General features: G+C 48.0%; 1 protein-coding gene across 1 annotated transcript; it reads right to left on the bottom strand.

The window, feature by feature from the left end:
- Nucleotides 1-8348: 8348 nt before the first annotated feature.
- Nucleotides 8349-94346, bottom strand: SNX9 (sorting nexin 9). Its single transcript, XM_037054889.1, has 18 exons — nucleotides 94094-94346; nucleotides 59362-59448; nucleotides 56574-56648; nucleotides 55320-55445; nucleotides 45436-45601; nucleotides 43852-44002; nucleotides 41329-41413; nucleotides 39177-39302; nucleotides 38937-39054; nucleotides 29482-29612; nucleotides 24943-25046; nucleotides 23412-23515; nucleotides 21259-21336; nucleotides 18506-18582; nucleotides 17324-17413; nucleotides 15254-15368; nucleotides 11511-11602; nucleotides 8349-9884 (listed from the first exon to the last, which is right to left on the bottom strand). Exons 1-18 carry the CDS (start codon nucleotides 94103-94105, stop codon nucleotides 9837-9839), a joined length of 1785 nt encoding a protein of 594 aa, XP_036910784.1. The 5' UTR covers nucleotides 94106-94346; the 3' UTR covers nucleotides 8349-9836.
- Nucleotides 94347-125171: the final 30825 nt, after the last annotated feature.

Genomic DNA, 125171 nt, shown 5'->3' with positions numbered 1-125171 from the left:
CTCCTTCCCGGGGGCTGAGACTCCATGAACAGAAAATCCCCACCTACTGTTGGTTTACGGAGTGGTAACAAACAAAACGAATAGAATAGGACTCTTTTCCTTCATTTGCTAGTGTTCAAAATAATGAGCTATTTTGAATTCAGTGAATTGGTTCATTAAAATCCTCCAGTGGTGGCCAACTAATTTAGTGTTTTTTTAAAAATTTACTTTCATGATGAACTCATGATCGAGTTTAAGTGCATTTGGTGTGTTCTGGTCCAGTGCACGCTAAGCCACACCGATGATCCACGTGTCCCTCTCCAGCCCGTGGGGACCTCTGTGAGCTCACCCCTGGTCCTCTGACCAGTCCAAGTGGTCTTCCGTCGGCCCTGGGCCTGGTAGGACAGCACCTGGCTCATCTGGTACAGTTTCTGCTCCTTGACTGAAATGAATCATTGCTCCAAGGAGTCCTGTTTGTTTGAGGGTTTCTTTTTTGTTGTTGTTTTGGTGGCACAAGGATTTCAAGAGCACAGGTGGGCACAGACAGGAATGTCACCCTCACGGCCTCGGGCTCCCTGCCTGCGAGTCCCAGACAGCGGTGCAGTTTGGCTCCTTCCTAGCGGCTGCTCTGCCCCACATCCGTGCCCTCCAGGCCTGCCCTCAGCAGCTGGCCTGGCCTCGGGGCGTCCCTGGGGAGGTGGAGCCTTCTGGAACCAGGACCGCAGTGGCTAAGGTCGGGTCTCTGGTTCCTCCACATGCGCTGGGCCCCTGACGGTCGGTCCTCCCTCCCCAGGGGCTTTGCTCCTCCCCCCACCCCACTGTCCCACCCTCTCCCTCTCCTGGATCGATCCCAGCAGGGTACAAATGTGCTCCAGTGTCTCCCATTGCAAAGAGGGGCCCTCCCCCCATCCCAGATCACCTCTTACTGTGGCCCTTCACAGAGGTCAGGAACTGAAAGCAAAATCAGTCTGCAAGACAGTGGGTGTTCTCCAGCAGTTTGGGGGGGGGTTAGAAGTAAGCTGCAGATGTCCAGGCAGAGCTGACTATCCATTCCACACCAAATCGGGAAGGCCTCACCTGGGCCCCTCTCTTCTTGACTGCCGTGGCCGCCCTGTCACTGGACTCTGGCTGTAACTGGTTGCCAGCTTCCTCTCCTGGCTGTAAAGCACGCATGGTGAGTCATGTGACCCCTGTCTCAGTTTCTGATGGCACTTGGGTGCGGTCCCCCTATGCCCCAGCTGTCTTCCCGCCCTCCACTCTTTCGCCAGCCCTGAGGGCCAGGCCCGCCCTCCCCACCAGGCCCGCCCTCCCCACTTGGTTCCGTGACTATGCCAAGCCCCAGCCCAAGGTGCCAATGGCCGGGTCCTTCTCAACTTTCTTCAGCCTCCACGTGACCCCGAGGAGGGATCTGGCCACACATCCCCCCCCCACATTTCCCTGATCTTTTCCCTCTTCCAACCCACAGGCATCCGGGCTCTCCTTGGCCACCTTCCCTCGGACACAGCCCTGCAGGAGCCCGGTATAAGGCCTTAGAAACCTGACCGCCTGGTCTGAGTCCTGGGTCTACCCTTTCCACCAGGGGCGCCCTTGAGCAACTTAAATACTGAACTCCCTGGGGTCCTCTTCGTCTCTTACACGGAGAAGTTGTGAGAATTAAGTGCGTTGATACTTACAGCGCCAGGCTCACAGTGGGCAGCATGGAGTGAGGCTGTCTGTGTGCGCCCTCTACTGTCCCCCTGGTTCTGGAGAGCCAGGACGACGTCCCCAGAGTGACTTGGCACCTGACTTTCAGCGAGTCCCTGCTGAGTGACGAAATGAAGGATGCGTAGATGCCTGCTTGGAGATGGCTGGGAAACTGAGCCTCTTAAGTGGACACAGGACAAATGGCAGTGCCAGGGACACATGCCACCATCTTTCATTCTCATGGTCTGGTGACACGAGGACAACTGAGCAGCCAGTCATGGGAAAAGCTGGAGGAGAAGGCTCGTGAGGCTGATATCCGGGGAGGCCAACTCTGTACTCTCCACTGCAGCCCAGCCCAGCCCAGCGAGGTGCCCCTGATCTGCTGGGAGGAAAGCAAGTGACTTCCTTTCAATTCTCCAGCATCACTCACCTCAGACAGAGCTGTACCTCGGGGACCACTGTCCACCCTCGGGGTGAGGGACACTCATGCAGGCAGGTGAGCCTGAAGTCACGTTGCCCAGCTCCCCAGGACAGCCTGGCCTTTCCACTGTCTGGAGGGGTGTCAGGCAGCCTTAATAGGACGGTCGTTTGGAAGTTCATCTTTACACACACACACAGGACTGGCCTTACGAGCCCAGGTTGCTGTAACTAGATTTAGGCTTGCATCAGCTTTTCTCACGATGCACCTGAAGCAGCAGAGTGCGCCAGACTGCAACCTCTCAGAACGGCACCGACGCCATCACCGTGGCTTGGCAGCTCTGGAGACGTGTGCCACAGAGACACGGGTGCACTCGGCGGGCTCCACCGGCCCCCGTGACCCAGGCTCCTACATGTGCTCACATGGCACCTGCCTCCCCGCCCTGGGGCCGAGCTGTTCCCATAGCACAGTTCCCCAAAGTTCACTGCGATTTTCAAGTTGCAGTGAAGTCAGTTGTCCCTGAGCAGAAATCACAGGGTTTATCATCGCTTGCCTCTCACTGCCACGGGGTCCACCGATGGACCATACTCCCTGACTCCATAAAACCAGGCATCACTATGGGACCTGCTTTGGCCACAGGAAGGTAGTTGGGCACAATGCGTGTACTTCCACGGTGACAGTGGAGTAAGTGGTGACATAAAGAGGCTCTGCTTAGGACACTGAGCCAGCAGCTGGGGGAGAGATGGCCTGGGAGAGAGAGACAACCCTACAAGAGCAAGAAAAAGAAACTCCTGCCATGCTGAGCCACCGAGCTCTGGGTTGTTTGTTACGCACCTTGAGCGGCAGTGGCCTGCCCTGACTGCAGCAATCCCCCTTCCGTTGTCCCTCAACCAGATGTCTGAAAATATGTCACCTTCGTGAAGCAGGAGGGTTTGAAAATGTACCATTTGGAAAATGACCCACCCCCAGGAGGAAGCCAAACAAAACGGAACTTTGCAAAAGCAAACCACTTCCGTGAGCATTCTTTCGTTGGTGTGTTTAAATCCTTTCCAGATGGATCAATCCATTGCAGTTCAGAAGGGTTTATTCCTCCCTCACCACACACCCAAACAGAATGGGAAACCACTAGCTAGACCGACAGGGTATCTCTGACAGGAGAATTCACCCCGGTGAGTTAAGCACCTTCTCTGAGGAGCCTTGGTTCTTCTTTTGCACGATGCGGGCTCTTCGTGTCCTCGTGTCCTCGGAAATGTGTTTGCAGTTGGTTAATTTCCCAAACCCCCTTAGAGGTATTTTGTCATCAGCTTCTTCTAACTTGCCTCTGAAATAGGAGTCCCTGGCCTGCGGTCCATGCAGTACTGGCAAGGGGGTACGTATTAAGGAATCACGTGTAACTGCAGGCAAATTATTCATGTGCCTTTTGTCCACTTTTTCTGGGGAAAGGGTTTGTGTCTTTCATCAGCTTCTTATAGGTGTGGGTGACTCAGCAGAGGGTCACTCCAAGACGCCAGTTTCCTCGCCAAACCAGATTTTCATCACACGTGCCACCAGCTGCATCCTGTTCTCTTGTAGTCGGTTTTTCTCCTTCCTTCTATGGCGCCTGAACTGAAGGGATGTCCTGGAGAGGGAGGGATGAGTAATCTGACTGGTGGATGGTAACTCAGTTCCCAGTTAGTCCTCAAAGGTTCCGGCTGATGACCCAGGAGGCCGTCTGAACGAGACCCGGGGCTTCCATCGGGGAGAAGCCCCAGGCACTTTCTGCTCAGAAGGGCTCTGGGAAGTGACCAGACTCAAGGGCTCCACTCAGCCTCGGGCCAAAGGAGGGAGAACCGGGAGGGCAAAACCCTTCTCCTAAAAAGGTACATTTGCCTTCAGGGCCACCCGCCCTGGGTGACTGGCTGCGAGTTTCACATTTTTGTACAAAGGGCTTTGTACAAAGGAAGAGTGGAGGAAGGGTGGGGAAAGAGGGGGGAGTTACAGCAGAATGAAAAGGGAGGCTGGGGAAAGTGGTGTCCAACGCACATCCTCACAACTTCCTGAAAGTCTTGGCACTGAGAGGCAGAGAAAGCTTATTTAACTAATTAGGAGCACGCCTTCCGGAGGCAGTGAGGGGAAGAGGTCTGGCGGCCGGTCAGCATCGCTGTCCAAACAGACACAAGCCAATGCCGGCGGCTTCGGGCACTGCAGGCAGGAAGGAGTTCAAGCCCAAGCATGGCTCTGTGCCCAGAGCCCCAGGGTGCCTGCAGGGGCCGGCCTGGAGCCCTCATAGGTCTTTCACGTGTGACACCTTCCAACTCAGAACACCCTGAAAACACAAACCACGGGGTATTTCATAGCACAGGCTGCGTTCTCACCGAGGGCCAAACAGGGAACCTCTTTTCATGAGCTCTGCAGGAAGCGATGAAAGTGAGCACTCACATGACGGATGACAGGAGCCAGGTGAGCTGGGCTATGGTCCTTTTTTGCTTTTTACTGTGCTCACCAGACTATGGCAGGTCATTTTTGTTGTTTTCATGATGTCTTACATGGATTTATGTTCAGTGTTGAGGTTAAGACAGACAGCCTGAGATCCTCAAGAAGGTTGCACTGCTCTCTCCGCTGCTGCCTGCATCTCTCGCTCCACGTCTCTTCCCCGCGCTCCCTGTGGGAGTATGTCCGTGCCTGCAGGGACGCCAGGGTCTCTAGTTTCTGAGCTGGGCTGAAGGTACCGGTGACCTGTGCCTGAGTCCTCGCATGAGGAGAACCACTCTCGCTGCCTGGGGGTGCTGGGAACACCGGGAAAAACACTTCCTCTCGAACAGATTCAAAAAACATGGAAACAGAGAGGCAGTGTGGCCAATAGGAAAAACCACCAGGGGAGAAGTTTGGGGGCTGGGGCTTCAGTACTCCCAGGAGCAGGTAAAAAGTCATTCCTTTCCTTTCCACTTCACTGTGTTAGCCTTGGGAAGAAGTAAATGAGATGTGGAAAGAATTAAAATAATTTACAGTTGTCTCTAAGGCAGCATTAAGCCCTATATTAAACAAGAATGAGTATCAGGTGCTGGTTACACCAGGTACAACAGAAACTGCTGGTCAGTCACCCAACCTCTTTGTCATCTGTCCATCTCAAAGTGAGGAGACTGGAAAAGTCTCCATTGTAACCAGTGGGGACTATGTGACACAGTTTTGGCCACTGAGTCTTAAGCAGAAATTTGTTAGGGATTTCTGGAGAAGCTTTTGCTTTTTCCTTATAAAAGAGACAGAAATAGCTGGTGTGGATTCCTCTGTTTTTTCCTACCTTAAGTATTAGTGTGATGCCTGGAGCTGCTGCAACCATTCTGTGATCATGAGACAACTGGCTGACATACTAAGAATAATGGAGCAAAAAGAGCTTGCCTGGCTGGGTCTTGGATGGCATTGCTGAGCTGCTACCCCAGCCCTAGGTGATCGCCCTGGAGACGTGTTTATTGAAGACTTTTATAATTTTCTGTTACTTCATCAAAACATTTCAAAATACCTCTGATACACTGGCTATAATATGTTACTGGAAGATTTACCTAAATTAATGTTCAAAAGGGAATCACCATTAGTAACCTGTGATTTCACTTTACTTTTCAAAACTAACTATATATGATGAAAACTTCAAGAGCAATTTAAAAATTGTTCTATTTTGATAATTTTCAAACAGAAAACTAGAAGCATAGTTTATATTCATATTTGTATTTCACTATAAATTTATAATTTAAAATATAAATTTAGTATTTTTAATTCCCATACAATTTATATTTTGAAAATTTTCAGACATAAGAGAAATAGAAACCTAAAGGAAGTTTATCCTCTCTCACGTACCCACAAGACAGGGGGCGGTATCCAGCCCCCCTTTTGCTGAACCACAGCCCCCATCTAATTTCTGGAAAGGTCTTGTGGATGTTAAACCAACATTTATTCTCCTGTCACTTTTTCTCTACTCTCCTATTGATGATGTTCTCCATGGGTTCGGTAACCCACTCAGAAAAGAGTTGTTTCTGCAGGAGGGTCAAGGGTAAAAAGGTAACAGCCCCCTGCCCCCCATTTCGTAAGGGGAGGCCTGCTCTTGCCCCAGTACAGAGAACTCGAGGAGAGGGGCTGGGCAACCATGGCTGCCCACGACCCCACCTGTCTCCTCCAGCTCTTGTGCTGGGGCGTGTGCTTTGCCATCAAGCTCCTTCAGTGGACAGTGACAGCCAGACCCGTCTGAGCAACGGCCCTGCCCCTGGTCAACCCTCCCTGAAGGTGGCATCAAACTGGAGAAGCAAACCCCGGGGGTTCTTGGCACATCCAAGTCTCAGCAGCCCCTGCCCCCTACCACCTGTGACGGGTGCTCTGGGGTGTTTTTCCAGCTGTGAGGCTGGAGGCCCGACTGGCAGGTGACATACTAGTGTTTGGAGCGTGGTCTTGGCTAAGCAGTGGTTATAGCTGCCTGGGTTCCCAGGGCCCACGGGCGCTCACACAATCCAGTCTGCACCAGCTGCTCTGAGCACTAGCTCTGATGTTCTCTGTGAGTGGGAAAACTACCCCCACCTTAGAATTAAAACATAAATCATAGGCATTCCACTTCCAGCCATGATGGGAGCAATAGAGGCCAGCTCATCCTCCTTAACTAAAAAGACAGAATCCACGAACAAGGTTTCTGACATTAGACACAGGCAGTGCAAGGTCACTGGGAGGAGAAATAAGGTGCGCCCCATGGAGGCCCCAAATTACTGCTTGAGTGCAGATGCCAGGCTCAGGACAGGAGGAGAAACCAAATAGAGGTTCACAGTCTCTCTGAGCCCAGGAGACAGAAACCAGCATTTGGGGAGACCAAGGTGGGAGGATTTGAGGGGCAAAGCACAGGAGAGAAAAGAGAGGAGAGAGACAAGACAGTTTGGAGTCCCCTAGGGAGACCGGCTGAACGTTCCTCCGCGCATTCCCGTGAGAAAGCCATGTGAGGTTAGTGACGCCACAACCAGAAATTAACAGCTTCCACAACTCGTTCACAGTGACAGATGCCGGCCCCCACCTGGCAGCTGGAGCCCAGGGCTCCCACACACAACGCACACCTGTGTGCACGACCGGAGGTCCTCTGCTGAAAGGACGGCCTTCAGGCTACAGTGACGCCTGTGACACGAGGCGAACCAAAGAGCAGGAACCTCGACCTGCACACGTGGGCAGAACCGGTGCCCGGTCGCAGTCGGAGCTAACGGACGGAGCTAACGGACGGAGCTAACGGACGTCCGGGGAGCAGATGGTTTGGGAAATGTAATCGTTCGAACAGTAAAGAAGGGTTTGACATCACAGCGAGCAGACACCGATCATTGACAGTCCCGTCCCGCTTTCCAGGCCTGAGTGCCTCCCGCCGGCCCTTTTCCAGATTCTCCAAGTACTCACTATTTCTACATTGCCAGGATCTGTAAAAACTATAATTATCCCATACACACAGCTCTTCTGGGGTATTTAAAGGTTGACACAAACAATTAAAAGTCAGAACATCAACATGCAAGAACCGCGGGATGTTTCGAACTCAGAATGCAGGGCACACCAGGTTGCCAGCTTTCTGCTGCCTGGAGGAGAGTCTGCTAAGTACCCACATCCACTGGGTAACTTTCCACTTTCGAACTCCCTGTACTTTTCCTGGCTCACGGTCAGCTTTGCTGTTCTGGGGGTCCAGATTCCCTCCTTCTGTCCTGGCCCCTTTCTCATCTTGATGGCAGCACGTAGGAGGTGGACGCCGTGTGTCAAGCTGACCAAGCCACAGGCTACGCAGACGCCTGGCGTGGGGTCTGGGAGAAGGCAAGGCTCCGCCACAGGTGCCGGCTGCCGTGCAAACAGCTCTCCTGTGGGGCCAGGGACCTGCAGGTCCCGTGTGCCTGGAGTGGCAGGCAGGGAGGGAGGCGGTCTGGAGCCTCCAGCAGACCCATGGGCACATCACCGCACAGGCCTTTCAGGGGTGGGGGGCAAAGCCCTGCCACCCCTGCAGGTAACTACTCTCCTTTCGAGAAGCAAGGAGAGTGCCGCAGTAGAGATGGAACGGAAGTGGTTATGGGACCAGCGGGCCCTGCAGGCTCCGTGAGGCTGTACGAGGAAGTGGCCCGAACGCCGGTGGCCCTCACCCCAGCAACACTGCTCGCTCCTCCCGGCCTGCGCCTACGGCACCAGGGAACTATTCCCAGCAGAGGGCAAGAAGCAGAAATGGTTTCTCAAAAATCACACAGGAAGACCAAAATATGTTTTGAAAAAGTGTTTTAAGAATTTACTGTACAGTTTTTTTAAACAATTTATTTATATGTTGGCTTCTACATGCTCTTACATTTGTGTAAACATTTATACATATTCTTTACAATTTGTACATATATTAAATGGTATATCATAAACACTGTTCTATTAGATTTTATAAAAGAAAAATCAGGTAGGGAAAATTACTTATAAAACATTAACAAAGACCCGTGAAACTGGAGAACGAGAAATTCTCCTTCATGTCCGTTTGATCTCCCCTCCTAGTTTTTGGTTTCACTTTATTCGGGCAGAACGTCCCCCTTTGTGGAAGGCAGTCTCCAGGCCAGAAAAGCGACAGCCTGGGGCTCACCTGTAAGGCAAGTGTGCAGGGCAGAGCCCTGGGCCACCGGGGAAGCTGCCGGTCTGCAGCCTTGGCTGCACTTCAGGCCATTAACGGAAGTCCCAGTGACCAAGGGGCTCTGCCTGAGGCCTGGGGCACAGTCAGGAAGAACGCCTGAAGGCAGGGATTAGCGCACAGTTCTCAGGTTGCCCCAGTTCTCAGGTCCCCATCCCTCTCAGTCCCTAAGCTTTTCCGTTTGGAGGGGATGAGAGGGACCTAAGAAACTGTGTTTCTCATCTCAGACAGGGGCAAATCCTGCTCTCATTTCCCACTGCGCCTGACTGGGCAGCTGAAGACTAAAGCAGGTCAAAAGCTCGGAAGGAGCCTGTCTATCCCCCCTACACCCACCCTGGTGCACTCCTTCCTGAGCATGGGGGGTGGGGGGATCATTCCCTGGGGACAGAGTCAAGAGTATTTGAAAACTGACTCCAACTTCTCCCACACACTCCCCCCAGCGCAAAGTCTGCCATGCTTAGGCAGGAAGTGTGGGGAGAGCAGGCACCCCTGGCAGATGACAGCGAGGGCACCCGGAGCCCAGGAGCCCAGCATCTCGCTCTGCCCAGCTGCAGCCTCTGAGGGGAGGAGCCCCCGGGCAGCCCCGGGCCCGGGCCCCGCTGCTTCCTCTCCTGAAAACCATAAGCACTGAGTCTTAAACGTTTATATCCGCGAAAGGCATGTAGATTTTCCTAAAGAGACAGGAATCTCAAAGCACTGAAAAGAATTATAAAAATATATACAAACATATTTTTATTCTGGCATATTTCATATTTTTAAGAAAGCAATTAATAATTATCTGACCTTGGGTAAGAACTGGAAGATTATGGGTGACCAAAAAATTACAATTTTATATAAAATATCAGTGGGGAAACCTCTAATTTTCCATTCAAAATCTTGGTGATTTGAAGTACTTTCCAAATATAGAGGCGATTTCCACTGGCTTAAAGAATGGGTATGGAAATGAAGAAAAGAAGACGATACAACCGATGCGTTTAGGCTGGTAGATAGTGTAAATGTCGTTTTTTTGCAACTCCATTAACTTTTTGGTTTTCTTTCTTTCCTTTCTTTTGGATGATGGGACTATTAAACCGCACTGCCCCAGGGCGGAAAGAAGCGCCACGGGGTCTCTCCGTGTTCCCCTCTGTCCTACGCGACCGGGAAGCGGCCGAGGGCCTGCCTCAGCTTTTCTGCAATCTGGAGGAAAACAGAAAAATCCTGAGATGTCACCTCCGTTACAACTTCAGAGTGTTCTATTATTTCTATCTCTTCTGAGCTAAAAACACTAACAGTTCCAAACCCTGGGGTCCACGCATCTAGGCCGTTCTGGCACCAACCCGGCTTCCACGCTGCTCCTGGAGGGACTTTCTTAAATGGCAGCACCGGCAGAGAGCGCGCCTGCTTCGTCCCCGGGCACGGCCCGCCCCATCGCAGGCAGCATTTCAAGACTGTCCGGTGACACAGGAGGTCGGCCCACCTATGAACCCCAAAGCCCCAGCGAGGAGCACCACCTCTGCTGCTACCACGGGCGGCAGCGCTGCTGTCCTCCTAAAACCACTGCCGTCTGGCAGGTGATGCTGTGCCTCCGTCTCCCCAGAGGAGACGCGCTCCAGGAGATGCCTCCGTCGCCCCTGGGTCCCGAGCATTTGCAGTCAGTGCTCAGTATACAACACTCAATAAATGTGTGCTCCATGGAAAAATACGCACATTTTAGTGACTACGTTTGATCGAACAAAGACAGTGATTAATTACATAGTTTACTCTTCTGAACCACGAGGACATTAATAATTAAACCCCACTTGGGCTTGAGAATTATTTAATGAATCAACACGATCAGTTTTAGGAGCTGCCCCTCAACTACTCTCTCACCCAGAACACAGGCACCTGCCACCCTAACTCAGGGCACCAGGCAACCGTCCGACAGCACCGATGCCATCAGCTACACGTGTGTGGCGCACGGCACGGGCCGCGTGCACAAGGTGGGGAGTGCACTGCTTCCGGGAATGCTCTCTGTATACCTGTCTCCAAAACCACCTGTTTCCAACCCAATTCGCAACGTGCACTGACACAGTACAGCCTTTCCAGGATTTGCTGGAGAGACAGACACAGTTGGTAGTGTCCAGTCCAGAGACGACATGCCCGTGCCATGTGTTCGGGCCTGCCTACTATCACCCCTGAACATACATACGGGAGAGGACGCCATGAGGGAGTGGAGAACCGAGTGAGCAGCACGGCAGCCAACGCACGGGCAGTCACACGCCTACAGCGCCTGTCCTCAGAGGGCTGAGTGCCCGCTGACCCGCTGGAGCTGTCTCCTGGACACTCCAGCAAACAGTGAAACTGCCGCACAGCGGCCCAGAAGTTTATGTCTGCTGCCTTGCTTTCTGAATGGAGTACTGAAGGCCCTGCTCTCCCTGCGGCACCCTGTGAGGCCTCATTCACAGAGACTGCCCGGTGGTGCCCGAGGGGCCAGGCTCCTTCCCGAGGGGCCTGCGGGGACAGGGTGACCTCATCGGTCCAGCTGCGCTCCTGTGCGGAGAGGCGGGGGGCCTGGGGAGCTGCACAAGCCAGTCTTCCTGGGGCCCGGTCACTAGCGTCCAAGACCCCTTTTCAAAAGAAAACTTAAAAAAAAAAACCCCAGTGTTATTTAAAAAGGAAAGGCAGAGGTAATTAAGAGATTAAAATAAACCCTACTCAATGTTTATAGCCTGTTTGGGTTTAATCTCAGGATTAAAAAATACAGATTAACTTCACAGAGTCATAGTATGCGAGCGGGAATCCTGCCCTGTGGGCGCAGACGGCCGGGCCAGGGGGCCAACTCACCGTCTCGTAGAACTGCACCTGCTGCTCCAGGTACAGGCGGATGACGCTGTTGTAGTCATAGATCCGGTTACTGTGGAAGTGGTTCATCTCGGCTGCAACCGAAACCAACACCTTGGTCAGTGCCCCCCAGCTTCAAAGCGACACCTGGCTTCTCTGCTCGGTGACCATTCATCACCAGCCAGGTCTACTCTGCTCGGCTTCAGGGCTGTGCCAGTGCCCAAGAAATCACTTTATAAAAAGGCTAGAAGACAACCTGAACAGCAAAGGGCAAACACCACTTTCCAGCAGATGGATGACTTCTGTTGATTTGCACACTGAATACTATGAAACCCCGAACAGATATCACCCAGATGCAGACGACTGCTGTGACCAGAGACTGGGCAGGACATGGACTTGGTCATCATTTTCCCTGCAGAAGGCAACAGTTCAGACATTCAAGTCTGTTTACAGCAGACCCAGCAAGGCACCTGGGGGCCGCTCCCTGCTCCTCCGAGCACAGCGATGGCCTACGAAGGTCTCTTAAGGTGCCTCTGGAAGGTGGGCCAATGAGCGGATGCAGTCATGGGGCTTCACCACCCCTGAGCACCAGGGCCCACTGAAATCCTCCCCTTACTGGGGGAGAAGGTTTGATGACCATTCTTGTTTTTTTTTTTTAAATATATTTTATTGATTATACCATTACAGTTGTTCTATTCCCCCCCTTCAATCCCCTCCACCCACACCCTCCCTCCCCCACCATTCTCCCCCCCTTAGTTTATAACCACGGGTCTCAAGTTCTTTGGATTCTATATTTCCCCTACTATTCTCGCCCTCCCCCCTATCTATTTTCTGCCTACCATCTATGCTATTTTCTGTGCCTTCTCCCCTCTTCTCCCCCTCCCACCTCCCTGTTTCTAACCCTCCATGTGTTCTTCATTTCTATGGTTCCACTCCTGATCTAGCTGTCTTCTTGGTTTGCTTTTGTTTTAGGTGTGGTTGTTAATAACTCTGTGTTTGCTGTCCTTTCACTGTTAATATTTTTCATCTTCTTTTTCTTATATAAGTCCCTTTAGCATTTCATATAATAAGGGCTTGGTGATGATGAACTCCTTGAACTTGACCTTATCTGAGAAGCACTTTATCTGTCCTTCCATTCTAAATGAAAGTTTTGCTGGATAAAGCAATCTTGGCTGTAGGTCTTTGGATTTCATGACTTGGAATACTTCTTTCCAGCCCCTTCTTGCCTGTAAGGTCTCTTTTGAGAAATCCGCTGACAGTCTGATGGGTACTCCTTTGTAGGTGACTGTCCCCTTATCCCTTGCTGCTTCTAGGATTCTCTCCTTCATTTTGGTCTTGGCTAATGTAATTATGATGTGCCTTGGTGTGTTCCTTCTTGGGTCCAACTTCTTTGGGACTCTCTGAGCTTCCTGGATTTCCTGGAAGTCTATTTCCTTTGCCAGACTGGGGAAGTTCTCCTTTATTATTTGTTCAAATACGTTTTCCACTCGTGGCTGTTTCTTTCCCCCTTCTGGTACCCCTATAATTCGGATGTTGGAACGTTTAAAGATGTCCTGGAGGTTCCTAAGCCTCTCCTCATTTTTTTGAATTCTCATTTCTTCATTCCTTTCTGGTGGGATGTTTTGTTCTTCCTTCTGGTCCATTCCATTGATTTGAGTCCCCGTTTCCTTTCCATCACTATTGGTTTCCTGTGCATCTCCCTTCATTTCAATCAGTCCAGCCCTCACACGTTCCTCTAATTTGTAACTTTGTTCCTCTAATTTGTGACTATAATCAACCAGTTCTGTGAGCATCCTGATAAATAGTGTCCTGAATTGTGCTTCTGAGAGGCTGGCAATTTCTCGGTCGCTTAGAGTTATTGGCTCTGGGACTTTGAGTTCTTCTTGTGCCATCTTTCGGGTTGTTCGTGCCTGTTCCATAGCAGGATCAGAGCCCTAAAGTGTTCACTAGAACAGGGCAACTCAGTCGCTGGGTTGTGACGTTGTAGGTGGGGGCGGGGTCAAAGAGGGACAATGGCTCTCACTGGTCTTGCAGGGCAACTAAGTCGCTGGGTTGTGACGCTGTATGTGGGGGCGGGGTCAAAGAGGGACTATGGCGTCCTGTCCGCCGCCTGCCGCCACGGCCCTCACCGGTGCCGCAGTTGCTGCCGTCACCGGGCCCACGCGTTTCGTCCCACTGCATGCGAGTGTGCCACCGCCGTCAGCCCTCGCCCCCTGGGGCCTGCACGATCCGTCTCACTGTGTGCGAATATGCGCCCGCGGTCTGCCCCGCACCCCAACTGGTTCCCGTTTGCCTGCGCGCCTGGGTCAGGGTCCCTGTCCTGCCCGACCCTGCTCGCTGCTGGCTCCGCCCCTCTTACCGACCCCGTTGAAAGGTTAGATGTAGTCGGACTTCCGTATAATTCAATTTTCTGTCCTTTGGTTGTGTCTTTGTTTCTCCAAACCTTTGTTATATTCAAACTTGGTTGTGGGAGAAGGCACAGTGTTTCCACCTATGCCTCCATCTTGGTGGAAGTCCCCATTCTTGATCTTTGCTGGACAGATCCACTCAGCAAGGAGTCCCTATTGGAATGTGTTTCTCCACGTCACCGCCCCCCTGCCCCTCACTGCCAACCACAACCTGCTGCGGCCTTCTCATCAGAGCCCTCCCCACCCCACACCCTGCACTGGTCCACCTGCCTTGTCCTCCACTCCAGGCCCAGAAAGCCAACTGCCAGTGTCGATTCCTACGAAGAGCTAACTGTGCTGAGGTCCACATTAAGTTGTCTCAAGTTGTACAATGCTCTTCACTTACCTACGTGGACAACCCCAAACACAAGTTCAATACCAATTCCCTATTTCAAACCCTTAGAAACCCCAATCGGCACTCAGGCTTCCCCGTTCTGCTCTTGTCATCTTGGTTCTGGGAGTCCCGCACACGTCTTCTTTCTCCCTCAAGTTCTTCAGCCCCGGGGGCTGCTCCTGGGAGAAGCTTGCGAACGTGTCTGTTCTCTTCCCCGGCAGTGCCTCATCTTCAGCCCCCAGAGCCTCCAATGGCCTGAGCAGTGGCTGCGGGCTGGCGGGTCGGAGAGACCCCCGCCCTGCCAGTGCGTCCCGTACAACGAGCCCACCCTCCTCACCGGGGCATCACCTCTTGCCCCTCAGCAGAACCTTCTGTTGACTTTCTGATGCCCACACCCAGTCTAGACCCTTCCACCTGGCTCTCAGGGCCCTCCACAGCCACCGAGGCTTATCCCAGTAACCAACCCACAGGTGAGTTTTCCTCCCGTGGCCAATGACGTGGCACTGTACCCCCACTGTCTGTGCTTCTCCTCAGACCAGAGTGTCCTCCCTCTTTCTCCTTTGCCCGCCGATATTCCACCCATCCACTGAAACAGGAGAAATCCATCCCCTGCTCCTGTGTGCTGGGGAACACTCAAGTATGTAAAAATCAGTATCTTCCTCTTACTGGCAAACTGTGCCCATCTGCTACCTCCACACTCCTTTGCATGCCACAGTCCTGGGCGTGGAGGTCACAGGAGCTGAACTTGGGGACCTAACACGGCATTGTGAGAGGCAGTGATATTCAGGCTGTAAAGGCATCTGCACTGTCTCTAGGAGACCCTGCAAATGACAGGCTTGCAAGGACAGTTTAAATCAGCCCTTATTTAATTGCTGTCCACATCTGGAAACAGCAATTTACAGCAGGGAAACCAGCAACCTCGCTGGGGAAATCAGTCTCCACCAGCTACGTATAAACCTTCTTACCTTGTAACGCGTAGGACATCGTGCCAACACGCTTCACCATGTTCTGTTTGTCTTGTGGGGTGATTTTACTAGTTGCCACCAATTTATCACTTTCTTTCACCTTTTCTATCGCTCCCTGTGAATTATGGAAATGAAATGGCACCAGTAAAACAGAGCTAAAAGGATTGGTTATCAATTTAAACCATAACAATGCACCATTTTTCATTATTGACTTGCTGTTGAACAGAAAACTTGCGCCCAAGGTAAAACACAGGAAAGCGCCTAAATACAACTTCCTTCAAGTCACTTGAAAGATGGAACTGAGCTAAGATTTGCAGTTTGATGTTAAGACAAGGTAGGAAACCAGACAGCGCTCTGGTCTGGAATACGTGTAAGCCACGGCCCAGATAAGAGCAGTTGGCATGGGGCTGCAGACGCCGGGCGTGAGCAGGCGCCAGGTGGACACAGTTGTTCGGGAGCGAGCACTCCCCGTCTCTCTCGCACTATCAGGGAGGATTTCACAGGCTGCTGCACGCACGTGCACCGCAGGGCAGAAGGCTGAGCTTTGCACCGTGATCTCTGTAAGACGCGCTGAGTGGATTTCAAGTCAACCCTGTGACAGGAGCAGCTGTGAAAGCTGCTGGGGCCCCAGCTGCAGGGCCTCCCGGTGCCCATTATTCCCGGTCGTCTGGAAAGAATGCCTCCACTCTTGTGCGTGACTTAGGCTCCTGCCTGGAACTCTGACTCTGCTGGCACAGATTCCCACGACAAGCTGACTCTTCTGAGGTATGTTTGTAACTGAGATTTTAACTTTACTAACTTTACTTTTTCAGTTCCAGTGAAATATAATGACATACAATGTTGGATTAACTTAAGTATGCAGCATAAGGTCTCAATCTAGGTATCTGTTGTGGAACGGTCACCACAGTAAGCCTGTCAACTCCCCAGAGCTACAGAACTTTTCTTTCTCGTGATGAGAGTACTTAAAGATCTCCTCTCCTGGAGATCCTGCTTCAGTGACATACTTGAAGGAACCCAAGTCACCACCTCAAAGAGACACAGCATTCCCAGGTCACTGCGACATGATAGCAAAGACACAGCCCTGGCTGGTGTAGCTCAGTGGATTGAGCACAGGCCTCGGAAGCAAAGGGTGGCTGGTTCGATGCCCAGTCAGGGCACATGCCTGGGTTGCAGGCCAGGTCCCAGTGGAGGACACATGAGAGGCAACAACACATTGATGTTTCTCTCCCTCTCTTTCTCCTTCCCTTCCCCTCTAAAACTAAATAAATAAAATGTTAAAAAGATTTAAAACAGCAAAGATACGGATGAATGGATGAGAAAACGTTCAGAGTTTTCTATCAAGTATCTGAAGCTGCATAAACTTTCTAATTTACCTATGCAGCCTCCTCACACTCTGATTAGAAAGCCAAAGGCTAAAATGGACCCAGCCCAGTCCCCTGCAGAGAGCTTCCCAACAGGTCCAAGTGTGTCTCGCTATCCTCAAGTACTGCTGTTGGTAAAATACCCCAGTTTGAGGTAAGCCACAATTTTGACACAGAGGAAAAACTAACCACGATTGCAATGTGAGGATACCCTAAGCCAGTTTTTAAATTCAGTTTAAAAACGCCTTTTTGATGGGCATGACAGTTTCGTCTTTATTAGACTGGATGAACAGACAGCACCAGCAGCGACTGTCTCGCTTTCACTGGGGAGCCTGCTGTGGGGTTCAGGGAAGTTTGTCTTGGCTCCTCTGACGGGAGGGTCTCCGAGGACCTGCTGCAGCAGCTCGGGGGCATCACTGAGAAAGGAAAGACTGCTCCTACCGCTGCCTTGAACTTCAAACGCTAGGATTATTTTGACACCTAACTACATGGATAAAGAAAAAGTTTTCATATTTTTAGTTCCATCAAGATAATCTTTTTACAGAATAAAAGAAACTAAAAACTGCTCCTCTATCCCAACTACGTGATGGAATCCTGCTATTTAAACACTCCTGGACTTCCGGGGGCTCTGGAAAGCCCCTCCTGACACTGGAGTGGCTGAAAGGTCTGCCCGGCCCACCGCCTTCGGTGAACCTGCACGTCGAGTTACCTTGTGCGCGCCAATGATGTCCGGGAAGCAGCCCAGGAACCCCTTATACTCGTGGTTACACTCCATCAGGAAGTGGAGGTCTTTCTTTGGCTGTAACGAGATCGGTTGTCACTGGCTGAGGACTCCAGACAATCAAGGGAAAGGACACTTGGATCTGAGGACTGCATTAGCCAAACCCTCCCACGCTGTGTTGAGTGTGAAGCTTGCGGGTCAGTTTCCCTACAAGGAAACAACCCCCAAGACCACTGTGCCTTCAACCACAGGGCGTAAAGAAAATGATAAAACATCAGGCAATTTTTTAGTTGGTTGGTGAAATTAGCTAGTTTGAGGTAGCCCAAAATATTACACCCCGAGGAAAAATAACACCAAAACACCTAGTTAGGACTGTACGTTTACACACAAGAAAATAAGATGTTAAAGTTTAAATGTGTAAATTCTAGCAGAGAATATATAGAGTATTTAAAAAATCTAGTAATCATTCTAAGTGACACCTTCAACAGTTTTCATTTTCCTGAATTATAATTTTTATAGCTATGTCACACACAGATCTAAAGTTCCTCTCCTTTACAAGTATCAGAGAACAGTTAACGACAGGCGTGTGTGTACACAGGCACATGTGTACACACGTTTTAAAAAGTTACCCCAAAAACGAGTTTTTGTTTTTTAGTGTAGGGATCTGAAGCAATGCAGACAGCTGCTCCCCTCATGGGAACTCACTCCTGTGGAAGAAGTGAGACCTGGCGCCTCCCATCTAGGCCACGCTCTGTGACAAAGTTGTGTTCTAGGCGGGGCCTGCGGCCAGCGCCTTCTCTGCATCAGTGGCTGGATCCCAAGCTCCTCACAAGGCAGGTGCCACTGTCGCCATTCCCAGCCGAGGAAACCAAGGCTTAGCGGAGGCCGCCGTGGACAGGGGCAGGGCGCCTTCCTCGCTCTCTGACCCCTGGGGGCTGAGGGCAGATCTGGGGCCCTGACACTGGAAGGCATTCTTTCAGATTTCTTGATGACAACTTTATCCGTCCCTTTAGCTTAAACTAAGAAACACTATTACCAACCACAACTAACACCGATACAGAAGAAAGGAAGAGGATACCCACTGGGAAAGTTTGTCTTATAGCCAACTTTAAATTAAATGTGGATTAGACGGCATGAAATCTCAATGCAATTGAGTGGTCACATGACTACCTGTTCTGCCACAAGGCCGGCGATCTCTTCGTAAGTCTTTCCCGCTTCTGTTATCGCATCGTTGAGATCCGTTTCACCTGAAAGTCGTCACAGTGCTCAATGGTTGTAAGCTACACTGTTTTCCATTCATTTGATTTAAAGATTCTATTATAGAAAACTTCACACTTCCAAAACTAGACAGACAGTATGACGGATCCCCACCCACCCACCACCCAGCTGTCCAGTGAGCAGTTCACGGCAGTATTTTCACCTGCTTCACTCGCTTCCACCTCCCCTTGCACTGGCCACGTGAACATTTCATCCACAAATTTTACCCGGAGTAGAAGGACAATACCACACCACGATTAAGACAACTGTCCCTGATGTATCAGTCACCGGGCAGCTTTCTGCTGTCTCAAGTCACGCTGGCGGCTTGGCCTGGGGTGCAGAGATGTCCACGGGCACAAAGCCCGCGTGTTTCTTAGACCTACGGGCCCTCTCCCTGCTCCCTTTCGAGCAGAGTGCCCTCCTCGGTGTGCGGAGGAAACCGAGCCGCCTGCGCTGGGCGCACTGTCCCTGCTGCGACGGCCCGGCCTGCTGCTCCCCGCCTTTTCTTCACACTGGTTAGATCTAGAGGCTTGATCAGGTTCAGGGGACACAACTCCGAGTTACTTCCACTTGGTGTGACGTTAGAAGCCACGTCTGACGGCCACTGCCCGGGTCCCGTTCTAGTGCGGGTCTGCAAACACGGTGCTCTGCCGCCCCGCCACTCCCGGGGGCCACAGCACTTCTACTCGGAGAAGCTTCCCCCGTGGATTTGTGGCCAACCGTGGGGGACAGGAACGGGAAGCGCAGGTTAAATGCTTGGTTCTTCCTCTTTACGGTTCTTAGAATGGTGAGTTGACCCCCCACCAGGCTCCAAAGGTAAACGAGATGAACACTTCCTGAACCACCACTGCACTAAACAAGGACTTAAACATATCTTGTGTGCGTCATTCCAATGAGTGACGTGCAATGCTTATTTGCACTAATGCTCAAATCTTTCCTTCACTGGTCAGTGGGGGGAAGGCCCTCCAAATTGGGAGTCAGTTCTTTGGCTGGACAGGAACCCGGCTCGTCCTGTGGAACCCAGTGTCTAGAGATCACCACGTGGGTGATGCGGGGGTGGGGGGATGCTTCTTCCCGCTGGGTGGGTGGGTCATCGGTCATCGGTCTTTTCAGTCAACAGAACAAAGCGAACTCGTGTTTTTAAACGAGAAAAACACAAGTAAGCTCACACTGGTATTTCCACTTCAAAATGAGGACAACAGGGTTTTTCTGAATGTATTTAAAACTTTTGATTTTTTAGCTCTTATTTAAAAATCGCAAGTATTAACAACAGTAACACAATTACATATTTGCTTTCCCTTACAACATGTAAAATAACTTCAGAATTTCTGGAACCACAATACCAGTATTACATTGCCAATCACAGCACTACCGAAAAGCATTAAACATTTCTCTGCAGTTTTTTACACCATAAGGCATCTGCTATTAAGGATGTATAGTCAAAACACAGTGTTTTACAGTGAGTGGAGTGACTCCCCTTTATGCGGTTATGCCTTCATCTTTATGTATCGAGTCATTTGTTTTATTTCACTTTTGTTTATTAGGAGTTTTTAAAACCATTTTGACTTAAATTTGTTTCCTAATAATTATGTACAACACTCACATGTTTCCAGAGTCAAACCTACCGAAAAAGGACACGACCAGAAGTCTCGCTCCTCCCTGTACCTGCCCCTTTCTTCCCTACAGATTCCCCTGAAACACCTGCATCGGCTCTACTTCCGTGACGGGTCACTGTCTCCGCAGCATCCCCATGTCAGCGTGCGCACTGCTGGGGGGTCACGGGCAGTCCTAGTCACAGTAACCGAGGCACGCCGAGGAATGGAGAGCACTGTCACTGTGCCGTCACAGGGTAGCACTGCCCTAGGACAGCTGCACATCCAAGCCCAGGGCCCCGCGGGAAGAAGCTGTGCTCATTGCTGCCGCCTTCATTTCCCTTGACATGGAAGAAGCTAGTCAGTGGGGACCTGAGTTCCTAGACGGGAGCCCCAAATCTTAAATTTTGATGACAGTAATTTCTTATTCCTCAACTCACACGCGGGCATCCAAAGACCCACGTGCCCTGGGAATCAGGATGAATGCCTTGGTGAAAGCACCCATTCCATCATTTCTGTGACTGACGGGACGTACATTTAATAGATGCCACTCACGTAACAAATACTTTTACTTCCTGTCTGCTCCCCAGGGCAAATTAAAACTATAAGGGAAAACAACGAACTTGTTCTCCTAAGTGTTATCAACACGAACACACAACAAACCTGAAACACCTCAGGTGAGACATACAACGTGGGTAAGTGGGAAACTATTGTGTGTTATGGAGAGAATGACGACAACGTGAATTTGTTATTCAAAATCTCCTCCTCCAAATGACCTTGATGAGGTCTGGCCTTGGTAAGGGGCAGACCTGACCTGACCTCAGCTTGGCAGAGACGGGGGCCGGGCAGGGGCTACATGCAAAGCCACCTGTTTCAGTAAAACACAAGAGCTCTGCCCTGCTCTCTTCTCAGAAGGTGAAGCTGCCCCAGTCCTGAGCGGGGCAGCCCAGCCAACCCGAGTCGATGCCGCTGGTGCTCACCCGCAGTGCCTGGCCTGTCTGTGGGGCCCGAAGAGGGCCGCCGGGCCGGGTAGGACACTAAGGCCCAGGAGTAAAGGAGTGAGGACGCACGCACCTTGATAGCCACTGGAACTGAACACCGTCGCCAGGCTCTGCAGGGCCTTGCCTATCTTCTGATACTCCTTGGGTAACGCTAGAGGGAGAAAGAAACCGACAGCTAGTCCTCTGAGCAAACCGACACGGGATTCGGTTTCCAAAATGGGGCTATTTTCTAAAACCGATGACTTTTCTTAATGATAGAAATTTGACGTGATTCAAAACTGTCCATATTCCTTAATAAGATGACTGGGGTTTTAAATCACTGGTTTTTAAAAACAGATTCTTTCGATCTGTAATTGGCCGCCTGCCCAACGAACGGTGGGTGCTGCTGCTCGGGGCGACCACCGCGCCCACATCCAGCGCATGGAACCTGCGGGGCCCAGCAGCTCATCGGAGACGGCACTTGGTGCGCAGGGCGCTTGCAGAGACCACTCCGCTGGGCCACCCCAGGGACCGCTCGGCCTCACAGGTCGGGAAAATAAGGTCGGGTAAGTAAGGTGCCCTGCCCAGGGTCTCACGGCCGACACATGGTGGGTTTGGCCCTCGTGATTCCAGTTACATTGCTTTCCCTATTACATATGTGTGGATAATTATTTGCAAAATAAAACCCTGAAAGCACCGAGGTGTGGAGAAAAAGGGCAGCAGAACTTCAGGGGACCAGGGAGGAGAGACTTGAGCCTTCTCATCTGTACACTGAGCAGGCTGACTACCTGCTCTCTAAGGTTCCTTCCAGGGCTAGGTCTAGAATCCTCGGGCCACTTTGGAGAACTTCCCAAAGAGTGTTTGGACCTTAGGTGATTTTCTTTGCACCTGTATACAGTCCTCTTCAACACGTCTTTGCCCTCCTCTGCGGGGAAGGAGCAGCTGTGTCGCCCCCTCGGGCATACACAGAGGGCCCTACACGCGGCTTCACTGACAGAAGCCACGTTCCTACCGCATTTTCCACAAAAATGGGCGGCCCCGGCCACATCTGGCCACAGGCCGGAGTGTGCCCGCTTCCGACTGCAGCCTCTGGGTAAGCAGATCTCAGGATTGCTCTCAGCTGTGTTGTGCTATTTTAACAGTTCATCCACACGCCACTCACACTCAGGTTCTCATTTGTAAAAATTTTCTCACTTCGCATTCTGATTCTTTTCCATTATTTAGAGACAATAAATGCCTTTAAAAATCTTTACAAAAACAGATAATTTAACCTCTTTCCTATACCGAGTACCAAACTATTGATGTAATTTAAAAGTGGGTATGTGTTATTTTTTTAATTCAAAGTACAGCCATTTTTATTTTTAAAAAGTAACTGGGGACAATCAGTGTTCCTGCAGGTTCTAGTGACAGATGAACAGGACCTTGTTCACCTGAAACTGACGTGGGGGGCCAACCCTGGAGCTCAGGAAGCAGGGGTTTCTCTCTGGGGCCCAGAACGCAGTGCTGGCAACAAGACGGAGGAGATGTCACTGGGAACCACGTCCTGACCTCTGAGGCAGTCAGAGACACCTCTGTGACCGCCACTGCCATGGGGCCCAACCTCCAGAGACTCTCTGCCTTCAGGAGGAACAGGGCGCATGCCGGGCTGGGCCCCACAGCCGGACACCTGTGTCCAGCTGGGCCACCTGCCCCCAGGGCTGTGTGGTTCTGGGGAACACAGGAAACCTGGTTCAGTGGAGTGATTCCACAGATGAAGGGCAGTCAGGAGACCAGCAGCCCTCGAGGACGGGGCAACAGCAGGCAGGGAGCCGTGCCTGACGGTGCCACATGCCCTGGGCAGTGCTCCCAGGCGGACCTGTCTTAGGTTTTCTACCAGTTGCACTGGTTCTTCCTAAAAATCAGAGCCTTTGGTCACATCGGCATCTACCAATGGACGAAGAGGGAGAACCATGAGATTAGAAATAACCACAGGCTTTCCGTAAACACGCAGAAGAGAGTAATTTTCCACGGACTACGATACCCCAAAGCACCGGAACTACTTAGGCGAAGGCGGTGTTTTCTGACTAGAGCTCCTGACCGGCTTTGTTCGAGCCCACTGCCCGTTACTTAATAACTCGGAATGAGGAGTGGGGTCCATCGAGGAGCCGGGGGAGGACACGGCTCCAGGTCCCGGAATGCGACTCCGTCTGAGGCGTCAGGCCCCCCGCCCTGTGATGACATACGCACGGCCGAGCCGGCGGCACTCACGTCCTGTGCATCGCTTCCAGTGCTCCTGCCCCACGGTCAGCAGCTCCTTCACGCCGTCGTCCATGGCCTTGGTGAACTTACTGACAGCGTCACACTTCTGCTCTCTGCGGGGCGACAACACAAGAGGGCGCGTCCTGGACTTAGCTACCCAGCGCCCAGCGTCAGGCGTGGGAGGAGAACCCCCAATGCTGTCGGGGACACTTGCCCCGAACACAACCACAGGCCCTTGTTTCTTGTCTTATAATAACTGCCTTTTAAGTAGATTAGCATTAAAACAGGCCTGATCCAGGTTTTTAAAGAAATACTTAGCAATGTGTCATTCATATTTTACTGTTTCCTTTCCCCTTCAATTGCTTGTGAATGATAAAATTATTGTAAAAAAAATCCTCATTTCTTGAATACTTTATTAGTGAAATTCGATCATGGGAGGTACCCTCAAAACCTCAAACAATAATATGGCTTGCCAACGGTAGGTGTTCATTCTTCCCAACAGCAAATCACCTGGACACACAACCACCCAAGGCAGTGATTTTCGACTGGTGCACGACAAGGATCTTTAAGACACGCAGCACCTGTTTACTCGGGGCACTGACCTCTCTTCCCTTAGAAGGTCAGATGAAAAAAATGACAACAGCCAACACAATAGCCATTTGGTGTGAATTAATAAAAATTATACCTATTTTTGTCAAATCAGCAAAAAAAGCATTGTTTTGGAACGCCCAGAGTTTTAGGTTAGGTGTGCCACACGATGACAAAGGTTGAAATGGCTGATCTAAGGTGGTACTGAACATATCAGTTAAGGACATAAAAAGTATTTACCGACCTGAAAAAGATCATCACTACAATACTCCTAGATTTAAAAAGAAAGACTACAAAGGAGAATGGTCCTTTTTGTTTAAACAATGCTTCTTTCAGATACATATGTACGTAGAGTGGAAGGTTTGGAGCATTATGACGTGGACCAACACACTAACACTGATCTCTCTGGGTAGTCAGAAGACTGTTTTTTTCTCGTTTATATTTTTGGTAACACGTAAGCAACGATTTTACAGGAAAAGTTTCTTAAAATAAACCTTGAGCCTTTCTGTTAGTCCTTATATAGAAAAGAAACTCCAGATTTCCAGCCAAGCCTAGACTTAAAAAAATGCTGTGATTAAAAAAAAACAGAAAAAGAACCCAGAAAAGTGGGTCGGAGACTGTTTCCTTCCAGGCAATGTCCACAGTGAGCCTGCTCTGCAGACCAGGGGTGTGGGCGTGGCCTGGCTGGGGGCCGCTCCGCCCCACCACACCTTGCTGGGAATAAGGACCGGCCACTGTGTCAGCTCCGAAATCACGGACTTCAAGGAAAAAAGGAAGCAGGCCTTCCTCTGGATTCTGGCTGGAAAGATGTGCTTTCGTGCACTGGTGACGCTCTCCCTGTCCTCTGGCTACAAGGCCCCACTCATTTCCTGTGCTCCTACGTGCTGGCCAGGCCTGGGGCAAAGGAGGCGGGCACTGCGGAGGAGAAGGCTACTCTGGCGGTATCTCTTACATCTCTGTCAGATCCAAGTCAGGGGCCTCTGGTTCCATGGTGGAGAATATCATGACGCCCACCAGCTCATCCTTCTCGGCCTTCCTCTTCCCAGTCTTCCATTCCTGCAAACGGGACAGCTGTGAGCAAAGCGTCTGAGAGCAGGGCCAGACCGGTCTTGCACAGTTCCCGAGCAGATGCGCTCACCGACTGTCTGCCTTGCTCCTTCTTGGGGAGCGGCAGGCCCCACGCCAGCCCCTCTGCGCCGTGGGCCAACGCCCACACCCCTCACACGTCACCCCTCGAGTGAGCAAGGCTGCTGCCACGCTCCTGATGAGCCACAGCCTTTCTGGGTGCAGTGGCCCAGGCACGTTCCTTTCCCAAGGGCCACCGATCCAAACACAGGGAGTAGAAACACACCCTAAGAACTGTGACCAAGTGCCTCAAAATTTTAGGTTGTTTGATTCTAAGAAAAGGTTAAAGCTTTTCTAAAATACAAGACATGAACACATATTGTGAGCCAGTTTTAAAGTCCTATTACTGTAAGACAGATATAACACACATACACATACACACACACACAGAAAAGTACCCAGTGCAACAACAGCCAGTGCAAGGAACTACCTCCAAGTGAACGCCTGCATCACTATCGATAAGGCGACAACAGGGAAAGCGCTCACGTTCCAGAAGCCCCTCGTGACCCCCCCATACATCCCACCCCAACGAGGTAACATCCCCTTCTCTTCTTTCATGGTGGTCATTTCCTCACTGTTCTGCAGTGTTAGCCACTGAGGCATGAGTCCCTAAACTACGATTTTGCTGTTGTTTTAAACTAGCCAAAACTCTGTAGTATACATTTTGTGTGTGCGTCTGGCTTCTTTTCCTCCACCTGTGCCCAGGAGCTGCATGTGCAGTTACAGCTGCTCAGTACTCCACTTATTTATCTGTTTGACAGCTCCCCATTTATTTACCTGTTCTACGCCTGGCAGTCACTCCTGGCCCCTGCCAAGTTGTGAACGGAGCTGCTAGGTACATAGTGTATGTATCATGTATCGGATACACATACGCCCACTCTGTTAGGTGTAGACATGGGAGTGGAAAATTGCTAGACTTCGGGAGGTAATGTGAGACTGGCTTCCAAACGGTCGGACCAGTCTCCACACCCGCCAGCCGTGCGGGAGTCCCGGCAGCAGCCCTTCCCACTGAGAGGGCGCAGCTTCTGGTGTGTGCGCAGTGGTGCTCACTGCAGGCTTAACGTGCACCTCCTTGATTGTTAGTGAGATGAAGCACTTTTTAAAATACATTTGGTGGGGGTTCCGATACTTTCTTTTGGGAAGTACATGACCAAATCTACATGTTTTAACTGGGATGATTATCTTATCTTGTGTGGGTTTTCATACATTCTAAAATCCAGCCCTTGGTTGGTTACATATGTTCATATCCTTGTTTTTCACTTGTTATGGCTTCTGCTGATAAATAGAAGTTCTTAATTTTTTTTAAAAAAAGATTTTATTTATTTTTAGAGAGAGGGGAATAGAGGAAGAGAGGGAGAGAAACATCAATGTGGGGTTGCCTACTAGGGATGTGGCCTATAACCCAGGCATGTGCCCTGACTGGGAATCGAACCAGCGACCCCTTGGCTCGCAGGCCAGCACTCAATCCACTGAGCCACGCCAGCCAGGGTAGAAATTCTTAATTTTAATGCAGTTAAATTTCCCAGTCTGTTCCTGTGTGGTTAGTTGTTTCTATGTCTTATTTCAGAAACCCTACCCTACTGTTGGGAAATGAGGATGTGCTCCCACATTTCCTTCTAGAAGCTGTATGGTGTCGCCTTTCACAGTCAGATCTAAGGAAGATCTGGAACTGCCTTTTTAAAAATTTTGCACATTGGAAACTTCCAAATATATACAAAGGTACAAAGAAAAGTACAATAACCCTCTACAGACTCAGCCCTCGACAATGACAAAATTTTGCCAGTTTTATTTTATTTACTCTTCTCCATTCTACCTGTTTTTCTTCCTTATTTAAATGGAAATCTCAGCTATAATATCATTCATCTGTAAACACTACGTTATCTTTCACAGACAAGGCCAGTTTTCAAAACACAACCTCAATGCCAGCAGCAGCCCCAACGAGAGCAACAGTCCACTATGAGGAGGTGGCGTCCTCAGTGGACTCGGCACCGTCTGCTGAAAGGACTGTCCTTCCCCCACTGCACTCAGCATCACTGTCTGGGGCATGGAACAAGTGTCCATTCGGCCCCGTTCTGCTGGTCTGCTTATCTCTATGCCTCTGCCTTGCTCGTGAAATTCTAGCTTTATAGGGAGTCTTGCTAGTCAGTGAAGTCCTCCTCCCACTTCCTTCTTTCTCAAGAGCACCCAGGCTTTGCTTAGTGCTTTGAGTTCTACACAGGACACCATTACTGTCCTTCAACCCATGACACAGACAGTAACACGGGGACACTTATTTTCTAATATTTTCTCAACAGTATTTCATAGTTTTTTTTATGTATATCTTTGTAAGTCTTCTTGAATTTACTCCTTGATATTTTTCACGGTATTGTAAATGATAGTTTAGATGACAGTTAAACGACCATCTAAACTACAGACTTTCATTTTCTGTTTATTGACAATACAGAGATATGCAATGTCTTATACCCAGCTATCTTATAACCACTTATTTCTAATAATTTTTCTGCAGATTCACTGAATTCTCAGTGTCCACTCATCTACATGAGCTATTACTGACCACAAAAATCAGTTTTCAGTGATTATCTTGTTTCACATTGTCATTTGGCAGGTGATGAAATCATGGCCCAAAGACTTTAAGTGCCGAGCCAGGGCCAAGAGGAAGTTACCCAAACAGGCGAGACTGGAGCTTGAGTCCCTGGCTCCAGTCGTTCATATCACTTCTATGATAAGGTGATCAACCTTTCAAGGTGGAAGTCATTAAAAAACAAAAACAGTATCTAGGTTATTATTATTCTTTAAAGACTTTATTTATTTATTTTTAGAGAGTGGAAAGGAGGGAGAAAGAGGAGAGAAACACCAATGTGGGGCTGCCTCTCAAGTGCCCCCTACTGGGGACCTGGCCCACAACCCAGGCATGTGCCCTGACTGGGAATCGAACCAACAACCCTTCGGTTCACAGGCTGGTGCTCAATCCACTGAGCCACACCAGCCAGGGCTAGATTATTATTTTTAAAAATATTCTGCACGAAACACGAACTTTTGAAGTGTTTTCTAAATCAAATCCTTGCCAAAGTCATCAAATACACTCTTGTTAAAGTCCTGTGAGTCATCAGGAAGGCAACAACCTGGGAGGACGCTTTTGTAACCGCAAAGTAACAACACTGATTTACACAACACAAAGGACCCGGTATGGCAACCTGACATCCTGTGACCGCACAGCACATCCTACCAGAAACACGGGGGTTTTCCAGAGCGGTCTGCGAGGCCAGACCTACGGCAGACACAGAGTCACAAAGAAACGCTGAAGCACCTCCTTGCTTTAATTCCCAGCCTGGCCACACGCAACGTGCTCGAAGGAGCCTGTCAATTCTAGAAATAAGCAGTAACTGAAAATAAGACCCAGATATTTACATTACTCTAAGTGTATGCATATGTCTATAAAAACCTCAGCCCTAATAGTCAGGCTTATTATTGTAAATGTAGTCACTGTAAGTAGGAAAAAGTACTACAAGGATATTTAGCAAAAAAGTGTATCTCTCTCTCAAAGTTTCAACAAGGTATACAATACTCTATTATTCGATCAAACACAAAAATCATTTCATGACTGTTTTTCTAGGATCATAATTTATATTGTACCTGTTGGCATCTGAGCTAACTTTTGCTTTTATTCTTATTTTCCAGGATATGTAATAATTGTTAGGAGAAAACTACGGAGGAAACACTTTTAGAGAAGATACCTTAAAAAGGGCATTAAAAGCTTATTAAGAGAGAAAACTATCTTCTCAGACAAAAATGAGATGCCCAACTGCCCAAATTCTCAATTTTCAAAAAAGAACAGATGACCATTGGCAAAAAAGAAAAAACACAACGCCCACAGGTCAGCATTTACTTTGGACTCCCAACTACAGTTCTGGAAAAATAGCTTTGCTTTGAGAAGAATGGTTCAATTCCGAATCTACTTTTCCTTTCAAAATGCACTACACTGTGAGGTCATGATGTGATCATAAAAAATCATTCACCCCATTTCCCTCACTTCACACTCATGGTAAGTACCCTGCGTAGCTTGGGGTCTAAACTCTTTTTTTTAAGTACCTAGGAACCATGCCTCGCCTCGCCTCGCACGTCCTTCACCCTGTGCACCAACTCTGACCGACGTGTCCCCTGCTGACGGAAAACCACCTGGCGAGTGGGTCTTCCATCCTCCGTGACCACCTGCAGCTGTGACTTTGGTTCCTGTCCCCTCGTTGTCTTGGGAGGAAATGAGAAACACCCAACTAACCAATGGAATCCCACCTCTTTTTAGACATAGAACCGGTGTGGACGTGACATCCCCAGCACACACTGATCCTGTCATAATCAAATGTCCTACCTTCTCATCCCGGAAGTTTAGAAACTGCTGGAAAACCTCGCTTTCTGAAATCACCGGATGGCGGCACATCCTGGTCATCCACGCCTGGAGCCTCTCCATGCGCATTTTGATGAATTCTTCTTCAAAGCGACCTGCGAGGGACATGCCGAGAATGATGCACCAGTCTGCCTGAAACGTGTCGCCATTACCACAGCTGAGAGCTGCTGATACAGCTGACAGCTACGTGGCAGAGAGTCATTTGGCATGCACCATGGCAACGTGTCACCACCCTAAGGACGGGCAGCGCAGCGACGCTCGAGACCCAGCGGAACGACGCAACAGGCTTTTCCATTTAAACAAGTAAGAGTGACATTCCGATCGGACAAATTAACAAACCTTTTAATTGTGACAAGAATACTAGAGCTTCAAAGTGCTACTTTCTTCAAGGATCCCTAGAGTACTTATAAATTAGAAGTAAATCCTATTTCAATGTGAAAAACTTTCTCTTTCTTATAAAGTACTACATACCCATATTAAGCCCTATAGGCAAGTAATGGGTGATATAGTTGAATTTAATATGTATTTCTTACAAAGTACATGAAATTTCTATATTTATAAAAATGTGACCAAGTGAAATATAATCTCAGATATACAAGTGTATTAAATTTAGTGTTTATGCAAAGTAACTCAGACCATAAATTTTTTTCATTTTGTTTTATGAATTACTTAAAATGAAAATAGAAAAAGCAATTTTTCCATGAATGCAATAACGAAAGTTGCTGTCCTAGAACTTATGACCATCCTAAAACAGCTTAATACATCATATTTCTGTTTTAAAAGTAGAAAATGAGCTGAACAAGACTGACACATTGAATATCAAGTGAACACTGAGGGTTTTTATAAGCTGCCATCCAAAGTCACCCTCAGTGAAAAGGCTTCGGGAGATGGAAATTCCAGCTACAGTCAAGTGAGGCCATCAGCCAATCCAGTCCCCGCAAAATAACTTGAACCCCAGACAAAACTATCAGTGCTCTGGAAATCAGCCGAAGGCTAACGGCCCCCTGAGAAGTGTTTGTTTGCAAAACTGCTGAGCGTCGGGCACGCACAGTGGAAATCTGTGGCGTTCTGGCTGGGGGCAGGTCCTGTCTCCCCACCAACCTCCCTACCTTCTACCTGGCCGACACGGGGCCTGCCAGGGTGGCACGGTGTTGCAGACCGCTCTGCCTGGTTTTAGGAATTGTATCTCAACCCCTTGTGGCTAAGGGCAAGGGATGACCTTTGGAGTGTGAGCCACAGAGATTAAGCTTGTCTCTGGTAGCAAACGCTGCCCCAGTTTCTTCTCCCTGCCCCCAAAGCTTGGTCAGAAGTCAATGACAGGTAAGACCCCTCACAGAAGGAGGCAACCTAAGCCAGACTCGATCACTTGGGAGGTCTTCATGGAAGGACGGGGGCGGGGGGGGGGGGNGGGAGTTCTCAGGGGAGGGGGGGGGGGGGGGGGGGGGGGGGCGGCAGCGCGCGCAGCTAAGAGCAATGGACTCTCACCCCCTCCCACCCCCCCAGCTTTGACATAGCCAGAGTCCCCATGTTCTCTGGGAGAAGTGCTTGCTTTCTGGCTCTAATCTCCTTAAGCCTGAATACCTGTTGGGGAGAGGTGCAGCTCCTTGCCTTGCTAGAGTGTGTCCTGGGGAAAAATCTGGCACCACAAAGACTTCCTGATAAACCTGTGAAATCTGCTCTGCTAAGAGTGCTTTCATTCATATGTTAAGGGTTCGAGTGAGAAACCCTAAAACTGTTCCTGACAGACTTTGACTCACAGTAGGTGCTCAGATTTCTTTGAAATGTTATCTACTGTTTGATTCTTGCCGCCCTGTATTCCTGTGTATTACAACCCAATAAAAGGCCCTGAAGGAGGGGGCTCGAGGTCTTTTTCTCCTCCGAGAAACTGGCTGCTGCTGGCCTTTTTCCATGAGAAACTGGCCACTGCCCACGGCCTTTTCCCTCTGGGAAAATGTCCACTTCTCCCCATGATCACATCAAGTCTCGGCCACATTCGCTTTCATCCGTGGCACACAGGGGGACTTGCGAGGGACGTTGCCCCCACAGCATGGGCTGTGAAGACGGCAGCTGCGGCTTTCCTAGAGGAAAGAGCCTCCCCTGACCTGCAGTGCAGGGAGACGCCCACGCTCAGCAGGGGCAGCGACCACCCAGAAGCTGGTGAACAGGGGGCACCAGCAGCTGCACTAGCCAAAGTGACACAGTTGAGCCAGGACACGCCAGGCTGAGGCAAGAACAGTGGATGGGGTGCGAGCAGGCATGCACAGCTGGCCAACTCCAAGGCTGCATGCACGTCAAGGAGACACAAGAAGGCCCCGAGAAAGCGGAAAGCAGGGCTAATTCAAGAATGACTGGAGCTCTGAGCGTGCTCCCTGCTCACACGCAGGTCCACTGGTGGGGGCAGAGCCTGGCTGGCCCGAGGGGGCGCACCTCCAGTACACACAGCCCCCGGTGAACCCTAGGGAGCCAACTCTGAAATACTACTACTACTACTACTACTACTAATAATAATAATAATAATAATACTTGAGCTGCAGGAGAGACAAATTTCAGAAATTTAGCCCAGTCAAGTTACTTACAAAAAAAAACTAACAAACAAAAATAAAGCAGAAACAATCACCTTCAAGAGAGAAAAATCAGAATCCAGAATCACTAAAATATATTCTCCATAATGTTCAGGATTCGACAAAAAATTAAGAGATTGCCAAGTCCCATCCACACCGAGGGAAAAAAACAGTCTGGAGAAACGGCCTCCAGGCGCTGCCAGATGCCAAACTGAGCAAAGGAAACCACAACAGCAGACAAAGAAGCTTCTATAAATATTTTCAAAGAACCCAAGGAAGCCATGTTCAAAAAAGGAAAGGAAAGTATGACAAGGAATCAATAAATAGAGATTCTTACGACAGAAATTTTTAAAAAAAGAATAAAATGAAAACTTTGAAGCTAGAAATACAGTAACTGATGTTAAAAATTTACGGTAGCCCTGGCTGGTGTGTTTCAGTAGATTGAGCACAGGCCTGTGAACCAAAGGGTCACAGGTTCAATTCCCAGTCAGGGCACTGCCTGGGTTGTGCGCCAGGTCCCCAATAAGGGGCACTCGAGAAGCAACCCACATTGATGTTTCTCTTCCTCTCACCCCTACTCCCCCTCTGTCTAAAAATAAATAAATAAAACCTTTAAAAAATTCCATTGTAAGGGTTTAAAAGCTGTTTCAAAAAGGCAGAAGAATGAATGAACCCGAAAGTCAATCAACAGAAGTTATCTAATCTGAAGAACAGAGCCTCAGAAAACATTGAGTACGCCAACATACTTGTGATAGGAAACCCAAAGGAAGAGAAAGAAGAAAAAATATTCAAAGAAATAATGTGGAAAAGTTTCCCAAATCCGATGGGAAACTTTAACTCATACTTCCAAGCAGCTCAATAAACCCCACGTAGGATAAATATAAAGCATCCACACCAAGATGCAGCACAATCGGACGGCAGGAAGCCAAAATGAAACAAAAACTTTGAGAGCAAGAAGTGAAGAGCGACTCATCACGGACATGGGGTGAACGTGCACGTGTGTATTTGTGTGACCAACAGAATAGGCTGATTTGTCATCTGACACCATGGAGGCCAGCAGGCAGTGGAGAGACACAGTCACCGTGCATTCCACACCCAATAAATGTATTCTTCACAAATAAAGGCAAAATAAAGACATTCCCAAACTAAGTGACAGAATTCATTGAGAGCTGACCTGTATGACAAGAAATAGTACAGGAAGTTCTTCAGGCTAACAGGACGCTGTCTCAGGCTAAGAGGAAATTACCTAAAACTACAAGGAGAAAATGAAGAGCACCCAAAATATGTGGGTTAATATAAAAGACTCTGTATGTGTGTGTGTGTGTGTGTGTGTGTGTATATATATTTTTTAAATTTTATTTTAATTGTTGTTCAAGTACAGTTTTCTGTCTTTTACTCTCATCCCAGCCCACCCACCCAGTATAGATATATTTTTTAAATTCACTTAACTTCTTTAATGGACCTAAGAATGTATAAAGTAGTAATTATCACACTATATGGTTGGATTAATAATATACTTAGAAAAATGTATGATGTATATATGATAATAATAAGATGGGAGAGAATGAAGTTGCATTTCAGGAAATTCCTATTAATTTTATTACAATTAGTTAACAGTAATATGAAATGAACTGTGATGTTACAAAATAATGTACATTATAACCACTGAGACAACTAAGAAGAAAATAACTTAAAAATTTAGTTTTGAAAACAAGATAAATTTGGCTTAGCTGGACAGAGCGCCGTCCTGTGCACCGCAGGGCTGCAGCGTGAGGCTCGGTCAGGGGACACACCTGGGCTGTGGTGCGTGTGGAGGCAACTGATGGATGTTTCGCCTGCCCTCCTTCCCTTCCTTTCTTTCTCTCTAAAGATCAATAAACACATCCTTGAGTGGGGGCAAAAAAGTTTTTTAATGGGAGGAATTAAAATAGCACGTGAGAAAGTATTTTGTATGGCCCTGACTAGTGTGGCTCAGTGGACTGAGGGCTGGGTTGCAAAGCAAAGGTTTGCCAGTTCGATTCCCAGTTAGGGCACATGCCTGGGTTGCAGGTTAGGTCTCTAGTCGGAGACGTGTGAGGCGACCGCACACTAATATTTCTCTCCCTCTGTTCTCCATCCCTTCCCCTCTGTCTAAAAATAAATAAAAACAAAATCTTAAAAAAAATAACAAAGTATTTAATATAAAGGCAGTAAAGGAGAAACAGAAGAACAAACAAAACACACACAAAGAAAAATAGCAAAATGGCAAATACAAATCTAATTGGGTTAACAATTACATTAAATATAAATGGTCTAAAAACTCCAATCATAATGAAGAGATTATCAGACTTGATAAAAATGATCTGCTGGCAAAAAGAGATATAACTTAGATTCAACAGGTTCAAAGTAGAAGGTTGGGAAAAGACGTGCCACGCTAGCGGTCACATAAGAAAACTGGAGGAGCTATATCAATATCCAACTAAACGGACTCTAACAAAGGAAGTCACGAGAGACAGGAGGGACATTCCATAATGATAAAAGGGTCGCTCATCAGGAAGATATGACAATGACAAACTTGGTAAGTGACAGGATGGAAAGGAGAAACAAAGAGTGTGACAGTAACAGTCAAAGACACCAACTCCCCATTCTCAGTAACTGTCGGCACAGAAGAACGCCGGCAAGGCCGCGGAAGCCTGCACAGCATCCCCCCATTCCTGACCCAGACCGAGTGGCAAGACAGACAGAGCGCTCCGCCCACCGCGCAGAACCCAGTCTCTGCAGCGGGCTCGGAACACGCTCCGGGACGGACTGTACACCAGGTGGTGAAGAAGTCTCAAACTGAAAAGGGTAAAAAATCACAGAGAGCGTGCTTCTCTCTGAGCATAACAGAATAAAACTGTTCCTCAAACAACAACAAAAATATGTGGGAAATACCCAAATATTTGTAAATTAAACATATTTTTAAATAAGCCAAGGGTCAAGAAACTTCAAGGGAAGTTGGAAAATAGTTTTTAACTGAACGCATATGAAAATTCAACGTATCGAAATTTGTGTTACACCAGCACTTAAAGGGCATTGTTTAGCATGCAATGCCTCTAATAAAAAAGAAATCTCAAAACTGCAATTTCAGTTTCCATGTTTTAAAAAAACCTAGGAAAAGAGCAAACTAAGTAAAAGCAAGCAGATACAGAGAGATAATAAAAGAGAAAAAAATGATGAAATAGAAGAGGGAGAAAATCAACAAAATCAAGAAAATGGAGAGGAGACACTGATTGGAGAACCAGGACCGGAGGGGTGGCTACCACGAGAACAATTCTGCACGCTCCCCTCAACCCCTTCGATGAAACAGGTCAGTTCCGAGAAAGGCCCAAACCCCAAAGCTCGCTGAAGAGGCGGCAGCCTGCGTGGCTCCAGATTTATTCAGGAAATTCACTGACAACCTTCCTACAGAGAAGGCTGCAGGCCCAGAGAGTCTCAGTGGTGAATCCTGTCAAACGTTTACAGAAGAGATAATACCGCTCTACGCAACCTCTGCTGGAATGCAGAAAAGGACTACTTCCAAAGTTTCCTTAGGAGGCCAACAATGCCCGGACAGCAAAGCCCGACGGAGACGTTACAAGGTAACCTCAGACCAACAACCCTCGTGACACAGGCACAAAATTCCTCAACCGACTATCTGCCCACAGAACCCGGTAGCACATAGAAACAAGCAGTGCATCACGACCGAGTGAGGTCTGTTCCAGGAATGCAAGGCCAACTCTGCAGAGAAAGAAAAACCACACGGCCACCTCCACGGGTGTACAAAACACGTCCGACAAACTCAGCATCCATTCACACAGAAAACTTTCAGCCAATTAGGAATAGAGGGAAGTCCCCTAATCTGATAAAAGGGCAGCTACAAAAAACCTTAAAGCTAATCCTATGTAACAATGAAAGACAGTGCTTTCTCCCTGAAACAGGGAACAGAGCGAAGAAGCCTGCTCTCCCCATTTCTATTGGATGTCATACGGGAGTCTTAGCCGGGTCAGTGAGGCAAAACAGGAACAAAAGGGTAGCTGGAAATAACCTAAGACTCGGCCCAACTCGCCCTCAGAACTCGTGAGCACGAGCACGCATGGGGCTTCTGAGAAGAGGGTCACCGACCCACGCACCACAAACCCGTTAGCAGAAAGGCTGGCACTGGGGCAGCCTCGTGGGCCAGGCCGGCTCCTTGTGTGCAAGCGTTTCGAGTCCTGCACGCACTGGGAGAGGAGAGTCAAGCACTGCGCACACTCAGGCTGTGCACAAACGGAAGGTCCCATGGTTGGGAACAGGTGACACCCCTTCCACCTGCCCCCACCTCGGACAGAAGAGACCCACTACGTGGGCGTGGACCTGAGCTGTATATGCCAATTCCCCATCATGAGCGAACAAGTGAATTACACCAAGACCTACTCACTGACTGATTCTTATTCTTCCTAAAATTCTTCTGACTGCTGGTTTATTTCCAAATGATGACGTCAGAAGTTATTGTGTGCTTCCTGAGATCTCCATACCAGGTTTTGGAGAATTTGAGAAAAGTGGGGAGGAGGGATTTCCGTTTCCCCATTTTGAACAAACCTTATTTACATTTTTCACTGAGAAAGTGAATAAATCAGTTTTCCACCCAGGAGGAAAACCAGATTCATTCAATATTATTTCACAAAGAATAAACCTATGAACAACAACACAAAATGTTTGCTCTAAGTTTCTCACAGACCCATCGACCGTCCACAGAAGTGCCGTGACACTTCCGTCCCGTCTCCAGGATTTCAGTGAGAGGGAAGCTCATATAATAACGATCTTGTGGCCTGGTGGGCAGGAGGCAAGCAGGACGAGCGAGAGAGAAAGTGGCTTCTGTGCTTTCCGCTTCCTCGGCACACGTCCCAGCCAGCGAATCAAAGCTCACCTTTCTTCGGATGAGGGGCTGTTGCTTTCTGGCTTTTCTAGGACATAACCCTGGCTTCAGGCCTGAACTTTTTTTTTAAAGAAACAAACCTTAACATGGGAATAGAACCATGACTCTATGAGGCTTTAAAATGGCGCTTTGTTATCTGATTCAGAATAAACAATGTGTTAAAATCCGAGTGATCTGAGAAAGCTCCTTAGCCCTAAAACAACTCCTTAACCCATTCACTTCGACACTCAAACTGTGCCAATTGAGTTGTGAAGGAGAGAATATAACATTCAGGAAACAAACTGAAATTTGAAAACACAGAGAAAGGCAGACTGAAGTTCTCATGGAAATAATCTAAATTTTTAAAAAGAAAGATGAATTTGAAACAGTAGCAGGACAAAAGGGAAGGACTGTGACCATGTGAACTGGGTACAGAACCAGGGGCACAGTGGCGCCTTGGGGTGGGAGGAGACCGCAACGTGCCCTGGCCCGGCCACCCCAGTGGGCTTCCGCTCTACTGTGCCTGCTCAGGAGTCGCCCCGATAAGGGCGAGGACCCATTACCACGAGGCAATACAGCCCCGGCCCCACTCTCCACTCTGCCGTGACAACTTGAAACTTCAAAAATTAAAAAAAAAATCAAAATCAAAACAACTTTTTAAAAACAAATGTTTCCATCTCCTCAAAAAAGCTCAGAGAAACATAAAACATACAACAAAGTACAAAGGAAAGTTTCAAAGAGCACGACCTTCTTACCCTAAGGTTACTAACTCTAACTACAGAGCAGTGGTCTGCACCTCACCATGGACCAGAGCAGGCTGCGGACCAGACTCCCACCGCTGCTCAGCACGGGGAGCGGAGCGCACTCAGCGCCGTCTGAGCTGAGACAGCGGCACAGGAAGTATCTGGAGCGGGCTCTGCCGTCCGGCTGATTGGGACGTCAGCTCCTCTCCGACCTGTCTCAGCCCCCACTGGGTGAGGGCCAAACCCTGTCCACTCTTCCCCCGTTCACAGACCCCATGCTTCCTCTCGCCGGGTCTCTGTTAGCCGGCGGACATCCACTTGTCTCGGACGCCTGTCTAGCTCAGACCTTTCAAAACTCACACTCACCTTTGACCCTTTCCTTTCCATACCTACTGGTTTCACCTACCTGAAAAATGGCTAGCTACATCCTGAAACAATTTCCAATCTTTAGTAAAGCTCAGCTCCTCTGTAAACCTCTATTCCAAGAAAAACACACTGAGTCCTGAGTACTGACACTCCAGGCTCTACACCAGAGACTAAATGAAAATCAGCGACAGTTCTCCGAAGAGACACTGAGACATCTGCTCTCTGACCGTGACCTGCAAGGGGCCCTGGCAGCACCGTGGATCACTGACCAGATCACCTGGGGTTGGGCTGGTGGGGAAACACGACACCTTAGCTCAGTAGGAAAGAGGAGAGGCTAACGATCAACGGAAAATAAAAACATCCAAATGCAAACAGTCACCTAAATGACCGGGTAGAAAACCGGGCAACTCCCCGCAGCTGCGCCCTGATGCTCGCCCCTTCTAACGGAAACACTGCAGCTGGACCACACACGCGTGTGCATCGGCTGGGCCACAGACTCTCATTCCCACATCCGGCTGCTCGGGTCACTGCCATCACCTCAGGTGCCATTTTCCACATTTAGGAAGCTCATGTGTTCCTTCCACAGGAAAGGCTGCAGCAGTAAGGACACGATGGCTGCCAGAACGGGAGACCTGTGTCCGAGACGTCCGATGGGAAACCTCACGAAACCTTCTTGTTAGGTGCTCGGGCAACCCCCAAATACACGTGCGGCACATACAGCTGTACGGGCTACGGTTTCCAAATCCCTACGTCTGGCTGCTCTGGAGGACAGAACATACCATGACGATTCCCACCGGGAGACGCTTGCCAGAGCCTCGCACTCAGCGTCCCGAGGCCAGGGTCATGCCTGCTCACCTGTGACTTGCTTGTCTGGAAGGGAAGGGATTGGAATGGCTGACCCGAACTTAACCAGGAGACGTTCGTACAACCAGTCAAAGTGCTTATACCTGTGGTTTACAGCTCGATTAGTATTCTACAAAATAAGGGAAAGAGGAGAAAAAGTTACAATGCCAATTAGAGAAAATGAAGAAAAATGCCGGTAACTAACAACTAGTGGCAGAGGCGCGACTCTCGTTTGACGCCGCGGGTACTCACAGTGGGCGTCAGCTGGTACTCGATGTAGCTCTTCAGCCCGTACATTTTGGAGCCCTTCCTGGGGTCCGCTACCACGCAGTCAAAGGTGGAGGTAGGGTAAACCCACATCGGGCCGTAATCTCCGACCTGCACGGCGTGCCAGGGAAAGTTAACTTTGTTACAAGAAAAAAGTGAGCAAAACTGATATATCAAATGAGAGTCAAAACTGAGAATCAAGTGATTCTCTTTAAGACCCAGAGTCCTTTGGGGGTCAGTCCTGCCCTTGTTTGAGATGCGACCCAAACGCCCTCGTTCTGCTGGGGTCGTCCTGCACAACTGCCAGCCACACCCTCCGCTCCTCACGTGGCTCCCCCTGTCCCCATGGGTGCAGGATGAAACACCGTCTTTCTCTCTCTAGTCCAGGTGTCTTAGTTATATGTATAAAGGGCTACCTTCTAAAAAAATTCTTATCTATCACAGGCTGAGAGTTCGTGCAATAGAAAATCACACCCTCGGATGTCTGAACGATGTCAAGCTGCCATCAAACTCTGTCAACACTCTCATTTTCTGGACACCCACTCCCAACTCTTTCTAAAGGTGGAAGGGAGATAAAACGGGGTGGGGTATGAAAGTTCATAGGTTATTAGGTCAGGACAGTGGCTGGGGCCCCCGGAATTTTAATGAGACCAAAGAGAAGGTCTCAGACAAAGAGCTATTCTGCCCACCCCCCCCACCCCTTGAGGAAGAACCCAGACCCAGAAATGTCCTCAAGCACCAGAGCAGAGTCTCTCAGAGCAGCCTGTGGGGGACTTGTCACTGTGACTGGGACTGAGAGAGGGGCAATTCTGACCTAGGAGGGCTCGATACCCAGGGGCCGCATTTTACTGGTGGTGATGGTGGTGGGACACTGCTGTGCCTTAAGAGCAGAGAACCAGGTCTGCTTTCTCACAGTTTCCTAAAGACACGATGGCTTCCCCGGGTCTCCCTTTCCACGCAAGAAGCCCACCGAGGCAAGCCTGCCCACAGGGAACACGGCCCAGTTCTTCCTAAGACATTTGGGACCTAAACCCTGGGGTCCTTTAGTTCTGTCCCACCACTGCCATGCTGTGACAAAGCCCCCTTTGAGAACCCAAGGGGCAGGGCCACAGGCTCTTAACTGTGTGGAGATTTAAATTTAATGGAAAAAGCAATGATACATGTTCAGTGCTTACCAAAAAGTCTGAAGAAAAAGTAAACTAAAATAATTTTAATCCAGTGACATCATTAAGAACATCTGTCTTAGAACATCTCAGAAGACAATTACCCCAAATTTGCTCTGAGGAAAGAAGAAAAAAAGGGATCTTGGTCACATCCCTTCTTTCTGGAGGTTTCTAGGTTTCAAAGTTGTAGGAACAAGTAATTTAAGTCCACTATCGTTCTTGCAGTTTTCTCCAGTTGCCTGGGACCCAGGGACTACAGAGTGAGACCAGACGTTGAGTCCACGGCAATTTCACTCCAGGTTCGCCCACCTATGGCTACAGGGCAGAGTCCATGGGGCCAGAAGCCAGCCGCGGTCCTCTCTTCCAGAATTTCATCTGGGAAAATCGGCTGTACACGGCTTAGACAGGAAGTCTACCAGCAAGCAGCGTTGGGGTGAAATATAACCACCAAGTTATTCTAAGACAGATACTCTTAACATGTCCTGAACTCCCAGCTTGTACTTGCTAGCTCCTTACTCTGACCTGAGGGCTGGTTTACTGGAAGAAAGGCTAATTATTACCAACATTGTGGAAAACGCACTTTATTCTGGTAACATGCATGTACTTTGCCAGGAAGAAACCTGCATATCTGATCTGGTTTATTAGCTCAAACTGTATGGCTGGTGGAAGAGCAGCACATAGAAGACACTTCGAGACAACTTAGCAATGAAAATGGTTGGAAGAATGTGTGTACTGTTGGTGGTTCAGTTACTAAACCTGAAAGGCAGAGAGTATCTAAACAATATAAAGAGCAGGCATCACTTTATGTTAATTATCCTTGGTGCTCTCAGAATACTAACACACACTGTCAGTTATTCGGCGCATTAACTGTGTCTAAGGCTGCTTTCCAAATGACTAATAATCCTCCTAGCTTTAAAGCACACAAAAGAGCTTAATTAGAGACAGAGCAAATAAATAAAAATGAACAAACTTACAATGATAGGAATTTTCTCTTTGGGTTTTGCTAGTTGCTTAGCCAACAAATACTGTTCCATCCCAGGCTTTGCAAATCCAGGAAACCTAATCATGAAGACAAATGGCTGGTGAGCGTTTGGTCTTTCTTTAAGAGAATTATGCAGCTCTCGTCCACGTTTGCTTAACCCAAACATTTTAACCTTGCTCTGTCCTTCAGATGGACTAGAACTAGGAAACTGTGGTAAGCGAAACCCTGTGCAATCAGATTGTTTGCTGGCCAGCAGTCATTTCATTAGGCGCTACGTGGTAAGAGCAGCATGACTCCAGAAGGTGTGATGTGTGTGGTGCTCTGTTTGCTTAACTGGCTCTGAAACACTCTGTCACCCTACGAAGAGTGAAGGGCAGACCAGAAAAACGTGCCCCCACCCCCCCCAGGTCACAGGAGTCGATGTCCCTGAGCACGGCAACGGGAATGGAGCGCGCAGGCAATGGCCACCCACGGGCACCTCTGCATCCGAATTAAAGCTGCCTTTCAACACGCTCCCTTGGGGAAGCCCCAGCTGCCCCACAGAACCTGCCGTGCTCACAAGCACCGGTGCTGCTTTCTGTTGGAACTGCCACAAGAAAAATAAAAAGTTCACGAGATACAAAAGAAAAGCAGTCTTCTTCATAAGAGACCTGGAACATAATAAAATTGGCTACTTCCAGAAACCAAATCTAAATCCAAAGCAAATTTCTAAAACCGGAGAAAAGCTGGGACCAACACACAGCCACCCAAAGTGCTACTTCTAAAGAAGACAGGGCTAATTTGGGCTGCAGAAGTTTCTGCAGATGCAAATCAGGACTGCTCTGATCTCGTTTCAACATGGAATGATATTTTAGAGCAGAAAATTCTTAAAGCCAATCCCCTCATTTGGGAGAGGAAGAAACTGAGGTTCAAACAGGTCGTCCAACTTCCCCAGACCCCACAGCACATGGGAGGGCAGAGCGGTGGGGCGGGAGCGCGGGAGGTGGAGCCCAGGCCTGGGCGCCGGCCACCATCTCACTTTTCAGCTACGGAAACGTGGCCAGTCACGTGACTCAGTCTCTGCTTCCTCACTTTCAAACAAGGACGGAGAGATACATTCTACCTTAACAGGTTTTAAGTATACTCTCTATTCAGGTTTAAACAGAGAGTAACGCACATCACACTACTGACCATACTGAAAACTTCAAATTTGACTCTAAGAAACAGGATACTGTCAATAATGAATGACTACCTTTTATCATACAAGCAACTGAGCATAAAAATACATAAAGGGAGAAACCAGACAGAGAGGTAGGAAAAGTGGGCAGCTGAAAGATGACAATCACTGATGCTATGTAAACACACCAAGGGCACTTGCAGGACTTTCTGAGCGTATGCACACGGGTGTGGGTCTAGACCTACAGCCCAAGATGCAGACACACAGGCTCCGGCAGAAGCCCGACAGGCCTGAGCGTGGCCGGAGGGCAGCGACATGGGTGCGACAAGTCACAGATTTGACTAGACAGTTTCACCTAAAATGCCATATGGTGTGCAGAACGGCGTGCTTGTGACTTTGTAATAAAGGATTTTGCATTAAAAAGGGGTGCCATTAGTGCCAGACCCTGTGTACAGCAAGTGTTACACTCACAATTCTTTTCCAGATGCAGATTAACATTCCTTGGTATCTGCTTTGAATCATGGACTTGGAACACTGAGAAAAAGTATCAGTAACTTCAGAAAATAAAAGCACTTTGCACGTAACCGCTGTAAGAGGAGTCCTTGAAGGGCCTCCTGCAGGGCACACACCGCATCTCCAAGCTCCACGGGTGTGGACGGCAGACTCACCCGGCACCGCCCCCAGGGAAGGCTGGGGTGCTCTGCCACACCGACCAGGCGCTCTCCAGGGAAGTAGCACCTCTACAAGTGCCGCTCAAAACATCCTCTTTTTAATTTAAAGAAATCCAGGTGGAAACCAAGTCTTAAACACACAAAGCACCGATTAGAGCACACAGCTCAGGAGACGGAGGGCCTGGGCTAGAACCCTGACTAGTCACTTACCCTCGTGTGAGGCGGGGCAGTCACTTATTATATTATTTCTTATACCAAAGTAAATTCCCCTTCCAACTGGTAAAACTGAGGCCCCTCCCTGGGCCTCAGTTTCCCCCATGTACGAAACAGAGGTTACATGTGCTACAAAGGGGTGGGAGGGTACAGCTTTGCACAAGGCCTGGCAATACGGCAAGGGATACATACTAGTACAACATGAAAAGAGTTACTACTTTTAATCTTCCTGTGACATCAACAATGAAACCTGAATATGTCATGGAGTTGATAAAGCTAAAATAGTGTGTGCAGATCATTAAATAGAACCAGTGTTTCCTTTGAAATGAAAAAATAAAAAACTGTAATAAGCCTCCAAGCTAAGATCCAAGTAGAAGGGAGCAGAATGCAAATCTTCGCACACCACGGAGAAGCTTCTTTGCACCCCCGGTCTACTTCCACACAAAGCCCCGCCTCCCGACGCCCTGAAACCTACTTGTTGAGCGGCAGCTTCATGGACGAGGCGCCAGGACGACTGTTTCCACGCTGAGCGCCGCCTGCTTCGGCCGCCTCCGAGTCCTTGAAGTAGGGGGAGGATGACTTGGGGTCGTCCCAGTCTTCATCCCAGTCGTCATCGTCACCAGTAGCTGGGGGTGGACGCAGAACACGGTCAGTGAAGAAAACCAAAATACGAAGGGAACGACTTAGTTTTCTGATCATAACGGCGGACTAGGTGGAAGAACTGGAAGAGGAGAAGCGGGTGTGCCCCGGATGCAGCAGATGGGGGGGGGGGGGGCAGGCTCTGCAGGCAGCTTAAGGCTTGAAGTGCAGACTCTGTCTTCTAGTGCAAAAGATAAAGCAGAAACAGCGTAAAGAGGACTGTCCAAGCAATTTCACACGAATGCAGACTGCAAAAACGCTGCACAGGACCCAAGGAAAGGCCTTCCGGGGGCTATAGGCTGATGAATCCAGCTTTGCAAACTTGCAAGTAAGCAGATCAAATACCCGGATTGGGAGGTCAAAAGGTCCGAGGGGAAGCTCTGAGAAGGAACGGTGCAATATTCACAGTAATAAAGGTGAGAGAAGGGCAAGGTGGGGACAGACGCAGGTCAGGGATGGGGGGGGGGGGAGAACGAGACAAGGAGTCACTGAGCAGCACCAGCAGCCCGACAGGCAGAACCGCAGTGGTGGGTAAGGCCGCCAGCTTCCCTGCCTCCCTCCTGTCCACGGTCTGGGCCTCTGTCCCCTGCTCTATGGTCTGATGTGTCCCTTTGCCATGTGACAGGAAATGGCCCCCAATCTCTGCCCTGAGTGCCACCACGAGAGACAAATGCCAAACAAAAAGGAAAAGAAGTCGATGAAGGATCTGGGCGGAGGCTTTTGCGCCACAGCCCTACAGAACGAAGGGCAGTGGTCTGGCCTCCCTCGTCTACGTAGCCTGCAACCCCAGGGTCTGCCGACAGGCCGGCCCCTTCCAGAGGGAGCTCGGAGCGAGCTCTGTGCCCTTCGTGGTCCCTGCAGGCAAGGCCCTCGCTAGGGAGCACGCTCGATTCCAGCACAATGTGCTTGTGTGGGGTCATAAAAGTGATGACCCTTTCTACTTCATTTCAGAACAGACATAAGTGCCCTTCCTTCATTTCTGAATCGTTTCCCCTTCTAGAAATCCCTTTTCTGCCTCAGAATTTCCATTAATAGCCTGGGAGTCTCAGACAGGTAGTTTAGGAAAAGATGAAATAGTTAAGTCAGAGACCATAAACTGGTGGGTGGTAAACTATATTTGATCCGTACACACATTTTTTAGCCCAAGACTTAAAAGCAAATAAATGTGTGCTAATCGCCAAGATTTTAAAGAGTTTTCTTGCTTTGTGAACCTGGCCTCTGCCAGCGTTTGCACTTGTGAGCTGGCCAGACAACTGAGACTGGACTCCGGGGGAGAGTTCACAACGACCCACAGCAGGTGCGGGTGCAGGGCTGCTGCGAGTGATGGGAGTGCCTGAGAGCAGTTCCCGCAATCAGAACCGGCTGCACCTCGGGCGCCCTAGTCATGCTGAGGGCGGGCCCCAGCCGAGCCCTTCCTCACCTGGTCCAGGGTAGGCCTGGGGGTGACCGAAGGCGCTGTCCCAGTTATTCGCAGTGCTTCTCGGAGCTGCTGTCCCCTCTGGCTTGGCCCCCCAGTCATCCGTGCTGTCCCAGTTTCCAGGTTTGGAGGCACTCCAGGCTGACCAGGGGTCACTGCCACTGCCGACCTGTTGTCAGGGGTCAGAAAGACTATCTGTGATTTCCAGAAAGCAGTACTCACTTCAGTAGGAGTCACAGAACAACTGAACACAGTAGGGATGTTGAAAGAAATCAAGAGGGCCCTAGCTCGTGTGGCTCAGTGGATTGAGCACTGGCCTGAGAACCAAAGGGTCACTGGTTCAATTCCCAATCAAGGCACATGCCTGGGTTGCGGGCCACATCCCAGTACGGGGCACATGAGAGGCAACGACACACTGATGCTTCTCTCCCTCCCTTCCCCTCTCTAAAAATAAATAAAAAATTCAGAAACATCAACAGAAATTTAAAACAAACAAAAAACAGAGTTTACTAGCATTTTAAATAAAAATGATAAACATGGAGGAGAGCACAGAAAGCAGCCTTAACCTGATTTGACTGATGTTAACATTCTGCTGTATTTGCTTAGGATCTGAAGGCCAGCAACAAAGAAGGTGGTGGACTAGCACCCCCCCCAGTCACTGCCTCCTGACCCACAGTCCTTCCCGTGTGCGTTTATGTACTTCCACTACATATGCCCACATCCATAAATCACTTTCATACTTTCAAAACGGAACTAAACATTATACTGTATATAATCCTCTGCAACTTGTCTTTTCCATTTAGCACTATGTTTGTGAGATTATACATGCTAATAATAAGGATGTTTTATTCATTTTAACTGATTGAGAGCAGTCAGTTGTATTTTTAGTAGCATTTTATTTATTTGAAAAAGTAATACAGTCCCAATTTTTTTTTAAAAAAACCCTCAAACAGAATTTAAAAATGCACTTTAAAAAGCTCTCGGGTTTGGGATAAAAATAAATAAAAATAGCCCACTGCCTTAAGACGCCAGTCATCCTCTCAGAGACAACGGACTACCCCCAACTGACTCCGCGTGCGCACTCACTCGCACACCCCACTCAAAGGCCCTCTGTGCTCTGAATGAAACGCGCCAGTGAGCCCAGATGACACTGCTGCTCGGCACTCTGGCCTTTCCCCACCTAGGAGCCCGGTGCGCACTCCTCGGTGACCGAGGGCAGCGCACACAGACGGCGTCTTTCTTTCACACAGCTTCAGGCTCCGTTGTGTTGGCGCCGCGTGACAAATCAGCACATGGTTTTCAGTGCTTTGCTCCTGTAAATAAGGCTGCAACGCACGTCCGTGGAACCCCTTCCCCACACGCCCACGGGGCCCATGTGAAACTCCTAAAGGAAACCTGCTGGGCTCCTGAGAGTGTGCGGTGACAATCAGAGGACTCTGCCCCGCTGTTCTCCGAAAAGGCTGTGCAGTTGCATCCCCCCGCTCTCACATGCTAAGGGGTTCTGTCTTCCACAAAGAAGGCTGCCTTACCCCAAAGTTAGTTTAAAGCACTTTTCTCCCATTATTCCTGCAATGTTATAGTTTGTTTTTTAAAAGATTTTATTTGTTTATTTTTAGAGAGAGAGGAAGGGAAGAAGAAAGAGAGGGAGAGAAACATCAATGTGTGGTTGCCTCTCATGCGCCCCCTACTGGAAATCTGGCCCCCTACCCAGGCATGAGCCCTGACTGGGAATCAAAATCGCGAACGCTGGCTTCACAGTCCAGAGGTCGACCCACTGAGCCACACTGCCAGGACTAAACATCACCATAAACAAAATTCCAAACCGGTAACAGACACGCGGAACCAGCAGCCCCCGCCTCTCACCCTGCAGCACCCCCAGGAGTCACACACTGTGCTGCTTGTTTTTTCGTTTGTTTCCTAATCTAAAAATGTTAAGCCTTTAGTCTGTCTGGAATTTACTTTGGTATAAGAAATAATATACCCCTGGTCAGGTGGCCCAGTCGGTTGGACCATCGTCCTGTGCAGGTTCGACCCCCAGTCAGGGCACATACGGGAAGCAACTAATTAATGTCTCTCCCATCAGTGACCCTCTCTTTCTCTCCCTCCCTTCCTCTCTCTCTAAAATCAATAAACATATCCTTGGGCGAGGATTTAAAAAAAGAACTACTATAGGAATCCAGCTTCATCTTTCCTTTCAGTCTATCTGTTGTCCTATCATTTCAGGGATAAGCCATCCTCCTCCAGTGATCTGAAATGTCACCTTCATCCTACACGGGACGGGGCCCACTGCAGACTCTGCTGTGACTAACATTCTACCTGGCCTGGCGCCCAGCTGCCACGGAGCCCACCGCACAGGGCACGTCAGTCCTCTAGCATAGCATCTTCTATGGTTTATTTTCACACGTGACCTTTGGCATCAGCTGAATATTTTAAACCTAAAATAATCGACTTTAGTTTTGAAGTGTCAGATTTTAAAAAATGTGATTTTCATTTCCATCAGCTTAAATTTACAGATAAATTCAGGGAAAACAAATACTGCCTTTTTCAATGTTGAATCTGTTTATACAGGAAAAGGGAACAGCAAAATTTCCCCCTCGCTGGAGCCTTCTTACTCATATGAAAAAAAACTCAGCGTAGGGGAGACAGGGAGAGCAGGAGAGAAGGAAAGGGAGGGGGAGTGAGGGCGGGGGGGTGGGGGGGGATTTACCAGAAACTTCCCCGAGCTGTGTGAACCCCCCTCCCTGATGTTTCAGAGCCCTGTAACGCTGGTCTTTTTCTTCATTGTACTAACTGGCAGATGTGCGGAGAGCTGGTTGCTACAGACCAGAAGCATCAGAAACAGAGTATGTGTTTTACATGTGGGAGTATGACTTCATTCCAATGCCTCTTCATACCCTCAGGGGAAAAGTGAAGTTACTAGTGATTTTGCTCAAAGTCAAATACTAATAGCAGACATTTCAAATATATGACTGAACTGGGGCCCATGGCTTACAAGATGACACCTTCAAGCTGCTCTAAAGAACACTGGAAATGCAGGCAGACACCGAGGGCGGTGCAGTCCGGAGCAGAGCTGCCCTCCGGGTCAGGCTGGGAGTTCAAGTCCCGGCTCTGCCTCTTTTTAGACGGGCAACCTCAGCTGGAATGTGAACCCAGGCAGCCTGTATCAGATTTGGAAAGACTGACAGAACTGAATGAAATAAACTGCAAAGAGCAGAGGGTTATAAACTAGACCAACAGGAGTAAAAGCCCAGTGTTGCCACGACAGCACGACTGTGTTAGCAAACTGTCAAAGGAAGATTTTCATCAACACTGAGGGGAAAATTGAATGTGAGCTATTCACAGCAAGTGTCCTAAAAAATTAACACTTAGGACAAAAACACATAACATGACAATTCTCTTTAAAACTACTTTGTTTACAAATTGCTTGCAAAAATGGCTGTATTATTTGGCTATGTATATGATCTTCGCTCTCTATCTAGGTTATAAAATCCTTGCAGGCAAATCTAGTAACTGTTGGCTTCTCGCCATCTGACTTTTCATTTTTTCATTCTTCCTGGAACATTCCCTCTACCTTGTTTCAATCTGACCCCTGCTCATCAATCTTTTCAAACCCACTGAAGGAAAACCTCTCCAGCCTCTCTCGCTGACTTCCGACTGGCTTCCCTCTCTCTGATGACCGGTCCCTGACCCCTAGGACCCTCCTCTAACATCAGCAGCTAAAACCAGCGCACACAGTTTGTCAGGGTCTGTCTCTCTCGCACCCACCCTTCTCACCCTTTGGCCTCTGACTTCTTTGCTTCCACCCCCACTCCAAGCCCCCTTTGTCCCTCACTTGCAGGCGCAGGTCACACCTGACCCCATCCTGCTTCTCCCTAAGGTCTCAACCCCCCAGGCACCTCTTCCCGGCTTATTTCCAGCTTTCCTCCTCTGTCCTGTCTACCCAGAGATGTCTTCCTCCTCCTTCCCTGCCTCCCTTTGGGGCACCAAACCCCCCCTGACTCTCAACCGCATGGTGTTAAACACCCTTCACTGCTCTCACTGACCATGGAATGGACTGCAAGCTCGCAGGCCACCTGCCCTGTCTGTCCCCTCTTCCTGCCAGGACATGCCGCCCCCCGCCCCCGCCCCCACCCCCACCGCTAACCTCCACTTCCACACTCGGCCTTCAGTTCCCCTGCACCCTCCGTCAGCACACACAGCCTCTCCCTCATCATCCTCAGTTTTGTCCAAGTCCCAACGCCACATCTGCATGCCGTCCCAAAGTCAGTCTTAGGTAGAGTTATTTGTGTATCAGGTGGTCACTCACAATAGTAGGTTGGGGTATAAGCCTATCTTACTCACAAAACATTTTGCCCAACAGTTCTCAAAATATCTTACATAAAGTGGCATGGTCTCAAAAAATTGTTTTTACTTTAAAGTGGTTCAGAATGATGTTCTTGATCATTTGTGTGGAATACACATTACTCTGTCAGACATCTGGCCTTCACAACACTGTCCCTACTTCACAAACGGGAGGTCGGGTCTTGCTCGTGCACAGCGACCGGAGCCTCTCCTCGGGAGGCAGCCTGCCCTGGTCGATCACAGGTGTGGTTTTCAGCACCTGACACCACCATGCTCTTAGAATAACCATGCCTCCCATGGTACAAATCGGTAACAGCACACTGCAGAGAAGTCGGAAGGTACAGACAGGTAGAGGGACGGGCAGATGTGTGATAAAACAAGAGCAGCGAAATGTGAATGGTAACATCCAGAAGGTGGTTCACGGTTATTCACCATGAAACCACCGAAGTTTTCAATGCCTGAAGTTTCAGCAAATGCTGGGAGCTCCAACAAACAGTCTGTATACACCCTCGTCCATCTCTACACTCCGCCAGGACACACACAGGGGACATAGACAAGGGCCATGTCCCTCAGTCACAAGTGACTGCCTGCTGCCTACAAACATGGGACCTGGCATGCACTAAGTGCTTAGCAAAATTAAGTACTCATCAAAAGAAAACGCTCCCAGAGCGGGTTGGTCTGGGTCTCTATCACAAACGCATTTTCACCTGTCTTTCGCTGACACTGGCCGATTACGTCTGACTCTCGGCCTCATCCTGTGCCAACTAAATCAGATGCCTGGGAGTCCAGGAGCGCCTTGTTCGCACATCTGCTGACTCAGCTCTCTCGAGTGAAAAGCGGGCCTAGCCTCGTAAAACAAGGAGGGAAATGCGTTTACACTGCCTTTGTAGCTTGAGAAGTATTTTGACACATCCACTGAGAGGGCGAGAGCACAGGCCCAGTCTCTGCAGAAAGCAGACCAGCTTGCACCTGCCTGCATGCCCAGCAAGACCCCAGATGAGCCCGCGTGGCCACGGGGTGGGCAGCGATGGGTGCCCGAGATGACCAGCCCAGGAAAGCTGCGCACCTTACAAATGCATATCAGAGATAAAAGGGCAAGGGTAAGAAATCGGGTCCACTCTGGCTGGAGGGAGGGCTCAGCTGGTTGGCGTCATCCTGAACACCAAAAGGCTGTGGGTTCAATCCCTGGTGGAGGCACATATGGGAGGCAGCCAATACATGCTGCTCTCTCAATGTTCCTCTTCTCCCCACCCTCCTTTCTCCCTCTCCCCCTTCCTTTTTTTCTAATAACAACGGAAAAAAATGCCCCCAGGTGAGGGGGTGGGGAGAAAAAGAATAAAGAATAAAGAAAAAGAAAAAGAATACTGGGCCACCGGGTGAATTTTAAATCCAGGGACCGCAGATTCAGTAGAATTTGATTCAAGTATATTTCTCGTGGGTACAGCGGTTAGGAACTTGGGCCCCAGAGCTGTCTGTCTGGATTAAATCCCAGCTGTACCACTTACGAGCTGGATGAACTTGTCCAAGTGACTCCATTTCCCTTAGTGTTCACACTTACACAATGGGCACAACAACATTAACTTCCTTGTGGGAGTTTTGTGAGGATTAAATGACATACGCAAAGCACTTAACAAATACCCAGCACACAGTGTGCCTTCAGGAGCAGTTACCTTGTTACAAGGAGGGCTCATCTAGAATACAAAGGAAAGAATGAAGCCTGGCAGTTCTTCAAACAAAACCCAATGTGGCCAGGATGCCCACTGTTTTATGCTTTGGAAGAAAAGATGAATAAGTCCTATCTCCAATTGGTTTTAATGTCAGATCCCACTAAAGGGGTAATAACAAGCACTGAAGATGCTTTCTATCCTAGCCAAAGATCTGTCTCCTTGAGACACTTAAATAAGGAGGAAGGCGAGAGAGCGGTTCCACCCCACACTCAACTGTAAGCCCTAATTCTCTGGGTCCTGGCGCAAACATTTTCTGAGCGCCAAACACTGGGACCCTGGTTTCCTCAAAGCCTGACCCCACTGTAACAAACTGGGCTGCGATGACCGGCTCCGTAACAAGCCTCTGGCCTCTGACGCCTGTGCTGTCCACCCCGGTGAGCCCCTGGCCCCTCACCTGCAGGCACAGGTCCCGAGCGAGCCTACCCTGCTCCTCCCTAAGGTTCCAAACCCCGAGGCGCCTCTTCTTGGCTCCCTGCCAGCTCTCCCCCCTCTCTCCCGCCTCCCCAACAGTTAGCCCCTCCTCCTCTTGGCCCTCCCGTGCAGGGCACCAAGCCCTTGCTGACTCTGCGCTTCCAAATGTTCCACGGGCCTGAAGAGCTGTTACCTGAAATGAGGTCCTAGCTGAGAAAAAGGTTTCACTTCTAAGGGTCTTAAATGGTTCTTTCCTCTGGCATTCAAGTTTGAATTTTACCTTATTTATGGAAGAGGAAGGAGAAGGAGAAGATGAAGAAGGTGGTGACTGGCTGAGACTTTCAACACAACGAATCTGAGCCAAAACAGCCACCTTAAAATAAGAAAGGTGCTCAGTAAGTGCAGGGAAAAGAGTACACCAAAGCTCTTCACTGACAGCAGCAAGTTCACAGCAGGCCACGTTCCCCAGAAAACCCCAGCATGCCTCTCACTCACGCACATCACGCGCAAAGGGCAGAGCCCCGGTGCGGCAGCGGGTCACCGTCAGCGCCTTCGCTCGTGCTCGAAGACTGTTGCTGTTGTCATGCAGTACCTCCGCAGCACTAAAGTCAGTTATTCGCAGCACAGAAGGAATGGGACAAATACCATGCAAGTCGCCCAGACAACGAAAGAAACACCAGAGAAAAAACACAGCTAAGCTTTGAAAAACGTTAAGATATTGAACCTTTTGCTTTCACAGACACCAGATACGTGAGAGCCCAGACCACATGAGCAGAGCCACTGGGCTGACGCGAGACAACCCCAGAGCCACGATGAACCGGACCTGCCAGGCCCAGCTGAGAGCACAGGGCAGACTGGCTGGGCCGTGAACCTGGGAGCAAAGGGCTTTCGCTGTGTGCTCCCGCGACTCTGGCTCAGCATGCAGCCTTGTGGTGAGAACAGGTCACTGGTAACAGGCGACCTCCCACGAAGCCAGGCAATGGCCCAACCGGCATCGCTGTTGACACACCAAAACCAGCCTAAACAATACATTTCACTGGCGTGTAGTTCTGAAAGCTCCCCCAGACGCACAAAGCTGCCTTACGGAAGGCCCGGGCCCGTGACCAGCAAAGTTCCAAGTGTCAGCACCGCCGGTCTAGAGCAGTTTTGAAGAACGGTGCCAACGAAACCTACAATAGATGTATACAGTCTCCCTTACAAAGCCCCGTGACTTCACACTGGGGGGATCCGCTGGGGGTAAGAGCAGGGGACAGAGAGAACCTTTTCAATAAGGGTTTTGTAAGAGGAAATCTCAATAAGCAGTTATTAGAGGTCGAACAGCATTACAGACCTTATTCGAGATAATGAAACAATAACCAAACTTAAGACTTTTGTGAAGCCTTCTTTTACTGATTCATTTCAACATGGGCTACAAAATGGCCTTAAAATGGCCTAACATTGTTTTTGCTTTTTTTTTTTGAGAAATGAGAAAGCAAAATGTAGTTCTAACATGGAAGTACTATTATTGCCTTCCCATATCCTAACCAATAAAAATGTCTTTATAACTAATACCATTACATTGAAAATCTCTATTAAAAACGTTATATTCCTAAATGCCCACTTAACTTACAGCATTCGTTTACTACCTGCACGGTTAAAAAAAATTAACCATCCCAGAGGCTCTTCTGGAAGAGAACTAACTGCTTGGGACTGGCAGCCCAGGGGGAGGCAGAGTGACGGGCGGGGGGTGGCCCCTGCCCCTGCCGCCCCGGCTGAGCACACAGACCTCCTCTACATTGGGGTTCGGGGAACATCGGCAAACCTCAAAGCATGTCCCACTCTACGTGCCTTCTGATGTACTTGTGACGGAACACAAAAATGACCCCAGGGTTTACAGAGCACGTTACCATGCAAAGCCTCTGGAGGTTACAAAACTGGAAACAATGTGCCAAAAGCCCTGCCTGTCACCGAGCTTACAAGTAATATAACTTACAGGAGTCACAAGTAGCGCTGAAAGAATGAAGAGGAAGCTGAAGGGAGAAGAGCCTTCTGAAAGATGGAAGGAGTCACCCTGTCACTCTCGGGACAGGGCAAGGTACGAGAAAAGGGGGCGTAGCATGAGGCGAATTTGCAGAACGGCCAGTTGGCCTGGAGCCTAATATGTAAGTGAGGACCAGGTGCATGGAGGAATCAGAGAAATATAACCGAGGTTGGAGAAGCATCTAGTCCTGCCTCAAATCCAGATGCATTCTCACAGTTTCCCACCACGCACTGTTCAGCGTCCACCTGACTAGTCCGACAGGTAGGACAGGGGCCACCTCCTCCACGCTTCTCCTCTCTGCAGGCTTCAAGGCCCTGCAGGAGGCCCCGGCTGTCTTAGGGCAGAGACAGCAGTGCGTAAGATAACTGTAACGAACACTCATGGAATCAAAGCCCTACAAGTACTAAGTACCGCTCTGAACACTTCAGAAGTGCTCTCCACGTACTCTTTCCGACAGTTCTATGAGGCTTCCCTGATGAGGAAATGGAGGCACCCACAACCTGAGTAAGTTGAAAAAATACCAAGAAACAACAGGCTCTGGCTGGTGTGGCTCAGTGGACTGAGTGCCAGCCTGCAAACCAGAGTCACAGGTTCGATTCCCGGCCAGGGCACATGCCTGGGTTGTGGGCCAGGTCAGGTCCCCAGTGCGGGGCACGTGAGAGGCAACCACTCCTTGATATTTCTCTCCCTCTCTTCCTCTCTCTCTAAAAGTAAATAAATAAAGTAAAAAAAAAAGAAGTAACATTCTCTAACGCACTCTCCTTCTAAAGATGCAAGTGGTAACAGCATTCTGCTGCCCATCCTCCCAGTGTCCTTGTCGTCACTCATCGTGGGTAACCAATCAGCAGTAACTGAACTAGGAAGCATCGCCTAAACGGATCATATTTTCATTAACACTAATGGAAAATTTTACTGTAATTTTCTCAAATTATCCCACTCTTCCAAGTTTTCTAGAAGCAATACAACAACGGCACCACGTGCTGAGTGCTGGAGTCAAGGTCTCTTTTACTCGTGCTGCGCCCGAGAACAAGGGCACACACGTGACGGCCGAGGTCGGACCAGCGCTCCGGTCCAGCCGGGGCTTCAACGCTGCCCGCCTCAGCACAGGACCCCTCTCTCCTCTCGCCCTCGCTCCACGGGGTGTTTGCAGTCACGGGGTCTGCGTTCAGCTCCTGCCAGATGCTGAAAGGCGACTCTTGACAAACACCCTGCCTTTACTCTTATAATCACCTTTATAAAGAGTCTTTCGCCAAGAAGCAAGCTGTTTGTTAATACGCAACAGAAATGGCCACACAAACATCTATCAGCCGCAACGTGTCACGAGCATTCCCAAATGCACTCTGCTCTCTGGAAAGGCAGCCACACCCAGTGGGGTGGGTAAAACTTACCTGGTTGTTACTGTTGGCAGCTGACGTATTAGTGTGAGCTATACTTGCTGAGAGAGAATCGAGGAAGGCTTGGTCAGCCACTGAATTTCCACAAGAAAATGGGTCTTTTCCATCACTGGGTAAAATCTGAATGTCAGAGAGAGGCACAATTATTTTCATAGATTAGAGTTATATCAGAGTCAGAGTCCCCAAGCACGAGTAAGAACTGTCACTTATTAAGGGAAAGGGGCTCATATTCTGAAAAGGCAAGCAAGCCCAAGACTATCTATAACGAGTCCTTTGTGTAAATAAGCAGAATGCTGGAGAATGCAATTCATTCCAGTATCTACTTAAATTCTCCGAGCGTCCTCATTCTTGTCAGTCTGTAGAATCCTGAGAGGGGCTACGGATTTCATCTTCTCCAGAGGGTTCACAACTTCCTACTCCAACTCCCAATCAGGAACAAGCGCTGCAGGCAGCAGCCAGAACACCTTCCCACGGTACTGTTCCTCTCTACTGGAGGGGAGCTGTAGGGACCTTTATTCTTGCTCTCACTCTGATTTTACCACAGGGCACCAGGCAACCTTAGTTTCTATCATCGGAGATGAGGCAAGCTCACCTACAACCAGGTCCTTAGTTTTGAGTGAGCTACAGACAACCAGCAGGGGGCGCCAGGAGGCTAACGCGCAAGAGGGTTTGCAGGCTGTGTGGGTGTGACCCAGGCTGGGAGCTTCATTCATTCTGGGTGTTGTAACCCTGTCCTTGGCATCTCCCATACTAGAACTTCAACCAGACAGTGGTTCTCACAGCAGCTCCTTTCACACCCTCTGTCTGCGGGCATGGGAGAAGGAGCTGCGAGGTGCGTCCTAAACTAGCACAGGAAGACGTAATAAGCTACTTAAAAAAAACTACTTAAACTTTGAGAGTCAATTCTCCAGCAAACAGCACTGCAGGCAGCAGCTATTACACGACACAAGCGAATGAACAATAGAGACTTGTATTCGGGATAATGAAACATGGCTATCCTTGGAAAGAACTTAATCTAAACACTAGGAGTCACTCTTTGGAGCTTGGGTCTATCGGTAGTACTTTTCTTAGTTCCACTCCAACATATTCTCCACATTTTATATAATCAGCATGCACTACTTTCACCATGGAAATTTTGTAAGTAAAAAGTTGCTCTCTTCCAGTTTGCTCTTTAAGTTTAGTCGGTAATTCGTGAAAAGATGCCTGACGGAGACCAGGTGGGATCTGCACGCGACCGGACGTTCTTACCTCGACGTAGTCTGTGGGGACCAGGCCTCGTTCTCCTCTGCTGTTCCTTCCCTCCAGCCAGCCTCCGCCAACATCCTAAGAAAAAATTTTTTTAAAAGGGGAAAAAAAAGACTACAGTTGGAATTTCCTGCAGAAATTTTGCTTTGTGAATTGTTATACAAGAAAAACAATGAATGCTGATCTTTCTATTCCTTTAAAACTAAGCTCAAAATTTAACACTTTTAGGCCTTCTCTTTACTCCAGAAAATCATATCTAAAAACGAGAATAACGAACTTCAACAGTAGGTGACCAGAGACTGAAAGCAGCCCACTAACACAAGGTCACCACTACGTCGTCGCTTTCTGGCCCCTGCTCTGGGGGACATCACAAAGCTGGTCTGCAGCCCCAGGGTCAACACGCAGAGCACACACCCCACCTCTAGAGTCTGAGCCACCCTTTGCGACCACCTGGGCCAACAGAATGAGGTGGACGTGGTGGGGGAGCTCAGAGCATGGCCTTGAGAGGCTCTGCACACTTCAGATGGCTTTCCCCGCAAACAGCTGCTACGAGAATGCATTTGGGCGGCTAGACAATGAGGTAGACAGGGCCCAATCTGGCCACTGCCCCACCCAAAGCCAGCCCCCCTCAGCAGGAGCCCAGCCAGACAGGCGAGTGAGGTCAAGTCAGGCCCCTGGGCTCCAGGTGACGGCAGGCTCCTGAATGTGCCCAGGTTGGGGGAACCACCCAGCCAACTTGTAGATTCCTGGTTGTTGAAGCCACTCAGCTTTAGGACTGCTTGTTATTTAGGGAAAGCTAACTGCTGATCCATGGTTCCTTAGCTCTTCTGAGTCAGCAATATTAGTAAACTAAATAATAAAGTACTCCATACCAGGATTCCTACTTTGCAATCTATTATCTCAGCAAAGTCCCAATTTCCCCTTAAAACAGTAAGAGTTAAGTACATAAAGTGTGCCCTAATTAGTTAATAACTACCTGAATCTAGATAAAAATATTCTTTTAAAGAAATCACTTTAAGCCACAACTCTCTCCATTTTTGACAATAGTAACTTGAAGACAATACTGTTTTTTCTGTGATACGAAGAACACTTCTTCATTTATAAAAATTAGATGGGTAGATAATCTAAATTTTTCCTACGAATGAAAACAGAACCCACTTACTTATATACACTTAGCATATTTTATAAGACTACATAAACCGTATTCTGCCATGTGTAATGAGCACCCATGTTTCTGTGTCCATTACACACGGGATTATTAGACCCATGGTGTGTAATCATTACACCCGTGTATAATGCACATCCTTATTTTTCCCTCTAAAATTTGGGCAAAACATGCTCATTATACAAGGCAAAATATGAGTACTTCTCCCCAGCAATCTTTCTGTATCTAAAACATAAAATAAGAGACACAAAAATAAAGAACAAACTGACAGTGACCAGAAGGGAGGGAACGATGGGGGAAAGAAGGAGAAAGTCAAGTCAAGGAACACGGAATAAAGACGGACTCATGGACAAGGACAAAGACAACAGCGGGGGGGGGGGCACTATATGTGGGGGGGCAGGCAGGGAGAATAATGGGGGGAAATGGGGACCACTGCAATTGAACAACAATAAAAAATTTTAAATAAACATAAAATAGGTTTTAGAAATACTGTCAACAGTAAGAAACCACTACCCTCTTGGTCACCCCTCCTCCCCCCTCCCAGAATGCCCCTGGCCGGGCCTCTGGCACCTTCCTCTGTGTCACCCGTCAAAGGTGCCCCAGGGCTGGCCTGTCCCAGCCCTCCTCTCCAGCTCTGCTCGTCCACTTTTAATGCGATGCAAAGCCACAGGCCACGGGTGATTATTTACTGTTCTTTACACTCAGCATATCTAAAAGTAACCTCACTTACTCTTTTCCAGACTTATACATGTTGATAAGGCCAGCTCTGTCTCAGATGCAGAGGACAAACACCTCAGGTGTCCTCGACTCTTCCCACCCAGAGCGTCTGACAGGCACCAAGGCCTCGGGCCTGACGTCCCGAAGCCTCCTTATCTATCTTCTCCCCACTCCCGTTGCTAAGCCCACAGCCCTGTCCCGGGGCTCCACTCCACTCGGTACAGCTCTGCTGGATTAAGTCCCCTGACGTGCAGGTCTCCCCCGCCGCCCGCCACACCACTGCCAGCCACGAACACCAGGCAAACCCTGAAACAAGCCTACCACTCAGCTGATGAGTCCGAAGTCCGTGCACGGCCGGCCGCACACGTCCTGCTGGGTCTGACTCCAGGAGCCAGCGCTCTCAGCCTGCTGGTCTGCATGCCCCGCACGCCCTGCGCAGCACTCCCCAGCAGGCGTGGCTCTGAATCCTTGCGTTGCCGCTTACAAGCAGAGTGGTTTGGGGCAAATTCCTTAATGTGGCTAAGTCTCACTACCCTCATTTGTAAAAGGAGATAAAAGATACGGACCTCCCCGAGTTCGTGGGGAAATACGTCAACCACAATGTGCAGAGCGTTTGGCTGACCCCTGGCTCACGGGCTGTCAAATGGTAGCTGGCGCAGGTGAGAAACACCGCAGGCTTTCTAATCCTCACCCCTCTGCCCGCCGTGGGTGGCTCTCTCCACTTCTGTCTGACAGAACCCCACCCAGCCATCTTCAGGGGACTGCCCTTTTCTCAGTGTTTGTAAATACATATTCTTATTTACCATCAATACTTCATAAGCAATAGGAAAAAATCCATGTCGGTTTGAGTGATCAACTTGTTTAAAAAAGTCTTAAAAAATAAGTCCCTAAGGGACACGGTTCTCTTACCGGGTTTGTAATTGTGATGACTTCCCCTTCACTGACTGTCAGTTCATTATTTCCAGGCTCCGCAGCAAAATCGTACATAACCCGAGCCTGTTGGGAGTGGAGAGGAAAGGAAGTTCACATGTAAACTTGGTAAAAAACAAACCACCTCTGAGTTCATGTTGTAGACATGCTGGTGTGAACAGAACACTTCCGGACAGTGGTCACGGCTGCAGGGAAGGAAGACGTGTCACTGAAATGAGTCCCCAGCCCTCTCGTGAGTGATGAGGGAGGACACACACCAGGGTGAGAGCCCCTGTCCTGTTCTGGGACAGGGAGGCTGCTGGCAGCTGCTCCACTGCCCTCAGAGTTCAGCCCCCGAAAGCAGAGAACACCCCCATTTCATCAAAGAGAAAAGGCGCGCCCCTCCAGTTCAGGAGGTGAGGAGGGGAAGTGCGGATTTTGTTCATCTGAGGACACCCCCTCTCAGGGACCGAAGAGATATGCGTGTGGACATACCTGTATGTCCACACGCCAAAGAGTCACACGGTCTCATAATGTTCTCCAGTTTTAGGTTAACCCCCCGCCATTAAAACTCTCACTAAGCCTTATCTAGAGCCACTGGGACGTATTTTCACAATGCATCACCCCCAACCAAGCAGACTCAGAATGCAGGTGCACTTATCCCCTGCCGCCAATCGACCCACTGTGCAGTGACCCCCAGGCTGTGCGGTGACCCCCGGGCTGTGCAGACCAGCCGGGTAGCCTGCACAGCTGCAAGTGTCAAACTGCTCCCTGCAGCAAAGGCCTCATTTCACAGCAAACAGACCACAGGGAAGCCATGCTGGTGGACGTGGGGCTGCTCTTCCAGCCTCTCCCTCAAGAAGACCCTTGAGGCACCAACTGTAAATGTGGGTTTCCTGGACCACGTGTGTCTTCTGAGAGAGAATCAGCACTGTAGAGAACATACTTCAGAAATACTTTTATGATACATAATTAAATCTACCCTTTTTAACCACCTCAGATGCTCTATAAATAAATGTCTTTCATAGACTATCTTACAGAAGGAAGTCCATCTTCTCAATCGGGGCTCACACATATCTTAGAACACACGGTGCACTTTAAAAGTAACTGTTTGTCCTGAGAGGCAAACTGAGGTGTCCCTCCAGGCGAGTTAACGAGGACGAAGGGGCGCACCCACGCAGTGAGTGTTACTCCGCACCTGCCACGCGGCAGGAACAGCGTGGGCCCGCGGCTGGCGGTGGATGCCTTGCCCACAGGTGCCCAAAACCCTCATCATAAGGGTTAAGGGTTCAGAGCTAATAGAGGACAAGGGAAAAAACCAATACTAATCTAATTTAGAATACAGCAAAAACAGCAAGATGGGCTGATGGACAAATACGAGATAAAGCAGGCACAGTAAACACATATCCTCGAATGAGGATGTCAACAGAAAAAATAACTAAACAGTCTAGGGGAGCAATTATGTCTTCTTTCAAATTTTAAATTTTCTTTTTTAAATTTTTTTATCTTTATTGTATTTTTCCACTACCATTAGTGCCTTTATACCCCCCTCCCCCCAGCAATCACCACACTGTTGTCCACGTCCATGAGTCCTTTTTCCTTTTTGCTTAATCCAGCCCCACCACACCTCCCACTAGCTGTCATCCTGCTTTCCATCTGTGAGTCTGTCCCCATTTTCCTTGTTAGTTCGGTTTGTTCATTACATTCCACACATGAGTGAAATCATATGGTATCTGTCTTTCTGTGACTGGCTAATTTCACTTAGCATAATGTTCTCCAGGTCCATCAGTGCTGTTGCAAAGGGTAAAAATTTCTTCTTTTTTACGGTGGAGTGGAATTCCATTGTGTCAATGTCCCATAGTTGTTTTATCCACTCATCTACTGATGCACACTTGGGCTGCTTCCATAACTTGGCAACTGTAAATAACACTGCAGTGAACATAGGGGTGCTCATGTTCTTTGGAATTAGTGCTTTGGGCTCCTTTGGATATATTCCCACAAGTGGGATCCCTGGATCAAAAGGCAGATCCATTTTTAATTGTTTGAGGGAACTCCACACTGCTTCCCACAGTGACTGCACCAATCTGCACTCCCACCAACAGTGCAAAAGGGTTCCCCTCCCTCCACATCCTCACCAACAGTTTTTTACGTTACAGTTTACTCTCAATACTATTTTGTATTAGTTTTGGGTACACAGCATAGTGGATAGACAATCATATACTTTACAAAGCGGTCCCCTGATTTTTCCAGTCCCCACCTGGACCCACACGCAGTTAGGACAATATTACTAACTGTGTTCCCTGCACTGTACGTCACGTCCCCGTGACCGCTCTGTAACCGCCAACCTGTACTTCTCAGTCCCCTCACCTTCCCCACCCAGCTCCCCACCCCCCGCCCCTCCAACAACCACTGGTCTGCTCCTGGGTGTCAGTGAGTCTGTTCCCATTTTGTTTGTTTGTTTTGGAGAGCAATTATTCTTCTAAAGCTTAAGTATGACTGGAAGCCTTCAGCACAGAAGAGCTCTGGACATGGTCTCCCATGGCCCACTTCCCCTTCCTGTCCTTGCACTTGGTTCCCACCTGCCTGCCTCCTCACCGTCCTCCCTCACCACTCCCCTTGTACCTCTTCCTCTCCCCACACAGTATCCGAAACCTAAAATGCCGACCCTGACTCCGACTGCCAACCTACCTATTTTTGAGTTAGCCTTTGAAAAAAAAATTGTTTTTCTACACTGCTTTTCTAATGTTAGTCATACATTAAGAAATGACTTATTTTCAACAGCTAAATGTCCACACAGTTCCTAATCGGTAGGTAACTGTACCATACGCTGAATTCAGCCTCGATTACTTCAGACAAGGTGAGTGGCTGGCAGGCAGCAATCTCGCACTTTAACTTCCACTGTCCACATGCAGTGAACGGGCATTCGTGGACTCAGAGCCCCACGGCCAATGTCTGGAATACTGAGTGAGCCACACACACCTGCCTGGTACGTGCGTAACCCACCATCCTTGGCACACGCTGCCTTCTGGGAGAAGAGAGAGCAGCACAAAAATAGTCACGCTTTTTGACTATTTTGTAAACATCTGTTGTCTTGTCCGCCCCATCCTCCTTCTGGAAACTGTTTCTGTCGAGACTCCAAGCAGTTAGTGAGCAGATAACCCCAGCAGGACAATTGGAACTTTCCCAGAAAGCGATGTGATCTCCAAAATACAGAAAGAACAACACCAGGAAGGCAAACAATCCAATTAAAAAAATGGGCACAGGGCCAAATAGACACTTCGGCCGAGGGGACATGCAGATGGCCAACAGACACACGAGAAAATGCTCAACGTCACTAGCCATCAGAGAAATGCAAATTAAAACCACAATGAGATACCACCTCACACACCTGTCAGAATGGCTACCATCAATTCATCACCAAGTGCTGGTGAGGACGTGGGGAAAAGGGACCCCTGTGCACTGTTGGTGGGAGTGCAGACTGGGGCGGCCACTGTGGGAAACCATATGGAGTCTCCTCAAAAACTAGAACTGGAACTGCCTTATGACAGGCAACCCCACTTCTGGGCATACACCCTAAGAACCCCGAAACATCCGTTTGAAAGAACACGTGCACCCCTGTGTTCACTGCAGTACGGACAACAGCCAAGATCTGGTAACAGCCCCAGTGCCCACGAGCAGATGAGGGACCAAAAGGTCTGGTGCGTTCACACAGTGGAGTCACACCCGTGGCCGTGAAGAGAAGGAAATCCTAGGCTTTGCGACAGCAGGGACCTGGAGAGTATTACACTGAGTGAAACTAGCCAGGCAGAGAAAGACAACTACGATCTCACCCAACGGCGGAATCTCAGGAGCAGAATAAACTGACAAACAAAACAGAGACAGAGGCGTGGGCCCAGGGAGCAGACTGACAGCTGTCAGAGGGGGCAGGGAGGGGCACTGGGTGGAAGAAGGTGGAGGGAGTAGCCAGGGAACACAGATGCCGGACCCTTAGACAGAGTGCGGTGACGGCCCGAGGGAAGCGGGGCAGGGGATGGGTGGAGGCGGACAAAGGGGGAAAATGGGGACAGATATAATAGTGTTAACAAGAAAAATAAAGGGGAAGAGGCAAGTGATGTGAATGCTGGGGAGACTGGTCTTTTTCTATGACAATGTTGCCAGTGGCCAAGGAGCTGAGGAATGAAAAAGCCAGAAAAATCCCGGGGAGGGGAATGGGGAGAGAAACGAGAGGGAAGCCGCCTCTGGATGAGATCACTGGGGAGGCCTTCAAGCTGCTTCTCCTCTCGGGGACTTTCCGTCGCAGGAGCCAAAGGATCCCCTCTAGAGCTCTGGCCAACACGAGGTCAGATTCAGTCACTTGCAACCAAGAGTTCAAGTTGACACAAACCAGTAATTCCAAATGAAAGAACTCATTCAGAAACATTCTAAATTTAAAAAAAAACAACCACCAGATAATTCCTGTTTTAAAGGAAAAAAAACAAAACCAAAAAAAACTAGAACCTAAATGAACAGAGAATTAAACAGTTTAAAATAGAAAAAAAACACACAAAAAAAACGGGCAGCAACAAAGTCCGCACTCGGGTTGGAACGCAGAACACAAGCCCCATCTCTAAGCTCTGCTTCTTCGGTTTTACACAAATCACAACTAAATCTCAGAAACCGGTAGCACGTCTTCAGGAATGGAGCTCTCTCTCGTCCTTTGAAGAAACACTCAAAAAGGAAGTGACACATGTGCACCTTCAGAAATCCAAGAGGCTGAAGGATTCTTTACTAATCTGACCCCTGTGAGGGGTGATGCTTGGGGTGCAGGTAACGTTTCTGTATAACCAGTGTCCCTTTTTGAATGGCAAGCTCGTTGGACACAAGCACACTCATTTGGCTTTTCATAAAAATCTTGGACATTTAATGCCTCCTGTTTATCACCTTTGCCTGGCCATCAAGGTCATCAGAAGAAACAGAACTTACTCTAACAGACTGAGCGCTAGTATATAACGTTAACATACGTGTATGTACTTGTCCCTGTTCTAAGTGGCTAAGGCTTAAATGTTTTCCAGTTTATATCAATCTGTGATTTTAACTGCTGTATGCTTGCTCAGCTGGTGTTTTGAATCAAATATATAATCTTAAATAGCCCTGTAAAATTTCGTCTTGTTATATTCAGCCCACCACTCCTATCTACTAAGAGTTTTCTGAATTCTGAAGCCACTATCCGATTATCCCTTAGTCTTTCTTGCTAAGTCATCAGAAAGCATAAGCATGCTTTCCACAGTTTCACTTGCTTCATTTAAAACTGTTAAAGTAAGCCCTGACCTGTGTGGCTCAGTTGGTTGGTTGGGCACCATCCTATACTGCAAAGTGAAAGGTTACTGGTTCTATTCCCGGCCAGGGCACACGCCTGGGCTGCCGGTTTGGTTTGAAGTAGGGGTACGTACAGAGGCAACCAACTGATGTTTCTCTCCCTCTCTCTCTCTCCCTTCCCCCTCTCTAAAAATAAGTAAATAAAATCTTCAAAAAAATTTTTAAATGATGTATCCCCAGGGCCCAAGATAAGGAACTCTTTCCAAGAGGCCACAGGTCCATTAACTACCATGTTTCGGGTGTGGTGCCCTTGAAATTTCCAAAGAAGAAAACAAAGTCAGTCTAGTTCCTTAAACACACACAGCGGGTTTAACGGTCTAGTTCAGAACCTAGTAGAGATGGCACAGTTCTGTCAAGGTCGTATTTCAACAGTTGTTCTAGGAAAGATCTTCCCCAAAAGAAGACACTTCTCTGAAGTGTTGGTAGCAGCCATTGAGAATGGCTGAAAATTTGACTTTTCTTATGAAAATTTTTCAAAAATAAATAAACTACCAATGAAATTAATATGTTCTTTAAAAATGTTTTTCCTAGAATGGGTTTATACCTGGCATCCTGACAAAACGGTGTGCTTAAAGGAACTTTTTAACTAGTGGTAAATTAGATGAGCAGTTTGGGAAACTTCTAAAATAAACAGTAAATAGAAAGTCATTGAGTACAGGAATGTAAATTTCCAAGAAATAGTTAGAATAATCTTAAATCTCAGTGTGATAACAAAAGCAATTATTTAATCCCAGAGGGAGAAGTTCTAAATACAAATAAGCAACCCAACTGTGCCACCCACTTCCACACTCCCCCCCTCCCAACATTCCACTCAGGCAGCCGGCTCTGCAGAGGACTCAGACCCAGGAACGTCTCCTCGGAGGCCACGTGGTGGCCAAGCTGCCGTAGACCAGGGTGATCTGGAGAGTGTGCCAAGCCCCCCCAGACCACAGCTTCTTTAGGTAGTGTACAGGACCGTCGGACACGAGCACCTCAACAAATCACTCGCTGTGGTGGGAACCAACCGGCCACATCACACACACCACTATTACCGCGTCCTGTGACAAAACAGACACTTCTGACACCCACATGTGCCTTGCCTGCTCTACTCATGGCTTCACGGTTTCATAATTAAAGGCGCGCGCGCACACACACACACACACACATGAAAAGTTTTACTGCCTTTTTATTTTTAGGTTCAAGTCAAAACAATTGCATCATACAAAAACATGTGGCTGCTTTAAACTGGGGTCAGTTTCCCTCTTTCTGTGAAGAACCGGACGACGAACACGTCACGGCTTGCAGGCCACACAGACCTATCTGTGCTGCTGCGATAGGACAAAGACCGGCACGCACAGCGCGTCAGCCAACGGGCAGGGCTGTGTTCCGAACGGTGCTGTCTACAAGGAAAACAGCGGCAGGTGGGGCTCGGCCCGCAGGCCCTAATCTGCCGGCTCCTCCCAGGTGGCTGGGCACAAGTCATTATGCAAAATCATAACATGGAAGACAGGAGGGACACAGGAAAGAATCTTTGCAATTCAATCCCAAAGGCTAATGTAATACATAAAGAGCTTCTAGAAGCCAAGAAAACAATATGCAACCCAACATGAAAATGGGCAGAGGAACAAAGAATTCACAGAAAAACACAAATGGCCCATAAACATGTGGGGAAAACACTCAATTTCACACAGAAAGAAAAATGAACTTGGTAGATGATGTCGAATTTCCCCCCATCGGGGGCTGTACCATTTAAACCTCTACCAGCAACAGACATGAAAAGTAATGGTCCTTCTCCATAGTCTCACGAACAGAATTAATTAGCTGACTTTTGGATTTTTGGTGACGTGGTAAGAGAGAAATGCTACTTCAAGACAGTTTCAGAGATTCTTTCGCCCTTTCACCCAGAAGTCTCATTTTGGGAATGCACTCCCTAGATGCATCTGTGACCGCACACACAGGGCTATTTACTGTGGTACTGTTCGCAATGTAACCGTAGCGACCACTAACAGGCGACTGGTTACACGGACCTAGGAATGTCACCACAAGGGAATACTATGCAGCAATAAAAAATAAGAACACTCTCCACGCACTGGCATGGAATGAAGCCATCAAGTGAGGAAAGCAAGTTGCAGAACAGGGCGTATCGTATGCTACCTTGTTCACAGGTAGAAGAACACTTATATGTGCCAGTACTTCCAGAAAGAAGCAGTAGGTAAATTATTTTAGAACTTGTCACCTGAACAGATGGGAGAGGAAAATGAGTGGACAAGAACAGGAGTGGGAGTGGGAGTCCTCGGTGTATTTCTCTTGCTGTTCAACTGTTACATGTATCACCTGTCCAGGAATTCCACATTAAAATGGAAGGTGGGGGGAAGACACCATTTACAGTAGCTGTGAAAGATAAAATACATATTGTAGGAATAAACTAAAGAGATATGTAACACTAATCTAAAAAAAGATTTAAGATGTTCCTAAGAGATAGAACATTGGAAAAACTGGGAAGTATTACAGACTGCCTACAAAAACAGTCACAAGGAATCTGCCCACCCCAAAGACTGCTCCCCTGCGGGCAACTGACACTGACACTCCTCCCTCAGAGAAGCGAAGGCTGTTTTTCCCCTCCTGACTCGGGACTTGGTCACCTGCTTGCTTTAGCCAGCAGATGTGACCCAAGCAGAGGCCTGAAAAGCACTTGCACTAAATGGTGGGGGGGGGGGGGGGTGCTGCTCCTACAGCAGGAGCACCTCTGTGACGGGGCGGGGGTTTGCCCCTGCAGATGAGACCACAGTCTGACCCAGCCTCCTGGCTGTACAACATGAGTCCCCCCAACATGTGGGCAAGGCCACCTGAAGCCACCCAGCCTCAGCTGGGCTTTCCAGACTACAAGCACCACCCGCAGAAACAGCAGGCACGTGCTGTTCTAAGGCACCATGTTTGGGGGTAGTCGGCTATGCAACAACACTGATTCATACAAACAGCTTCTCCACGTTCACAAAAGGGAAGGCCCAAGGTCATCGAGACAGCTGCTATCACCCCAATGTTTCTAATAAAAATATAAACAAGTTTCCTCTTTTCCTGAAATAGAACTAATCCTAAAATTCATTTGGACGTATAAATATATAAAAATAGCCAAAAAAATGTTTTCACTAAACCCCCATCCCAAACCAAGTAGAGACTAGAAAAAGTAAAATCCACACAACTAGTTCCAAAGACTAGAAATGTAGCAGTATGAAAAAGGTGGCATTATAGTGTTTTACAATAAGTGAGTAGCTCTCTGGAATAAAGAAACAAAACGCATGCCTTATACCAAAATAAATTCCAAGATGGAAAAAGATTTACATCTAAAAAAAAAAAGGAAGGAAGGACATATTCACACACTTGGTGCCTAGAATGAAATCTCGAAATAGCATTTTCCATTAAAAGAAGTCAAATTTACATAGAGAAATGGCTGATTCCGTGTTGCAGGAAGAGAAAGCCAAGAATGAACCCCAGACACACAAGATGGGCTTGGACCATCTCTTCTCACCAGAGACGGGAGGCGGCAGAGCACGGCCCACGACGGCCGTGGCAAAGGGCAACCAGGCCCCGGCTCCGAGAGGAGCCTGCTGTCCAAACGAAGGACAGCATGGGCGTCGACAATGGTAAGGACTGAACATCGAATCTGTTTGAACCCGTGAGTCCAAAAGGACACAACTAAAGGGCCACTGTTACAGGGGACTAGGGGGCCGATGCGTTTCGCAAACTGGTAAGTGAGGTGAAAAACACCGGTCTTTGTCCTGCCTCTCCTTTAGAAGCTGCTCCGCAAACTGCTCCACCAGCAGGTGAGAAGGAAGTCTCTCTCTATAAAAACATTCCAGCTACGCAGACTGGAGCAGCCACTCTGGAAAATGGTGTAAAGATCTCTAAAAACAAAAGAGCAAACAAACAAACAAACTGGAACTGCCGTGTGACCCGAACCCCACTTTGGGTGTTCATCTGAAAGATGAATAATAAATCGAAGAATAAACTCCATGTCTCACGTACTGATAAGAGTAAACCTACTTTTGACCACTCTATACAATGAAATATTATTCAGCCTTTAAAAAAGAAGGAAATTCTGAAATATGCAAAAACCTGGGTGAACCTTGAGAACAAAGATGAAAAGAGGATAGAATTATTATCCTCTAATTACTATCATTAGATTATATGATAATATTTAATCTTTAATAGTTTAACGCACCTAACCATAGTGCACCCATCCAAAAGACAACCAGAAATTTCTTGCCTTCTGGGGGAATACAATGCTAATTATGAAATATACTGGGAAGAAAATGAGAATATTATTTCCTCATATTCTATGCCGTGGGTCCTAGTGCCCAGTTTACAGGAGCTACAAAGGAATATATTAAACTGTGCAGTGAGGGTGCTATGAGCAAATCCAGATACAGAAGGTTAGAGAATCATTTTTTCTAACAAATAATTCCAAAAGACAGAATCAAGCCCTGGGAGGGGGGAAGAGGAGCAGAAGTACAGGAATCCATAAATTAAGAGACTTAGAAGATCTATCACAATTGCAATATAAAAACTACATAGATTCTGAATCCAACAGAAAAGATTATGATATTTAAGACAACTGGAAATTTGAATACTTAAGAGGTATATGATATTGGAAAGTATTCAACTTTCAGGTACCAAAATGATATGTAATTACATTTTTAAAGGATTCCCCATCTTTAGTGATCGACACTAAAATACTTACAGATGAAGTGATAAAACAGCTGGTACTTCTTCAAATATAAAGGGTCCAGAGAGGGAAGTTGATGGGGTCTGGATGGAACAGATGAGTCAGTAGTTGCTCAAGTTTGCGTAATGGCTTCATTACACTATGCTAATTTGAATATGTTTAACATTCTTCATAATAAACAGGTTTTTGTGGAAACTATAAGAAGTACCACAGGAAATGTTAAGAGAATGTTTAAAGCAATCTTATGGTAGGGGAGGACTTTGGCTATGAAACAAAATCCTAAAGTTCTTAAAAGGACGACGGGATGGAGTTTCTCTTCACCCAAAATGAAATATACCTCCCTCGCCTGGCAAAAGCCAACATAAACAAGATAAAAATACATGACAAGTGGGAAAAATGCCTGCAACTCCTATCACAGATTACAGGTTGGCTCCCCACTCTGTAAATGCCATCTAAAAGTCAGTAAAAGAGAAAAAAAGTGAAAATGGCTTTTGAAAATGTAAAACTTCACTCATAAAACTGAATAAATACTATTTTTCACCTATCAGGATGGCAAAAAGTCAGGACTCTGGCGAGCACAACGCGCCGGTGAGGGTGGGAGTCCCGGGAAACGGGCGTCCCCAGTGCAGGTGGGAGAGAGGGGCCGGCAAGCAGCGCCTGTCGGGACCACGCGCACCCACGGTCTCTCACTCAGAGACGCCGCCTCCGGGGCTTTGGCGGCTGGAAACACTCGTCCCAGTACAAAATGACCCTCTGAGAGCTTGTCTGTAGCCGCAGCACTGCCACAAGAACAAACGACCAGATGCAGCCTAGAAGGCGGGACTGGTTAGGAAAGCAGAGAACTTGCACAGGAAGGAGGACCGTGAGCACCGAGGAAGAATGGGGCGTGCTCCTCGTCTGGATGTGGAATTACTTCTAATGCACACGAGGCGGGGGGCTAAGAAAAAACACACCGTGGAATTGTCTTCTGGAGGGCGGGCCCCTCCTGGGACAGGCTCGCCCCACTCGGTGGGAGTCCTAGGAACCCACCTGTATCAGTGCACCAGATGGTGGTGTTGTGAGAGGCTGTGTTCAGCTCCAGTGAATTTTTGCTGAAGACTCTTTCAATGCATTGGCCCATGCCATAATGTATGTTTTACCAGCGCACCTGCCTGCACTCTGCTGAGTGTTCAGCAGTTTTTGACCCAAAACGGTGTGACCCCCATGCCATGCCCCACCCTCCCTATTCATCTATCTTGCCCTGAGCGACTATTTTTGTTTCTCAGGATGAAAAAAGTCCTCAAAGGGAAACACTTTGCTGATGTGGAAGAGGTGAAACAGAAAAACAGCAGAAGCACTAAAAGGCATTAAAATCGATGAGTTCAAAAATTGTTTTGAGGAGTGGAAAAAGTTTTGATAGCTGTATTGCATCAAATGGAGAGAACCTGGAAGGTGACTGAAGTTTAAACGTGAGAATACACAGTTTTTATAAATAAATTGTTTTTCTTGGGTCCCGTCATATGTGAAAAAACAAAGCAATACACACCACGTGTGTAAAAAAAGGGGAAAATACATTTTCTTATCTGTGCACAGAATATCTCTGCAGAGATGACAACTGCCTGGCGGGGGTGGGGGGTGGGGGCAGGAGAGGGGTTTTCAGTCTTAGCCCGTTTCTACCGTTTTAGTGCCTTATTTTTTTAAAGTGACAATTGCTTGTCTTTTTTAAAAAGATTTTATTTTGTTTTTAGAGAGGGGGAGGGGGAAAGTGAGGGAGACAACCACCAGTGTGTAGTTGCCTCTCATGCGCCCCCTACTGGGGACCTGGCCCACAACCCAGGCATGTGCCCTGACTGGGAATCAACCAGCTACCCTTTGGTTTGCAGGCTGGCACTCAATCCACTGAGCCACACAAGCCAGGGCTAGTGTCTTGCTTTTAGCCTGAACCTAATGCCTAATTTAAAGAAAAAGAAAAGAAAATTTGAAAGCACTGTCTTGTACTTCTCTAGGGAGCTCAAAATCCTGTTGAAAATACCACAGTCTAGTATAGAGAATCTTCCCTGGTTATAGCAAAGCACAAAACATCCTAAAGTTTAACTCGTAAGGTGACTGGAAGACAAACAGAATTTGTATTACAGGCTACATGTTCCTGCCGTGCTCATTCTGAGTTCTGTGATTTTCACTGTGTGTGCGCACACTCGTACACATACACACACTTTATAGCAATAACAAAAGCAACATAATGAAACTTAAAAAGGAAAGGTTAAAAAGTATTCCTCTTCTGCCAAAGGGCACGAGCTAACAGATTTGACAGTGCCCTTCAACCCATCCTGCACTGGGCCGGTGTGTGCACAGAAACACAGACCCACGCGGGACCACAGCACTTACACTCTTCTTCACGCCTCGGTGCAGCTAATCCTCGGTCCTTCACATCAGCACTTGTTCACCCAACCTCCAGGGCAAAGCACACAAAACCCACTTAGCTGTGATGAAGAAAATAACCTTCCCCTACCCCCAACTAAAACAGCTTTATTGTTTTCCTGATTGTAAAAAGACGTGCACTGTAAAAAACAAAAACCGCAGCAACAAAAAAACATACGCCCACACAGCTGCCTTCCGAGACGCGGAGACCACTGGGAGAGCCTGCACGTACCCCAGTACCACTGTCTGTCTGAGCTGCCACCCCCGGCTCCCCACTGGGTACTGACCCTGCTTTTCATCCCCCCACAAAAGGGTTAGTAAATGTAATTACTGGCAACATGGCCACAGAGCTGGCTTTGAAGCCAGATCACACAGGTTCAACTGGGCCAAATTCCTTAAAGCTTAGTCTCTGAAATTCCTCAATAAGAAGATAACAGCAAGAGCCTCGTGACACAAATGATAAATGGAGCAATAACTACAAAGTGCTTAGAACGGCGACGGGCACGAGGGGCCCTGTAAATGCTAGCTGCCGCAACCTTTGGGCTTTCTGAGCGTTGCATGTACTCACACAACTTCTGTCTTTCCAGCCCACCGAGGTCTCTAGACTAGCCTTGGAGCGCAAGGGAGAGCTGAGTGCCGGGCTGCGTCTTCCCACAGAAGGTGGTTCTGCAATCTCACTCCACCAGACCATTTGAGAAGCAGACGCCCCTGGGGGGTGGCCAACCAGCAGCACCCCCAACTCCCGCGGAGTGCGTGGAGGTGGGGGTGAGCCAGCAGTGCTCATGAGGAGTCCCTCAAGCTCAGTCGTTTGAAAAAATATTAGTCTATGAAAATTTGTCAATTTTAAAATAAACTGGCAAAAATCAAGTTTCTCTGTAATTAATAACTTGATTGAAAAAAATAATTGGAAGGATACTATTCCCAGTAGCAACAAAAACGAAATACAAAGGAAGACATAACCAGAAGCATCAGCAACCTTACTGAAGGAAGTCGGTCAATAAGTCACATCATGTTCCTAGAACAAGGCACAGCACCGTAAAAGACGTCTGTCTGTAACGAAACTGTGATCGTCCAAAATCCCAAGGACGCTCAGTGACCTCAGTGAGAACCTCAACAGAGAGACAGGAAACATAAAAATGAGATGAAAACACAAAGAACAGCCACTCAGAATGAAGACTACAGTAACTAAAATCAAGAATACACTAGAGAAAACCAACAGGCTGTATGAAGCAGAGGATCGAATCAGCAATTTGGAAGATAAGAGAGCAGAAAACACCCAATCAGGACAGCAAAAAGAAAAAAGAATCGAGAACAATGAGGACAGTAAAAGGAGCCTCTGGGGCAACATCAAGCAGACCAACATTCGCATCCCGGGGTACCAGAAGAGAGACAGCAATGAAGTAAAAACCTGTCTGAAGAAATAATGGTGGAAAACTTCCCTACCCCGGCCAGGGAAATAGACACACAAGCCCAGGAAGCACAATGAGTCCCATACAAGTTGAACGTAACGAGGCACACACTAAGAAACATCGTAATCAAAAGCCCAAAGGTTAAAAACTAAGAGAGAATCTTAAAAGCAGCAAGAGAAATGCAATCATTAAAAAGGAGCTCCCAGACTGTCAGCTACTTTCTCAACAGAAACTCTGCAGGCCAGAAAAGTCTGAATGAAATATTCAAAGTGATGAAAAGCAAAAATCTATAACCAAGATAACTCTACCCAGCAGTTATCATTTAGAATCAACAGATAAAGAAAGAGCTTCCCAGACAAGAAAAACCTAAAGAAGTTTATCACCACCAAACCAGTATTACAGGAAATGTTAAAGGGGCACCTTTAGGAAGGAAAACAGATGAAAAATATAAATAACAAAATGGCAATAACTACCTATCAACAGTTACTGTGAATGCGAATGGATCACCACTCCCATCAAACAGCACAGGGTGGCTGAATAGATAAGATAAGACCCTCCCTCGAGTATGCTGCCCACAAGAGACTCACTTCAGATCCAAAGACACACAGACTGAAAGTAAAGGGAGAGAAAAAGATATTTCATGAAAGCAGAAATTTAAAGAAAAGCTGGGGCAGCAATACTTACACCAGACAGAACAGACTTTACAGCAAAGGCTATGACAGGGGACCAAGAAGGCCTCGGCAACCCCACCCCTGGTCTTCACCCGAAGAAGCAACCCAAAACTCTAATCAAGAAGACACATCCACCCAGATGCTCACAGCAGCATTACTTCCAACAGCCAAGCTACAGAAGCAACTTGAGTGTCCATCACTAGATGAATGGATAAAAAAAGTGGTCCATATATTCGATAAAGTGTGACTCAGCCATAGAAAAGAACGAAATCTTAGCATTTTCGACAACATGGATGGATCTAGAAGGTATCATGCTAAGTGAAATGTCAGAGAAAGACAAAGACCACATGATTTCACTTAGATCTGGAATCTAAAAAACAGACAAATGAGTGAAACAAAACCAACACAGACACCAAGAACATTCTGACGGTTGCCATACGGGAGGGGGTTTGTGGGGACGGGGGAAAAGGTGAAAGGACTACGGAGAGCAAACTGGTGGGTACAGACCCGTCTTGGGGATGTAAAGTCCAGCACAGGGGATGGAGTCAGTAACACTGCACTGCAATGACTATGCCTGCTGTCAGATTTACTGTACGTTATATAAATGTCTAATTAGTGTGCTGTACACCTGAAAGTAATACAATACTGTATGTCAACTGTAACTAAAAAATAAACTTAAACTACTCAAAAGATGCTTCTTCTTAAGGGCACCCGTAAGGGCACATACAACTGGTTACATGAGGAGGACGAGGGTCGGCTCTAAACAGAACACCTGGAGGAAGGCCGGCACGCTTACGATTTATTTTTATCAGTGGTTCCTCTTTAGGGCAGTTTCTCCTCTGGATTCATGCAGCTGATATAAAACTCACCACAGAACTACAGCTGGTTTTTATTGTATCACAATGTAAGACTAAAGTAAGATAGAATAAAATAAAACTACCAAAGAGAATTAAGTTAGCAAAATAAAATACAATTTGAAGAGCTAACAAAGTTTACTTCACCAAAAATAGAAGCAGGAGCCACACTTACTCCAACAAAGAGACTCAGGATGCACAGCGACCAGGAGACAGGAAGAGATGAGGATCCCCCTGGAGGGTCCTAAGTGGCACCTCCGAGGGGGCAGGGAGGCTGCTCTGCCCAGGCTCCGCCAGCACCTGCTCTTCCCTCTGCAGCGAATCCTTCCTGCAAAGCAGCAACTGCGACAAAAAGGGAAACCCGAGCAGAAGCAGCACGAAGGGGCACTGACTGAGGCACCCCACCTGTGCCCTCATGGAGCTTTCAGGGCCACCCTCCCACAGGGGCTCGGCCCAGTGTCACCAGGGGAACAAACAGCAGCTCGTACCAACTCGGTGCATCACGTCGCCCGTCTGGAGGCAGGACGACCAACAAACAGAGGAGCTGGAAGTCAGCCCCGTTCTTCGCCCAGCACCCTCTGCCACATCAGCTGTCCTGGGGCCACCGGGTGTCCCTGACACCACGTCTCCTGGCCTCCAGCCAACTCCGTGCACGGCTGGTAGAGCTCCCTCGATGAAACAGGCTCAAAACATCTCGAAGACCTAACGGTTTCCGATGACCTAGGATCAGGTTCAGGTTCATTTTCTGGTGTTTCAGATCCTTTATAATCAAACCCCCCTAAAAATCTAATGCTGTCCCCCACTCCACAATGCCCCCCAACCCAGTGACACACCACCGGGGTCAACACTGTAGAGAGCTTCCAGCACCCACGCCCTCTTCCTCCCTCTGCACTGGGCAACCCCTGCCGCCCCCCCACCCGCCACCCCCATTTTGTAAGGTATCACCACGTCCAGCTCTAAGGACAGATCTGGGCCCAGTTAGCCTGGCCAGTGTTTCTCAACAGCGGTGCGATTACACAGCATTGGGGCAAGCAGAGGACAGTTCTTCATACTCTTTACTTTGGGACTACCCTGCACTTTGTAAGCATTCAGCATCCCTGCAGGAAATATGGTAGGCTCTGGCACAGTTACAGAGTGACTCTACGATCACAGAGCAAGAAAGCAGTGAAGCCAGGACAGCAAACCAGGACTGTCTGCAGGCAAAGCCTGGGCCCTTTCCAAAACACCCAGGTGGTAGACATCCCTTACGGAAAAAAACAACTACCGAAGAGCTACTACTGATCACACCAGGAGGATATGAAAACATGCGAGAGCCACCGCTCTCAGGGGCTGATGGGAAAGACAAACAGTCACGGAGCGCAAGGTGTGACACACAGAATGCAGGAGGGGAGTGTGCACTGTGGGCGGGCAGGGACGGGGTGTCAGCTGGGAGGGAGCAGGCAGGGGAGCCCAGGAGAGGCTCTTCCGAAGCTCAGTGACCGGGGCACTGCCTGTCCTTTTCTTACTGAATAGGGTCTTGTCTAAGTTGTTTCCTAAAACACGTGAGGGCCTCCAGAAGAGAAACTGTTTGTCTTTACTTCTTTTGCATCTCTACAATACACTTTAGTTGCAAACAATAGTAAGCACTGAGTATGGGCTAAAGAGGAATGGCGAGAGAGTATGGCCCATCACAAGGTTCAGTCTGCCCTCCTCCTAAGGGAGAAGACTTCAAAAGTGACTGTAGCCACCAGGTTTCCTACACTTGCAATATCCCCTGAATTTGAAGAGCTATGACATCATTTTCTTTGTGCCATGGTACTTCTGCAAACTACGCTGCTGGTTTTTTCTACATAATTGTCTAAGGTTCCTTTTCACTGAAAATGTTACAGAAGCACTTCTGATACGTCACGACACAACACAGGGCACTGATTCACTAATGGCAGCTGATCCAGTTAAAAGTGTAAAGAACATCCCATCACCCACGGTCAGTTCTCCTCAAAGCCTGATGGGTCCACAAGAACCCTGCTCCAACCTGAGCAGGCCCAGGTAACCAGCCGCAAACCCCAACACCACGAGGCATCACCAGGAGGGCACCACGCAGCCCGTATTCCATGTGGCCAATTTACCAGCTCTCCTGAGGGTGCCTGTGCTCGCATAAAACGTGTGGGGGCCTCGGATTCTTGCACAGAGCAGGCTGCTCCACGCTGGGGCGGTGCCCACCCCAGGTGACTCACGCTGACCAAGACGGCTCTTGAACCCGCGGATGTCCGTTATACTCATCACTGTGGCGAAGCAACCGAATTATCATACAACGAAACACGAGTGTGAAAGGAGTAACTTTCAAGAATGTGAGTTGAATGGTTTAAGAAGCTTTGATAAAAAAATAAGTTACTTGAAAGTTTACAGTTAAGACAAATAGGGAATAATCTTTGAAAGTCTAGGATTCTATATTCACAATGCTTTGAAAATGTTTCTAAATTTGTTTAAGACATTAAAAATGGAAGTTCCGGCAATGCACTAGGTTGTTATCGAAGCTGGGTCACTCAGAGCACAGCGGCCTCCCACTGTGAGTGTCCCTCGAAGTGCGCATGCGCGGTGAACTCTGCACGGGCCCTGCGGAACACGCGCAGTGGTGGCGTGTCGTAGTTTTCTAGCAATGTCAACGTGCTTTTGAGTTTGTCACATTTTTGTGCTCCGTGGCTCTAACATTCTGCCTAGTTTTTATCTTGTTTTCACATATGAAAGGTTATTTAACAGAATTAACAAGACACACCATGGCAATGGGAAAAAGAATCAACCTCAAATTGCCAGACACCGGATTTGGGGATGCGGGTTAGCAGAGTTTAGGGTAAGAATCAGATTGAAAGGTTCACCACCTCCACAAGAGTGACGTGAAAGCACGAAACCTTGTGGGAACCCCTCGAGCACAGTTAAGGTAGACCCTGGCCCTCGGGGTCCAGCAGATCCCAGTTCACGGTTTATTTCTGTAATAAAATGATAACACTGCTCAACCCCAGCAACCGTCCCTCGCTTTAAGGCAGATACTTTGGTGAGCCCTTTCTGTAAATTTTTACTTAATTCTCGAGAAAATTTTGTAGAGATAATATTTTTGAAAGGTTAGTTTTTCATCTTCAGGGGTGTTTCTTCTATCTTTTCTCCCACCTTCTAAACGCAGACCAGCAGCGCCCACTGCCTCAGGAGAGGACGGTGACAGGGCGCAGCAGTCACACCTTCCTGGCTGTGGGTTCCCAAGGCCAGAAGAACAGAGACCCCCGGTCCAGATGGAAGCCAGGGGTGAGAAAGAGCGCACAGGAGAGAGGAGGCGGGGCCTCTGTCGCTCCCGGCCCCGCCCCCACTCAGGGAGACGGGGAGACCGGGCAGCACAGAGCGGAGCCCAGCGAGGGCAGTGAGACCCGGAAGGGACTGTCCCCGGTGCCCAAGCCACAGTGCACCCCACAGTGCACCGGCAAACCGACTGGAGGGAAACAGCTGTGTCTGGTGTCAGGACAGAAAGTGCTGGAATTTCTGCAGAGAGAGCGCAATGGAGGCGAAATGGTTCCAGTCCCCTCGGGCACAGTGAGGAAGTGGTGGAGAGAACCAGCACAGGGCGGGTGCAGACCACAGGGCGAGTGACACCTGGGCCCTCTGCAGAGAGGTGACCTGGGGTGAAATGCGCCCCCATGGCATTACATAAATACCCCACCCACACGCTGTGCCTAACCCTGGGTAAGAAGGGCCTGTGAACTAAGACATTATAGTTCTACTTCCCCAATGGGACGGAAACATAATTTGTTACAAATTATCACAGAAAAATTAAGTTCTATTTTTTCCTCATCTGGATGGTATGATGGAAAATCGCACACAAGGTCATATTATTACTTACATTTTACAGATGAGGAAACTGAAGTATTAATAAGTTTCTAAAATAATGTAGCTGGACTGGTCTGGGGTTTAAACCCAGACTCCCAGTCTTCACGCTGTGTGCCCCCTACTGCGTTGCAACCCAGACTCCACAATCACACAAACTGACTTCCTCCAGCCACTGCATCGAAACTGAGACACAACAGATCCTCTTCTAAGTATCAAGCTCAAGGAAAGTCAAACACTAGTAAAAGAGCTACCCTGAAGCAGAGGAAAGTCACCAACTGCAAAATTAATTCCTTATGTGCATACATTCCCCACAAACAACAGTAATTATACAAAAGTACCTTTCATTAGAAATACTTAATGCCAAAAAGATACTATGAAGTCATTAGTATTTTAAATGTATCCATATTTTATTTTGACTTTAAGATTTTATTTATTTATTTTTAGAGGGGAAGGAGAGGAGAGAAGGACAGAAATATCAATGTATGGTTGCTTCTCATGAGTCCCCTGCTGGGAACTGGCCTGCAACCCAGGCCTGTGCCCTGACTGGGAATTGAACCGCGATTGTGTGGTTCGCAGGCCCACGCTCAATCCACTGAGCTACACCAGCCAGGGCAATTTTTTTACTTTAAATCATTGTTATTTTTTCAGTTACAGTTGACATACACTATTATTTTCAGGTATACAACCCAGCGACTACACAGTAGATGACTAAGTGGTCATCCCCACAATATCTGGTACCCCTCTGGCACCATGCACAGTTATTACAGTATCATTGACCACATTCCCTATGCTGTACTCTACATCCCCATGACTATCCTATAATATCCATACTTTATTAATAGCATAATCTACATATACTTTTTAAATAAGTATAAATTTTTAAAAGATTTTATTTATTCATTTTTAGGGAGGGGAAGGGAGGAAGAAAGAGAGGGAGAGAAACTTCAATGTGTGGTTGCCTCTCACGTGCCCCCCAGTGGGGACCTGGTCCACAACCCAGGCATGTGCCCTGACTGGGAATCAAACCAGCCACCCTTTGGTTTGCAGGCTGGCACTCAATCCACTGAGCCACACCTGCCAGGGCCATGATCTACATATATTTTTAAACAGTTACAAATGTGAAGAAGATACACAATCTGTAACAATATTTGCTCATTTCCATTTAAAGATCCCTGAAAACTCAGCAGCTGGGAATCCCTAATCTGGAATACAAACTCTGGGTGTTTCCAACCAAGCACACGGAACACTTCATACATTTTAACTAAACTGGCAACCTGAAATTGAAAGGAGCAGATTCGTTCTAACCATCCCAGGACCCTACACCAACAGGCACAGGGATCTGGAACAGACAGGCCCTAGAAGCAGACATCGGCACAGCACGTGCTGTCCACCGGCCCCTGAAGCAGCCCCAGGGGACCAGTCCCAGGCAGCATCTCAGACCCAGCCCAGGGGACTAGAGACACATTTCCTGCCCTGCGGGGGCAGTCAGCACAGTCAAGAACTCTTTCGAAGAGACCTCCAACTGCACGTTCTCATTTATTTAATGCCATTCTGTAATCCACTCAGGTGGAGAAATGACCCCCTTCTATGTTACAATGAATGCAAGTCAGAGTATTTAACTAGCATTTATCTCTACATAAAGTTTTCAAACTGTGGCCTCTTTACTGATTTAAATTCACTTTCACTCTTAAGTTCCCAATGACAGTGAATGCAGGAGAACAGATTACAAAATTATTCCTGACTCCAAACCCTGTGCTACCACGGCAACTGTAACATTTAATGGGAGATTAAAGTGTCTGTTTCTGTTAGACTATAAAGTCTCAGAGCATAGGAAAATGTGCGTGCATTGTTGACGTACAGTACTTGGAAGTTCTGGAGAGAGCCTGTTTATAGGGGGAAAAAACTTCTGATTTTTAGCAGAATATTTAACATTTCCCATAAATATCCTCTGGCATTTACATATAATAACATCCTCATGTTAACCACAGACCATGAAAATGAAAAGTAGTCCTAGTTTTTAAAAGACTGGGTTTACACAAATAACACAGATTATCTGAATTATAAGATAATTCAGAAACAGGATTCTCTTACATAATAATCCCCCTAGTGAATGAAGAATCGTGCTCACAGCCACTTTGAAAGAGCACGTATCACACAACGCAAACAAACGCTGGCTGACGACCGGGAAGCGTGATGACACAACTGCATGGCAGGCCTCCCGGCCGACAGAGGCAACAGGCAGAGGAGTGACCAGCCGCAGCTGCCTGGCCCCCGTGGCAAGTACAGACCCCAACAGTGTCAGGTCACGCTGCATAGGCTGCACGTGACCGATCAACACGATACAGAACAGCTGACGAGAAACTAACAGCTTCTATGAGACGCTGCCAATATTCTGACTCTTGTCATCACTTGAACCCAGTGAGAATGGAGAGTCCTGTAAACAAGAAACAATATTCACTGCACACATCCTGGCGCCCACCCATTTTATACTCCACAGATTCCAAGGATGAACAAAGGACAGAACCAGCTTCTTTCTTTCCTGTTCTTTTCTCATCTTTCACTATGGCGGCCCTCAGAGCGTGGTCCCAGCCCGTCAGCACCAGCCCAGAGAAATGTACTCTGGGCTCCAGCTCCTGAATCAGAAACTCTACGGCGGAGACCAGCCACCTGTGGTGCAAGAGGCTCGGGGCAGGGGACGGGGCTGCAGCTGGGGCACCACGGCTCTCTCCTTAATGCCTGACACGCAGGAAACACGAGCACCTAAAACACTGATGCACTTTAGTAAGACTCCAATTTCCCTCTTAGATGGAAGCTTATTCCCATTTCATAACCTTCCTTTAAGAGAGATTCCCAGCGAGTCGGAGCAGAGGGCACTTGGGGAGGGGATATTTAATACTTGCATTTTCGGGAATCACCACCTATCACTTTGATAATACAAACTACAGGAAGAGCATGTTTTTACTTAACAGAAAGGGGATGGGTTTTAAGACAGTAGATATAGTCATAAAGACTAGTCCAGAAGTGGCCTTTAAGTATCAGAATTTATAAAAAAAAATAAGAAGAAACTCCGTAAATGCTGGCATCATCTTGGCTTTAAATGATTAAGACGGCCCAATCTAATGTAACTACAGCACCCTGAAGGCTACTGATTTTCTAGCTTTGGGGGATTTCTGGTTATAAGGACACTGAACATGCTTTACGTAATTACCTGGCAATGACGACCACAAGACAAAGTCTGACACATCAACAAAAAGGCTGTGAAAGTCTTACAATTAACTCTTGACTCTAAAATCTTATGAAGGTGGGGAAAGTACAGAAATGGTTTAAAAAAAACACTGCCACTGACCCACGAAGGCTTAGCTGCCCCCCCCCCGCCCCACCCCCGAGAGAAGGGCTTCGGAGAGGCAGGTGAGCTTACAACTGTGTTTAGAAAGCAGCCGTTTTTAAGACTTTCAGGTTTAATGCTGCTTATTAGTAATGTTAATACTGTTTTTAATTATTTTAAAAAGTGAAAAAATAGTTTTTATACTTTGGAAGAAGTAGGAAAATACAGTGCTTAAATAAAATAGATCTCTAAGTTTCTATCTGTAATCCTGAATTCACTAGCATTTTTGTATTTTTCTGTTGACATGCTACTTACTAATTAAAGGCACTAATTAAAAGCATTTTTTCATCTTAGTATAATTCAAAACAAATTAATAGAAGGTGGGTAAGTTTGGGAATCTGCTTTAGATGCCTGGTTAGTGACAAGAAGTTTTTTAATTAAAAAAAAAATGAACCTATTTTCTTCCTTATTACTGAGACAATAAATATTTATTACTTAAAATCTTGAGAATACAAAACAGGCTGAGAGCTGAAAAAGAAGTTGCTAAGTGCAGCCTCCGTGAGGTGGACTCCCGCTGTTAACGTACACGCACACCTCCGTTTTCAAGCCCTCTTCTGCGAGTTTGCGCTAGGAAATACTAGAACGTTTTATGCTGGCATTCAGCTGGTACATTTCAAACAGCTCTTCCATCCTCACTTCCGGCGTGAAGAGGCACAGAGGAGCCGCTGAAATGTCTGCTGCCCACACCACCTGGGGCTCTGCAAGACAGAGACCCGACTCTGACGTGCTGAGTATTTTAAAGAGACTGATGTGACAGAATGTTTAAATCATTCACTGAGTGGATTACAGAAAAAGTAACGTTTCAAGACTCAGCTCCCCCGAGCTTGCTGGCACGAGGGGCGTGGGAGCCCCAGGGCCAGGCGGGAGGCCCACGCTCCTCCAGGATGAGCGACACTTCTGGGAACTGCACTGGAGGCTGAGCCTTTCAGGTGACATCCCACTGTGGAGCTGAGGACCTGACACTGAGCTGCTCAGATTCAAATGAAGAAGCCAGTGAATGAGGGGCAACGGTTCCCAGAATAAAGCTGCACCTTTCACCCTCATTAACTCATCCCTAAAGTGACACATCTCTGTGACTCAGTAAACCACCACGCGCAGGCAACTTTTAGATCCCGCCTCCTCAGGTAATACGACTACCTGACTCACCTTTCAGACACTAAAAATAACTTAAAAGGACTGAGTCATATGGATAACATCCTTAAGCAGTGCACTTGCAATGCCTGAAAATGAATCAATGGGCTGAATCTATCAGCTGTGTTTTTGAGAGTCAAGGGGGGAACAGGGTGAGAGAAGTACCAGTTAGAAAGTGAAATGCCCACAGTCTGTTATTTTTATCCTCACCCGAGGACATTTTTTCACTGCTTTTTAAGGAAACAGAGAGAGAGAAAGGAAGGGGAGAGAGAGAGAAACATCGATATGAGAGAGAAGCATCGACTGGTTGCCTCCCGCACACACCTGAGCCAGGGACTGCATGATGTACCCGGACTGGGAATCGAACCCAAACCTCTCGGTTCCCAGACAATGCTCCTACCCACTGAGCCACACCAGCCAGGGCACTGCCTGTTATTCTGATTGCTTGACTCCAGGTTTGGTTTCAACTAAAATGCTGAACAACTTTGTCTTTTCACTTTTCTCCCCCAAAACCGACTAGCCCTATGCGTGCACATCTTCCTCCCCTTCCCAGTCTGTGGCGATACAGGTGCGCCAACTTGGTTTTGTTCTGGCAAACATGGCAGGCCGATACGCTAGTCACCACCAGACAGAGGCACTGAAGGGCTGAATGAAACACTAAAAGCAAAAGACACGCACACAGACGCCGTTGAAAAGACACTGCGGAGTCAGCACGCAGGAAAGGCTGAGAGCAGACATCCAGGGAGGAAAACCACGTGCGGAGACAGGTTCTACCCCAGGGGCCTCCTCCAAACCCCAGTGGCCGAGAGTCTGGGTGGGTGATCCGAAGGCTATATGGGAGAAGGGCAGGCCTCCCATGTGGAGCTAGAAGGGGGGACCCCAACAGGACCCCAATATAAGGGCAAAAGGGAAGAACCTGTTGTGCAGAGAAACACCATCACTGACACAGGGGAAGAGATCAGGGATTTCCCCTGAGTCCGAGTCCGTGTTTATGCTGCCCAGTACAGCTGGGAAAACATCAGCTAGGACTAAAGTTAGAATGACCCCAAGAGGGGGTGTCCCCAGGAGACTGGCATACACAAATACACAGAGACACAGTCTCTACGCAGTAACTTCAATTCAGGTCTGAAAATTCCCTCAGGTGAAGTTCCATGGAAAATGAGCAACTCACAGAAAAAAAGTAAAATAAAATCATAAAACATAAGAAAACAAGGTACCACGAGTGAGAACGAGGAGAAGAAAGAGATGGCTAAATCAGACTTCACATACTAGAATTACCAGACCCAAACTATAAATGTTTACTACACTTAAGTGAAGCTTTAAAATGAGGAAAGAAGGAGGGACTATAAAGAATGACCGACCAAGCAGACTGGAGATAGAACCAAATACGATTCTAAAGTCAGAACAGCACTAAAAATGAAAGAGCAGATTATCCCCAACTGAAAAAAGAACAGTGAACTGGAAGTAGGAGTCGAAGAAACTACCCAGAATGCAGCACAAAGGAAAGGCACCAGGCTGAGCGTCAGGAAGCTGCAGGTCTGCGGGGATCTGAAAAAATTCTCTGAGTTTCAAATTAGTATTATCTTCCAAGTGTCTTGAACTTAAAAAAAAAGATTTTATTTATTTATTTTTAGAGAGAAGGGAGAGAAACATCAATGTGTGGTTGCCTCTCATGCACCCCCGCCCCCACTGAGGACCTAGCTGAAACCCAGGCAACGTGGAGTTTCACGTCCACGCCCACCAGAGTCCCAGGTGGAGAGAAAGGGGCGGAGGAGGCAACGTTCACAAAACAGCCACCACGGCAACTTTCTACCACTGTGCTCTTCCCAGCACAGGAGCCGTTAGCCGCATGTGGCTACTTAAATTAAAAATAAAAACGAAGTCCCTCAGTTGCGTTAACCACATGTGGCAGACGGCCGCCACATGGTCCTGTGCAGACGGGCACCTGCAGCATCACGGAGGTTCCGCTGAGCCGCGCTGCCCCGGAGCGCCCGGGAGCCCCAGCTGGGTGAGCACAGTCCCTCGTGGACACACCACAGCGAAGCTGCAAAATGCTGAGGACACGGAGACGGTCCTCACAACAGGCGGAGGGAAGAGCTGGACCATCTACACAGGAACCGTCTTAGACGGCTACTTCTTTGCAGTAACTCTGAGATCTGGGAGGAAACAGGGGATAACAACCTCAAATGTGCCAAGAGAAAATATTATCCACCTAGGAAACTACATTTCAAGAATAAAGCAAACTTCATTTTCACACATAAGGGATTTATCAACAACAAATCTTCCCTGATAGAAACTCGAAAGAATTCATTTTTGACAGAAGGAAAATCATGTCAGAAGAAAACTGGGATGTAAAAAGGAAGAGGCAAAAAATGCAGTAAAATGTAATGAAATTTAAATAAACATTAACTGTATAAAAAGCAAAACCCCCATCTATTTGTGGTGGAAAACAGAGACTGCAACCACCAGGCAGTAACTGGCTACTTGGGGGTAGACGGCTGCAGTTCAGAACCCAAATGTCTTTTCCCCTCAGGACGTTGAATAATTTCAGTCTTTAACTGAGAAACAGTAACATACAGGCCATGATAACCACTGGGAAAAAAAAAGGTCACACATGGGACAAACCTTCCAACAGTTGAGAAGGAAAAAAATAGTAAAATAAGAAAGGAGGGGGGGGAATCCTCAATCTGCAAGATGATAGCCGGAAATCCAAACATATCAGTAAACACTAATAAAAGCAGAGAAAACACTCTGGCTACAAAGACTGCAGACTAGATAAAAAGGTAAAATTCAGCTACAGCCTTTAATATACCAGACACATATTTACCAAAAGAAAGCTAGTGAAGTAACATTAATTTTAGACAAATGGTCTTTTTTAAAAAGTGTATTATAAAGAACATTACTTCATAATGATAAAAAGTTCAAGTCATACCCTGGCTGGTGTGGTTCATTGGACTGAGCACAGGCCAGTGAACCAAAGGGCCATGGGTTCGATTCCCTGTCAGGGGACATGCCTGGGTTTCGGCTAGGTCCTCAATGGGGGCAGGGGTGCATGAGAGGCAACCACACATTGATGTTTCTCTCCTTTCTCTCTAAAAATAAATAAATAAAATCTTTTTTTAAAGTTCAAGACACTTGAAAGATAATACTAATTCGAAACTCAGAGAATTTTTTTCAAATCCACCATTTTAACATGTCTGACAAGCAGACAAAAGGTGACTTAGATACACCAGCGTTTATAAGGGTGCAGATGTGAAAGGCGTAATTAGTACGTTCAGTCTAGTGGGCACACTCAAAATACACATGTGTGTATCAGTCAGGGAACACGTGCATTATGCACAGGTGGCACATTTCTGATCATATTATGCAAGGTACAAAGTTAGCCTCAACAAATTTTCAAGTATAATATTACTATCAACCAGATTCCCTGATCACGATGCAATTATTAACAAAAAGGTAAACAGAAAAACCCTATACTTTAAAAAATGGTGGAGTGTGTGAATGCTGCGCTTGCCTCCTCCCACAACCCCGTCCAAACTATAGCTAAACCGCAGCACAGTCACCACCGAGAGCCACCTGAAGTAGGCTGAACAGAACTAAGGACACACAGAAGAAGTCCTGCTGAGACCCGCGGGAGGGGTAGAGACATACAATTGGGAGGAGAATTCCGGCAGCAGAGGTCACCCCTGAGGAACGAGGGGTCCCAGCCCCACACCAGAACCCCCAACCTCAGTGCCAGGGAGAGAAGTCCCCAGAGCTTCTGGCTGTGAAAACCAGCATGGAGTGTGGCTGAGAGAGACTGAGGGCTTCTGAAGCCCCAGGCAGTCCTCTTAAAGGGACCATGCACAGACTTACTAGGACTCACTCGCTCTGAGCTCCTGCACTGGGGCAGCAGCTCCAAGGGAGCCAGGGGCACGTGAAGGAAATGAATTGTCTGGCTTTAGGGCAAGGGCTGGAGGGGAAGCTTTCTCCCAGACAGAAATGCTGGCAGAGGCCATTGTTTCCGAGTCCTCCCACAATCCGGCCTGCATACTGGCCATACCTGAGTCTCTGTCAACCTCGTAACACTGTTTGCCCTGCCCTGGTGATTCCCTGAGGCCCCACCCCATCCAACTTTCAGGCCCACCCAGGCCACTTCCAGCAGCTTTTCTACACAAATGGCCTGCCTTGGCTCATGCTGAGGACTTTCCTAAAATCTCTCAAAGGTTCACAAACCCCAAACAAGCAGCTGGTCTAGGTGTGCCCCTTACCTCTTGCTAAGCAGCCACAAGCCCAACACTAGAGGCAGCTGACCTCAATGTACAGCTTAGCCTCTCCCAGGTGCCTTAGGCAAGCCCAGCCCCAGTGGCAACCACCTGCAGATCACCTAGTTGCTCACACTGAGTGGCCCTGGGCACAGCACAGGCAGCAGCTGACCTGGGCCTGCACCAAGAGGCCCCAGCACCAACTCACCCAGTGGCTAGAGTCAGACCTCCCTCCCCACCGAGAGCATCACCCAACCCTCCCCACAAATGACACACCAGAGGGGCAGACTCAGCAGTCACTGGAGCCTCACAAGAGTGACTCCTGCTCCACAGAGTCAGCTCCTCCCCTGGAGTCACGGTCAGTCCTCACAACTGTCAGCCAACTGACATGCCAACAGGAATCGAGGCTCAACTGTATCGGGGGGCTCACACAACAAACGCACCTGGTGCACCTGGCTCAGGTAAGCAGGCAGGCTGTGCTACCAGACCCCACAGGACATCTACTAAAAAAACCCACTCTACCAAGACTAGGCGACATAACGGCTCTACTTAACACACAGAGACAAACACAGGGACGCAGAGTAAACGAGGAGACCCAAAAAACATGTCCCGGAGGAAAGGACAGAACAGAGCTCCAGAAAAAGACCTAAACAAAGCGGAGACAAGCAGTCTACCAGACGCGGAGTTCAAAACACTGGTTGTAGGGACGCTCAATGATCTCCGTGAGAACTTCACCAAGAGTCAGGAAACATAAAAATGGAGATGAAAAACATAAAAAAGAACGAGTCAGAAATGAAGAACACAATAACTGAAATGAAAAATACATTATAGGGACTCAACAGTAGATTAAATTAAGCAGATGATCAAATCAGCAATTTGGAAGATAAGGGAGCAGAAAACATCCAACCAAAACAGCAAAAAGAATCTAAAAGTTGAAGATAGTTTAGGGGGCCTCTGGGACACCGTCAAGCATTCCAATATTCACAGCACGGGGTGCCACAAGGGGAAGACAGCAACAAACAGAAAACCTGTCTGAAGAGATAATGACGGAAAACTTCCCTGACCTGGCCAGGGAAACGTACACGCAAGCCCAGGAAATGCAATGAGTCCCAAGAAAGGTGAGCCCCAAAAGGCCCACATCAGGGTACACCATGCCTGAAACCCCAAAGAGAGAATCTTAAAAGCAGCAAGAGAAAAGCCGTTACCTACAGAGGAGTTCCCATGAGACTGCCAGCTACTTTCTCAACAGAAACTTTTGTAGGTGAGAAGGGACTGGCATGAAACATTCAAAGTGATGAAAACCAAAGACTTATACCCAACATAACTCCACCCAGCAAAGCTATCAAAAAGAGCTTCTCAGACCAGAAACACTTAAAGGCATTTATCACCACTAAACCAGTACTACAGGAAATGTTAAAGGGGCACCTTTAGGAAGGAAAACAGATGAAAAATATAAATAACAAAATGGCAATAACTACCTATCAACAGTTACTGTGAATGCAAATGGATCACCACTCCCATCAAACAGCACAGGGTGGCTGAGTAGATAAGACAAGACCCTCCCTCGAGTATGCTGCCCACAAGAGACTCACTTCAGATCCAAAGACACACAGACTGAAAGTAAAGGGAGAGAAAAAGATATTTCATGAAAGCAGAAATTTAAAGAAAAGCTGGGGCAGCAATACTTACACCAGACAGAACAGACTTTACAGCAAAGGCTATGACAGGGGACCAAGAAGGCCTCGGCAACCCCACCCCTGGTCTTCACCCGAAGAAGCAACCCAAAACTCTAATCAAGAAGACACATCCACCCAGATGCTCACAGCAGCATTACTTCCAACAGCCAAGCTACGGAAGCAACCTGAGTGTCCATCACTAGATGAACGGATAAAAAAGTGGTCCATATATTCGATAAAGTGTGACTCAGCCATAGAAAAGAACGAAATCTTAGCATTTTCGACAACATGGATGGATCTAGAGGGTATCATGCTAAGTGAAATGTCAGAGAAAGACAAAGACCACATGATTTCACTTAGATCTGGAATCTAAAAATAAATGAACAAACAAAACAGAAACAAACTCACAGATACAGAGAACATTTTGACAGTTGCCAGATGGAGGTTGGGAGAATGAGTGAGAAAGGCGAAGGGATTCTGAAGTACAAATTGGTAGTTACGAACAGTCATGGGGATGTAAAGTACAGGATAAGAAATATAGTCAATAATATCGTAATAACTATGCATGGTGTCAAATGGGTACTAGATTTATTAGGGTGATCACTTTGTAAGTCGTATAAATGTCTAATTACTATGTTGTACACCTGAAACTAATATAATACTGTATGTGAACAGTCTTTAACTGAAAAATTTTAAATTATTTAAAAAATAAAATACTCAGCCTTGGCTGGTGTGGCCGAGTGGATTGAGCACCAGCCTGCGAACCACAGAGTCACGGATCGGGTTGCAGGCCAGGTCCCTGTAGGGGGCGTGTGAGAGGCAAACACACACCGATGTTTTCCTTCTCCTCCTCCTCCCTCCTTTCCCCTCTGTCTAAAAATAAAATAAATAAAATCCCTTTTTTATAAAAAGGCTACTGTTTTAAAAAATAAAACACTCAAAAAAACTGAACACATTTCTAACAACTGGTGGGTTAAATCTTTTCAAAGTTTCAGAAGTATGAAACTTGTCCCAATTACCTTAAAACATTAGAATGAACTTCTCATGGAATCACTAATAGAAGTGAGTTGTCATATCTGAGAAACATCGTTAATACCTAAGCTACAAGTGTGTATTTTCCCTGTGTTTACTACAGTGCACAATTAAGTGAACAGAAGCTTGCAGTCGGAGTTTCCTCTCAGCCTCTTATCTCACTGGAACATCTTTTCGCTCCTTCAAACTGGAGAGAGAGGCACTGGGGCCAGACGAGTCAGCGTTCCTTTGGGTAATAACAGCTCAGCAAGAGCCTGGGTCCGTGCTGATCACAGAGGCTGCCAAGGAGAGCGAAGACACAGCACCACCCCCTGGGGCTGACGGCACCCTAAACGCCTGTTCGTAGGAACACACCTTAAATGGCAGTAGGGATATATGTGACCCTGTCACCAGGGTCAGGCAGATCAGGAATGCGTTCCAGACGGAAAGTGAGGGAAGCGAGGCCCTGAACTGAGACAGAATGTATGAAAAGAAGGTACCGGGGGAAAGGCCAGAGACCAGCATTCCAGAAAATAAAAAACAGCATATGCAAAGTTACAAAGTGTTAGGTGGGCAATTAAAGTAAAACTAATTCAATTTTCCGATGGTCAATATAAAAACAGGGAGTAGTGCCCTGGGCAAGTGACTGCTGGTTGGAGTGTCCTGTACACCGAAAGGTTGCGTCAGGGCACATAAGAGAAGCTCACGCTCTCTCTCTCAAAATCAATAAACATATCCTCAGGTGAGGATTATAAATAAGTAAATAAAATAAAAACAGGGAGCAGAAGAAAACTTTGTAGAAATTTTTATGCTTTCTAATCTATTCCTTGTTTATTATGAAATTGGTTTATCTTTCTACCGTCACAGAATTTTTCCTGGACTATACCGAAGCCTTGCAGACAGTCTACTAAGTCTTTTAAAAATACTGTTACAAAAATTTAAAAGGTTAGCATTTTCCATGCTCTTTTTCAAAAAACTCTCAAAACCAACTGTAACCCTGAACGCTCTTTAGAAAGCCATTTCTATTCTTTTTTTTTTCAGATAGAGGTTTTTGCCCAGGAGAGACCACAAAGTTTGCTTTCTACACCGTCCCCTGTAATGATTATCATAGACACTTCTGAGTAACTAACTCACTGATTTCCTAGCAGTATTTCAATATTCCATCCCCACTCAATTCTACCACATAAGCAGTATAACACAAATGTGTAACTTTAGACATTTGAACTGGAAAGAAAAGTTAAAAAAAAAAAAGCCCGAGGAACTCTTAGAATCTTGTTATAATGGTTTCCTCTAAAAGTGACTAGGTAAGCACAAAAGGATGCAGTCAGTGACCAAAGGTTAACTTTGAAATGGAAATGACAACTAAGTTGTACAGCTACAGATTAGCTCTCATTAACTATTTTCTTTATGTGCCTTTTGATAATTATGGGCCAAAAACTTTTCTTTCTCAAGATTTAATAAATAAAACTTAATTTACCCCTAAGTTCACCATACGACTGTGTCAGAACATGCCCTTCCGAAGCTTCGAACAGAAGACTCTGCCACTCACATCAGCCTTTCCCTGCATTTGTTAAAGGGGACCAAACTGGTCCCCAAGGACACAGCTGAATCCAGCACGCTGGCTGTCCACCAGAATCAAGGGACAGACCATCGACCCCTTTAAAATATGCAGGTACTGACCGACTTTCTGGGGCAGTGAAGAACTGACCAATTCAAATTTTTTCTCAAATATAATTTCTCTTCTGACCAGAAAAGTTTTTTAAAAATCATGACAGTTAGAAGTGTCTCTTCAAGAAAACATAGAAGAACAATATATAAGGAAATTGTATCCAGAGAACCAAAGCCACTCTCATTGATAAATTCAAAGGGAAACCAAACACCGCCTAAAATATCCAGGCACTGTACTTATTTGTCATCACTTACTACGCATGCCTGAGTGCCAGGTGAAGTCAATTTTATAAAAAGCTGGATGAAAGTGTGCTCTCCCCACATACCCAATTACAGAAGGGGGGGGGGGACAAAGCCCAAACCACTCAGATGTTGGTAAGGGCGGAGGTATGGGTGGCAGGTGCAGGGGAGCCAAGAAGGACAGCGCTACTCCCTGGGAACAACTGAAAAATAAATATCAAAAACCAACTGAGTTTGGTTTTTGATACAAAAATCACCAGGAAGCAGGAAAACCAGAAAACTGAGACAGGGTCCTGTTTTTTATTATGTGCTTCCTTGCGCTTCCTTTTTCAAAAAAAACGGAAGTGGTTTGTCACTGCCACCCCCCCCCCCCCCAAGAAATGGGTCCCATGTGGAATGCTGATTAGAAAGGTCACAGAAACTAAAAGCCAGAGTCACTGGACTGCGTCTTCAGAGCGGGGGCAGACCACCCAGAGGAAGTGCTGACGCATGCTCTGAGGCTCGTATTCCGTGAGCACACGTGCAGCTCAGGTTGAGCACCACCATTATTAGCACTGTTCTCTATTTTAGGGAAAAATTAAGTTCAGGGGCACCTGTCGAATAGAATTTTCACGACCTATTCTTGCACCACTTGCTAAGCTGGGCCCCTCTGACAGGGCAGTGCCGGTAGCATGCACTGTAGCCCAGAACGAGAAATACCACAGCACCGGCCACCACCAAATAGGTGTCTCCCACACACAGCCCCGAAGGTTGCAAGATGAGTGTAGAGCACGACCGTATAACCTGTAATTTCCGGAATGTGTGGCAAGTAACCTCAAAATCAAATTTCCTTAGAAATCCTTAGCTTGAGTTCAGTTTTTTTTTTAAATCAACACAAAATTATACGCGTTTTGAAAAGGAAGCAAGTTCTATAACATCTGATAAAACAAAGAAAGAGCACAGGCAACAATATTTTAACAAGTGGCAGCAGGCAATAGGTTCCTTGGAGAATAATCTCTATTTAAAAAAAAATAAACACTGCATCTAGAGAGTTTCTGAGCACAAAACTTAACAAATGACATCAGCCAATCTGATCTTGCAATGGGACTTCAAAATTCTTACGACTTTCTTAAGTTATCTCTCTAACCAAAACCCAACAACAAAAGTAAGGTTTTCACCACGCCAAAAGGAACTTGGAGATTTCAAACATGAATACGAAAGAGGGTGCTGACGTTCAGAAGGTATTATTACAAAAACCACCTGCAAAGTCAATCTATCCATCACAATCTATCAAACCACAGGACTAGTGGAGGGGGGTAGTGTCCTCACTGCATAGCCCAGGCTTCTCCCAGTTACACCCAGAACTAAGGAAAACGGCCCAGGAACGGGCGCGTGGAAAAGTGACTTGGGCAGACTCAGCTGGCGAAGAGTGACCAGCAATTCCACAAGCGATACCCTAAAATAAGCAAGACACCACTGCTGGCCAATAACCAAGCACGAGTCCAAGTTCCACCACGTAATTCGGGCCTGGGCCTTTTTCAGGCAAACGCGTTGTTGAAAGCACAGTCATTTCCCACTTCGTATTTTATTCACGCTGGAAATACCATTCAAACTGAAAAAGCAGCAAAACAAAAGGGGGAAAAAACAAAAAGAAAAAAAAAGAAGGAAATGGAAGCGCGGGGCGTTCAATTTGCGTGTTCCGTCCCTCGGAGCTGGGCCTGAACTTAAAACGTCCGGTCCTCGCCGGCGGGGGTCGGGCCCCCAAACCGGCCGGCGTGTGGGGGTCGCAGCCCGGGCCGAGGGAGGGGACGCTCCTGTCCGCGGCGGCCGGACGTGCGGGACTGTGCGGAGTGGACACCGCTGGGGACTTGATCGCGGTCCCGCGAGGGCCGGGGCGGCTGCTCGCAGCGAGCCGGGGCTGCGGGAACTTTCCCTCCCTCGGCCCGGCCGCAGCCCCAGCTCCGGCGCAAACTTTGCAAACGGCGCCGCTCACGCGCGGGGTCCCGCCCCGAGACCCTCCCGCGCCTCCAGCCCGGTCCCGAACGCTCTGGCCCCGCGTGACCCGAGCTCCGGGTTTCGGGGACCCCGGGGCCGGCCCCGACCCAACCCGCGCCGCCCGGGGGCCGAGGGGCCGCCAGGGCCTGCGCCGCGCACCCCTCACCTTGGTGGCCATGGCGGGCGGATCCCCGGCCCGGGACGGCCAGCTGCTCTCCCGAGCCGCGCGGTCGGCCCGAGGCGGGCAGGCGACGCTGAGGGCGGCTGCGGATGGGCCCCGGCGCGGCGGCAGCTGCGCCTCGGCCCCGAGTGTGGGCGCTCGGCGACTCCGGCCGCCGCCCGCTCCGCCAGTTCCTGAAACTCCCTGGCTGCGCGGCCCCCGCCCCCGCCGCCGAGCCTCCCATGGACCGCGGCGCGCGCGGCGGCCGGCGGAAGCGCGCCCGGTGCCCAGGGCCGGCCCGGCCTCCGCGCCCGCTCCCCGCCCCCGCCGGAGCCTCCGCCCCGGGCCGCGCCTCCGGCGCCCTTTGTCCCGGCGCTCGGGGTCGCGTCGCGGGGTCGGGCCTGCGCCCGGGTCCCCGCCCCCGCCGAGCTGCCCGCGGAAACGTTCGGCGCGGGGAGGACGCCCGGGGGGGAGCCCCCTGTCGGGCCCGAGTCCCGACCGCCCCCCTGGCGACCGCACCGCACTCGGCCGCCCGAGGGGGGCTGCGTGGGGCTCGAAGCTGAGGGTACGTCTCCGTCCCCTGGGCGGGGAGCTTTGGCCCTGGTCGGCAGTGCTGTCGGGCCGGTTAGGCCCTGGGCTGAGTGAAATGAGTGGGAAATAAACAGCCAGGACCGAGAGGAGCTATGGCTGCCCGGTTCGACCGGCCCTTCCAGAAGGTTCTGCCTGGAGTTCGCATCAGCTGGAACTTCATTTGCACTTGCGCCATTAACCTCCTTCTGCACTTTTCATCAATTTCAAAATGCCCCGCGCCTCCCAGAGGGTTGAAGGAGACACCACTAAATATCCTGAGGTGGACTGAAAGTGAGAGGTCTAAAATTTTCCACATTTCTGTGAAAATGTTTTTCTTCCTTGTTGGACCTACAGGTTTTAGTAATAAATGAATGCCTTGACTTGAGCAGCCAGATTTCCAGGCAAGAAGAAAAGACGACTGGAAGCTGGATGGTAGTCAGGGCGTCAGTCTAGCACATTCTGTGTGTATCATCGGGCACATGTGTACGATAAAAGAAGCAACTGTCAAATCAAGGCGACCTGAGTGGGCTAGGGAAGCGGGATTTACAATTAATAACAAATTTGTGCCCTTTTTGAAAATACTCCATTTGACCTCCAGAGATTTCACGAGTTACCTTCAACCATGGAGTTTTTAAAATGGGTTCATTTTAAGGGCACAGGGTTTTCTGTAGGTTTTTTTGTTTGTGGGGTTCGTGGCCAACGCTCCAGTTCATCGTGGGATTCGTAAACTGTTGTGGAAGTAAAAGGAAAACTGGAGATTAACGTGCAGTTACAGTCTCCTACTGTGTCCTAGGCTTTTACGTACCTTAATCTCATTTGTTCCTGATACAAAATCTTGGAGAAAGTCACTGTGTCCACTGTTCACAGACACGGAGAAATCAAGGCTCGCTGAAATAACTCGGCTGAGTTGGTAATACTATCAAGATTGAAAACCACCATAACCTTGGACCTGGCAGCTCTACTTCCAGGAATGTATTCTGCTGCCACATTCGCACTAGTGAGCACAGAGTTTCAGTAAAGCCTTGGTCACTAGTACCCCGAACAGAAAGCCGCCAATACATTTATGAATAGGACCGTTTCAGTAAATGGAACATCCACACAAAGGAAATTCCAGGAAGCCCACGAGAAAATGGTAGTATTTTAAGAGGTGTTAATAAAGGTAAAAAGAACATTGTGTAGAGCAAAATCTACTTGTGTAAAATGTAGGAAACGCATTGTGAATACCTAGAAAATTTCTGACGCTTCATCAGATGCCATCGTCAGAATTTTTTGGAAGTACGTTTATTGCTTTATATGTAAAATGAGTTTACACTGTAACAAACAAAAATATCTTGACTATAAAGAGCACGCACTAGTGTGTGGAGAAGCCAGCATCTGAACTCGGATGATACCCTAAGGAATGAGTTTTCCGTGTTCTTTTAGCTTTGGAAGCTGGGTATGGCTCTCCCTGGAACAGTCCGACAGTGCATATGTTTTGATAGCAAGGTGCAAAGGCAGGGCTGCCCCTGTGCACCTTCAATTGACGTGTTGCGGGCAACCAATCCACCTGGGCACTTGGCTCCGAGGTAGCAAGACCAGAGTCCAAGCATTTCCTATTTGAACATTATCTGTGAGTCATGGTTTCATTTTTAGAAGTAACTGTGGAGACACCAAATGCATCATGACTGGTACAAATTGATAATAAACATTACATGAAAAGTGAAATCTCTTACCCAGAGTACTGACCTAGTAAAAAACACCATGGCATCGTTTTATGGGGCCCGGAAGTGCCGACACTACGTGAACCCCCGGCTGAGCCTGACTTCTGGCTCCTGCTGATACACCTCCCTGGCTGGCATGTGTCTTGGATGCAGTTAACCAAGCCCATGGAACGATGAAATGCGTGTGGATCCCCTCATGCGCAGGAGTAGAAGCAAGGCCAGGGCAGTTAAATGACCTAAGCAGCCACAAATCAGGCTATAAAGCAGGGACAAGAGCCCACTTCTCTTATCAAAGTTCTCAAAAACAACATTTTTGAATTAAAAATATCTTAGGTTTTAAGGGAGTTTTATGAAGGTCAGAACAGACTGCTAAAATCGGGGCGAGGACTCCTGTTGAAACTGCTGGGAGCCACCCCTCCGCATAGAGGAACAGAGGAAGCCGGTTCCCCTCGTCCCACGAAGTACAGCCCTGCCCAGTGGGACAGCGGCTTCTCCCAAACTAGAAAGCAGCCTTCACCCAAGATCAAAAGTCTGGGCCAACTGGGGAAGTCGGTGGTTTCATCTTCTGCTTCCATTGGAAGCAGCCCATTCACACCCCTTTGTTCCTCCCACCCACCTCCTTCCTTTGTCAGGCTTGCATAGGAGGCCTTGTGTGGGCTCCCTCAGAACCCAGAACCTTGGCACTGAACCTGGCGTGCAGGCCAAGCTCAATTATTTCCTCTACAGCCTGAGTTTCCATTTCTTGCATTGGTGAGAACGTAATAGACTAACTAAGGAATTCCATTTGCACTTACAGACTGCTTTGGGTTGCATTTTAAAAATAAAGAAAAAAAAAAACAGGAGTTACTGGGGCAGCAGAGCTACCCAGTGCCGGCTTTGCGCTCTTTTTCTCCTGCCAGGGAGAGGGAGCGAGAAGGATTCCCAGGGAGCCCGTGCTAATGACGCCGTGAACGCTCCCCCCATCCCCGAGTTTGTTCAGCAGCAGGTATAATGCTATACGCTTAGGAAGCTACAGCACTTTTATTTTTACTGCAGGCATTAATTATAACTTTGTTATTGTAACTCAGAAGCTCTCTCACCCCAACCTCACTTTTTCACCTTGAAATGAGAGTTTTTAAAAATCACCTTTTAAAACCTTGAAGTTTCTTGGATACAGCTGTAATGGTTTAGCAGAACACAAATACAGTCCCATTCCTTCTGCCTGCCCTCTTCTTCCTTTCTTCCTTGGAAGCGTAGACTTTCCTGTCGACAGAGCAGGACCGTTGGTTATAACCCAGGTTACCATGGGTGCATCACCTCTTCATCCTCAGTTTCCTGAACTGCAAAGTGGGGGTGATGACAGTAACAATGCCTATCTCATGGGTTTGTTGCGTGGGTTAAGCTAGGTAATAAGCTCAGAGGACGTGCATGATGTTTCGTACATAATAAGCATTCAGTAAAGATTAGTCATAATTCTTGTTTCCTTCTTTAGCAAAATTAGGTTATCCTTACGTTCCAATAGCTCAGATCCCAACTGAGTGCTAGGTCAACTAATGTGGGAAATCGAAACCATGAAAAATAACGTGAAATGGGATGAAAATGTGTGATGGCCACTCACTGAATACGTGTGCTGGAGGGTGGGAAAAGTGGGGAATAATACCGCACCCGTGTCAACCCGGGTCTCTCACTTCATAAGTTAAATGAGGTGACAGTGAATCTCAGGGGTGGCCTTGAATAAGCATCAGGACGGGGTGTGCCAGGCACCTTGCCAGTGCCAGTCCGTGTGTGAAGCCCTCACCTTGTGCAGGCATCGTTGGAGATAAGGGTCCCCTCTCCTTTAGATCTTCGACTGTAAAGCGCGTGGCGGCAGGCAACGGGCTACAATGACGAGCATAACACATCAGAGGCTCCCGTAGGTGCTCTGATGGAGAACCAGGCTGGGCGAGGGTTTTGGAGAAATGGGAAAGATTGCTCCACACAAGGCTCTCCCTTGGTGTTACGCTAGCCAGTGAAATGTATAGAAGTGGATGGTTTTTGTTTGTTTTGGTCGGCTGGCTAATTGCTTGGCTTTAGTTTTGGTTCCATGTTGACTAAGTCACTTCCCTCTTGCCAGTGTCTGGGAGATGCTGTCTATGTGTAATAATGGGAAATGGCGTCCAGAACTGGATGTAGCTGCAGTCTGACTGCCGGGATCTGAGCAGGCGCAAAGGCACGTAGGCAGGTAAAGGTTGGGGGCTGGTGCGGCTGCGTACGTGACATGGCAGGGGTGACACGGGCAGGCAGGGTTAGGCTGCACAGGGACTGTCTGCTCTTGGTCCTGCACTAGCCTGTTGGCTCAGTTTGGGTCGTCGCTACTTCCAGAAGGCTGGGATAGAATCCTAAGATCAGGGAGTAGTGGTAGTGTTGGCTAACTAGTTGGCTTTCGGCCTCTAAATTCCCCAGGGGGCCCTAAAACTTGACCCTAGGACATCGCCTTGATCCTTCGACCTGTTATGGACAGACAATGTGAGTTCTCAGAAGCATAGTTACAGAGAGCGGTCGGGCACATGCTCAAGCACAGGCTGCAGAAAGTCCCCTTTAAAGCTATAAGCCCCATCTAGTACGCCAGCACACACGAACACGCACTGTCCCGGCTCCATGGAAGGCAGTTCTAGTGACACTGCTTGCTAACCACAAGTGTGGGGCGTTTGCTGCCACAGGCACTGATAATGACAGCCTCAGTCCCTTCTCCTCCCCCGGGCCTCTGATCAGAAAGGCCGCCCACCGCTGAGTGCTGAACAGTAAGCAGGTGGCCCTGGATTTGGACAGTCCTTGGCTCAAAAGTCATTTCTGCTGCTAACCGAGTGTGTGAATCCAAGCAGGTTACTTACTGTTGATCCGCAGTGTTCTCACGCACAGTGACCCTGCTCTGAGGCTTGTGCAGAAGATTCGGGGAGGCCACCTTGGGCTGGAGTAGCATGGTGTTCTAACAAAGGTGAATGTTTTCAATAACTGTCTACTCAGTGCACTTCAACTCCTTATTGTGGTTCTCAGGCCTCTAGGAAATGTATAAATATGCTGCCCCACAACATTACGCCTTTTAAATTATTATTGACATCCAGTCGCTGTATGTGCTCACTCTTTCTTTTTTTTCTGTGCACCCTTCTCTTTCTTTAGTATCCTTGTTCTTCACCCTCATTGCATTTCATTCCAGTCACTGGATTATTTCACTTCTTCTCTAATGTGTCCGGTATCTCTGCTGTAGTTTCTTGGAATTTTCACAGATACCTCAGCAGTTTTTCTCCTTCTTAAGGTCTTTAAACCTTTGATTAAGTCAGGAAATGTCAAAATGCCAAATATCCTTTTAAGTAAACAAATGCATAGAAACTCACAATTTTTATAAACACAAGTTTTGCCTTAGTTTTAAAATAAGTAACAAGTGTAATGTTATACTTTGTGGAAATAGAGAACTTCCAAGCTTAATGTTTTGGGCATTAAATAAATAATTGTTCAGGAACACACGTGGCTCTTAGAAACCACAAAGTCACTGTGTACCAGTTACCTGTCTGTGTGAACATGTGTGAAGGTGTGGTTTTCAGGCGGTGATTGTTGGGTTGTTGGCTGGAGTGACGAGCCCAGGAGCCCCGCCTGGTGCAGGGCTGGGCACAGGCTGGGTTTGGGGAAGCAGTGGTGCTCACTAAAGCTAGAGTGGTCTGCTATCTGCTTTCAGTCCATTCGAGGGCCACTTATTCAGAGGCTCCAGTGTGCAAAGAGCTGTGGCAGATAAGCACAGAGTCACACGAAAACCATTTCGAGCTCCCCTAGATTGTGAAAGGCGGCCGCCCTACTCCCACGGTCAGAGGCCTTAACACAGTGCTGCGGCCTGTTCACTCCCGCGAGACAGACAGACAGAACCCAAGCCCTCAGGCCGTTGCCATGAGAACCACTGGGAGAAACACCCGTCTTAGAGAACCTGTGGTTTCAGAAGAAAAGAGGGGAAAGCTGTGACAAAGCAGAACAGTTTAGGGGAGTCGGATCAAACCGCACTGCCCAACCTCAAACCCCAGGGCTAATGCACCTTGCCACTGGCCCTTGCCTCAAATGTCTCCATCTAGAATGTCACAATTAGAGACTAATTTAGCATGTTTTCTTGAAAATGTAATTTTTTATGGTTTTATTTATTTATTTTTAGAAAGGGGAAGGGAGGGAGAAAGAGCGGGAAACACCAATGTGTGGTTGCCTCTTGTGTGCCCCCCACCAAGGGCCTGGCCTGCAACCCTGGCATGTGCCCTCACTGGGAATCGAACTGGCGACCCTTTGGTTCACAGGCTAGTGCTCAATCCACTGAGCCACACCAGCCAGGGAAGAAAATGTAGGGCAGAAGTTGTTTTGGGGGAGGATTAATAAAGTATTCATCCTTTGTTTAAAACCAGACTGAAAAATATTCAGTAGTCAGAATTCACTGAAATGAGGGGGGAAGTCAATAATTTTGCAACATGGTTACTAACTCTGTTAGAAATCAGATACCTATGTTCTGAGCAGGTCCAGGTCCCTTAAAACAGGAATCTGTGGGGGCGACTTTGCCCTCAAGTCCCCCCATCCACCACAGATGAAAGTAAACACTACCAAGACATGATCTGCTTGGGGAGGAGAGGTGGCCAGTTTCCCAGAGGAAAAAGGCCTTGACCAGTGGCCAGTTTCTCAGAGGAAAAGGGCGAGGAGCCCCTTCCTCTAGGGCCTTTTATTGGGTTGTAATACACAGGAATACAGGGCGCAAGGCTCAAACGGTAGATAACATTTCAAAGAAATCGGAGGGCGTAGTCTGAGTTAGTGTCTGTCAGGAAGGGGGTTTTGCAGAAACTTTGGGAGACATACTCATTTCATGCTCGGGCCCTTAACATATGAATGAAAGCGCTCTTAGCAAAGCAGGTTTCACAGGGTTTTTAAGGAATTCTTTCTTATACCAGATTTTCCCAGATCCACTCTAGCAAGGCAAGGAGCTACACCCCCTCCCCATTGGGTTTTTCAGGCTTAAGTGGATTAGAGCCAAGAAGCGCTTCTCCCAGAGGACATGGGGACTTGGGCTTTGTCAAAGCCAGGGGGCAAGAGTCCATTGCTCTTTGTTGCAGCCCCCCGAGTCCTTCCATGAAGGCCTCCCAAGTGATCAAGTCTGGCTTAGGTTGTCCCCCACTGTGAGGAGTCTTACCTGTCTCTGACTTCTAACTGTGCTTTGGGGGCAGGGAGAGGAAACCGAGGCAGCGTTTGCTACCAGAGACAAGCTTTTGTCTCCTGTGGCTCACATTCCGGAGGTCACGCGCTCATCCTTGGCCATGGGGGTAGTTGCAACTCCTGAAACCAGGCAGAATGGTCCCCAACAGGGATCCGAGTGAGTCCTTTCCTCAGTGGGCACAGTTATTAGGTGTGGCTATTTACACGTCTCCAGGCAAAATGAAAATGTTTTTGAAATGATTAAACATTTCAAAAGGATGAAATTAGACCCATATCTTATGGCATAAAAATGAACTCAAAATGAATTAAAGAGTGAACCGTAAGACCAGAAACCATAAAACTTCTAAAAGCAAACAGAGACAAGCTAGCCTAGACGTTGGTCTTGGCAGTGGTATTTTGGATACGCCACCAAAAGCACAGGCAACGAGAGCAGAAACAAATCAGCGGGACCACATCAAAGTGAAAACTGTGCAGCAGAGGCAACCATCGGTAAAACGGAATAGCCAGCAAAGGATGGGAGAAAGTGTTCGCAGACCACACATCTGATAAGGGGTTACTATGCAACATGTAAAAGGAACTCATACGACTCAACAGTAAAAATCAAAAAACTTGGCTAAAAAATGCACAAGGGATCTGAACGGACATTTTTCCTAAGAAGACATACCAATCATCCCAGTGGCCAATAGGTGTATGTACAGGTGTTCTATGTTGCTGATCACCACAAAAATTCAAATCAGCATTCTGGTGCAGAGGTGGACACTGCATTTACCTCCTCCCAAGACCACATCAAGGTTACGACTAAATTACAGACCCGCCAGCCTGGAAAGTCATTGAAGACTACCTAAACAGAAGTGCTACAACTGAGGACATGAAAAAGAAGCCGTGCTGAGGCTGGTCAGGGGGTGGAGATGCACAATGGGTGGGTGCTGCACCCACAAGTGGCCCCAAGTTCGAATCTGTGTCAACCTGGTGACCTCCACTCACCCACTTGGGTGACTCCCTGAGACCCTGCCTCACCCCACACCTGTACCAAATTGCAAAGGAGTAAAACTGTCATTATTTGCAGATGTGAGAGAGAAACACCAATCAGTTGCCTTCTTGCACGTGCCCCAACCAGGGATAGAACTGGAAATCCAGGCATGTGCCCTGATTGGTAATCATACCCATGACTTTCAGTGTGTGGGATGACACTCCAGCCATCTGAGCAGGCCGGCCAGGGCTTGAGCATTCTTTTATTGGAAAAAAAAAAAAAGACTTTCAGGACAGTGAGCGCAGGAGACCAAGTGTGAGCCCTCTGGCATGGGGCCCTGTGCGACTCTCTGGGATGCACACCCTGGATGCCTGTCCTGACAACCGTCACTTTTCACAAGAGAGAGTTGTCGCCTACGATTGGTACAATCAGGAGACTCCAAAAGAAGGTAGAATTTGAGCTATATTTTGGAAGACAGTTATGATTTCAATTTTTCGAGGTACAGGCAATGGTGCAAACCAGGACGCAACAATAAAACAGTTCGGTCTCCATTCCCCTGATGTTAGCGAGTCCAGGTTTACTGGGGCAGAGGTGGTCCTGTGGGGAATCGAGCCAGAAGGACAGAGGGCAGATTGTGACTCTGGGAGGCCATGGGACACCATCAGAAAGAACCTTAAAGTGATACTCCTGGAAAGTGAATCTGGCAGTGGAGTGCGGGAAGCATCTGGGCAGGCCAACTGGAGGGATATGGGGACAGGTGACAAGGCCTGTCTTGGTAGGTAAAGGTGTGCCATCATATAGATAGTAGTTATGGCCACAGGATTCTGAAATGTCCCACTCCCCTCACAGCCCTAGGAATTTGCGACTAAGAGAAATCATGTGACCATTCGATGCTTTAAGGATCAGGACAGCATTGATAGGCTTGGAAATATCCAAAGGCACCTTAAAGAGATAAAATAACTCCTTGGCCTGTGCATCTAACAATAATTAGATTGAAGGCATTAAAGCACTTGAAGAAAGGGAAGTGCCTTGTGGGAGGAGGTGTTTGATCTACCTTGGGAGTGAAGACAAGGAGAGCCCAGAGGTCAACGTGACAGCAAGCACCTGCCCAGCATGCTGGTGCTTCCCTTGTCCTTACCTGGTGGGGAAGGATCAGGCCACCGTGGCCTGATTCCAGTAAACAAGCAGAGCACGGTTAACTCCCAGCAGTCCGATTCCGAGCTCAGAATCTACTCCATATGGCTTGCCCGGAGGGAGAGAAGTTACTGACAAAAGGACTCAGGCGTCCTACCCTTTCAGCAGGCACGGCTTCCATTACAGGAGACTAAATGGGCATCGCGAAGTAGCTGTCACTCTCCCAAGCCTCGTTCACATAGTTCTGCCCCTCAATGAAGCTGCAGTTGAGGAGGTGACGAATCAGTTTCCGAGCCTGTGGGGACCCAGTCAGAGGCACTGGGGGCACATGCCACCGTGGCCCTTCTGTGACACGCCAGCCTTCCCAGGGAGCACGCGTCTCAGCATTTCTGCTCATCAAGCATCTTCTTGCTTCTTTAAACGTCTATATCGTGGGACGGAAAAGAGAATCACCAAGAAAGGTAATTTTGTTGTTTTCACTTTAATTCTTATGGTGGGAAAACTCCAAAGTAGATAGAACGGTAACATGAACTGTTGTGTAGCCCTTCCCCGGCCCCTGAGAGACTGTCAGCCATGGGCAGAGTCTGACACCCATCCACCCTGTCCCCACCAAACAGCACTGCATAGAATCCTAGACATCAGTGTCTCATCAGCAGATCTGTCCGCACACAAATGTAAGAGATATTTCGAATGAAGAGCGTGGCCTTAGCGACCGACTCTATGTATGTGGAGAGAAAACAACTAAGGCAACTGTGGCTCTGATGCTGGGTGATAGCAATGGCTGACGTTTCCTGAGCACGCACGGGGTGCCGGGGACGACTCTTGACAGGCTCCATGGTAACTCTTCTGGAGAAGCAGGAAGCCATGAATGGAAATGAGGTCCTAGGGAGGAGCCCAGTGTCTGACTTCCTTCCTCCACAGCCGGGCTTCTGCACCTCTGGGACGACCATGGACTTGGAACAGAAATGTTAGTGACCGTGGCCAACACTCTTCAAGGGAAGCTCTCAGAAGTGGGAGGAGGCAAAGGGATGAGGGGCAGTGGTGGCAAGTGTGCAAAATTGGTATTATTATCAGAGAGTATGTAGACTGGCCTGGCAACCCTTTCTGCAAGACCCTCCCAGCCTGAGGCCAATGTTTGCTGTCGCCTGCTGCTTACTCTTCAGCTGCTTTGCGTAAGCAGCTTTCTTGCTGAGTGGCTTCACCATCCCCAAAGTCTTCAGAGCTCCCTTCCCAGGATCCTCTGCATCTGCTTTGCATTGGCCACATTCAGGCACTTGGCATCGGGACCAAAGTAGGACGTGCAAAACTAAACACATAACCCACTTTATAAAATTCTCTTCCCATTTCACTCCCCTTTCTCTAGTTCCCATCCCTTTCATTCACTGAACGCATTTGTGGAGTGTCTACCAGATTTTCATGCTAGGCAGCCCCTAGAGAGTCTCCCACGGTCCCCTGCCCCTCATATTCATTCCCCTGCGCAATCTCCTCCCCTTGAACACAGGCTGAGCTTATGGGATTGCTTTTAATGAATAGAAAGGGCAGGAGGGATGGATGTTACTACTGATGCTAGGTTATAAAAAGACTGTGGTTTTCATCCTGATGCTCTATGGTTCCCACCCACCCGTCCCTCTCACTCCCAGCTGCCATGCCATGAGGCTATCCAAGCAACCACTGGAGAGTTCCACATGGCAAGAAGCTGAGGTGTGCCTGCAAAACCATGAGTGAGCTTGGGTTTTACCGAGATCACCTGAGGTCTGCCAACAGTCAGGCCAGTAGGCTTCGAGATGACTGCAGCCCTGGCCAACAGCCGGACAACCAGTCTCATCAGACACCTTGAACCAGAGGCAGACAGCTAAGTTGTGCCACCCAAAATGTTTGTTGTGTTAAGCTGCTAAGTAGCAGGGTAATTTTTTTAAATAAAAAAATATTGATTTGAGAAACAGAGAGACAGGCAGAGGGAGGGAGGAACATCAGTGTGAGAAGGAAACATCAATTGGTTGCATCCCATACATGCCCTGACCACGGACTGAACCTGCAACCTAGGTATGTGTCCCAGCCAGAAATCAAGCCCCCAACCTTTTGGTGTACGGGCCAACATTCCAACTAACTGAGCCACACTGGCAAGGGCAATTTGTTATGCAGCAGTAAGTAATCAGCAAGCAAAATATAAGCAGAGCCATTGGAATAAAGACCAAACTGACAGTAACCAGAGGGAAGGAGAGAGAGGGATAATGAGGGGGAAATGGGGAAGTGTCATGAAGGAACATGTATAAAGGACACATGGACAAAGCAAAGGAGGGTAGGATCGAGGGTGGGATATGGGGATGGTTGGGGCGGAGGGGGGAAGTGGTGGGAGGAAAATGGAGATGACTGTACTTGAAGAACAATAAAAAAATAAGTAATCAGAACAACTTTGTACTAGTAACTAGGGACAAAACAGTCAACAAGGCACAGCCTCGTAATGCTTCACCATCCATCCACACTCTGCACCTTTGGGGCCTAACCTTTTTTAAAAATGGGTACCTTGGGGAGGCACAGCGTTTGTAGTCCAGACTGAGTAGTCCATATATGTTGTTAACTTCTGCTTTTGGACACAGCCCACCCATCGGAGACTAATTTTCCTACTGAATGTTCAGTCTGGAAACGCCCACACAGTGAAGGCGTTGTAGATTTCAACTCCCTGCCCTTGGACCGTGCTGCTCTGGACCTGCGGTAGTTCGTGGCGGGATGGAGAGTCCCCCAGGAGTCAGGGAAGGGACACTTTATTGTTGCTTTCTTGGGAACATGGGGTGAGCTCTTGGGCCTTCTGTTAACAAAGGGACAGCCTGTCCGGGGCTTTAGTTTATTTAAGGGTCTCAGTTCCAGCTCCTTGCATGATGTGGGCTCTTCTGCCCTTGCTTGAGGGTTAAAATCCCTCCCCTGGTTTGGGGGCCATATTCAGGTATCATTCCTGCCGTGTCCCCACACCTGAGACCTCAAATTATAATTTCACCACTCACTTTGGAGCTCATCCATTCATTTAAAACAATTATTGTTACACTTTATGTACTATTTCGCTGTGTCGGGGCAACGTGGAAAGGCGGGAGTGGGGTCTGCATGGGTGCAGCATGCCACGTTCCTGGGACCTGGGTTTCAGGTCTTTCATCCTCCTAGAGCTTACAACTAAAGATTTTCAGCAGGAGAGGGATGTGATCGAATTCATTTTTCAGTGGTAAATCTTTGTGGATCTAAGAGATAACTTTAGAAGAAAGTGAGCGGCCCATGACCCAAGGGTCGGTTACAAAGTGATCGCAATAGCCAAGATGCACAGATGCCGGGGTAGCGAGGGCCCCCCTCCCCCTACTCCACTCAAGGACCGTCCTCGTCCTCTGACTTTGAAGGGAAGACTGTCAACAGCAGAGGCTTCCAGGAGGAGGTGGCCATTGCTTTCATCTTTGAGGGATGGACAGGAATCATTTAGACAGTGAGAAGAGCAAAGAGCCTTTTTTTTTTTAAGAGTAAAAGGCTCAGGATGAGGCCAAGAAAGGAAAGCAGTAGGAATGGTTCAGTAAAGGACCCAGGGTAGGCCACACAGGAGGACAGTAGAAGGCAGTTGAAACACCCAGTGGAACCAGATCGGGAAGTCCGTCCCCTATAGATATTCTCGTTGTTAGCGATTATCAGTAGCATTTTTGAAAACACTGTACTGGGCTTTGCCAGTGCAGGGGCCGGAAAGGATGTTTGGTTGAGATGGACACACGAAGGCAGCTGGGCCCCCAACGCAGTTGTCTCCATTCCCAGATCATCCAGACATTCTGTGGCCGTGACGACTGAGCTTACATTTCAGAAGAAAGAAACCACTTGGCAATTGATTGAAATCATCCACTTCTACTCTGCAGTTACGCAGGGATGTTTGGCTGCAGGGGAGGTGTGCACGTCTCGCCTCTGCTGTTGACGGGTCAACTGTGCATCAAGACAAAGTATTGGTGTGGTTGGTACCAGCCGCCATTTTCACTTGATTTTAAGATCGTTCAGTAGAAAGCAGGTAGCTGTTCGATCCGCCTTACACTTTAAAATGTTTACAGAGAACTTCGGGATGCTGTATTTTCCCCACTATGAGTTAGTTGCACAGCCACAAACTTGCCCACTGAATAAAGCATCACAAATGTGCTTCTCTTCACAGTTACTGAGTATCTGGGAGAGTCCATGCCACCGTTAACATGCGTGGAGGAGAAGTGACTCAGTAACCCACGGCCATGTGGAGAGGGAGGGGTGGCCAGGAAGGGGACAGGGAGAGGCCTGGCTGGCGGGTTTGCCGTGCAGAGCAGGAAAAGCCGCTGAGAGGAAGAGGTGCCTTTCTTGTTTAAAATGTTTAAAATGATGAAGAGTTACAGACGAGCTCATTCCGAGGCTGACCCTGTTTTGGCTGTTGGCCTTTCTCGCCAGTCTGATGAAAGATAGAAAGAAACATACTTTTACTCCTTTGGGGGGTATGGAATTCCAATAAAATGTTCAAATAACAACTTTCAGCTCACAGACTACCAGCGGGATGGGTGCTTCTTCCCGGGGCAAGCACTCGCTACCCTTACTTAACCCCAGGCCTGTGGCCAGGAAAAACTGATGGAGGTGGTGAACTACTATGTGTCAGCCCTTCCTCACACATCTGGGTACATTCAGCGCCTGACACGCGCCTGCCGGAGACACCGCATAACGCTCTGCGGAAAGACTGAGCGAGTGTGTCCGGGAACACATGGAAGGGCACAGCCCGGTGCCGTGGGGATCTATTTACATAATAGGATACACATCAGGGCATACAAACAGGCAAACTGAGTAAAAATTTTATCCAAAAGGACATTTTGAGCAAAATGGAGTAAATCCAAGCTTGATTTTACATCCTCAGTTGGGAAACGTAGATTTACTTAAAGTTCTGCAGTTCACAACCTTTGCTCGGTGTCACATGTCCTTCGGTCATCTGGGGCAGGATAGAACGCAATCCCAGCACCTCTCCCACAAAAGGTCACAATGTTGGGTCACGAGTCCCTTACATCTTGCAACTAGGAGTAGTGCGGACCCTCTGGGAGCCCATGTGGAGATAGGCAGACAGGCAAGGCTTGGAACGCAGGGTGTGCGCTGTCTTTCAGAAACTCTGGAGGTGCGTTGAGGCTGGTTAGAGATGGCAGAGAAGGAACGTGTCAGAAAAGTCAACTGGGAGGTTCAGATCGTGGTCCAGGTGAGATGATTAAAACCCGGGCCAGGATGATAAAAGCCCAGATGGAGTGGAGGGATCTTTGATACAGCAGGACTCGGTGACTGATTTGGGCAGTGGGACAGAGAAGGTGTCCTGGGGATGAAACCCAGGTCCCTCCCTGGGGTGGGTGACTAGGTGGACTACGGTGCAGTTACCTGGCACAAGAGAGGTTGGGGGGGCAGAAGGCACAGGGGTTCAGGAGCCACTGGCTCCTGCGGGAAGTCACAAAACCAGGCGACCCTGACTCGGGCTCTCAAAGTCTCGTGGAGACCTTGCTGTTGAACTTGCAACCCTTTTGTTAAGAAAATTTTTTTTTCCTATTTACAATATAACTGCTAAGTGTTTTTTAAAAGGCTGCTTCTGCTTCTGGGGCACCCGCCATGGGTAGTATTCCTGTACGGAGAATGCTCCGTAGATGGCATTCTTGCATGGAGAGCCCTCCGTAGGTGGTAAGGGTGGGGCACAGAGCATCGCTTCTCACCCTAGGGATGAAGGTGGGCTCCTGTCTCCTCTCCCACTGGCTGCCAGGACTGTGGAACGTGCCCTGGCTGCTCCAGCTGCACCGGGATGCTCTAATGGCTAATGATATGCGCCGACCTGGCTCAGGACCCAGATATTGGTGAAACCCTAGTCCAGGTGGTGCTGCAAAGGTGTTTTTGGATGAGATTGACATTTGAATCAGTAGACTTGAGTAAAACAGATTACCCTCCATAGTGTGGGTGGGCCTCATACAATCGATTGAAAGCCTCAAGGGGAAGAAAGACTGACTCCCCAGTCTACATCCACCTCGGACAGAGGGAGTTCCACCAGCAGCCAGGTCAGCTCTTCCCTGGGCCTCCAGCCTGCGGGCCTGCCCACCCTGCAAATGGGAGGTGGAGTCAGTTTGTACCGCAAGCAATAATGAGCCCTGCCTAGTTAACTGTTGACAAACTGCACGCACGAGAAAAAGGCAAAGGAGAAATTCACATATTTCCTGACACAGCTAATTTAAACTTTTTCCCACTTTCCTTCCAAATTCCTCTGTCCAGGTTTCACACAGCTGTATTCATATGGGCGTGGTGTTTTATCCTGCTTGGTCATTCGGCACTCAGTTACAGTGCATTCTGGTGTGTCATTAAATACCGATGGTCTTACTGACACTCCTGGTTCCGTTTCAGTCCTCCTAATGTCCGCTTCCTGTTTGTTATGCCTCTTTCTTACTTTCTTTGTTTTCATCTCGTCACCTGCGACCCACGCTGGGTTGCATTTGCGTTCATCTCCTCAAATGATGTGGAGACAGGCATCCTATTCGAGTCCAAGGTTACTTTTAGGTTTAAGGGCCACATGGTTAAAACCAATTTCTCTAATTATTAAAAACATTTTTTCACCTATGTACAGATTTCCTTTTCCCATACCCTCTCCCTGTTTTTAAAAAAATTTTTTTGTATTATAACATAGGTTAAGTATTTGCTCATATAAATATTTTTTAAGGATAGTTTTTTGCTCTGTCAATTTTGAAAACATATTCCCCCCAATATGTATATATTCAACTGGTTTCAATACTTACCATCATCACCATCAAAGAATTTCTGTTCTCTGAATGATGTTTTCGGGAAGGTCTATGCTGGTACATTTCTTGAGCCCTTGCTTATTTGAGACCATTTTTGTCACTTCCACACATGAATGACAAGTTGGCTCGCTCAGAGAAGTGTTCTCAAACTATTAATAGGACTCTGACTGACAGTGAGTCAGGGCTGCGGCCTCCGCTCCAGCCATCCACTACTGTGCTGGCTTGGGGAGAAGACGGGTACGATCCCAAAGGGTGACTGGCAGCTCAGCCTCATCCATGCTGACATTAGTGGAAATCCCCCCACATTCTGGTCCATGGTTCCCCCCCTCCCCAATGGCCTGCAGTGTGGCAAGGTCACGCTTTTGTGTGCACACTCATCGACACTCTAACAGGAAGTTCAGAGAGGGTCTATCGTGTGAGCACGGGGGTCTGCCGCCAAGGTCACCCTGAGTGCCGGCACCACGTTAGTCTGCTCTTCTTAAGTTCTTTATTTTCAGGGTGATTTGAGGTTTTCTTCATCTGTATTAGTTAGGCTTCTGTGGTCGCAGGTAACTGAAACTAACTTGATTTAGCATAAACTAAAAAAGGAACTATTGTAGAAGAATACAGGAAAGTTTCATGGAACACAAGAGTAAAAATATAACTGGCTTTTAATGAGGAAACAGAAAGGTCTTAGGACTCTGTGTTCTTATTTCTGTTTCTCTCTTTAGTGCTGCATAAAGATCAGTAGAAATCACCGAGGTCTTCTGAGAACTTGGACGATGCCACAGGAACTCATGGAAAAAAGTGCTTTTATTAACTCCGTGATTCATCTGAGGAAACAGACACAAAAATGAAGCCACTTCACGGTTGCGGGCACAGACTTTGGACCTCAGCTGCCTGGTCCCAGAGCTGACATCACCTCACCTTTACTGTGTTCAGGTGGGTCTAGGTGAGGGTGACAGCTTGGAGACCCCCCCTCAGTGGCATCTCTTTGAACATCTTCAGTGGCGGCTGAGGAGGGGAGGACACAATGATCCCATCTGGGAGCAGCTTTAACAGAGCAAATCCTTCCCCACCTCAGGCTCCAATAGCTTCTCTGCTGACCCCTGCCAGCCAGGCTTCTGTCCCTGGGGTGACCCTGACCCCTCTGCACCTGAGGCCGCATGCCTGTGGTCAGGTATTTCAGGACCAAATGTTATGGCTGAGTTGGACTTGCCATCCTCAGTTCTCTCCACAGTTCCCAGGTTTTGACATGTCCCTGTCACCCTGTTTCCCATCTTCACAATGTGCCACCCATGATAGGACAGTTAGTTACTTATGGCAGAGCACAGGTTCTCGTCTGTATCAAACCCAATCCCCACCTCCTTCTCACAATAAATCTCTTGTAGTGCCTCCCCTACTATCGAGACATAAAATTCACACACACACACACAAGTCTGTCTGGAAAAATTCCAGCCATTGTTAATATAACGAGAACAGTTTGTGCAACATCTATGTCACCTGACAGCCAAGGAGAGTGGACTGGAATGCACATGCGTGAACAATGGCAACTTCACTGTACTAGTCAGTGGGGGCAGTACACACCATTAAGTGAGCATGTGTACTGTGTGGCTGTCTCATTAAAAGTGACAGAACAAGTAAAGCAATGAATCGGTATCGAATTTTGTGTTAAGCTTGAAGATTACTGCATGGAAAGTATTCGGATAATTCAGAGGCTTTCGGGGACGATGCAACAAGTGCAGTGAAATGAAAGTGTGGCACAGGCGCTTTAAAGACAGCCGAGAGCCTGTTGGAGGTGATCCCCGTCCTGGAGGGCCTGCAGCAAGCAGAGCACCCGAGACTGTTGAACGTGTACGGGCTGCAACCAACAAAGATCAGCGACCGACAGTGCGAGAACCAGAGGCTGATCTGGGGATTCCAAACACTGCTGTGTCCGAGATGTTGATGCAGGATCTCAGCATGAAACGTGTTGTGGCAAAATTGGCTCCACAGCTTCTGCTCTCGGAGCAGAGCAAACATCATGCTGCAGTTGCTACTGACTTGATTCAAACCGCTACCCACCAACCAGATGTCCTCAAGGTCATAAGTGGAGATGACTCATGGGTTTTTACACTATGATCCTGAAATGAAGGCCCAGTTGTCCTCTTGGAAGTCGCCTGGTTCTCCACACTCCAAGAAGGTGCAGCAAGGTCACAGGAAGATCAAGATCATGCTAATGGTTTTTTGTTTGGGCAGGTGTTGTATGTCATGAGTGTGCCCCTCCAGGCCAAACAATTAATAAGGAGCACTGCCTCAATGTTCTTTGTCGGTTGAAAGATGCACTATGACAAAAACAAGTACAGCTATGGCCAGCCGGTGATTGGCAGCTTCATCACAACAACCCCCCACCCCCACCCCAGCCCTACAGCCCAGATTGGGTGCCCTGTGAGTCCTGGCTTTTCCAAAAACTAAAATCACCTTGGAAAGGGAAGTGATTTCAGACCATTGATGAAATTCAGGAAAATATAATGGGGTAGCTCATGGTGATTGGGAGAACTGTGTGAGGTCCCAAGATGCCTGATGTGATGGGGACTGAGGTGTCATTGTCCTATAGACAATGTTTCTTGTATTTTGTATCTTTTTCAATAATATCTCTAGTTTTCATAGTACAAGGCTGGAAACTCTCAGGACAGACCTTGGACACACATATACATGCAAATATGCATAACTACCTACGGACAAATTTAAAACAAATATTCGTGCACTAAGAAAGCACTGAGAGTACAAGAACATTACTTTCAAAGGGGGAGTTCCCCAAATTCCTGGAATTCAAGGCACACTGACAGAGCCAACTGCCTCAGAATCTCACGTGAATCATTCTCAAGACAGACATCGGGTTCGAACTTCCTTTATTCCTACAAAGCCAAGTCTTCGAGCAACACTTCTGTTACTGAACAAGGGGTCCGAGGGGGGGGCAATACTTGGCCCACCGAGGGATGCCAAAAACTGCTACAGAAAACAGGGGCCCCTCCCAAGGACGATACACTAATATCTAAGAGTTCTTTGTACCAAGTTCCAGTCAAAGTCTCTCCTGGTTTCCAGGCCACTCAGCCAAAGGGAGCAGGCCAAAGCTGCGTGGGCCTCTTCTACCAAAGCTGCACTCCACCAAAAGCGTGTCTTTCTTCTTCACCTAGCCGCAGGGATCTCCATTCTGGCAAAGCCGCATGGTTTTCCCTTTCACCTGGCCAAGAGGGGGTCTGCACTCTGCTGAAACTGCATGGCTCTCCCTCCTAATGGCTACAGGGGTCTACGTCTTTCCAAAACAGCGTGGCTCTCCCCCTCACCTGGCCAAGAGGGGGTCTTCACTCTGCTAAAGCCACATGCATCTCTCGCCACATGGCTCTCTCGCAGGCCCTCTGTCTCTCCGAGAAGCAGCCCCAATTCCAGCCTGGGTAGCCACCCTCACTTCTCCCTGGCCCAAAACTTGGCCACAGCTATTTAACATATCTATGAAACCAGTTAAAGGCTATAGATATGTTAAATGACCATTCCAGAGGTTAGCTGCAAAACTGTTGCTATGCAAAACAGCTCTAAATGGCCCTGCTCCATTCGTCCCTTCCCCCAACTGACACCTGGGGGGGGGGGGTGGTGAGGATATCTTAATATTTCCTCCAATATTCCTGTACACTTTGAGTTCTGGACACCATTCCAAATCTTTTCTGGCCCCCCCCTTGGCTGCTCCCTGTATCACTTCCTCATTCGAGGAAATGCGGATTTTGTTTACAGAGTTTCTTGTTGAGTTCTGACATCTTTTTTATTTATGGGAAGGTGAGAAGCACAACTTTTGTCCAGCTACTGGCTGGTGTAGTATTTCCACATCAAGATATTTTCACTGTTACACCGAAAGTCATTCAACACCGAATTGGCATCTAAGATCAAGTTAGAAGACTATTTTCCTCACACAATGTGCTTCGCAAGACTGTTCACATGAGAACTTATAACGATTTTCTGTATAAAAGGAGAGAGAATAAGACAATAAAATCTCGTAAAAGTGTCATTTCAACCGTACAGTTGCTAATATTTTGCCATACACACTTCGTTTTTTCCCTTTGCCAAAGTATTTTAAAGCTGGTCTAAGACTGAAAAACAACGAAAGCTTTCTGTCCCCTCCCCGCCCCCGCCATTTTTCAGCCTTCAATATTTCACTGCCCATCTTAAAAATAAGGATGTTTTCTTACATACCATTGTCATGCCCAGCAAAGTTAACCATAAATTCCTTCAGAATATCTGATACCCAGTTGATATTCAAATTACCCTAACGATGTATTTTTATATTTTATGTTTATATTTAGTCTTATTTGTGATATGAAGTAGGTCACATATTGTGCTTGGTGGTTCAGTTTCTCATCTCTTGTCATCAATTTACTGTATTATAAAGTTGGCCTTGATGTGTTTCCTTTCACTTTTCTTTCATTTAAAAAACAATTCTATTTTTACACTTTTTTGGGGGGTGGGGAAAGTTTGAGGAAGACAGTATTCTCACCTTGCATCTGGGGAAGTCTACTATTTTTTATAAGCATCTCATAAAATGTATCTAAGCTAAATGCTATTTTTCTAAAGCAAATCACTGAAAACTTCTAGTTACTAGGGTGCTAGAGAGTAGGAACAAAAATTCTTTGGATGATGGACTTCACTATTATGTTTTTTATGTTTGCAAAGTTAATCTGGGTCAGAAAAAGAAAGTTGTGTTTTTTTTTTTATCATGAATCATTCAGTGTAATGGCCCTCTCTCAGAACTAAGACTTTTCTTACTCATTCCTCAAACAAGTTTCCTAGTTAAAAAAGAAATAAACACATGTTCTTTAGTGTTTTTCTTTTTTTTTTAGCTGTCTTTAAAGGCAACGTGATATAGCAGCGGGAAAAAGAACTAGTTAGAGATTTAGGGAGTAAGAAGACTGGGGTTTAGTTCTGCCCTTATGATAAACTAATGATTTGAATAAGTTGGCCTAGATTGGTGGAAAAGATATACTTGGAACATTCTAGAATTTCATAATACAATGTGACCTTAAAGAACAATGAAACCTTTGTTGTCTCCCCAACAAAGGCACCAGGTCTGAGGCTTCCGTGGGAGGGGGGTGGTGCAGCCAGGCCCCTTTCGGCCACCAACTGATTTCTCTGATGCCACCCCCCATCAGAACATTTTTGTAAACACCTTAAGAATCAGTATACAAGACAAGCAAAAAAAAATAGTACTAGTACTTGATGGCCATATCCCTTATTTTATTTAATAAGGGATACTAAGTAATATTTAATTAAATGCATTAATTAAATAGACTTTGATTAAGTAAGTGTTTGATTTACTTTGTGTGGGTTTGCTATGCAGATGAAGAGCTGTGCTGGACCCTGGGGGTGCCGAGGTGGGGGCCACAAAGGGGGCGAGATGAAGCTTCTGCTTAACCAGGGACTGGTGGTCTAGTGGGTGGGGGGGCATCCACACACAACACAGTTAAAGGGAACGGGTAAAAAAATTGGGGGGATAGGGAATATCTTCAGCATAGCATTGATATCCCCAAAGCTCAGATCCTTGAGTTTGAGAAATGGACCCCTTTGGCTATCAAGGCTTTAAAATTATATTTCAAGGCTGATAAAGTGACTTCCCTCTGAGTCATTTCCAACGTGATTCTGCTGCCAACAGTGTAGCCCCGGGTGAGGGCAGAACAGGAGCCGGAAACTAAAAAGTTCAGAGGGACTTGAACTCCTCTTGGCAACGTGGAAGCCAAAGCAAAACACTATACACTCGGTAATGAAAATGATTAATAAATGCCCTTTTAAGAAGTGACGACATTGAAGGTTTACCCTACTACAAAGGGATTGTGCTATTTTTGTTTCCAGATAACCCCAGTTAAATAAATATTCTGGGTTCAGATGTTTCCAACGAGGTTGACCCCTGGGGGGGCCCTTTTTTCCAAACCTCGTGTTAAATGGTCCCACAATCATACCAGTAAGTGTCTCTTATGTCGACCAGAAATTGTAGTAATCAGTCACTGGCTGATGCTCCTTGGACTGACCCCCAGCCAAGACACTGGGAAGAGAAAAGGCATCTTCATCCCTGGCAACGCAGGAGCTTGTCCTCCTGGACACGTCAAATGCTTCCTTGAAGTGGTCTGATTGCCAGTCGCCGTGGACGCAGCTTGTCACGTTTCTGATGTAGCACCCACAGCCTGCGCCAGGAACAAAGGCGTCACATTGCCCAGTGCTGGAGAAGTATTTGTTGAGGAAGACGGGCTTTTCAAAAGCATTCATTAGTGTAATCATGATTCTCGTTGATTTAGTCAAGAAATAGTTACGGAAAACCTGCCAAGGACGAGGCTTGCCATATGGCTTATGGTTTTTTCAGGCATTTTCAGTCCATGCAAACAGGTGACTGACTGCACTGTCCTGGAGGGGACTGGATGACATTCAAAGACAGACTAAGTTCATTCTTAGCTTTGCTATTAGCAAAAGTAATTTCCATGGTGTGCATCAAGACTTTAAAAATTTCTTCTGAATGGAAGAGAATAATAATAGGAGATTTTCATCAGTAATTTAGACTCACTGAATTCATTTAACCTGCATACGCAGTTTGAATGTGAAGAAAGTAATTCAGCAGCATCAGCTAGCCCTGCAAGGAGTCTGATGGATACTCATTTGAAAATTCTCTAACACAGTCTGTTTGTATACAAAACAAAATGAAACAGCAAAAACAATCTTACTAAAAACGCACAGTCACAGACCTCAAATGCATCAAAGTGACTCAGATAAAATTTGTTCTCTCCTTTGGTTTCCCAAGGAGTTCCAACAGTAATTATCAAAAGGGGCACCTAACTCAGCAGGCCGCTGGGGCCACCGCTGCTGCTGTTGCTGCTACTTAAGGAGTGGAGAGAGAGCCAGAAAGGCTGAGTCTCCTCCGCACCCGCTCCCCCAAGTACTGGAGACGAGCTGAGGCGGAGAGCGAGGCAGTCTGGGACAGAGGGGACAGTTAGCTGGGGGGTGGAGTGCGGTTGCACAGGCAAGCCAATTGCGCCATCGAAGCAGAGCCCAGGAGCAGTGCCAGGCCCCTCCTCTGAGATTCTGGGAATTTCCCCGGGTGGGGCAGGGTAGGATCCTTCGGTGGCCACACCCACTGCCCTGCTCAGGTTGAGAGGAGGGAACAGGGAGGGGAGGAAATGCCCACACCTTCCCTCCTTTGTAAACGGTGACAAAGAAGACGGGTGTGGAGCAAGGTTCTTGTGCTCTGACCCTCCCTGGCAGCCTCACAACAAGCTGACCACAAGTGAACAAAATCCAAAAAAACCTTCATGCGGCCTCACCTTCTCTCTCCCTCCTTCGCCGTTTCTTCCTGTTCCAAATTCCCCCTTCTCTATCAGCCACCTTACACTTGCTGCTAGCAGACTTAGCCAAATAAGGGTTTTGATGGTAATATGCCAGGTTTTACAGAGCAGAGTTGTGTTGGAGACCACTGGTTTCCCCAGTGCCTGCTTTTCCTCCTTAGTTATAGAACTCCAAGGGGAAACCCAGAATAAAGACATTTCCCAGCCCCGCTTGGGGCTCACTGGGATCATGTGACTGAGTTCTGGCCAATGGGAAATAGGCAGCAGGGGTGCATACACCTGTCCAAAGACACAGGGCTTCCCCCTTTCCCTGCCTCCTGTCCTCCTGCGTGGTGGCCGCGGGGAGCGTGGCGTGATGGCTAGACCACATGCGCCCGCCAGGACCCAGCAGTGGGAGCCACAGGCTGAGGTGGGTGGAGCAGGAAGGCAGAGGGAGCCTGGGTCTTGCTCCTTGCCCGGCTGTTCTGCCATAATCTGGGGGCCAAATAAAGCCCCTCCGACTCCACCAGGCCTTTGTAATTTTGGGTGATCTCTTACTCAGCTCTGTATTTTGCCATGTGTGATGTGTACTTCCCCCCAAATTTGGGGGGGAAAAATGAGGATGCGTATTATACACGGGTATAATGATTACATGCCATGGGTATAATAATGGCTAGAATGATCCTATGTATAATGCTCACCAAAACATGGGCCCACATTATACAGGGCAAAATACGGTGATCCTACCTGATATAAGAGCTGTAACTTGCTCTCAGTTGAAATAATAGCATTGTTTGAGCGCTTATTACAGGCAGTGTTGCAAGGGTTTTAGGTTTATTAACTCATGTAATACAACTACCTTATGAGAAAGTACTATTATTGTCCCCATTTTATGGCTGAGGGGACACAGTGAGGCTAAGTCACTTGCTCAAGGTCACACAGCTAGTAAACGGCGGCAGCATGAGCACTTGAACCAGCCAGTACGACTCCGCAGCTGGCAGGTCTCATCTTCTACAGCGCGGGCTGGAGAACAAAAACCCGGCCGCCCCCCCGCCCCCTCCCCTGCTTGAGCCAGCCCCGTACCTCTCTTTGGGAATCGAGTTTCATTGGAACGCAGCCACACTCGTTCACGTGTGGATTCTGCAACGGCTTTCGCCCAGCACGGCAGAGCTGAGTAGTGTCAACAGAGACCAGTTGACCTGTAAGTCTAAAGTATAATTACCTGCCGCTTACAGAAGTTTGCTGACTCCTACTCTGTGCTGTACCGCTGCTAAACCTACCTCGGAAAATGTACATTTATATAAAGGATGAACCAAAGGTGATTTTTCATTTTAGAAACAGTGGTTTCTAAACAATAGGGTTTCCTAAGTGCTAAGAAAAAAACATGTTCCTTGAGAAGCTGTTTTGTACCAGGAACAGCAGAAGCCCTTTACGCAATGACTTTGTTCATTCTTTACAACCATCCGTGAGGCAGGTGTTTTACCCCCATTTTGAAGATGAGGACACTGAGACCCAGAGAATGAAGTTCACTTGCCCCCTTGCCCACAGTTTCCCAGCTGTTAAATGGCCAAGCTAGGCTTTGAACTCAAGTTTTTAATTCTAACCCTAGCCTCTATCCCCTACATCATGTCGTCTCACTTTAAGATATAACTTGATTTATAGGAGAGTGGGTTTTTCCAGGAAGACAAATCATACTTGTGTGTTGTAAATGTTACCACAAAAGCTTGTAGGGCAAATGTTTAGTACGGCGTCTTTTAAGCCTTCACCTTGGGGTCATGACCTCGTATCAGACGGATCTCTAGCAGGCTCTGCTCCAATACACACCGACCCAGAAGCCCTGGGAAAACCAGTTCTGGAATATCATTTTAGAATGATCATTTCCTGGGTTGGAGAGGAATCAGCCATCTTTGGAACTGCACTTCAAGTATAAGGGCCTTCGAATGAGAAAAACAAAACAGGAACCTCTCCACACTGGCCGGTCCAGACATAGTTCAATGTCGATGCCTCAGCCAGGCGGCGAGTCACTCATCACTCAGCAGGCAGTGACTTTGAATTTTCTAAGGATTGTAAACCTTCAAGGGAGCATCTGGGTGTTTTCCCTGGAAAATAAATACTATACTTACTTAGAAACAGTTTCACTGGCCTTCAGAGTCTCATTGACAACATCCTGGTGTCTCTCACCCCCCAAATCAGGACCTTCTGTGTCCTCTCTAGCACCTTCCCTCTGTTGTTGTTAGTGAGATTTTGGAAAAATCACTTAGGCTTACCGAGCATCCGTTGTTTCCATCGGCATGGAAGGAGTAATGATAAGATTCTCAAGGTTACTGTGAAGACTGACATAGTGCCCGTCATGTCCTGATCATATTGAAGGCGTGAGTCTGGCACCTCATAAAACCATGGGTCATCCAATTATGCTATAGAATTTACGACTTAAGAATACTTAAGGCATTAAAAACTTATAAAAATGACAGTTATCATTCATACAGTTTAGCTTTTTAAGAAATTAAGTATTTAATGTAATATTTCCCGCGTGTTTCAGGATTCGCGGTGATATTAGTGACCAATGTGGATGTGCCCTGTACCATCGTGGGCAAGACATGAATGCATATTAATGCCCCGAGTCACCTTGACCTTGGAAGGCAGGGCAGGGCTGTGTAATGATGTGTCACGGAAAGCGTCAGGGTGTCCATGGATTTGTGGAATGGGCACCATTTTTAGATTTGGTCAAGGAGGGGTTCTTCCTGCCCCTCTCTTCGTTTAGGGGCACAGAGCTCAGGTCAAAAAGACAGAGGGCTATAGATGTTCACTTTTGACCCAGAGCAATGTGTCAGAGGAACACATTGTGTCAGTCTTTCCTCCTTCCCCCCCGCCCTTGATTAGTTAGGGTTTATTAGTTTGATTAATCTTTTCAAAGAACCAACTTCTGGTTTTGTTCATTTTTTCTTTTCTTTTTTTGTTTGTTTTCAGTTTCATTAACTTCCGCTCTGATTTTTATTTCCTTCCTTTTGCTTGCTTGGGATTCATCTTGCTCATCTTTTTCTATCTTTTTATGGTGAACACTTGATACTTGGAGAATGGACTTCAAGCTTTTTCCCCCTAATATGAATATTTAAAGTTATAAGTTTTCCTCTACTCACTGCTTCAGTCACAGCACCTCCCCGGCCCAGTTTTGGCATGTCATGTTTTCGTCATCATTCAGTTCGAAGTACTTTCTGGTGGACTTTGTGATTTTGTCTTTGACTTAGGAGTTACTTAGAAGAACTAAGTAATTTTAATTATGAACTAAGAACTAAGAACTTTAAGAACTAAGCCATTTAATTTTCAAATATTTAAGGCTTTTCTAGATATGACCGATAATTTCTAATTTAATCACTTTTGGACAGAGAACATATCCTAGGTTTTAATCTTTTCACATTTATCGAGGCCACTGTTAGAACTCAGCACGTGGTCTCCCTTGGCAGCTGTTTCCTGTGCACTTGCTGAGAATGGCCACCCGTGGCTGCCCCTCTGTAGGGCGCTCTTTCATAAATGTCTGCTGAGTCCAGGTGGCTGCCAGCGTTGTTCAAGTCATCTATGTCCTCGATGATCTTTTGTCGTCTTCTTTTCTCTCAGTTCCTGAGAAGAGGGTGTTAGAATTTCCAGCCACGACTGGGGATCTGTCTGCTTCTCCATTTATCTGTCTTTTTCTTTTTTGCCTGCAGGTAGTTCGAAGCACTCTATCATGTTATGGCTTCTTGACGTATCGGTCCTCGTGTAATTTTGAAACGTTCTTCATTCTCTTTAGTAATGTTTCTTACCTTGAACTCTACATTTAGTCCATTTTATCCAAAATTAATGTAGCTACTGCAGCCTTTTTATGCTGAGACTCTCCACAGTAAGTTTTCATCTTTGTTTCTTTGGTCCTGTTTGTGCCCCTGGGTTCAGAGTGGGTAGCACCATGTACTTTGGTCTTGCTCATCTGATACGGTTGTGTTTACATCTACCATCTTCATCTTTGTTTTTCAAGTGTCCCACCTGTTTTTCTTTCTCCAATTTTAACCTCCCTCTTTCTTTTGCATGAATATTTGTAACACTCCATTTTAATCCTCCACTGACTCTTTTGCTATACCTCTCTGAATTTTATTTTAGTAGTTGCTCTAGTGGTCACAATATATGTCTAACTTCTCACAGTCCACTCAGAGGGAATATCGTTCTACATCGAACACCTCACCGAACCACAAAGCAGAGAGGTTCAACATGCTACACACAAACATACGCACACACCCTCACACACTCATTCACATAAACTCATACATACTCTCACACTCACCTATGTACACACGTATTTGCACACACTCACGCAGACACACACACACTCCCTGTGCTCCTTTTGTCCACTGCATTACATCCACTTCACGCCAGTAAGGCTGCCGTTTCCTGCCTATAAGGACCACTGGGTTCAGGAACTTTCCTCGGGGGAGAAAAGGAGCTGAAAACTCCCAGATCTTGCCAGGGACAGCTTCCCTCCTTCCAGGGTAAATTCCATCCCAGGCCTTACGAGCTTTTAGTCACTCTCCACTGCTTCCAAATATTAAAAGAATTTTTCCTTGTTAGCTCTAGGGTGTAGTCTCACCATGCTACTTTGTCTTTATCAAAAGCTAATCTCCACAGTCAACCCTGTTCAGAGAATTTCGTAAGAATTTAAAGGCCTCCATCGGGATCCATTAGCAAACACTCACTACTTCCAGAAGGTGAACGCACTTGGGCTGAGACCTTACCTGCAGGGTCTAAATTCATCAAGCAGATACCCAGACAAAGATGGGGCCATGGGGTCGCACAGAGTCAATGCGATCTGGGTTACCGAGCAGTCGCCGGGCCTGACAACGGACCCTCACCGTTGCTGCACATGCCCAGTGGTTTCTGAGATGGGAAGTTGTACGTGGGACAGGCAAGATGGCCACCATTGTCTCTTCCTGTGACCTTGAAAAGCACCGATGATGCAAGTCGACCAAATGGTCTCTTACAGAGTGTGGGTTTCAATGCTTCTCAAACATTTTCTCATCGCCACAAAGTGCTAGAGCTAAAGAAACACTCTTCAGATTGTGATATACAGACACACGGACAGGATGGACACACAGACAGGCGGGACACCACCTGGCTGTTAAAAGCACAGCTCTAGAAGGCAGAGCCAGGCGAGCAGGCCCAGTGAGAGACTGGTGGCTTATGGAGGGCGTCGCCTGGTGTGGGTGACCTGCATTACACCTTCATGTCCACACCAGTAACATACTGTCGTTTCTCGGAGGCAGGAGTTGCTTAGGGTGATGTCTAAATATTACGGTCCCCGAGATGCTGATACTTAAACACTGGGCCTGCAGGTGGCCAGGTTTAGCACAAACTAACAAATAGATGAAAACAGGATGTCCAGTTATATTTGAATTTAAGATACAAAACAAATACTTCTTTTTAGAATGAGTGTGCTCTGCTTCTCTTACAACTACTACACGAAACACATAGAAAAATTGTTTGCCATTGATCAGAAATCCACATTTACCTGGGAGCCCTGGCAAATGTAATGGGCACTTCCATGGTCCCCATTTGGTGCTGCAAAGGAAACAGGACTCTGGCCCAGAATACTCGTAGGGACGTGGGTCCCTGGTTGGGGTGGTCGGGACCCTGGGGGGAGGAGACACTGGGCTGAGAAACCCAGGCTGTCCTCCACAGGCTGTCCTCCAGTCACCAGCTGGACTCTCGTAAAGAAAATCTTCCTTCTGACCGTCGCTATGAAAATAACATTTACCTTTATCAAGAGCTTCCGTGTGCACACGCTCTATAATTATTCATTTGTTAATTGCCACGACATCCTGTTGAGTTAGTAATATTGCTACTGCCCTTATTTTGCAATAATGTAAACAGGGACAGGCTGAGTCACTGGGCAGCCTGGAGGGGCCTCGAGTCACAAGAGCCCAGAGACAAACTGGAGGAGGGAGAAAGAAGAGACTCTGAAATCCCAGGAAACTCCATGTTCTAAACAGCTCTATTCTTGCTAAATAAAATAGACCGGAACCAAACTATGTAAAAAAGACAACGACTGAAGGCAGATATTTTTCCCCAGAGGAGAGAATGGCTCACCCACCCTTTGATTCTCCCCAGCAAAGGTGAATTTCCTGGTAAGTGCCTGAAAAAGGAAGGTGAGAGAGACACAAACCAGTCTCACCCTGGAATAACAGCGACGGACATGAATCGAACATCTCCCTTGTCAGGCAGCCTGCGTACCCGATTGCATGTAATCTCCACAAGCCTGTGTGCCCTGGCTGTCCCCACTTTACTGACGGGAGAGTGTGGGCGCAGGGGCCGAGAGATCCAGGAGATGCAGGCGATGTCAGTGGAGGAGATGAAATTCAAGGCCAGGTGCATGCGCCATTTTCTCAATGGACTCTTTCACCCCCACACAGGAGGAAAACAGCACCCCCAAGTCTAAATAAATGGCTTATCTTTCATATACTATTTAAATGAACTTTGTCTCTTTCATAAATCCCAAAGCCATCTCAGGGCAAGGGACAGACTGCAGGTCTCCCACTGATGCGGTGGACCAAGCAGGTATCAGCATCTCCCTTTGGGAGATGGGAAACTGACTGGCAGAAAGGTGCAGAGATTTGCCTAAGGTCATGCAGTAGCAGAGATGGGACCGGAACACATCATTTGACTTTGTCCATTGTCCTTGTTGAAAAATTGTGGAAATTACAGTAATCATCCCGGATCCACGATTCTGAGTAATACACATTTTCCCTCTTCTTTGCCCATGTTGTCCACCTTCCATGACCGACAGTGGGAGATGGGACTTTCTGCTGCTTCACTGTTGGAACCTGCCTTCTTCTAGCAACTCCTGGTGTGGCCTGGAAGCCTTCCACCACCTGGCTGGGACCCACCTGTCCAGCCTCATCCCCGGCCCTCCCTGCAGGAGGCGCTCATTCGGGCCAGACAGGGGATGGATGTTCACTGTCCCCACAACCCACCTTCGCCCCAGGTTTGCAGCCAGGTCGGGGGATAGCACAGACCGATGCAGGAGAGATGTAACACAGCGCCCCTGCCTGGCCCCTGGCCTCCTCCGAATGCACCGGGGGAAGGAAGGTGAGCCCCAGCGTGGCTTGCACAACAGCTTTCACATGGCAGACACTGGGGTTGAACAGGGGCAGGGCTTTCCTCCCCCTTCCCGGGGCTGATTTCTGTCCGTGTGCTGGGCCCATCTCTGCCCGGAAGCTCAATCCATCTGCTGCCCCTCTCTCCACCGCCAACCCCACCTTCGTACAACATCTTCCTCTGCTCGGCCTGTCTCCATCTTCCTGCTCCCTGGCCTGGCTCCACCTCCACTTAGGTGTTTCCTGTCCTCTCGCCCTGGGCTGCCAGGTGTTTTTCATTTGTGCCTCTAGATGCCCCCAACAATTGCACTAGGGGGAATTT

This window comes from Sturnira hondurensis, unplaced genomic scaffold, assembly GCF_014824575.4.
Source record: "Sturnira hondurensis isolate 20B ecotype Veracruz unplaced genomic scaffold, ASM1482457v3 Scaffold0000167, whole genome shotgun sequence".
NCBI classification, from domain to species: Eukaryota; Metazoa; Chordata; class Mammalia; order Chiroptera; family Phyllostomidae; genus Sturnira; species Sturnira hondurensis.
Note: the sequence above shows the minus strand (reverse complement) of the source record. Positions and strands in the feature narration are given on the sequence as shown.

Bases quoted from the DNA above. Each gene is read 5' to 3' on its own strand.
- SNX9 (XM_037054889.1), bottom strand. The intron at 45,602-55,319 runs GTAAGTTTTACC...CCCTGACAACAG, and splicing joins CTGCCAACAGTAACAACCAG to GTCGGCAGTGGCAGTGACCC. The intron at 29,613-38,936 runs GTGAGCAGGCAT...TGTCCCTCGCAG, and splicing joins TCCAGACAAGCAAGTCACAG to GTCGCTTTGAAGAAGAATTC.